The following is a 103,467-nucleotide window of genomic DNA, read 5'->3' on the forward strand; positions in this document are numbered from 1 at the left end:
TCAGAGGCAACTAGAAAACACCTGCCTCCAATTGAGAGTCCAACCCCAATAAACTAGACAAAGAAATACAAAAGACTAGAGACCACATAGAAATACAAACCTAGAACATAACCCCAAAAACCCGGAAATAATAAATCAAACACCCTACTACATAAAACACCACCCCGAACCACATAAACAAAATACCCTCTGCCACGTCCTGACCAAACTACAATAACAAATAACCCTTATACTGGTCAGGACGTGACAGTACCCCCCCCTAAAGGTGCAGACCCCGGATGCACCTCATACATAAAAAATAAAAAACAACACAACAACAACAAAAAATCCCCCTAAACTAAAACGGAGGGAAGGGAGGGTGGCTGCCGTCACCGACAACACTTGTGCTACACCCCCTCTCCCCAACCCACCTATACAGGAGGTGGTTCTGGCTCCGGCCTACTGTCCTCCAGAATGCAGACAGACTTGATCAGACTCCCATCGTTCCGGATCGTAGGCAGACCTATTCCGTTCCACACTGTAGGCAGACTCATTTGATACACAGTTAATCTTATTTAGTTCCAGATCATCAACAGACTTACTTAGTTCCGGGTTGCTAATAGACTCCCTTGGATCCAGGTCATAGGCAGACTCACCCGGTTCCGGGTCACAGGCAGACTCCTTCGGTCCCGGGTCGCAGGCAGACCCCCTCGGTCCCGGGTCGCAGGCAGACCCCTCGGTCCCGGGTCGCAGGCAGACCCCCTCGGTCCCGGGTCGCAGGCAGACTCCCTCGGTTCCGGACTAGACACTGTTGCCGGATACTCTGGACTGCACACTGTTGCCGGATACTCTGGACTGCACACTGTTGCTGCTCTTAGCCAAACTACAATAACAAATAACCGTTACACTGGTCAGGACGTGACAGTATTATTTAGAGTTAGCGATCTAGTTAATGTGTTTTGAGGTTCCACTTCCTCAGGTGTTGACTCCAATTAGCCTATGATATTAGTTAGTGCACATAAAGATGTAAATGTTATATGTCAGCACTGTTGTGTCAGGGTGTAGGGTGTATGTTTGGGGATGGGGTGTGTGTGTGTGGAGCGTGAGTTAGCGGAGCGTGTAGTGACATGGGCTGGTGTGAATAAAATGCTAGAGCCTAATTTTTGTCCCAGTCCTCCCCTGCCCTGGAGTGCTACTGGATGTGCAGGCGTTTGCTCCAACACTACTGTAACCAACCTTCCTAATCAAGGTCCTGAGGAGCAGCTGTGATGTGTCCACATCAACAAAAGGACAGCTACCAGAAGGTAAAACAAGATTACACGTCCTCGTTCCTGTCTCTCTGGCTAACAAATATAATGATTTAATAATATACAGAGTTACCGTTCTTCATCCAAACTATAAATTAATCATAGGCTACATGAGAAATGGCTGATATGTGATATTGATTTCTGACAAAAGTGTTTGTGTGTGTGTGTGTGTGTGTGTGTGTGTGTGTGTGTGTGTGTGTGTGTGTGTGTGTGTGTGTGTGTGTGTGTGTGTGTGTGTGTGTGTGTGTGTGTGTGTGTGTGTGTGTGTGTGTGTGTGTCAACTTTGTCCAAATTGCTGCTGCTTTCCTCTGGTGTTAAGACCAAGATTACTGTTTTAAACATATCAAGCTGCCTGGTGTGAGAGGGATCATATAAATACTATGAAATCAGTGTAGACATTTGCTTTCAGTGATTGAACAGCACTGAAATCCAGTGAAGTGGAATGAAGTCTAAATGATTGCCCTTGGGAGAAGCTGAAATAACACTGTCAGTCATGTTTACTTTCAAAATCCTGCGGTAAGTTGCATGCTCTTCACTTTAAAACTAGAATCCTTAATTGGTGAAACTGCCATATCCGTTCAGGATATTACAACAAGGAAGTTACTGCAAACAACAAACACCGCAATTTTTTAACCATGCAATTATCTAGATCCCTCCTCTCCTCGGTTTCATCAACAAAACAAAAACAATAAAAAGGCGCTGGGAAAACTGTGGCGCTGTTTCCCCAAATGTAGTTTCCATCTTCAAAAGGATGTTGAATTGTCCTTAATTAGCTCGCAGTTACTGTATTTAAACTTCACATTGTCATTGCTTTACACTCAGTATCCTACCAGCCTTGGGACATATTCTTCTGTACACACACAGTCCCTCACTGTCTCTTTCTCACTGTATTTCTTTTCATTCATTCCATCTCTCTTTGTCTTTCGCCTGTTCACACACATACATTCTACTAATTAAAAACCATTCATGGGGAAATGAGATATTTTTACTAATCTCTTATCTGTCCTCAGGCAAAGCCGAGGGGGCAGAGGCTGGGAGCGCTGCTAAAATCCCACTTCCATTTCTCAGTCTTATTACTCTCACTCATTGTTCTTAATCAGAACCTTGAGATGAATAAAACATACTCCATCTGTGGCAATTAGTGCAGCTTACTGCCGGGGGTTTCCTGCCAGTGTGTGTGTGTGTGTGTGTGTGTGTGTGTGTGTGTATGTGTGTGTGTGTGTGTGTGTGTGTGGGTGTGTACGTGTTTAACTATTCTTGTGGGGACTTCTGGGAGTAATAGTAAACAAACCAAAAGTTTACCAACTGGGGACATTTTGTTAGTCCCCACGAGGTCAAATGCTTTTTCTAGGGGGTTTAGGGTTAAGGTTAGAATTAGTGTTAGGTTTAGAATTATGTTAAGGGTCAGGGTTAAGAGGTAGGGTTAGTTTTATGGTTAGGAGCTAAGGTTTAGGGTTTGGGTTAAGGTTAGGTTTTTGGGGTAAGGTTAAGGTTAGGGTTAGGGTAAGGGTAAGGGTAAGAGTACGGGCTAGGGTTAGGTTTAGGGTTAGGGGTTAGGGAAAATAGGATTTTGAATGGGACTGAATTGTGTGTCCCCACAAGGTTATCTGTACAAGACTGTGGGTGCGTGTGTGTGTCTGTGTGTGTGTGTGCGTGCGTGCGTGTGTGTACAGTATGTACGTTCACATACTCTACATGACCAAAAGTATGTGGACACCTGCTCGTCGAACATCTCATTCCAAAATCATGGGCATTAATATGGAGTTGGTCCCACCTTTGCTACTAACAGCCTCCACTCTTCTGGGAAGACTTCCACTAGATGTTTGAACATTGCTGCAGGGACTTGCTTCCATTCAGTCACACACACGTAATTCTCATGAAGAGAAGACGCCAATACAGGGGACGCAGGTCGGGGTTCCTTGTGAGAATTTGTTGGCGAGTGGGTAAGCCGCCTCTACCATCCGTCCTATTGGCCAACATGCAATCATTGGAGAATAAACTGGATGAGCTCCGTTCAAGACTATCCTACCAATGGGATATTAAAAACGGTAATATCTTGTTTCACCGAGTCGTGGCTGAACGACGACATGGATAATATACAGTTGGCTGGTTTTTCCGTGCATCGGCAAGATAGAACAGCATCCTCCAGTAAGACAAGGGGTGGAGGTCTGTGTCTATTTGTCAATCACAGCTTGTGCGCAAAATCAAATATTAAGGAAGTCTGGAGGTTTTGCTCGCCTGAAGTAGAGTATCTCATGATAAGCTGTAGACCACGCTATTTACCAAGAGTTTTTATCTATATTTTTCGTAGCTGTCTATTTACCACCACAAACCGATGCTGGCACTAAGACCACACTCAACGAGCTGTATAAAGCCATAGCAAACAAGAAAATGCTCATCCAGAGGCGGCGCACCTAGTGGCCGGGGACTTTAATGCAGGGAAACTTAAATCTGTTTTACTTAATTTTTACCAGCATGTTACATGTGCAACCAGAGGGGAAAAAAACTCTAGACCACCTTTACTCCACACACAGATACGGGTACAAAGCTCTCCCTCGCCCCCCATTTGGAAAATCTGACCACAATTCTATCCTCCTGATTCCTGCTTACAAGCAAAAACTAAAGCAGGAAGTACCAGTGACTCGCTCAATACGAAAGTGGTCAGATGACGCAGATGCTAAGCCACAGGACTGATTTGCTACCACAGACTGGAATACGTTCTGGGACTCATCCGATGGCATTGAGGAGTACACCACATCAGTCACCTGCTTCATAAATAAGTGCATCGATGATGTTTTCCCCATAGTACAGTACCTACAAACCCCAACCAGAAGCCATGGAATACAGGCACCATCCTCACTGAGATAAAGGGTAGAGCTGCAGACAAACCATCAAACAGGTAAAGCGTAAATACAGGACTAAGATTGAATCCTACTACACCACCTCCGATGCTCATCGGATATGACAGGGCTTGCAAACTATTACGGACTACAAAGGGAAGCCCAGCCGCGAGCTTCCCAGTGACACAAGCCTACCAGATGAGCTAAATTACTTCTATGCGCGCTTGGAGGCAAGCTACACTGAAGCATGCATGTGAGCACCAGCTGTTCCAGATGACTGTGTGATGCTCACCGTAGCCTATGTGAGTAAAACCTTGAAACAGGTCAACAGTCACAAGGCCCAGACGGATTACCAGGACATGTATTCCGAGCATGCACTGACCAACTGGCAAGTGTCTTCACTGACATTTTCAACCTGTCCCTGGCCGAGTCTCTCATGCCTGCATGTTTCAAGCAGACCCCCATAGTCCCTGTGCCCAAGAACACCAAGGTAACCTGCCAAAATGACTACCAACCCGTAGCACTCATGTCTCTAGCCATGAAATGCTTTGAAAGGCTGGTCATGGCTCACATCAACACCATAATCCCAGAAATCCTAGACCCACTCTAATTTGCATACCACCCCAACAGATCCACAGACGACGCAATCTCTATTGCACTCAACACTGCCCTTTCCCATCTGGACAAAAGGAACACCTACGTGAGAATGCTGTTCATTGACTACAGCTCAGCGTTCAACACCATAGTGTCCTCAGCACAAGGGCCCCTTAGGGGTGCGTGCTTAGTACCCTCCAGTACTCCCTGCTTGCCCATGAATGATTGGCCAAGCACGACTCCAACACCATCATTAAGTTCTCCCTCAATGTGATCAAGACAAAGGTTAAGATCGTGGACTACAGGAAAAGTAGGGCCGAGCACAACCCCATACTCATCGACAGGGCTGGAGTGGAGCAGGTTGAGCGCTTCAAGTTCCTTGGTGTCCACATTACAAATAAACTATCATGGTTCTAAATACACCAAGACAGCCATGACCTCTATACCAGGCGGTGTCAGAGGAAGGTCCTAAAAATAGCCAAAGACTCCAGCCACCCTAGTCATAGACTGTTCTCTTTGCTACCGCACGGCAAGGCGGAACCGGAGCACCAAGTCTAGGTCCAAAAGGCTTCTTAACAGCTTCTACCCCCAAGCCATAAGACTGCTGAACAGCCAATCAAATGGCTACCCAGACAATTTGCATTGACCCCCCCTTTTTTTTACGCTGCTATTTATTATCTATTATCTATGCGTAGTCACTTTACCCCTAGCTACATGTACATATTACCTCAATTACCTCAACTAACCTGTGCCCCCACACATTAACTCGGTACCGGTACCCCCTATATATAGCCTCGTTATTGTTATTTTATTGTTGCTCTTTTATTTTTAACTTTTGTTTATTTCTTGAATATTTTTCTTAACTCGTATTTGTCTTAAAACTGCATTGTTGGTTAAGGGCTTGTAAGTAAGCATTTCACAATAAGATCTACACCGGCGCATGTGACAAATAAAATTTGATTTGATTTGATTTAAAGAGCATTTGTGAGGTTGGGCAATGATGTTGGGCAATTAGGCCTGGCTCACAGTCAGCGTTCCAATTCATCCTAAAGGTTTTTGAGAGGGTTAAGGTCAGGGCTCTGTGCAGGCCAGTCAAGTTCTTCCATACCGATCTCGACAAACCATTTCTTTATGGACCTCGCTTTGTGCATGGGGGCATTGTCATGCTGAAACAGGAAAGGGCCATCCCCAAACTGTTGCCACAAAGTTGAAAGCACAGAATCGTCTAAAATGTCATTATATGCTGTAGAGTTAAGATTTCCCTTCACTGGAACTAAGGGGCCTAACCCAAACCATGAAAAACAGCCCCATTCCTCCTCCACCACCAAACTTTACAGTTGGCGCTGTGCATTCAGGCAGGTAGCATTCTCCTGGCATCCGCCAAACCCAGATTTGCCCGTCAGACTGTCAGATGGTGTAGTGTGATTCATCACTCCAGAGAACACGTTTCCACTGCTCCAAAGTCTAATGGCAGCGATCTTTACGCCACTCCAGCCGAAGCCTGGCATTGCGCATTGTGATCTTAGGCTTGTATGTGGCTGCTCGGCCATGTAAATCCATTTCATGAAGCTTCTGACAAACAGTTATTGTGCTGACATTGCTTCCAGAGGCAGTTTGGAACGCTGTAGTGAGTGTTGCAACTCACGATTTTTACACGCTATGCTCCTCAGCACTCGGTGGTCCCGTTCTGTGAGCTTGTGTGGCCTACTACTTTGCAGCTGAGCCGTTGTTGCTCCAAGACGTTTCAACTTCACAATAACAGCACTTACGTTTTACCGGGGCAGCTCTAGCATGGAAGAAATTTGACGAACTGACTTGTTGGAAAGGTGGCAACCTATGACGGTGCCACGTTGAAAGTCACTGAGCTCTTCACTAAGGCCATTCTACAGCCAATGTTTGTCTATGGAGACTGCATGACTGTGTCCTTGATTTTATACACCTGTCAGCAACAGGTGTGGCTGAAATAGCCGAATCCACTGATTTGAAGGGGTGTCCACAAACTTTTGTATATATAGTGTATGTTTGCATCCTGCCTCTGTTTGATGTGCCCAGCAGCACAGTAGAACATGTCAAAGAAGGGATCTCAATAGAAGTGATTGTTTAGTGATAATGTTACAATTGCAGTATGAAAGTCGCTTTCTACGGCATGTCAGTGTACAAACGTATCCCATCACTCTTTGGCTATACATTATGTATTTTTAAGACTTACTTAAATAAACAAGATAATAGAATCAAATTATAAATGCTTTATTTGCGCTTTAGTGAGTTTGTTGGACTGACTAAGCCCATCGTTCATAACTCTGATGAATGTGTAGTCACACTTACATGCTCTTAAGTGTCACTAGATAAAGAGTGTATTGACTCAGACAGACTGACAACAGATAGGCAGGTCTGGCAGATGTATCAGGTCTGAATCTAGCTACAGGAAAGTATTACAATACAGTGTACTGGTAGCCTATAAAGAGACCTGGATGTGTGTCTGATGGTGTAAGCCTATTTTACAATGTAGAATACAACAACATGCACTATACCTGGGCAAGGTAAAGTACAGTACACAGACGTGTACAGTTTATAGAAGCGTGGGTCATAGAGAGTAATGTACACTTCAGCACCTATAACTGACTGGCTTAACTGTGTTGATCATGGCCATTATCAAGGAACAACATGATGTGTCAGGACTGGTTGGTTGTCATGGAGAGGAAAAGTAAAATGCCACCGCCTCTCTCTAGTCTCAGCACTTAGGTAGTACATCTGACCTATGACCTTTAGGTGATGATGCATCCCCACCGGCTCGTGCTGGTATGGATAATGTTCATGAGATAAAATTGCTGTTTTTTTATCACTGTTTTTTGCTGTCGTTTTGATGTGAGGGGTGAATGTCATCCCACCTGATTTATTGAGTCATGAAATAATGATCAACAGACTCAGTTCACTTTATTGGCCTTATTCAGGAATTAGTCTTGCATCATCAGCTCTTTAGTTAAAAGACAATCAACATATGCAAAAAACAACAAGCTCAACTGACAACAACAAGATCACAGAGGCAGATGACAACACAATCAAGATAGGCTCATTCTCCCCTGTCCATCAGGTTGTCTGTACTCCGTCCCTTGAGGATGATGCCAAACCAGACAGTGGATTCGTCCTGCAGAAATGATAGAAATTGTCTCTGGCACCAGTCAGGCCTTTAGTAATCGAGCAAGTGCCAGTGTCTAACTCAATTTGGCCAGAAGGAGTGTGGCGGCAAAGAGACTGTCTTTACGAGTAGGAGTTAGTTGTAATAGGGAAATGGATACACTACAGTGATGCACAGCATGTGTGTGTGGTTTTGAGTGAAGGTATGGCTCTATGTTCTGAACTCGGATATACATCTTCTTACAGAAATACTGGCTGTATCATATTTCCAGTTCCACTGTATAAGCAATTACTTCTACTACGGGTACTATTTACTCTCTCAATATAGCTGTATACCCATCACACACACACTGCAGCTTGACCTTTCTGTGAAGCTGATAATACCTGAAGAAACGAAGGGAAATTAGTCACAGCCACACCCTCAACCACCACCTTCTCCCAGAGAACAGTGTTTACTATTTACTGGTTTACTATTTCCTGTGGTAATATTGGGGTGAGACATGTGGGTTGATGTTTACCTACTCTGCAGGGTGAAGGCCACGGAACAACTCAGCGCTTGTTCAGCGGGTCCAGGCCGACTTTGGCCCCATAATGGCGGCAGATGTGCATGAATTGACCCTTGACCCAGTCGTAAACACGATCAATGACTGACACCCCCTCCATATGGTGAAGAATAACAAACCACCTCTCAATGCCTGCTCTGTTCCTCTCCACAAACTCGCACACACTGCAGACTGGGCTGGGCGATTCTTGGATTGCATCCTACCTGTCAGGTTGATCCTACCAGCTGATGTGTCTGCACCACGTGTTCTCACTACTGGTGTCCACCAGGGCTCGGTTCTTGGCCCTCTCCTCTTTTCTCTATACACCAAGTCACTTGGCTTCGTCATATCCTCACATGGTCTCTCCTATCATTGCTATGCAGATGACATTCAACTACTTTTCTCCTTCACCCCTTCTGGTACCTAAGTGGCGACACGCATCTCTGCGTGCCTGGCAAACAGCTCGGCTTGGATGAAGGCCCACCACCTCAAACTCAACCTCAACAAAAAGGAGATGCTCTTCCTCCCAGGGAAGGCCTGCCTACTCCAAGAGCTCTCCATCACAGTTGGCAACTCTACGGTGTCCCCATCCCAGAGTGCAAAGAACCTCGGCGTGACCCTGGACAACATCCTGTCGTTCTCTGAAAACATCAAAGCAGTACTCTTGCTGGTTCACGCTCTACAACATCCATAGAGTATGACCCTTCCTCACCCAGGAAGCGTCACAGGTTCTAATCTGGGCACTTGTCATCTCCCACATAGACTACTTCAACTCTCTGCTGGCTGGGCTCCCCACTTGTGCCATCAAACCCCTGTAACTCATCCAGAACGCTGCAGCCCGTCTGGTGTTCAGCCTTCCCAAGTTCTCCCATGTCAACCCGCTCCTTCACGCTCTCCACTGGCTCCCAGTCGAAGCTCGCACCTACTTCAAGACCCTGGTGCTTGCCTATGGAGACGCAAGGTGAACTGCCCCTCCCTAATTTCAGGTTCAAACCCTACACTTCAACCCCGTCTGAAAACTTTTGTCTTCACTAAGTATCTTGATTAAATCCCACAGTGAGTTCTGTTATGCATGATCAAAAAGGATGGTTCCATGGCTCCTCTTTCTTTAACCTGTGTGTGTGCGTGTGGGCGTGTGTGTGTCAGTGTGAGTTTGTGTGTGAATGTGTGTGTGTGTCCATGCATGTGTGTACATGAATGCATAACTGTGTCTCTCTGTGTGTGTATATGCATGTGTGTCTGTATCTGTATTTGTGTGTGAGGGGACACCTGCACGCATGTGTACAGTATGTGATGGGGGAGCCTTCAGAGTCTTCTGTGTATACGTAGGTGGGTGTGCACAGTCTGTGTGGAGAGAGCTCTACCCAGCTATACTCACTGGCTGAGCCTGCAGAGAGGGAGGAGCTCTTCCTCTCAGGCTGTTGCTGCTGCAGGCATAGCAAAGGAAACAGAGAGAGAGAGAAAGAGAGAGAGAGAGAAAGAGACAGAGAGAGAGAGCAAAGGGGAGGAGAGGGCAGTACCATTGCTGCATCAGTGCCACAGCAGAGTGGAGCAGTAAAGGACTATCGTTTCCTCCTTATTCTTTTACTCTAAACACTCACTGGTTCAAAAGAGGTTTGGAATCGGAGACTGGAGCTCCTTGCACCGCTGGATGCTCTACTATCCTCCTCCTATCCTCCTACTCTCTGTGGATGCTGTGGTATTCTGGATTTCTATTTCTTTGCGTCTCTCCTGCAAAGCACTTCTGCTGCTGCTGCTACTTCTAGACATTTACACCGCTGTTTTGGTTGGAATGTGTTTCTGGCTTCTGATGACTGTTTTTGTCCGTTAAATCTCTCTCTACACTGGTTATAATTTCGCCGAGGAGTTATAGATCTAGACTTTTAGATGACCTCCGGGACTCCTTGAACTCCACCTGCGGGTACTGTACAGGGCATGCACAGAAGTTGACATCCAGAGATTGTGTTTGTATGCACCTCTGCAGCTCAGTGGGAAGGAGAGAGGACTAGAGGTGGAACCGAAACTAGTGGGTAGACAGACTACTGCAGCCATGTGTACTGTACACACCAGAGCCTGCATGTGCTAGGTTAGCCCACCAGAAGGCTGGCTGGTACTGGCACATGACTCAATTACGTACACACACACTCATACACAGCAACATTCTCTGCTGTTCTCAGTGCGCAACAGAGGACAACGTTTGCTACTGTAAGACTGCATTGCACTCTGAGGCCAGAAAAGTGAAAAAAGAGACAAGAAGGAGAGGAGCAGCAGAGAAGAGGAGGGGAAGAAACAACCATTGAGTAGCAGCTTACCTCCAGGGGGTAACTAAAGTGCAAGGGAGAGGAGCACGGATTGATGAACTGACCGTCTGGTTAAAGAGAGAGAAACTGACCGTCTGGTTAAAGAGAGAGTAACTGACCGTTTGGTTAAAGAGAGAGAAACTGACCGTCTGGTTAAAGAGAGAGTAACTGACCGTCTGGTTAAAGAGAGAGTAACTGACCGTCTGGTTAAAGAGAGAGAAACTGACCATCTGGTTAAAGAAAGTGATAAAGACCGTAATAAGAGATGAGAGCAGAACTGAACTGACCGGTCTGTTTCCCGCAGCTCCAACATGAACTTTACCTCCTCTGATGTGAACCAAAGCAGCTCTCCTTTCTGCCTGCTGGGCCTGGGCTACTCCTACAACCTCAACACCTGCGTGCTGGAGGTGTCCGTCATTCTCTTCCTCACCATCCTCATCATCAGCGGCAACCTGGTGGTGATCTTTGTGTTCCACTGTGCTCCACTGCTCCACCACCACACCACCAGCCACTTCATCCAGACCATGGCCTACGCAGACCTCCTGGTGGGGGTGAGTTGCCTGGTGCCCTCCCTGTCCCTGCTCCACTACCTCAAGGGGCTGGACGAGGAGCTCACCTGTAAGGTGTTTGTCTACCTGGTGTCTGTGCTGAAGAGTGTGTCCATGGCGTCTCTGGCGTGTATTAGTGTTGACCGCTACATCGCTATCACACGGCCATTCTCCTATGCTACGCTGGTCACACCGTGTCGCCTGCGCGTCTGTATTGGCCTCATCTGGCTCTACTCCGCCCTCATCTTCCTGCCCTCCTTCTTCGGGTGTGGGAAGCCTGGCTACCACGGAGATATATTTCGCTGGTGTGCGACCTCGTGGCAGACTGATCCGGGCTTCAGCTCATTCATCGTGGCTCTGCTGTATGCTCCAGCCACCCTCACTGTGTGTTTCACCTATGGGAGTATCTTCCGCATCTGCCGTCAGCACACCCGCAAGATCACCCAACGCCATGCACGCTTCGGCCCCCAGGGGAACGAGAGGGGCGAGCGTGGTGAAGGGTGCCTGGATAAGCGCTACGCCATGGTGCTGTTCCGTATTACCAGCGTGTTCTACGTGCTCTGGATGCCCTACATCGTCTACTTCCTGCTGGAGAGTGCCGGCCTCTATTGCCACCTGGTGGCCTCCTTCCTCACCACATGGCTAGCCATCAGCAACAGCTTCTGCAACTGTCTCATCTATAGTCTCTCCAACAGCATGTTCCGGAAGGGCCTGGGCCGCCTGTTCACGTCACTTTTCTCCCCCTGTCTGGAACTGGACTGCTGCACCGAGGGGAAGAAGGGTCCTGCTCCACCCAGCCAGCGCCCAGCCCAGGCCTGCTAGGTGTAACAGTCTCCTACAGACACTGTCTGGTTGGTTAGCTACAGTAAGCTAAGGCCTCGGCTTTAGCTCCTGGTGAGTGCAGTGTATTACTACATTGCATGTCACAGGGTGTCTCGCTACAATGGTAGTGCATAGACCCCTGAGGCCAGGCCAGAGAGGTGCCCATGTCTGTGCACTTCATTTCAGAGGGGTGGTTTACAGACAGTAGCGGGTGGGGTTTTCTCCGGTATTTTTCTGGAGTGTTCTCCCAAGCGGGGGCTGTCTGTTTCTGGCTGTGTGGATCACCACTGTGCGTGGAGGAGAAGGTGTAAGGTAGTTTAGATGAACATCAGAATGGATCTGAGGAAAAAAGTAGCAACTCCAGTCATATAGCTTTGGTGCCATGTTTGGCGCCTGTGAATCTTTAGCCAACCAAATATCTTCCAAATGCAAAAAAAGGACAATATCAGCACAACACGACTTGTATTGTGGAAACCACTGCAGTGAAAAACGTTATTTCAACATTGATGCAAAACTGTTACATTGTGTTCCTTTGGGGTAGACAATAGTGAATCAAAACAAGTATTTCGAAACAGAAGTACTAAAAAGATTGTATTTCTTCTTTTAGAAACTGCAACAGACAGTTTCCATTTTGTAGCAGTTATTGAAAACTTTCAATATTTGAGTGTCAAATGATCTGTTATTAATGATGCTGTGCACTACATTACATTATTACATACATAAAGGATACCAGTTACCAGTAACAGTCAGTTTCTGAGAAAATCATTTAGTTTGTTCAGAAGCGTATTTTGTGTATTTTATCAAAAGGATTCTTCTAGGCGGGAATGTTGATGTATAAAATTGCCAATTTTGGCAAGATGGCCGACTCTATGCCCACCGGCATTCTGGTTTATCATGGACCTATGTCTTCATTCTGCGTTCTCAACAAGGAGACAAGTAGATTTATTTGAGAATTCTATTTTATGTCCATGTTTCCTCCTCGGGTTGAACGTCAGTTGTTTGTTCACCATTAATTGCTGATGCATTTAGACTGGTCTTGAGACTGCAAATGCATGACATGCTCCACATTATAATATGACAGCAATAACATAGTCAAGATTTTCTTATAGATTGGAATTGCATCATGTTAGGCATGCTACCGATCCAGATGCACAACAAAATCCAAAGAGAGACACACTCATTACCATGTGCATGCTGACTACTTACAGTCAAGCTATTCTCACTCTCTGTGCCCCCTGGCTCCTGATATCTGTACAGATGAACTGAGTGGAGAAGTAGCATATTAATCAGAGGCCTAGACTGTCCTTCTAGAAGGCAGAGGGGTCATGGAGACAATGTGTTTCTAAGGGTTTCATGTAAAGTAGGTTTAGGTGGAACTCCAAGGCTTTTATGGAAAGTAGACTTGTGAATTGCTTATAGGTTTCCATGTGAACTAAGTTAGATCTGATATGTAGGATAGGAGAGCAGACTTTGGACAGTGTAAACTTCATTGAAACAATACAATAAAAGGTGCAAAGGTGATTGTTTTGTATGTGCGGGACTCTTCTTATGTGACGAACCCATGGGTACCCAGGTGTAGACAATCACTCCCTCACACGCACAGTAGAGCAAGCTAGGGTCAACCTACCGTGGCAATTAAGTAAAGAGCATTTTAAGATGGGTCTGCAGTGCAGCACTCTGTATTCTTATCCCCAGGAAAGATTGCATTCCATTCTAGGAATTTCAAGAACCACAAGGACAGCATGCAGGCATCTTTTTACTATAGTGTGTATGCAAAGCTTGTACACAACATCTGTTATGTTTCAAAAATGAACGGTTCTGTATGTTTTTGGATATCTGTTACAAGAATAGTGTCACTGTGGAGTTATGACAGCTGATATCCCAGGTTTAATATGGGATAATCCTAGATTTTTTCAAATAAATAATGGGTGAGATAATCAGCACTCATTTTAGGATGATGCTACAGAAACTACTTTTTCCAGCTATAGCCTACACAACAATGTATGATGGTGTGTAAATAGCATATTATACAGTATTTCCTTTAGGTCGTCTAGTTTTCAGAAACGTCACCTTTCCGGGAACGACCTTAGTAGTTCAAGAAAACAGATGTATTTTTGTATGGGTCTTTATGGCTGTGTTTACACAGCCACACTAAGAACCCAATTCTGATTTTTTTCTCCATATCCAAGATTTTTTTCCTGACTGCCCACACTCAGTTTTATATGTGACCCATATCAGATTTGAGCATTCTATCTGAAGTAGCACATAGATGCAATGCTCATTTCCTGTCAGTGTTCCTTAACATTTTAGGGTAGTCGTCTTGGTAACGGCACTTCAGAGCAAAGAAATCTGATCTGAGAGTCCAGACTGAGGTTGCATATGGAGCATCAGAACTGTATCAGAATTGAGATCCACATATGGATGTGGTATAAATCTGCACTCAAAAGATCAGATTCCAAAAGATCAGATTTACACAGGGAAAAGGACATGTCCGAAAAGAGTGTGTATTCATTTAGAATATTTGGAAAGATGTCTGTTTTTCCCCAGGGGCCATCTGTAGGGCTCTTTTCCTTCTCCCCATGCTCTGTCTGTTTGTCTGTTTGTGCAGTGGGGGTCTGTGCAATACAAGTCTCTGTCCTCTCCCAACTCTTCTCAAGACAGTAAAAACATATCAGTGGTGGTATTACTTTTATATATTTGTATTTTTCCAGGCAGGTCCATTTATAACCAATTCTTATTTACAATGACTGCCTGCCACAAAAGGTCTCTTCTTGGATATCTAACACAAGCTTGTTGGTAAACTGCATTATGTGCATGTGATATTTGATATCTATCTGTATCTGATTTGAGAGTAGTTCTGCTTTATCTGGCTCACATGACTGTTCTAGAACGGGAGCATGTAGTGTGTGTTCTATTGCGCTCAAATGACTAGAAACGTGAGCGTTTGTTTTATATTGAGCTCACATGAATGCTCTTCAATGGGAAAGTACAGTACTCAATGTACTTTAGGTTACACTTCATTTTAAGGGGTTCTTATTACAATGTAATTACATGTGTAATTACACTGTAGCACATATTGTAGTTAACAGTAACAACCAATAGTTACAGTGTAGTAACAAAACGTAACTGGTAGTAATTGCAGTCTGTAATTACAAAGGTGTAACCATTTATGCTTTTTACCATGCTTGTTACAAATGGGCTTAATGTTTTATTTCTGCTCAGCTGCATCAGATTCAGTAACAACTGTCACAAAGGTTGTGACCCCTCGTGGATGTGCTGGGTGTCCGAGAGATTATGCTCAATAGGCTCTAATTGCTTACCCATGAATGTATCTCCACTCAATGTTATTGCTAGCACTTGCCACCAAAATAAAGTTTACCATCTGGGTTAACTTGATCATCCCAGATGAGGAAAAACACACTATTTCAAGCATACTGTAGTACATGTAATGTTTGCCTAAGTACAATGAATTATTAGGTGTTACACTTCATTATAACTAGCTAAATCCTGTGTATCTTGAGTGGTACTTACTTGTAATTAATGTGTACTTGTACAGTACACTACCCATCCTGACAACCTGGCCCTCATTTGAAAGCTTCTGGAAGTTTCACTTCATATCTGTACCTTATTGTGAAATTAAGTGAAACTTCCAGAAATGTTGAAATGAGGGCAGGTTTGGGATGGGGAGTTGTAATGTATTTAGATTGGAACCGCGACCACCATCTCAACTTTCCTATGAATTCTGATAAGGAATGAATTATCATTAATTCTGAGGAATACAGAGAGATAATGGCCAAACTTCATGAAATATAAAATGTTTCCAGGGTTGTGTTTTTTAATTAACGTGTAACTGAACAACTAGTTTATTAAACATACTGAACAGGAAAGAGACTTTTGCTTTGCTGCCACCATTAGAAACTCCACAAGTGATGTTTTATTGCACATTTTACCTAAAATATAAGGTGGGATAATGCTGGTTTTCCCAATGTAAAAAGCAAGCTCTTCAACAAATGTTCTGTACCTCACGTGTTGGTGACTGTACCTGACGTGATGATACGTACTGTATGTATTTTATGACAATTACTGATGACCATTTTGATTCTGATTGTATCCTGCAACCAATAACTAAATGTGACTTTACCTGCTGGAGCGCTTTTTGGCTCATTCTTTTAGGTTGTGTGCGTTTTTGCTTTAGCATTGTGGGCAATGAGAAAAATGTTTCCTCAAATTGACATGGCACGGACTCTACCCTCTGTTTTTCAGGCTCATCTGTCCACACAAACATACAAACAAATACACACACACGCACGCACGCACGCACGCACGCACGCACACACACACACCTACCTGTAGTGTTTCTCTCCCTCACACACAAAGTGTGTTGATGTAGAGGTGCTGTGAGGTAACCATGTCGGAGTGTATGTCAAGCCAGAAATAGAGGGAATATGAGCATTGATGTTTATCGTGACCAGGCTGGCAGGCTGGCTGGATCGCTGGATGCTGCCAACCTGATCCAGGCCTGAGTCACCGCCCATGGACGGGATGGCGGCTGTGGTCGGTGGGAACCTCCGATATGGAAAATGTGAATTCCTTCGGCTTCCCTCCTGCCTACTGGAAGTTCTTTGTTTATTACCCTTTCTTTCTTCCTTGCTTTCTTTCTTGTTGGTTTTACCCTTTTTTCTAATCTAAATGGGAACTGGGGTTCTGCTAGCTGAGAGAGCATGAGAGCGAGAGAGAGAACAATCTTAGGTAAGTTTGTTGTTTATGCCCAATTAATGTGGATGTTCCCTCAGTACACAGAAATAGCCAACAGCGACTTCATCTCTGATGTGAAGCTGCTGCAGTCAGACAAGCTTTGCTGTAGCAGATTGTTCCCATAGGGAAGTACAGTACATTCTGCCGGAGGGTACATAACTACAAACCACAGTTACAATAACCCTACCACTACAAACCACAGTTGCAATAACCCTACCACTACAAACCACAGTTGCAATAACCCTACCACTACAAACCACAGTTGCAATAACCCTACCACTACAAACCACAGTTGCAATAACCCTACCACTACAAACCACAGTTGCAATAACCCTACCACTACAAACCACAGTTGCAATAACCCTACCACTACAAACCACAGTTACAATAACCCTACCACTACAAACCACAGTTGCAATAACCCTACCACTACAAACCACAGTTGCAATAACGCTACCACTACAAACCACAGTTACAATAACGCTACCACTACAAACCACAGTTACAATAACGCTACCACTACAAACCACAGTTACAATAACCCTACCACTACAAACCACAGTTACAATAACCCTACCACTACAAACCACAGTTACAATAACCCTACCACTACATACCACAGTTACAATAACCCTAGCACCGCAGGCTAACCCCTATACACAGTGCCTTATTAATGTACCGTAGAATGATTTGTCTAAATCACATTACTTTTTGTACAGTTCTCAAGACACTTGATATGGCAAACAAGCAAGTAAAGTTCATGGTAGGTGGTTGATTATTGTGTGAAGGTTTCCGTTTGAGATTAAATGGAAATGAATGGGCCAGTAGAATAACATTACTGTACTGTAACCTAGCGCTCAGCCCAGTCTGGCAACTCTCATCCACTTCCTCAGCACTTTCAGGAAACCCTACCAACCAACACTGTTTTATCTCGCAAACAGTCACATAATTTAAAATAAAAACATGTAAAGAAGGAATCCCTCCTTAAGCTGTACAGTAAATGTATAAAGTGAAGTCAGAGTAGGATGAGAGAGGAGCTGAGAAGGGTTGAGCTTGAGACAACACTCTGGATCCTCTCTCCCCCTCTCCTCTCTGATTTCCTCAATCAACCCAGAGCTGGTGAACATGATGGAGCCAGCCCCAATCTATTATTCATAGAGGCTTTTCTGGTCCACATAAACATAGCATGAATAATTGAGCTACAGGTAATTAATCATTGAAAAGAGCAGGATTGTAATCTATGTGGCACTCTGTACAGGGCGCCGGCCGACAGGCCCTGTAATATACTGTAATCCTTGCAACAGCTCATCTCCCTTCCACATCACATCTCATGATAGATTCATGATGTGGGAGCCTATGGAAATGTGAAATGGCACCATTCCAGACTTCATCATTTAATGCAGACTATACCAGAATGTATGGCAATGCAGTTCTTCTGAAACTTGGTCCTGTAACTCAGTGGAGCACAGTGAGATGAGGACATGGATCTCGCATAGTAAACATGTAGACATGCTGTAAAAAGGAACTCACTCTCAGTGAACAGTAGCTTAAATATGCTCACCAAGGCAGTTTATTAGCTACACCCATCTAGTACCGGGTTGGACCCCCTTTAGCTCCAGAACAGCCTGAATTCTTCGGGGCATGGATTCTAGAGGTTGGAAATGTTCCACAGGGATGTTGGTCCATGCCATCACGCAGTTGCTGCAGATTTGACGGCGGTACACCACCACCACCAGCCTGTACCGTTGACACCAGGTCATGCTGCTTACGCCAAATCCTGACTCTGCCATCAGCATGACGCAACAGGAAGCGGGATGTGTCGAACCAGGCAATGTTTTTTCACTCCTCAATTGTGCAATGTTGGTGATCGCGTGCTCACTGGAGCAGCGTCTTCTTGTTATTAGCTGATAGGAGTGGAGCCTGGTGTGGTCGTCTGCTGCAATAGCCCATCCATGACAACGATCGACGGGTTGTGTGTTCTGAGATGCCGTTCTGCATTCCACTGTTGTACTGTGCTGTTATTTGTCTGTTTTTGGCCTGCCCGTTAGCTTGCACGAGTCTTGCCATTCTCCTTCTACCTCTCTCATCAATGAGCTGTTTTCACCCACAGGACTGCCCCTGACTGGATTTTCTTTTGTCACACCATTCTTGGGAAACCCTAGACACTGTCATGCGTGAAAAGCTCAGGAGGCCGGCCGTTTCTGAGATACTGGATCCAGCATGCCTGCCAACAACGATCATACCACTCTCAAAGCCGCTTAGGTCACTCGTTTTGCCCATTCTAACTTTCAATCAAACAGTAACTGAATGCCTCGATGCCTGTCTGCCTGCTTTATATACTGTAGCAAGCCATGGTCACATGACTCTCTGTCTGTAGAAGTGAATGGGTGGTGTACCTAATAATAATAAAGTGGTTGGTAAGTGTATAGTAGTAGTGGTATCGAATCACAATCGAGAATGGTAATTGCTACACAGTTACCATTCCCATTTACATAAGTATTCAGACCCTTTACATAGTGCTTTGTTGAAGCACCTTTGGCAGCGATTACAGCCTTGAGTCTTCTTGGATATGACTCTACAAGCTTGGCACACCTGTATTCGGGGAGTTTCTCAAGTTCTGTCAGGTTGGATGGGGAGCGATGGGGAGCGTTGCTGCACAGCTATTTTCAGGTCTCTCCAGAGATGTTCGATCGGGTTCAAGTACGGGCTCTGGCTGGGCCACTCAAGGACATTCAGAGACTTGTCACGAAGCCACTCCTGCATTGTCTTGAATGTGTGCTTAGGGTCGTTGTCCTGTTGAAAGGTGAACCTTCGCCTCAGTCAGGTCCTGAGCGCTCTGGAGCAAGTTTTCATCAAGGTTCTCTCTGTACTTTGCTCCGTTCATCTTTGCCTAGATCCTGACTAGTCTCCCAATCCTTGCCACTGAAAAACATCCCCACAGTATGATACTGTCACCCCCATTCTTCACCGTAGGGATGGTGCCAGGTTTCCTCCAGAAGTGACGCTTGGCATTCAGGGCAAAGAGTTCAGTCTTGGTTTCATCAGACCAGAGAATCTTGTTTCTCATGGTCTGGGAGTCTTTAGGTGCCTTTTGGCAACTCCAAGCAGGCTGTCATGTGCATTTACTGGGGAGTGGCTTCCGTCTGGCTACTCTACCATAAAAGCCTGATTGGTGGAGTGCTGCAGAGATGGTTGTCCTTCTGGAAGTTTCTCCCATCTCCACAGAGGACCTCTAGAGCTCTGTCAGAGTGACTATCGGGTTCTTGGTTACCTACCTGACCAAGGCCCTTCTCCCCCGAGTTTGGCTGGGCGGCTAGCTCTTGGAAGAGTCTTGGTGGTTCCTAACTTCTTCCATTTAAGAACGATGGAGGCCACTGTGTTCTTGGGGACCTTCAATGCTGCAGACATTTTTTGGTACCCTTCCCCAGATCTGTGCCTCAACACAATCCTGTCTCGGAGCTCTACGGACAATTCCTTCGACCTCATGGCTTGGTTTTTGCTCTGACATGCACTGTCAACTGTGGAACCTTATATAGACAGGTTGTGTGCCTTCCAAATCATGTCCAATCAATTGAATTTACCACAGGTGGACTCCAATCAAGTTGTAGAAACATCTCAAGGATGATCAATGGAAACAGGATGCACCTGAGCTCAATTTTGAGTCTCATCGCAAAGGGTATGAATACTTATGTAAATAAGGTATTTCGCTTTGTCATCATGGGCTATTGTGTGTAGATTGCTGAGGATTATTATCTTTTAATCCATTTTAGAATAAGGCTGTAACATAACAAAATATGGAAAAAGTCAAGGGGTCTGAATACTTTCTGAAAGCACTGTATATCCGTACATCCACATCCATACAGGCCTGGGTTGAACACTTTACAAAATAAACAAAAACGACTAGCAACAGTTCTGTCAGGTTATCAAGAACTAAACAGGAAAATAACTACCCACAAACCCCAATGGAAAAACAGGCTGCCTAAGTATGGCTCCCAATCGGAGACAACGATAGACAGCTGTCCCTGATTGAGAACCACACCCGGCCAAAACAAAGAAATGCAAACACATAGAAAAAGGGACATAGAATGCCCACCCAAATCACACCCTGACCAAACCTAAATAGAGACATAAAAAGGCTTTCTCAGGTCAGGGCGTGACAGTTATACCATGAATTTAAAATGTATTAAATTTCGTTTTTTGTCACTGGCCTATACCAGAGCATGTGAGAAGAGTTGAATGGTCGGAAATCCTGCTCATCACTCATGGAAAGGTGCTTGAACACCGCTCCAGCGCTCCACATCCTTCTGCTCCACTAAAAAAACACTCCTCTCTCACAGAAAATAAAACTGCTGCTCCAAATTCGCTCCATTCATTAAGATCACAATTTAACCAACATCCATGCGTTTTTTGGACTATCTGCACCTACCATTTGGTTTTGAAGTATTTAAACCAAACCATATTATTTGAATGAAAAGTATTATAATAAACATTAAAAAGGGTGAATGTAAGAAGCGCTCATGTCATATTAAACAGCATATAAACACTCTAAATAGGTAAGGAGCCAGATAGGGAGACTAATTATTTAGGCCATATTATTTCAATTATTTCAAGGCTATAGCTACAAAGAAATACATTGTGAAGCATTTGCAAGTGCAACACACTAGACTGGTAATGAGTCAGGGACATTAAGCACTCAGCATTTAAACAACATTTAGCTGTATTAAATCATTATAGTCTATACATTGCAAATATATGCTGCGAATTACTTAGAATTAAATATAAATTTAACAAAAACTGCCTTATTAGGCTCAGTCTGCATTGCCTTTTAATTTATTTTTAGAAACACCAATTTTTCAGGCTCGTGTGATGGTGCCTGGAGAGCAGGCCAGCAGCAAAGAATATCCTCTCTGCGCTTGCAGAGCCACTGGGGATGCTAAACACCGTTTTGGCCACTCTTGCCAGGCTAGGCATGGATGCACATCTTTTTTCTTCTTCTATAGGTAGGCCTAAAGGTTTTTAGGAAAAATAACCAAATCAAAATGGAAAGCTCCTTGAAAGTTGGATTATGAGCCATTGTATAGAATAGATAGAACAAAAATGAACAAAACTTTTAAGAGATCAGATTATTCATTTATAAATACTTTGCTACAATGACACACTTAGTTTATCTACTTGCCTACCTCCTTCCTTTCTTTTAGCATTAGCACGTAATAAGTACACCATCATACTTTTGGGATATGTGTATTTTCAGATTCCACAATGATTATTTAGTTGTGGACATTACATCACCACACTCCCTCTCATGCTCTTGGTCCTCATCTTTGTAAGTCACCTTGATTTAGCACCTGTGTGTTTTAATCAGTTTCTTTATGAAAATATTTAGCGAACTCCATGACAGTAGCTAAAGCAAGGGGCTATAGCCGCACACTTCAGACTACAAATGCATGCTGGGCCGGGCATGCCCTGAGCTTGTGAAGTGAGCGCTACTGGAGTGCTATTGGAGCGGGCGAAAAGGTTGAGGCTCCAGCCTCTGGGAATCTCTACTCTCCAGTCAAATTGGGCAAGCTCCAGCTCCACTCCTACAGTAACTCTGCTCCAGCTCCACTCCTCGCTCCGCTCCAGCTCCGCTCCTATACACAATACCCATAATGTCAAAGTGGAATTATGTTTTTCGCTATTTTTACAAATTAATAAAAATGAAAAGCTGAAATGTCTTCAGTCAATAAGTATTCAACCACTTTGTTATGACAAGCCTAAATAAGTTCAGGAGTAAAAATCTGATTAACAAGTCACCAAATAAGCATGGGCTCACTCTGTGTGCAATAATAGTGTTTTATGTGATTTTTGAATGACTACCTCAACTCTGTACCCACACATTCAATTATCTGTAAGGTCCCTCAGTCGAGCAGTGAATTTCAAACACAGATTGAACCACAAAGATCAGGGAGGTTTCCAATTTGCAAAGAAGGACACCTAATTGGCAGATGAGTAAAACATTTAAAGCAGTCATTGAATATTTATTTGAGCATGATGAAGTTATCAATTATACTTTGGATGGTGTATCAATACACCCAGTCACCACAAAGATACAGGCGTCCTTCTTAACTCAATTGCCGAAGAGGAAGGAAACCACTCAGAGATTTCAACAGTTACAGAGTTTAATGGCTGTGATAGGAGAAAACTGAGGATAGATCAATAGCATTTTAGTTACTCCACAATACTAACTTAATTGACAGAGTGAAAAGAAGGAAGCCTGTACATAATACAAATATTCCAAAAGATGCATCCTGTTTGCAACGAGGCACTAAAGTAATACTGCAAAAAATGTGGCAAAGCAATACATTTTGTGTCCTGAATACAAAGTGTTATGTTTGGGGCAAATCCAATAAAACACATTATGCTTGTAATTGTTATGAACTGGGGAGTTTTTCAGGATAAAAAAGAAATGGAATGGAGCTAAGCACAGGCAAAATCCTAGAGGAAAACCAGGCTAATGGGGATCCTAATAAATTAAATCAAAACTCACGTCTGCTTTCCACCAGACACTGGGAGACAAATTCACCAACCAGCAGGACAATAACCTAAAACATAAGGCCAAATCTAAACTGGAGTTGCTTACCAAGAAGACAGTGAATGTTCCTGAGTAGCCAAGTTACAGTTACACTACTGAAAAATCTATGGTAAAACCTGAAAATGGTTGTCTAGCCATGATCAACAACCAATTTGATAGAGCTTGAACATTTTTTGAAAGAATAATGGTCAAATGTTGCACAATCTAGTTGTGGAAAGCTCTTAGAGACTTACCAAGAAAAACGTACTGCTGTAATCGCTGCCAAAGGTGCTTCTACAAAGTAAATGAGATATTTCTGTATAAAATGTTCAATATATTTGCTAAAATGTCTAAAAACATGTTTTTACTTTGTTATTATGGGGTATTTATTGTGTGTAGATGGGTGAGAGAAAAAAAACTATTTCATCCATTTTCAATTCAGGCTGTAACACAACAAAATGTGGAATAAGTCAAAGGGGAATGAATATTTTCTGAAGCCACTGTACATAAAAGATCTAATGGGAGGGACTCAGATTAGCGACAGGAAAACTAATACATGAAGCCCCCAACAATGCCATTTAAAGCATGAATCTCCCTGCTTCAGTCACCACGGCTAAGTTTCACATTTTCATACTGTAACAACCCTACAGAGCAAAAGTATCCAAATTCGGGGCCTCATGGTCCCATAGCACCACTGGGTTTCATTCTTCCCCTCTAATCAACCAATCTCGGTCCTATAGCTTGATCCGATCCTGATACCTGACATGCTATCATGAGATTCTACAGCTCAATAGTTCCACATGTCTTAGAAGGTGGCAGGCTCTGTCCAGGCAACCCTGGGAACAGGCTTCGAACTGGGCCGCTGAGAAGACAGAGCTGCAGGTTCTTCCCCACTGCCCTTCTTTTTACACACCCTGAGGGAGAGGAGGCAGTAGATGGAGCCATGAAGACATTGATTCCAGACCAAATCAATTTGCCTGAGGCTTCCTAGCTGCCCAGACTGTCCAGCAGCCCCCTTACACCACACAACAGTGACCAGTGTTAATGACGTGACAGACAGACTTACACCACACAACAGTGACCAGTGTTAATGACGTGACAGACAGACTTACACCACACAACAGTGACCAGTGTTAATGACGTGACAGACAGACTTACACCACACAACAGTGACCAGTGTTAATGACGTGACAGACAGACTTACACCACACAATAGTGACCAGTGTTAATGACGTGACAGACAGACTTACACCACACAACAGTGACCAGTGTTAATGACGTGACAGACAGCGGCTGTTGATGATGCTATTTCTCTCCTTTATCTATCCAGTGAGGCTTGTCTCATGATCTCTAGGTGCAGTAAATCAGAAGCACCAGAAACACTACATAATTTAGAGAGCAAAACAAAGCAGCTCATTCAACTAATTGATGTTGACGTTATAACAGAACAACTATCGTGGGAAGATTTCAACAGGATTTTCTGGTCTTCTGCTTCATTGATAGATAATAGAATCATTGTCCTGATGCTGTTGGCGTTTGTGTCCAGTCTTGAGTCCAGTCTCATCATTTTCAAGTGCAAACATCATACTGTATCTCTTTCTGGTTTAAAAGGACTTCTTATAAACAAAACACAGTGCTAGTGATTTATAGTGCAAAAACAAAGCAGCATATTCCCTTGCTGCTGACTTCATGTTACTAAAATTGTCAGAGTAAGATTTGAATAGACTTTGTATGCTATCCGTTGAAAGGGGATGATGAGATCATGTATTGTACTGTGGATTGTATAGGTTATATAAAAAAAGCACAGAGGTTTACATTGTTTACATAACATTTACATTGTTATTAAACAGTTAATAAAAACTGGAGAAATCCAGAGCCATCTAGTGGACATGACTTATTACTGTGGCATGAACCCATCATTAGCCTACTCAGTATGTTCAGGATACCATAAGGTGAGTTCTACAGTGCCTTGCGAAAGTATTCACCCCCTTTGCTATGAAGCCCACTATGAAGCCCCTAAAAAAGATCTGGTGCAACCAATTACCTTCATAAGTCACATAATTATTTAAATAAAGTCCACCTGTGTGCAATCTAAGTGTCACATGACCTGTCACATGATCTCATTATATATAAAGCTGTTCTGAAAGGCCCCAGAGTCTGCAACACCGCTAAGCAAGGGGCACCACCAAGCAAGCAGTACTATGAAGACCAAGGAGCTCTCCAAACAGGTCAGGGACAAAGTTGTGGAGAAGTACAGATCAGGGTTGGGTTATAAAAAAATATCCAAAACTTTGAACATCCCACAGAGCACCATTAAATCCATTATTAAAAAATGGAAAGAATTTGGCACCACAACAAACCTGCCAAGAGAGGGCCGCCCACCAAAACTCACGGACCAGGCAAGGAGGGCATTAATCAGAGAGGCAACAAAGAGACCAAAAATAACCCTGAAGAAGCTGCAAAGCTCCACCGCGGAGATTTGAGTATCTGTCCATAGGACCACTTTAAGCCATACACTCCACAGAGCTGGGCTTTATGTAAGACTGGACAGAAAAAAATAAGCAAACATGTTTGGTGTTCGACAAAAGGCATGTGGGGGACTCCCCAAACATATGGAAGAAGGTACTCTGGTCAGATGAGACAAAAACTGGGCTTTTAGGCCATCAAGGAAACGCTATGTCTGGCGCAAACACACCCTCCCATCAACCCTAACCCTAACCCGTTTCAGTCTTCCAGAGATTTGAGACTGGGACGGAGGTTCACCTTTCAGCAGGACAATGACCCGAAGCATACTGCTGAAGCAACACTCGAGTGGTTTAAGGGGAAACAATTAAATGTCTTGGAATGGCCTAGTCAAAGCCCAGACCTCAATCCAATTAAGAATCTGTGGTATAACTTAAAGATTGCTGGACACCAGCGGAACCCATCCAACTTGAAGGAGCTGGAGCACTTTTGCCTTGAAGAATGGACAAATCTTGTGGCTAGATGTGCCAGTCTTAAAGAGACATACCAAGAAACTTGCAGCTGTATTTGCTGCAAAAGGTGGCTCTACAAAGTATAGTTCTGCATGCTCAAGTTTTTTTTCTTTGTTTCTTATTTCTTGTTTGCTTCACAGTAAAACTTATTTTCACAGAAAATCTATTTTCATTCCAGGTTGTAAGGCAACAAAATAGGAAAAATGCCAAGGGGGTGAATACTTTCTTAAGCCACTGTATTTGTTCCAACCTTTTTCTACTAGATACCATAAGAAAACTGAAAATGTTCACACATTATGTATATTTACAGTTTTCACTACTGTGCAGTATGTTCTTTGGTACACAGCCCACCTCCAGTAAAATAATATCCACATCCTCCCATTTCTTTCTCTGACTGTAACCAATACTAAACCAAACTCTGTACTGTTACCTTAGGGTGACAAGGGTGAGGATACTACCTACCTACAGTTGAAGTCAGAAGTTTACAAACACTTAGATTGAAGTCATTAAAACTCGTTTTTCAACCACTCCACAAATTTCTTGTTAACAACTACAGTTTTGGCAAGTCGGTTAGGACATCTACTTTGTGCATGACACAAGTATTTTTTTACCAACAATTGTTTACAGACAGATTATTTCACTTATATTTCACTGTTCCACAATTCCAGTGGGTCAGAAGTTTACATACACTAAGTTGACTGTGCCTATAAACAGCTTGGAAAATTCCAGAAAATGATGTCATGGCTTTAGAAGCTTCTGATAGGCTAATTGACATCATTTGAGTCAATTGGAGGTGTACCTGTGGATGTACTTCAAGGCCTACCTTCAAATTCAGTGCCTCTTTGCTTGACATCATACGAAAATCAAAAGAAATCAGCCAAGACCTCAGAAAAATTATTGTAGACCTCCACAAGTCTGGTTCATCCTTGGGAGCAATTTCCAAATGCCTGAAGGTACCACGTTAATCTGTACAAACAATAGTACGCAAGTAAAAACACCATGAGACCACGCAGCCGTCATACCGCTCAGGAAGGAGATGTGTTCGGTCTCCTAGAGATGAACATACTTTGGTGCGAAAAGTGCAAATCAATCCCAGAACAACAGCAAAGGACCTTGTGAAGATGCTGGAGGAAACGGGTACAAAAGTATCTATATCCATAGTAAAACAAGTCCTATATCGACATAACCTGAAAGGCTGCTCAGCAAGGAAGAAGCCACAGCTCCAAAACCACCATAAAAAAGCCAGACTACGGTTTGCAACTACACATGGGGACAAAGATTGTACTTTTTGGAGAAATGTCCTCTGGTCTGATGAAACAGAAATAATTATGTTTGGCCATAATGACCATCGTTATGTTTGGAGGAAAAAGGGGGAGGCTTGCAAGCCGAAGAACACCATCCCAACCGTGAAGCACAGGGGTGGCAACATCATGTTGTGGGGGTGCTTTGCTGCAGCAGGGACTGGTGCACTTCACAAAATAGATGGCATCATGAGGAATGGAAATTGTGGATATATTGAAGCAACATCACAAGGCATCAGTCAGGAAGTTAAAGCTTGGTCGCAAATGGGTCTTCCAAATGGACATTGACCCCAAGCATACTTCCAAAGTTGTGGCAAAACGGCTTTAAGGACAACAAAGTCAAGGTATTGGAGTGGCCATTACAAAGCCCTGACCTCAATCCTATAGAACATTTGTGGGCAGAACTGAAAAAAGCGTGTGCGAGCAAGGAGGCCTACAAACCTGACTCAGTTACACCAGTTCTGTCAGGAGGAATGGGCCAAAATTCACCCAACTTATTGTGGGAAGCTTGTGGAAGGCTACCCGAAACGTTTGACCGAAGTTAAACAATTTAAAGGCAATGCTACCAAATACTAATTGAGTGTATGTAAAATTCTGACCCACTGGGAATGTGATGAAATAAATCACTTTCTACTATTATTCTGACGTTTCACATTCTTAAAATAAAGTGATGATTCTAACTGACCCAAGACAGGGAATTTTTACTCGGATTAAATGTCAGGATTTGTGAAGAACTGAGTTTAAATTTATTTGGCAAAGGTGTATGTAAACTTCCAACTTCAACTGTATCTATACTGAACAAAAATATGAATGCAACATGCATCAATTTCAACGATTTTACTGAGTTAGAGTTCGTATAAGGAAATCAGTCAATTGAAATAAATGAATTTGGCCTTAATCTATGGATTTCACGACTGGGTAGGAGTGCAGCCATTGGTGGGCCTGGGAGGGCATAGGCCCACCCACTTGGGAGCCTGACTTCGCCAATCAGAATGAAGCTTTATTTCAACAACTGTCTGGGTGACTGGTCTCAGACGATCCCGCAGGTGAAGTCGGATGTGGATGTCCTGGGTTGGCGCTGTTACACGTGGTCTGCGGTTGTGAGGCTGGTTGGACGTACTGCCAAATTCTCTAAAACAATGTTGGAGATGGCTTATGGGAGCGAAATTAACAATAAATTCTCAGGCAACAGCTCTGGTGGACATTCCTGCAGTCAGCATGCCATTTACATGCTCCCTCAACTTGAGGGATCTGTCGCATGGTGTGTGACAAAACTGCACATTTTAAAGTGGACTTTTATTGTCCCTAGCATAAGGTGCACCTGTGTAATGATTATGCTGTTTAATCAACTTCTTGATATGCCACACCTGTCAGGTGGATTGATTATCTTGGGAAAGGAGAAATGCTCACAACAGGGATGTACACAAATTTGTGCACCAAATTTTAGACAAATAAGCATTTTTGTACATTTGGAACATTTCTGGTATCTTTTATTTCAGCTCATGATACATGGGATCAACACTTAATATTTTGCATTTATATTTCTGTTCAGTATATTTGAAAGCGGAGTCAATTTGTGGAGAGAAACCTAAACTGGTACCTCCACTGACGACCCTGATCGTGTAGAGGCTAAAGGCCAGTAGAGGGTGCTGCTGCCACACTCCACATGCTTTTCCCAGATGTGCAGGCTTTGGTTCCAGAGCAGCACCTGATTCAACAAAAAATGTATAATAATCAAGCCTTTGAGAAGTTGACATTAGTTGAATCAGGTGTGTTGGTGTGCTACTTTCACTAACTAGAGGTTGAAAGCTAATGTTTAATTACTAATTTAACCATGATTAAAAATGAGGGAAAATGATTGACAAGAGAGCTGTAAAGTGATGTGGAGACCACTGCTGCTCTAGAATGGAACCATATTACAAATCTCGTTACTCTCTGCACAGTAGAAATCAATTCTTTGGCCTATGCAGACTCTGTGGGCCACATTCCCAGACCCAGATTAATCCATTGAGAAGAATGTAATTCAGGACTAAGGTTAATCTGGGTCCGGGATGCATTGGAAGTAATTGAAAACAATGACGAACCAAAAGGTAATTACTTGATCAGAGGATTTATAAGGGGACGGAGATGAATTTGTGCCACATCTCACGAGGATCTGTGCCAAACAATCAAACTGGGCCCTTCAGTTATCAATGGTTTGAAGCAGTCTATATTATTTACAAAACATTGCCATAGGCTTTGGCTTGGAAGTGCTATAATGCACCTTCCACATGCTAAAAATGAATAAATTCTCTTGTTCTTAAACCCATGTCTTTAAACACAGCCTGCCCCCCCTGTTAGGGGCAGGAGGATTGAGATGGAAGCCCTGAAAAAAAAAGATGCTGGGCTGTCAATTTATTTGATTCAACCTTTAATTAACTAGGCAGGTCAGTTAAGAACAAATTCTTCCTTGCAATGACGGCCAAACCCTAACACGGACGATGCTGGGCAAATTGTGCGCCGCCCTATGGGACTCCCAATCATGGCCGGTTGTGATACAGCCTGGAACCGAACCAGGGTGTCTGTAGTGACACCTCTAGCACTGAGATGCAGTGCCTTAGACCGCTGCGTCACACGGGAGCCCAATTAAAAAAAGGTGCCACCAACCTCCTGTGATATATACATATATAGTTCTGGTCTGACTACTTCGTGACCACTGATCTCGAAAGGACTATACAGCACTGTAAAGTAAGGAAAATCCTATAAAATTGTACCCAACTGGTGCGCCAAAATGTACTTTCATCTATCAGTGGTCACAGACCAAAAGGAGATTAATATACATTTATATTTTTTATTGGGACAGAGTCAGTGGAAAGATAGGATGACAGACCGCAGCAAAGCTACCACCACTAACGTAAGTGCCAGCGTTGCGTAATCCTACGCCACCTCCTGCTTGGCTCACACTGCTAAAAATACCAGCGTCTCTGCAGATCCATCCGATATGATCATGTGTGTCTAGGATCAAATGACTTCACCATTCCTCTGTGTCAGGCAGTCGCTAGCCTGCCCAGTGTGTGCCGATGCAACTAGAGCTTATTTTGGGTCCCATTCGGGGCCAACGTCTGGACAAGCTGCTAAGTGGGTAAGGCTGGAAGCAAGGGGCTCTAGTGGCTACAATGGCGAGCTTGACTCCAGGTGACAAGGCCTATAAAACAGACTAGCTCACATGTCCAAGACTCTCTTTAAAAGGTTTGTTTAATGCTAAATTCAATTTGTACTGTACATAGATACTCCCCACTGAATGCTCATACAAAACAGAATCCTGTGGTAAGCAGTAACAGCTTAAGAGGAAGCGGATGGCTGAATGGGTCCAAGAGCAGTAAATCACTAATAACAGGTATAGTCAGCCCTTTATTCTAGGATTGAGACGACACTCATAAGACTGTAGAAATAGTTGAGGGCAATGAGACAGTACATTCACAAAAAGATAAGAAAAGAGAATGTCCAGAAAACGACAAATAACTGAACTGGAGGGTATAAGAGAAAGCTGCCATTGAAGGAGCGCTCAGGTTTCAGAAAGTTGTGTTGTGTTTTTACAAAGAAATCATTCTCATAGAGAAATATTTTTTTTTTTAAACAAAAATCAATCACACGTCCATCTGAAAATTGTTCTGAGAAAATAATGGATAGAACACGTAATACCATAAGCACACTACATAGACGTGTGCACAAACTTGAGGACATTCAATACCAGCAGCATTTGATCAAGTGCAGGCAATGCCTTTAAACCACAACAAACAGGATCTAAGACTTTCTGAAGATAGATACATCAATTACAGAGAAAACTTGAAAAGTACATGCATGTCTTACCCACTGTTACAGGATTAGGTGCGTGTGTGTGAGTGAGAGAGAGAAAGATGGAGACAGAAATTGAGAGTTATTACTTCCTGGTTGTACATATCATTCAAGATGTAAATGTGCTGGCCTGAGTAGAGTTATGCTATTAACTGCTACTAGGACATTTTTTTAAATTGACTAGTATGAGTCTACGCTCTGCTAACACTTATAATGTGGAAATAGTTTTTACAGTACTTACAAATTAAACTCGTAACATACATACACACACACAAAGTACCAGTCAAAAGTTTGGACACACCTACTCATTCAAGGGTTTCTTTCTTTGTACACTTTCCTACATTGTAGAATAATAGTGAAGACGTCAAAACTATGAAAGAACACATGTGGAATCATGTTACCAAAGTGTTAAATCAAAATATATTTTAGATTCTTCAAAGTAACCACCCTTTGCCTTGGTGATAGAAAGCCAAGAGTGTGCAAAGCTATCAACCAGCTTCATGAGGTAGTCACCTGGAATGCATTTCAATTAACAGGTGTGCCTTGTTAAAAGTGAATTTGCTTTCTTCTTAATGCATTTGAGCCAACCAGTTCTGTTGTGACAAGGGTGGTATACCGAAGATAGTATATACTTGGTATTTTACCAAATAGGGCTATGGCAAGAGCAGCTCAAATAAGCAAAGAGAAATGACAGTCCATCATTACTTTAAAGACATGAAGGTCAGTCAATCCGGAAAATGTCAAGAACTTTGAACGTTTCTTCATGCGCAGTCGCAAAAAACCATCAAGCGCTATGATGAAAATGGCTCTCATGAGGCCCGCCACAGGAAAGAAAGACCTAGAGTTACCTCTGCTGCAGAGGATGAGTTCATTAGTTACCAGCCTCAGAAATTGCAGCCCAAGTAAACGCTTCAGAGTTCAAGTAACAGACATCTCAACAATCAACTGTTCAGGGGAACTGCGTAAACCATTTACATTTACGTCATTTAGCAGACGCTCTTATCCACGACTTACAAATTGGTGCATTCACCTTATGATAGCCAGTGGAACAACCACTTTACAATAGAACATCTATATATTTGGGGGGGGTAGGGAGGGTTAGAAGGATTACTTAATCCTATCCCAGGTATTCCTTAAACCAGGCCTTCATGGTCAAATTGCTGCAAAGAAACAACTACTAAAAGGACACCAATAAGAATAAGAGACTTGCTTGGGCCAAGAAACACGAGCAATGGACATTAGACCAGTGGAAATCTGTCCTTTGGTCTGATGAGTCCAAATTTGAGATTTTTGGTTCCAACCGCCGTGTCTTTGTGAGACGCAGAGTAGATAAACGGATGACCTCTATGTGGGGTTCCCACCATGAAGCATGTAGGTGTCGTGAGAGTGCTTTGCTGGTGACATGGTCAGTGAAAAATGTAGAATTCAAGGCACGCTACCACAGCATTCTGTAGCGATACGCCATCCCATCTGGTTTGCGCTTAGTGGGACTATCATTTGTTTTTCAACAGGACAATGACCCAACACACCTCCATTTAACCAAGAAGGAGTGTGATGGAGTACTGCATCAGATGACCTGGCCTCCACAATCACCCGACCTCAACCCAATTGGTATGGGATGAGTTGGACCACAGAGTGAAGGAAAAGCAGCCAACAAGTGTTCAGCATGTGGGAACTCCTTCAAGACTGTTGGAGAAGCATTCCAGGTGAAGCTGGTTGAGAGAATGCCAAGAGTGTCCAAAGCTGTCAAGGCATAGCGTGGCTATTTTGAAGAATCTCAAATATATTTTGATTTGTTTAACACTTTTTTGGGTTACTACATGATTCCATGTGTGTTATTTCATAGTTTTCACATCATCACTATTATTTTACAACGTATAAAATAGTAAAATAAATAAAAAAATGGAATGAGTAGCTGCGTCCAAACTTGACTGGTACTGTGTGTGTGTGTGTGTGTGTGTGTATGTATGTGTATATATGTATGTATGTATGTGTATATATGTATGTATGTATGTGTATATATGTATGTATGTATGTGTATATATGTATATATGTATGTATATATGTATATATGTATATATACACACACACACACACAAAATAAATATATACTGCTCAAAAAAATAAAGGGAACACTTAAACAACACATCCTAGATCTGAATGAAAGAAATAATCTTATTAAATACTTTTTTCTTTACATAGCTGAATGTGCTGACAACAAAATCACACAAAAATAATCAATGGAAATCCAATTTATCAACCCATGGAGGTCTGGATTTGGAGTCACACTCAAAATTAAAGTGGAAAACCACACTACAGGCTGATCCAACTTTGATGTAATGTCCTTAAAACAAGTCAAAATGAGGCTCAGTAGTGTGTGTGGCCTCCACGTGCCTGTTTGATCTCCCTACAACGCCTGGGCATGCTCCTGATGAGGTGGCGGATGGTCTCCTGAGGGATCTCCTCCCAGACCTGGACTAAAGCATCCGCCAACTCCTGGACAGTCTGTGGTGCAACGTGGCGTTGGTGGATGGAGCGAGACATGATGTCCCAGATGTGCTCAATTGGATTCAGGTCTGGGGAACGGGCGGGCCAGTCCATAGCATCAATGCCTTCCTCTTGCAGGAACTGCTGACACACTCCAGCCACATGAGGTCTAGCATTGTCTTGCAATAGGAGAAACCCAGGGCCAACCGCACCAGCATATGGTCTCACAAGGGGTCTGAGGATCTCATCTCGGTACCTAATGGCAGTCAGGCTACCTCTGGCGAGCACATGGAGGGCTGTGCGGCCCCCCAAAGAAATGCCACCCCACACCATGACTGACCCACCGCCAAACCGGTCATGCTGGAGGATGTTGCAGGCAGCAGAACGTTCTCCACGGCGTCTCCAGACTCTGTCACATCTGTCACGTGCTCAGTGTGAACCTGCTTTCATCTGTGAAGAGCACCGTGCGCCAGTGGCGAATTTGCCAATCTTGGTGTTCTCTGGCAAATGCCAAACGTCCTGCACGGTGTTGGGCTGTAAGCACAACCCCCACCTGTGGACGTCGGGCCCTCATACCACCCTCATGGAGTCCGTTTCTGACCGTTTGAGCAGACACATGCACATTTGTGGCCTGCTGGAGGTCATTTTGCAGGGCTCTGGCTGTGCTTCTCCTGCTCCTCCTTGCACAAAGGCGGAGGTAGCGGTCCTGCTGCTGGGTTGTTGCCCTCCTACGGCCTCCTCCACATCTCCTGATGTACTGGCCTGTCTCCTGGTAGCGCCTCCATGCTGTGGACACTACGCTGACAGACACAGCAAACCTTCTTGCCACAGCTCGCATTGATGTGCCATCCTGGATGAGCTGCACTACCTGAGCCACTTGTGTGGGTTGTAGACTCCGTCTCATGCTACCGCTATAGTGAAAGCACCGCCAGCATTCAAAAGTGACCAAAACATCAGCCAGGAAGCATAGGAACTGAGAAGTGGTCTGTGGTCCCCACCTGCAGAACCACTCCGTTATTGGGGGTGTCTTGCTAATTGCCTATAATTTCCACCTGTTGTCTATTCCATTTGCACAACAGCATGTGAAATGTATTGTCAATCAGTGTTGCTTCCTAAGTGGACAGTTTGATTTCACAGAAGTGTGATTGACTTGGAGTTACATTGTGTTGTTTAAGTGTTCCCTTTATTTTTTTGAGCAGTGTATATAAATATATATAAATAAATTCAGCAAAAAGAAACGTCCCTTTTTCAGGACCCTTTCAAAGAAAATTCTTCAAAATCCCAAAAACTTCACAGATCTTCATTGTAAAGGGTTTAAACACTGTTTCCCATGCTTGTTCAATGAACCATAAACAATTAATGAACATGCACCTGTGGAACGGTTGTTAAGACACTAACAGCTAACAGACGGTTGGCAATTAAGGTCACAGTTATGAAAACTTAGGACACTAAAAGAGGCCTTTCTACAGACTCTGAAAAACACCAAAAGAAAAAAGCCCAGGGTCCCTGCTCATCTTCGTGAACGTGCCTTAGGCATGCTGCAAGGAGGCATGAGGACTGCAGATGTGGCCAGGGCAATAAATTGCAATGTCCGTACTGTGAGATGCCTAAGACAGCGCTACAGGGAGACAGGACAGACAGCTGATCGTCCTCGCAGTGGCAGACCACGAGTAACAACACCTACACAGGATCGGTACATCCGAACATCACACCTGCGGGACAGGTACAGGATAGCAACAACTGCCCGAGTTACACCAGGAACACACAATCCCTCCATCAGTGCTCAGACTGTCCTCAGTATGCTGAGAGACGCTGGACTGAGTGCTTGTAGACCTGGTCCTCACCAGACATCACCGGCAACAACGTCGCCTGTGGGCACAAACCCACTGTCGCTGGACCAGACAGGACTGGCAAAAAGTGCTCTTCACTGACGAGTCGCGGTTTTGTCTCACCAAAAGGTGATGGTCGTATTTGCGTTTATCATCGAAGGAATGAGCGTTACACCGAGGCCTGTACTCTGGAGCGGGATCGATTTGGAGGTGGAGGGTCCGTCATGGTCTGGGCCGGTGTGTCACAGCATCATCGGACTGAACTTGTCGTCATTGCAGGCAATCTCAACGCTGTGCGTTACAGGGAAGAGATCCTCCTCCCTCATGTGGTACCCTTCCTGCAGGCTCATCCTAACATGACCCTCCAGCATGACAATGCCACCAGCCGTACTGCTCATTCTGTGCATGATTTCCTGCAAGACAGGAATGTCAGAGTTCTGCCATGGCCAGCGAAGAGCCCGGATCGCAATACCATTGAGCACGACTGGGACCTGTTGGATCGGAGGGTGAGGGCTAGGGCCATTCCCCCCAGAAACGTCTGGGAACCTGCAGGTGCCTTGGTGGAAGAGTCTCACAGCAAGAACTGACAAATCTGGTGCAGTCCATGAGGAAGAGATGCTCTGCAGTACTTAATGCAGCTGGTGGCAACACCAGATACTGACTTACTTTTGATTTTGACCCCCACTCCCCTGCTTGTTCAGGGACACATTCCATTTCTGTTAGTCATATGTCTGTGGAACTTGTTCAGTTTATAACTCAGTTGTTGAATCTTATGTTGAAACTTGTTAAGTTTGCTGAAAATAAACACAGTTGACAGTGAGAGGACGTTTCTTTTTTTGCTGAGTTTATATCACATGAATATTGCAGTGTTATGCAAAGTCCATTCCCAAACAGCACATTTCCACTATTTCAAGTAGATATAAAAGATAGTCAAGTATTGCAACATACTGGAAAGTTCCAACCCTGACAATGTTGTGCTTCTTCTCCTTCTTGGATTGATGTCTGCACAGAGAGATGGGTCCTGATTCTCCACCCTTGTATGCACTTGCACAATACGTGAAAAGGGTGGAGAATTTGGACAGCCTTAGTAAGGTAGATAAAGCCTGGTCAGACTGGAAACGGGAAGTTTCAAAATGTCAAGTCATCCCCCACTGGCTGCGAGATCAGAAGAAATCCTGAGGACCCAGGTGAATTATAATAGGAGTAGCAATTGTCTGTGGCTGGTAAAAGGCACTGTCAAAGTACAAACCACCTACAGAGGGAGAAAGAAGGGGAGGGGGCAGAGAGACTGTAGTTACGACCGTGGCCTGTAGGAATCAGTGTTACACACTAGACATGACGCCATTTTTGGTCACGATTTGCTGTGTTGGATTAGGTGAAGAATGAGAGGATTGCGGTGGATATTTAAAAAAAAAACTGGTGACATGGGTCTAGCTGTGAATTTCAGAATGCTAGGCAAGTCAAGAAGTACTGGTACTCAACTGATAAATAATATTCATTTCTTTTTTTCAATTGTATATCTCAAAATACGTCTCAAACAACTCAAGTAACCAATTAAATGTATAGATTTGGAACAAAATACGTATTAATAACAAAAATGTATGGACAATCAATATCCATTGAACAAGATAGATTTTACAGTGCATTCAAGCAAGTATTTTTGTACCCTTAAAAATATATCATACAAAACAAACTATACAAAATATAAAATAAAAACATTTTTAAAGTCTCTTTCTAAGTTGTTCACATGGGGGTGAACAGCTGTCCTAAATCGGATAGTCGTGGTGCGAGATGGAAGACCGGGGACAATTGTAGAACAGGGAACATTACAGAGGGCATTCTTGAGCAAAAACCTACAAAGAAAATGTAATAAACGTAGTCTACCCATTCAAATTAAACTTGGAACATAGTCTAGCCCCGTGTATCAGTCAAGTGGACTGTACCACTCAAGAGATCAAAAATGGAAAAGTGCAGATATAATGCTGATTTCACATTTGACTGTTCTATGTCTGACCACCATCATTAAGAAATCAGGAAATGGAAAGGTGAGGTGGAACAACAAGCACATGCATGACACGGTCTAGTAGCTGCTGGCCCCTGCTTACCATAGGCAGGGAAGGGAGCTGCAGGACCATAGCCATATGGAGCTCCATAGCCTGAAAACAGAGGTCAAGGAACTTGGGTTACAAGAGCAGTACTTCTACACCGAGTATACCAAACATTAGGAACACCTTCCTAATATTGAGTTGTTCACCCCCCCTCCCTTTTGTCCTCAGACCAGCCTCAATTTGTCAGGGCAGGGACTCTACAAGGCGTCAAAAGCGTTCTACAGGGATGCTGGCTCATGTTGGCTCCAATGCTCTTAATAGTTGTCAAGTTCGCTGGATGTCCTTTGGGTGGTGGATCATTCTTGATACACACAGGAAACTGTTCAGCATGAAAAACCCAGCAGTGTTGCAGTTCTTGACACAAACCAGTGTGCCTGGCACTTATTACCATACCCCATTCAAAGGCACTTAAATATTTTGTCTGGCCCATTCACCATCAATGGCACACATACACAATCCATGTCTCAAGGCTTAAAAATCCTTCTTTAACCCGTCTCCTCCACTTCATCTACACTGTTTGAAGTGTATTTAACAAGTGACATCAATAAGGGATCATAGCTTTCAACTGGATTCACCTGGTCAGTCTGTCATGGAAAAAGCAGGTGTTCTTAATGTTTTATATACTCAGTGTATAGCAACAACCTAACAGACACCAGGATTGTTGTCAATCCCATTTAAATTCCAGTCAATTCACCAAATTCCAAATGTTCCCAATTTTAAAGCATTGAAGAGAAATGGAATTTCAGTGCTGTTCCTGAATTGACTGGAATTGAAATGAATTTGACCCCAAACCTGACAGACGATACACTTACACACCAAGCCCCGGGTCTTACCTGGTGGGAGGTACCCATAGGTAGGAGGAGCGCTGATGTAAGGTGCTCTGTGCATCACTGGCCTGGTTCTAGGCCTGCTGTGGGCATGGACTGGGATAGACACGGTTGACGACACAGTTCTCTTCACCTGCAAACACACATTCATTACGGTTATGGCGTCACCTTTCCATACATTTCTTTACATTCGGACGTATGCTGCACGACTAATATGAATTCTATGGATGTGTTGACAGTGATGTTTGTCCACCCACCGGTGTCCTGGGCCCCCTCTTCTTGTTGCGGGGGTCTTTTGAGTCAGAGAAGAGTCTCTTCAGAGCAGCAAGGGCAGCACTAGCCTTCGCTGCTTTCTTATTGGGCCCAGAGCCTCTGAACTTCTGTTTATCAACTTCCACCTACAGTACACACCACACACTGTCAATCATTCAGAACTACACTAGGGCCATTTCACTGCCCTGTGAAATAGCAAAGCTCTAGATTATTTTTATTTATTTAGATAAGTCAGATGAAAATAATGTAAAGTGAAAGATCAAGCAGGTGCAAGGCTGTGGTGTGTGTGTGTGTGGATAAAGACCTCTATGATGAAGCGTTTGTCGTAGCTGCCACCAGTCTCTGATATGAGTTCATACTTCAGGCCTCTGCGTTTCTCGTTCAGCTCCATCACTGGGTTCTTGCCCCCTGGCGTGAGGAGTGGGCCTGGGATGCGGGACTAGGGATGATAATATGGGGGAAATCACTACCTCTGTATAGTTAAACTGAGCACTGTTGTTAGGGATGAGTCCAGTCGGTGAACCACACAAAACATTCATCAGGGATGTACACCAATCTAACATCATTCTCACTAATAAGCAAACACAATGAAAGTCAGACAATCTGGACCTGAATACTGAGCTTTCAAATTCTGTTATGGCAGAACAGGTTGTCATGTTAGTTTGACGGTTGTGTGGTTACCTTGTGCGGTTAGTGCGATGTTGGCCTGGGTGAGATGGCCAAAATATACCATGGTATTTTATGTTTTGATTAATAAAAGTAATACATTTGCTTTATGAGAAGTGCGTGACCCTTGGGTGGCAACACATATATTCTAAATTATTTCAATGGGTCTTTCTCCATTCTGATTGTTTTATACTGTTCAATTCAACCTAAAATCATTTCCTGCATTTCCATACATTTCTGCTTTTCCTGCACTCATTTGAGATCATTTTCACACTCCCCCAATACGGGCAAAAATACTAGGCCTTATTTTTAACCAAATGTTGCAATTGCGACATATCAAAACACTTGGGTGAACTTTTGGAATCATGGAAATAAATGTTTCTTATAACTCTAGTTAGAAAATAAATAATAGTGGGTACTTTGAATACAGTGTTGTTTGACATGACAACAAATGAAAATGCCATGGACGAGTTATTGTGACAGGGTAGGAACCAAAGTGATGTTCCGTGTTTCCTAGGGGACCCTATAATCTTTGGCTACATTAAATCTTTATTCATATAGCCAACATATTCATGCTTTGCATATTCCTCTTTGATTTAGAAGATACTGTTGCACAAACATGCTGATTTAGGCCTCCACCAGCACTGGTATCAGGCTGTATTAGCTAGCTACGTTTGCTCTGACTCAGTACTTTTATTAGCAAGTTAGCGATTATCATTAGTGGCTAACACGGTTTAGCTTAACTTAAGAAAATACAAACTAGCTGTTAGCAGATGTAAGAAACACAAACTAATATTTATAGAACGCTTGTGGATTTATATTAAGATCAAATTGGAAACAACATTGACCATGCAGACTGAACAAAAGTATCTCGTGGTCAAGCAACAACAAATGCACTCCGTGAGTGAGTGAGTGAGTGAGTGGTGAGTGAGTGAGTGAGTGAGTGAGTGAGTGAGTGAGTGAGTGAGATGACTCAAGTAGCGGAATAAACTAGAAAAATGGACGTCACACACGGCGTATCACATTTAACAAACCAAACATTCAAATAACGTTATACAAGGTAAAGTAAAAACCCAAACTGGTCCGTGCATCAATACCGGTATATAGTAAAATACGGTATACCGCCCAGCCCTAGTGTGACGGTTGTGAGGTTACCTCGTGTTGTCAGTGTGACGGTTGTGAGGTTACCTCGTGTTGTCAGTGTGACGGTTGTGAGGTTACCTCGTGTTGTCAGTGTGACGGTTGTGAGGTTACCTCGTGTTGTCAGTGTGACGGTTGTGAGGTTACCTCGTGTTTTCAGTGTGACGGTTGTGTGGTTACCTCGTGTTGTCAGTGTGACGGTTGTGTGGTTACCTCGTGTGGTCAGTGTGACGGTTGTGAGGTTACCTCGTGTTGTCAGTGTGACGGTTGTGAGGTTACCTCGTGTTGTCAGTGTGACGGTTGTGAGGTTACCTCGTGTTGTCAGTGTGACGGTTGTGAGGTTACCTCGTGTTGTCAGTGTGACGGTTGTGAGGTTACCTCGTGTTGTCAGTGTGTCGGTTGTGAGGTTACCTCGTGTTGTCAGTGTGACGGTTGTGAGGTTACCTCGTGTTGTCAGTGTGACGGTAGTGAGGTTACCTCGTGTTGTCAGTGTGACAGTTGTGAGGTTACCTCGTGTTGTCAGTGTGACGGTTGTGAGGTTACCTCGTGTTGTCAGTGTGACGGTTGTGAGGTTACCTCGCGTTGTCAGTGTGACGGTTGTGAGGTTACCTCACGTTGTCAGTGTGACGGTTGTGAGGTTACCTCGTGTTGTCAGTGTGACGGTTGTGAGGTTACCTCGCATGTGTCTGTGGAGGTGACAGAGTTGCTTCTGGAGCTGGTGGACATTCTGTCGTTTCTCTCACTTCTGTGGTTGCGTCCCTCGCCGTCAGACCTCTCATCAGCGCTCAGGGAGTCCAGGTCCACTTCGAAGCCAGCTGGGTAACCAAGAGCCTGTAGGACCTGGAGACCATGAGCAAGAGGAACAAAGGGGTGGTCAAATAATATACACTGTAAGATCTAGAGGAGCAGCACTTCCTTGGACACGGTGTTCTATCATGATAGAGCACCCAACAGTTGTGTCATATCTGCCATGGGTCCATGTAATACTGTCCGTGTCACAGTGCTACAGTACATGTACAGATGATTCTACAGCTTTGTTCAAAATCCACTTCTGTCCTCTGCCTGTCCTAACTGTTAATCTTCATCCTCTCGTAACATGTATCCCATTTACAGGCGGCTGCTGAGGGGAACCGCTCATAACAATGTCTGGAACGGAGCAAATGGAATGGCATCTTGTTCCGCTCCAGCCATTACCACAAGCCCATTCTCCCAAATTAAAGGTGCCACCAACCTCATGTTACTCCATTTGTTTATCCTGTGACATTTACAGAAATAGGTTTGTTACCTTAAGTGCTACTTTGAGTTTGGCAGTCTTCTTGGAAGAGCCAGAGGCCTCGTGGACAGTGCCCTGTACGTCCACAGACATGGTAAAGACTGGAGTGTGGACCGGGCCAGACTGGGACAACAGCTTGTACTGCAGCCCCGGGTGGACCTGGTTCAGTCTCATCAGGGCGTTCATGGGGTGGTTGGGGTCCATCATCTCACTGTCCAGAACTAGGAGGAGGAAACATGGAGACCATACAGGCCTTCAATAACATCAATCAAAAGTATACAGTTGAGGTCAAAAGTTTGCATACACTTTAACCAAATACATTTAAAAACTCAGTTCTTCACAATTCCTGAAACTTAATCCTAGTAAAAACCGTCTTAGGTCAGTTAGGATCACTACTTTATTTTAAGAATGTGAAATGTCAGAAAAATAGTAGAGAGAATTATTTCTTTCAGCTTTTATTTCTTTCATCACATTCCCAGTGGGTCAGAAGTTTACATACACTCAATTAGTATTTGGTAGCATTGCCTTTAAATTGTTTAACTTGGGTCAAACGTTTCGGGTAGCCTCCCTCAAGCATCCCACAATAAGTTGGGTGGATTTTGGCCCATTCCTCCTGACAGAGCTGGTGTAACTGAGTCAGGTTTGTAGGCCTCCTTGCTCGCACACACTTTTTCAGTTCTGCCCACAAATTTTCTATGGGGTTGAGGTCAGGGCTTTGTGATGGCCACTACAATAGCTTGACTTTGTTGTCCTTAAGCCATTTTGCCATAACTTTGGAAGTATGCTTGGGGTCGTTGTCCATTTGGAAGATCAATTTGCGACAAGGCTTTAACTTCCTGACTGATGTCTTGAGATGTTGCTTCAATATATCCACATAATTTTCCTCCCTCATGATGCCATCTATTTAGTGAAGTGTGTGGTGGCTAATTTCTGCATTACCAAATGAGGAGAGTTACAACCTTCACACACCAGTGACACCAGTCAGAGTTATACTTAAACTACATCTTTAATAATAAGAGCTTTGTATTAGCAATGACTTTCAATGATGCGCTCTCTCTAATGAACCATTGAAAAGTGTCAACACAAAAGTACAAAGATATTCTATAGCCAAGATGCACCCCTCTCAACGTACATGACGAACCACAGATACATAGAATGGGTCACAAGGTTAAGTTTTGTATGAAAGATATCTATAAAACATAGCAGACAGCAACTGCTGTGTCAACAGTTTTCATTGTATAGACCAGTGTCTGGTCCTCCTACTCCAAACTGGAACCGTCTCTCCCTGGTACGGTATAGAACAGAACCATTAGCTCATGTTCTCTGGAATGCTCTTTAGGCTTTATTACCCAAAGACATTGAAACTCTCCTCCGTCAGTGTTATCTCATAGAGGCCCATCCTCAGGAGAACACACACACACAATAGTTAACAGAATACTCTATTCTATCAAATATTACAACTATTATAATACAATACAAGCATTATAACATAATCTTGCAATTTTCCACGACAAGTGCCCCCAGTCCATCCTGCAGCAAAGCACCCCCACAACATGATGCTGCCACCCCCTTGCTTCACGGTTGGGATGGTGTTCTTCGGCTTGCATGCCTCCCCCTTTTTCCTCCAAACATAAAGATGGTCATTATGGCCAAACAGTTCTATTTTTGTTTCATCAGACCAGAGGACATTTCTCAAAAAAAGACAATCTTTGTCCCCATGTGCAGTTGCAAACTGTAGTCTGGCTTTATGGCGGTTTTGGAGCTGTGGCTTCTTCCTTGCTGAGTGGCCTTTCAGGTTATGTCGATATAGGACTCGTTTTACTGTGGATATATATACTTTTGTACCCATTTCCTCCAGCATCTTCACAAGGGTCCTTTGCTGCTGTTCTGGGATTGATTTGCACTTTTCGCACCAAAGTACGTTCATCTCTAGGAGACAGAACGCGTCTCCTTCCTGAGCGGTATGACGGCACGTGGTCCCATGGTGTTTATACTTGCGTACTATTGTTTGTACAGATGAATGTGGTACCTTCAGGCATTTGGAAATTGCGCACAATTTTTTTTCCTGAGGTCATGGCTGATTTCTTTTCATTTTCCCATCATGTCAAGCAAAGAGGCACTGGGTTTGACGGTAGGCCTTGAAATACATCTACAGGTACACCTCCAATTGACTCAAATTATATAAATTAGCCTATCAGAAGCTTCTAAAGCCATGACATCCTTTTCTGGAATTTTCCAAGCTGTTTAAAGGCACTTTTTTGGAACTTCTGACCCACTGGAATTGTGATAGTGAATTAATTATAAGTGAAATAATCTGTCTGCAAACAATTGTTGGAAAAATTACTTGTGTCATGCACAAACCTAACCAACTTGCCAAAACTATAGTTTGTTCACAAGAAATGTATGAAGTGATTTAAAAACAAGTTTTAATAAGTAAGTGAATGTAAACTTCCAACTTCAACTGTATGTGGTACATTGTGATTCTGAACAACTGAGTAGTTTCATTCTGTACAGTACTTTCTAGGTCTAATTCTATACAGAGGATTCTGAACTAAATCAGTACGGCAGGTGTTCAAGGTGTGTTCTAATCTAAATGCCCAGGCCGACGAGGAGTGATATTGAGGGAGGGAACAGGTGTCTCAGAGTGGGAGGTGGTGGTGGTAATACATGGAGTGTCCTGTAATGTAGGTAGGGTGTCCTGTAAGTAGGGTGTCCTGTAAAAAAAAAAAATGCATTCGGAAAATATTCAGACCCCTTGACTTTTCCCCCAATTTTTGTTAAGTTACAGCCTTATTTTCCCCTCGTCAATCTACACATTACCCCATAATGACAAAGCAAAAACAGGTTTACATTTTTATTTTTTTTGTAAATATCACATTTAAATAAGTATTCAGAACCATACCTCAATACTTTGTTGAAGCACCTTTGGCAGCAATTACAGCATTGAGTCTTCTTGGGTATGGCGCAGCGGTCTAAGGCACTGCATCTCAGTGCTAGAGGCGTCATTACAGACCCTGGTTCGATTCCAGGCTGTATCACAACCAGCTGTGATTGCGAGTCTCATAGGGCGGCGCACAATTGGCCCAGCGTCATCCGGGTTAGCGTTTGGCCGGGGTAGGCCATTAATGTAAATAAGAATTTGTTCTTAACTGACTTGCCTAGTTAAATAAAAAATAAAATAAAAATACAAGCTTGGCACACCTGTATTTGGGGAGTTTTTCCTATTCTTCTCTGCAGATCCTCTTAAGCTCTGTCAGGTTGGATGGAGAGCGTCACTGCACAGCTATTTTCAGGTCTCTCCAGAGATGTTAGATCAGGTTCAAGTCCGGGCTCTGGCTGGGCCCCTCAAGGACATTCAGAGACTTGTCCAAAGCCATTCCTGGTTGTCTTGGCTGTATGCTTAGGGTCGTGGTCCTGTTGGAAGGTGAACCTTCGCCCCAGTCTGAGGTCCTGAGCGCGCTGAAGCAGGTTTTCCATCAAGGATCTCTCTGTACTTTGCGCCACTCATCTTTCCCTCGATCCTGACTAGTCTCCCAGTCCCTGCCACTGAAAAACATCCCCACAGCATGATGCTGCCACCACCATGTTTCACCGTAGGGATAGTGCCAGGTTTCTTCCAGATGTGACGCTTGGCAGTCAGGCCAAAGACTTCAATCTTCTTTTCGTCAGACCAGAATCTTGTTTCTCATGGTCTAGGAGTCCTTTAGGTGCCTTTTGGCAAACTCCAAGCGGGCTGTCATTTGCCTTTTACTGAGGAATGGCTTCCGTCTGGCCACTCTACCATAAAGGCCTGATTTGTGGAGTGCTGCAGAGATGGTTGACCTTCTGGAAGGTTTTCCCATCTCCACAGAGGAACTCTGTCAGTGACCATCGGTCACCTCCCTGACCAAGGCCCTTCTCCCCCGATGGCTCAGTTTGGCTGGTGGCCATCTCTAGGAAGAGTCTGGTGGTTCCTAACTTCTTCCATTTAAGAATGATGGAGGCCACCATGTTCTTGGGGACCTTCAATGCTGCAGAAATGTTTTGGTACCCATACCCAGATCTGAGCCTCGAAACAATCCTGTCTTGGAGCTCTACAGACAATTCCTTCAACCTCATGGCTTTATTTTTGCTCTGACATGCACTGTCAACTGTGGGGCCTTATTTAGACAGGTGTGTGCCTTTCTAAATCATGTCCAATCAATTGAATTGACCACAGGTGGACTCCAATCAAGTTGTAAAAACATCTCAAGGATGCTCAATGGAAACAGGATGTACCTGAGCTCAATTTGGAGTCTCATAGCAAAGGGTCTGAATACTTATAAGGTATTTCTGTTAAAAAATAATAAATGTGCAAAAATGTCTAAAAAACTGTTTTCACTTTGTCATCATGGTGTATTGTGTGTAGATTGATGAGAAAACAAATATTTTTATACATTTTAGAATAAGACTAATGTAACAAAATTTGGAAAAAGTCAAGGGGTGTGAATACTTTGAGTGCACTGTAGGTAGGGTGTCCTGTAATGTAGGTAGGGTTTCCTGAGAGAGGTAGATAGATAATTGTGTGTGAGGCTGCCTGGAGGGGGGGATTAATCCCCAATGCATTTCAACTCCCTGCTTTGAACTGTGGGAGATTAAAGCCCTGTGGGATTGGTGTCACAGTGAGGGGGAATTTAATTACATCCGTACTAGCCATGAGGGGTGGGTGAGAGGTGGTATGGGATGAATACCCCACTCAAAATGCTGTTTTGAGTAATGACATTCTGGAATGTACCAGCATTCTATTCTAGCGTTCCTGTATGGTCAACGGGCATAGGCTGATCTTTAGAAAGACTATGCATCTACATTACTTCAAGTTGTTCTCCAGGCTGAGTAGAGAGGAAAAGGACTCAGAGATGTCGAGCCAGAGCAACAGTGAATCTGACCTCTCATCAGGTTGTGTTTCATCTTCTTGAAGAGTTGTCTGTTGTTAGTGTGTCCATCTTCATGCTGCCTTTTCCGGCAGGTTCCTGTGGAACAAAGTATGGATTCACCTTCAGGAGAGCAGAGACCACCTGAGATCTCTGAGTTTACGCACTAGCACATGCACTCAAGTGTGAACACACACACACACCTTTTTTGTCTGACCCTGAGAGTCTGTGTGAGGGTTTGGTTGGTGGGAGAGGATTCATATTCAGAACCTTATACAGCTGTCCGAAGGCCAGGAGACGTAGGGCATGCTGAAACACACAGCAGAAACACAGTATGAAACCACACAGAATGAGGGCACATAACTAGTCAAACACACCCACAATTCCTCTAGGAAAGAGTGATGCTAGAAATACCTACTAGGATGTAATCAACTGATTAATTAAATGTAAATATCAATCAATAGTGTGTATTTAACCCATAAGAGTCTAAGCCGGGGGGTACTACTAAGCTATATGGAATTGTTTTAACAAGGTCATACCAAGGATAATTTTGCTATTTGATTTAGAATTTAAAGATCCCTTGAAAAAAAAAAATTTGATTAACATTTTAATTTGACCTTACTGCCATTAGCCCATACAAAAGCATTGATTAACAGTTTCACTACATGGAAAAACAGATCTAAAAGGAACTTTGTTCTGAAGTGTCTATCCTACATCTGAGAGATAAGAAAGATCAGGATTCTTTTTTTATTATTACGTGTATTTAACCCCTTATTTGTCATCACTAAACAGTCTCCATAAACAGTTGAAGTCAGAAGTTTACATGCACTTAGGTTGGAGTCATTGAAACTCGTTTCAACTCGTTCCAAATTTCTTGTTAACAAAACTATAGTTTTGGCAAGTCGGTTGGGACATGTACTTCGTGCATGACAAGTCATTTTTCCAACAATTGTTTACAGACAGATTATTTCACTATCACGATTCCAGTGGGTCAGAAGTTTACATACACTAAGTTGACTGTGCCTTTAAACAGCTTGGAAAATTCCAGAAAAAGATGTCATAGCTTTAGAAGCTTCTGATAGGCGAATTGATATCATTTGAGTCAATTGGAGGTGTATCTGTGGATGTATTTCAGGGCCTACCTTCAAACTCAGTGTCTCTTTGATTGACAAGATGGGAAAATCAAACGAAAAATCAGCCAAGACCTCAGAAAACAATTGGAGACTTCCACAAGTCTGGTTCATCCTTGGGAGCAATTTCCAAACACCTGAAGGAACCACATTCATCTGTACAAACAATAGTATGCAAGTATAAACACCATGGGACCACGCAGCTGTCATACCGCTCAGGAAGGAGACACTTTTGTAGGAGACAGAACGCATCTATATCCACAGTAAAACGAGTCCTATATCGACATAACCTGAAAGGCCGCTCAGCAAGGAAGAAGCCACTGCTCCAAAACCGCCATAAAAAAGCCAGACTTCGGTTTGCAACTGCACATGGGGACAAAGACTGTACTTTTTGGAGAAATATCCTCTGGTCTGATGAAACAAAAATAGAACTGTTTGGCCATAATGACCATCGTTATGTTTGGAGGAAAAAGGGGGAGGCTTGCAAGCCAAAGAACACCATCCCAACCGTGAAGCACAGGGGTGGCAACATGTTGTGGGGGTGCTTTGCTGCAAGAGGGACTGGTGCACTTCATAAAATAGATGGCATTATGAGGAAAGAAATGATATGGATATATTGAAGCAACATCTCAAGACATCAGTCGGGAAGTTAAAGCTTGGTCACAAATGGGTCTTCCAAATGGACAATGACCCCAAGCATCCTTCCAAAGTTGTGGCAAAATGGCTTAAGGACAACAAATTCAAGGTATTGGAGGGGCCATCACAAAGCCCTGACCTCAATCCTATAGTAAATTTGTGGTCAGAACTGAAAAAGCGTGTGCGAGCAAGGAGGCCTACAAACCTGACTCAGTTACACCAGCTCTGTCAGGAGGAATGGGCCAAAATTCACCCAACTTATTGTGGGAAGCTTGTGGAAGGCCACCTGAAACATTTGACCCAAGTTAAACAATTTAAAGGCAATTCTTCCAAATACTAATTGAGTGTATGTAAACTTCTGACCCACTGGGAATGTGATAAAATAAAAGCTTAAATAAATCACTCTACTATTATTCTGACATTTCACATTCTTAAAATAAAGTGGTGATCCTAACTGACCTAGGACAGGGAATTTTTACAAGGATTAAATGTCAGGAATTGTGAGAAACTGAGTTTAAATGCATTTGGCTAAGGTGTATGTAAACTTCCGACTTCAACTGTATACACAGTACTTCCATACATTTTGAACTGGTACCAGGGACCTTCAGACGAGTAGTGAGGCATATGGGTGTCTCATCTTTACACAGGGGGAGGGGATTTTTAAGGTCGATGTCCTTAAGTGATTTTTGGGCATTGGAGAGAATATTTACATTGGGAGCAGATTCACACACAAAAACCTTGACTGACTGCATAGTGCAAGGACGAACAGATTTCATCCTGCCTGGAGCGAGAAATTGAGAGATCCTCACCTTCCTCTACCCTCCCTATACCATCACATTGCATTCTGCTCAGGGCCAGGGGCAGTCTAGAAGTGTTTCATGTAGTACGCAGCACTAAGCACTGCTGGGAGTGCTTTCCCACGCTCATTAGTGGGCTCATCGTCAGTCTCCTCAGCTCCAAGGGGCCGTAGAGGTCGAGTCTGAAGTGCTGCAGCAGCATTGATCTAACTATAGACCTGGACTGGGCCTCTGGAGTGGCCGTAGCCCGCTTTAAATAAACCTCATCATCCAATCAATGCTAGGGGGAAGGTAACAACGAGGAGAGCAGTGTCATTTCTTTCCTGATGTACAGTTGAAGTCGGAAGTTTACATACACATTAGCCAAATGCATTTAAACTGAGATTTCCACAATTCCTGACATTTAATCCTTGTAAAAATTCCCTGTCTTAGGTCAGTTAGGATCACCACTTTATTTTAAGAATGTGAAATGTCAGAATAATAGTAGAGAGAATTATTTATTTCAGCTTTTATTTCTTTCATCACATTCCCAGTGGGTCAGAAGTTTACATACACTCAATTAGTATTTGGTAGCGTTGCCTTTAAATTGTTTAACTTGGGTCAAATGTTTCAGGTGGCCTTCCACAAGCTTCCCACAATAAGTTGGGTGAATTTTGGCCCATTCCTCCTTACAGAGCTGGTGTAACTGAGTCAGATTTGTAGGCCTCCTTGCTAGCACACGCTTTTTTCAGTTCTGCCCACAAATGTTCTATAGGATTGAGGTCATGGCTTTGTGATGGCCACTCCAATACCTTGACTTTGTTGTCCTTAAGGCATTTTGCCACAACTTTGAAAGTATGCTTGGGGTCAGTGTCCATTTGGAAGACCCATTTGCGACCAAGCTTTAACTTCCTGACTGATGTCTTGAGATGTTGCGTCAATATATCCACAATTTTCCTCACTCATGATCCCATCTATTTTATGAAGTGCACCAGTCCCTCCTGCAGAAAAGCACCCCCACAACATGATGCTGCCACCCCCGTGCCTCATGGTTGGGATGGTGTTTGACTTGAAAGCCTCCCCCTTTTTCCTCCAAACATAACGATGGTCATTATGGCCAAAAAGTTCTATTTTTGTTTCACCAGATGACATTTCTCCAAAATGTACGATCTTTGTCCCTATGTGCAGTTGCAAACTGTAGTCTGGCTTTATGGCGGTTTTGGAGCTGTGGCTTCTTCCTTGCTGAGCGGCATTTCAGGTTGTGTCTATATAGGACTCGTTTTACTGTGGATATAGATACTTTTGTACCCGTTTCCTCCAGCATCTTCACAAGGTCCTTTGTTGCTAAAAGTGCAAATCAATCCCAGAACAACAGCAAAGTACGTTCATCTCTAGGAGACAGAACGCGTCTCCTTCCTGAGCGGTATGACGGCTGAGTGGTCCCATGGTGTTTATACTTGCGTACTATTGTTTGATCAGATGAACGTGGTACCTTCAGGTGTTTGGAAATTGCTCCCATGGATGAACCAGACTTGTAGAGGTATACAATTTTTTTCTGAGGTCTTGGCTGATTTCTTTTAATCTTCCCATCATGTAAAGCACTGAGTTTGAAGGTAGGCCTTGAAATACATCCACAGGTACACCTACAATTGACTCAAATTATGTCAATTAGCCTATCAAAAGCTTCTAAAGCCATGACATAATTTTCTGAAATTTTCCAAGCTGTTTAAAAGGCACAGTCAACTTATTGTAGGTAAACTTCTGACCCACTGGAATTGTGATACAGTGAATAAGTGAAATAATCTGTCTGTAAACAATTGTTGGAAAAATGACTTGTGTCATGCACAAAGTAGATGTCCTAACTGGCGTGCCAAAACTATGGTTTGTTAACAAGAAATTTGTGGAGTGGTTGAAAAATGAGTTCATGACTCCAACCTAAGTGTATGTAAACTTCCGACTTCAACTGTATACAAGTCTGACTTTACAGTATTGTAGATGTATTGTTATGGTGTCTCACCTGTGCGTTTTGAGTGATAGCCTCAGCCTGTTGGCCAGTGATCACTGACAAGGTGTCTGTTGGCTCTCTCTCACAGGGGTCATGAACTCCCGGCCCATCTGGAACAGCAGTCAAAATCAACATTCAAAAAGCTTCTTACTGGGCTATTGAACAGGCAAGTAATATTTTTATTTAACCGGAATGTCCCAGTTAAATGCAGACCTCTTTCCCAGGGAGGCCTGGATATAAAACCTAGTCCCTGTGACTAACCTGGGAGGAGGATCCCTGAGGCAATGCACTCCATGACCCTGCGCAGGGCCTCTCCGGGCCCCAGGGGCCGGTTACAGGTGCCAATGGCCTTCTCACAGATCAGCTCTATGGGCTGTGGGGGGGGGGGGGAGAGAGAAGGAACAGATCAGCTCTATGGGGGGGAGAGAGCGAGAACAGATCAGCTCCATGGGCATGGGGGGGGAAGAGAGAGAGAGAGAACAGATCAGCTCCATGGGCTGTGGAGGGGGGGGAGAGAGAGAGAACAGATCAGCTCCATGGGCTGTGGGGGGGGGAAGAGAGAGAGAGAACAGATCAGCTCTAATGGGGGGGGGACCAAAGATACATGATGTACTCTGTCACACACCTCTTCCTGGACCACTTACCCATCCTTTGAGAGGCTCCCACACAATTAGTCTGTTGCACATGTCTCTGAGAATACGCATGACGATGACACACGACTTCAGATCTGTCACTCTGGCCTACATTGGGGACAGACAAGACAATGTGAACATACTCTAAATACCTTCAAAGTCCAGTGACGCTAAAAACAACATGTACAGTCAACTCAACCCTTCAGTCATACAATGGATATTAGGGGAGAGTGGGGTAAGTTGAGCCAAAGGGGTAAGTTGAGCCAGTCTTGTTTGTAGGAAACCATACAGAAAATTAGTAATCTGACCAAATATTTAGGAAGAGGTCATCATTTCATGGAGTGTGAAGGAAGAAAACACATGGAAAAAGTAGTAAGCAAGTTAGGTTCCCCAAAATTATTTTCACCATGTCAAATTAATTTGTGTTAGCGTTTTCATGATGCTTGCATCTTTGAAATTGATGGAAGTAGCATTTATATTCTTGTTCAGTGTAGATTGATCTCTATAAGCTACAATAAAAAGTGCATTCTTGTAGCCGTGTGGGCTAATATGCAAGGGCGGCAGTGATTAGAGCGTTGGGCCAGTAACCAGAAGGTTGCTGGATCGAATCCTCGAGCTGACAAGGTAAAAAATCTGTGGTACTGCTCCTGAGCACTGTTCCCCGGGCGCTAAAGACGTGGATGTCGATTAAGCAGCCCCCCGCACCTCTCTGATTCAGAGGGGTTGGGTTAAAATGCAGAAGACACATTTCAGTTGAATACATTCAGTTGGACAACTTTCCTTTCCCTATAGTATAAATGTTTGCCTTGGGGTAATTTGAGCCAATGGCAAATTGAAGCGTTTTCTTCTGAGGTGTAACCTTTTTTTGCCACATCACTAGGATATGAGGTAATAACAGGGCCTGGCCTATGTTAAGTGTTAAAAGTCTTCAAATTATTAAAATCGACAAAAATGCAATTGTGACTGTGTTGAATTGTGTTTGTGAAATAAAGATGGACAAGGTTGTAAAAAGGTAGCATTAATATTTCACTCAGTAGAGAAATGTGTAGGTGGTTTAAACTTACCCCATCATACCTGGGTAAGTGGTGCCAAGAGACCAGTTTTTGGACAAGCATGTTTTACAAACTATAATGTTTACATTCATTCTGAATATTTCCAGGGATACAAAATATCCTGAAATATATGTATATATATTTGTTAGAAAGAATCCCTTGACAAAGCATTTCTAAACTTAGCCCACTCTCCCCCTCAGCCATTTAATGTTCCCCAGATATCTCCCAGGGAGCAAACTGTTCCATCTGAATGAGATATGAATTGAATATCAAACCATGAAATCAGAACAGATGTCCCACCTGGAACCATTTGGTGTGTCTGAGTGTTGCCAGGGCGGCCTGGCACCGCCGCCCGTCCAGCACCTCAAGCTCCTCCACGCCTTCCTCTGGAGAGAGGGACAGGATGAGGACACGCATTGTGTTGGCCTAGGGGACCTTCAGAAAGACTGCCACACAGACACGGGCTGCATCTGAAATGGTACCCTATTACCCATGCGGCGCTGGTCAAAAGTAGAGCACTTTAGGGAATAGGCTGCCATTTAGGATGTATCCACAGACACACAGGCACGTTTAGGGAATAGGCTGTCATTTAGGACCGACACACAGGCAAGTAGGGTGGCCGGCTATAATTAGCATCCCACTGATCTTATAGAATGAGTTGAGGGGAAATGATTAAGTTTGAAAGTTTGATTTTTTTTCCCCTCCTGCACAGAAGCTGACAGAAGTGTTACAGAATTGTAACATTAGTAAATATGAGTGCATGCTTCTGCTGTGGCTCTGCCAGATGGACACTCAGTCTGGATGCAGATCAGTGGCACTGAGATGGCTTCACCACCAGAATAGTGTGTTGTCAGTTCAGTGTAGGACAACGAAAATGAGAGCATGGCCACATCTCAGGACACACGACATACTTTTAGATGAGAAGAATGTAAGGGGATAATGTCTGGAGATTAGTTCCGTAACTAGAGGATGTTTAGAGAAGTAGTTGGAAAGCCTTGGAATTGAAATTGTAAAAATGGAATTTAGTCATAATTCAATTAGTTTGTAATGTATTCTAGTAGGATGCCATGCTAGTATTTTCTGTTTTGCAGGTTGATCAGATGTTTATGTTTACTAAAACGTTTCCACACTGGCTTCCTGTGGGATCAACCGTGCCGTGCCACGGCTGGAACTGAGCCGTGGGAGAAAATAAAAAGCAACGGCAGAACGATAGAACATAAACATCAGAGTGAGGACGCCACCCTGGAAAGAAAGTGAAGTCTCAGTTTCTCTGGAGCAACTAGCTAGGAGGTGATTACTCTAGGCCGAGCAAACGTACTGCAGACCACACTAAAGAACTCTGAGCTTAGTAAGAGAACCTCTCCATCTCCCCCAAATAATTACTGTGGCAAATTGGCAATGGAATTCACATTCAATTTCATCTACTGTATATTGGCCTACAGCTAGAACCACAAATGATACTGGCCATTTCAAGAAGGTACAAAAAGATAGCCCCACTCCTCACAATCAAATGCCTTTTCGCCAGTAATTATATTAGGTCGTACCTCTTATTTTAGAATTAGTAATTGTATTTTTTGATGGATAATTGACTCCAACCGTTGGGACAGATTTTCCCGCAAATATTTATATCAATAAGACTAATGAAATTGGACAGTAAGAGCCACTTATTTTTAGGTTTTAAATGTTAATTCCTTGCTTGGTTTATTGAGCTGGGGAGAATAGAGCAAGCTGGAAATCAAATTGCTTTTCTGATTTCTTTAAAATGGCGAATTCTTGTTCTAAGATCATTGGATTTTTAATTTAGTGGCCACACTGGCCATTTCAAATGCATGGCTAGTAGCCATGTGCAGTATACTGTATTTACGGAAGGGTTTGTAAGAGCACTGTGTGTGTGGTTTTGCAGATCGTTGCTGTAGAGTCCATTGTGAAAGCTGAACAGGTTGGAAGAGGTGGAGGACTAACAGACAAGCCAATGAGCGACACAGGCCAGGGTCAACCCGTATCACAACACAGGGTCATTCCATGTCCCACCTCCTAATATTAGACTGAGGTCCTTCATGGTCTGAGCCAGGGGAGATCTGGGAAATAAAATACAGGCATCTGCTAAGGATCTTGGCCCAGGGACTGCAAGGACATAAATAGGACAATAGAGGCACTGAATACACACTAAATCTCAGTCCTTTCAGGATTTCTCAGGGATTTAAAAAAATATATTTTCTGCAGAAATGAGATTGTCCAAGAAACCGGGCGAATGGAACCTCATGAGCCCTTCCTATGCTCTCCACCAGCGGCAGGTCATGAAGAAGCCATCAATCATAAGTACCACATTCCAATAAGACAACACCAATGAGCTCTCCCACACGTCATCAACTTAGATTTTGATTAGTGACCAAAAACCAAAGAAAATTAATACCACTGACTTTACAACATGAAGTTATGGGATGTCATTCTAAGCAAATCAACTGCAACGTTAGAGAGAGGCCTCAATTATCAATGGGCATAGACCACCAGTCTTCAACGAATGACAAAATATGGTGAATATCAGGAGTCAAGAAGGCAGTTGGATACCAGTTTGTCTGTCTTTGGTCAGCTCTGAAATGGACATGGACCAACATTTCATGGTATACAGTAAACCAGTGAAGAGAAGTACAGTGAACAGAAGGGGGGAGAGGAGCCATGTCTAGGGCTAGACAGAGTGGTTTAAGGGGGAGCCCCTTGTACCCGGGCGTCCTGCGCTGGGCCTCGTCGCTAGGCTGGCTCCCAGTCCGGAGCTCCCAGGTTTAATAATCCACAGACGCTGGGCTGGAGTGCTGTGGTAAAATACAGACATTTGCACATATACTCCTAAACATTCAATGGAGAGAACTGTTTCCAGGCAATGTGCCTTCGTCAGGGTTGAGGGTGCTACAGTAAGTACCACAACTAGTTGTGAGGCCAGATGGAACCTTAAGAAATGTAATCCTAATTTAAATTCTATGGATAGAACAAACTACAGTGTAGTCAGTCAATGTTCCGCTCGGGTTGTTCCCCAAAACTAGAGGTTGCTGGAAAACTTGTGCTGGCATATTGTATTGGTTACTTCTTTGCTTGTGCTGTGTGGATTATTTAGAGGCTCAGGCCAAAATCTTTCTCTACTAGAATTTATCTGCTCCAGTATTACACTTAACACTCAATGCAATATTTATGCTGCAATGACCTTTTGTACAGAATGCTGAAAACCTTTTTCAGTCTCCCCCAGTGGGGTTGACACAACAATAGGTGTTACATAATGGCTGCTCTTCATGTCTGACTCACCTTTCATTCATTCCCTTTTTAAAAACCACAGCATAAGCACTCCTCTCACTCTCCAGTTTCCCACTAACTGGATGTTGGGCAAGGAAAAAATAAGAATGATGAGACAGAACGCTGTAGGAGAAACCTGAGCAGAAATCGCTCTTTTTACACTTGGCTGTATCCCAACAGAGCTACGCTTCCAGATCTCACTATGGAGGTACTTAACAGATTCATGTCCCTCCCCTTTCTCCTGACCACCTCCAACCCCCTCCGGTCCGCTTTTAACGCTCCTCAATCACCGTCCCTTATCTCCAAACCCCATTCCACTCATCTTTCACCTCTGCTTTGTACTACCCTCCTTCCTGCAGTCTCCCTCCTCTTTCCTTTGCTCCCCCTCCTCTCCCTCTCTCAACTCTGCCTTGCTAATTTAAGGAGAAGACCACAACGGAAATAAGGGTTAAGGTTTTACTGTGTACATCTTTAAGGAATTAACTTCTCTAGGGTAGGGGGCAGTATTTTGACGTCCGGATGAAAGGCGTGCCCAAATTAAACTGCCTGCTACTCAGGCTCAGAAGGTAGGATATGCATATTATTAGTAGATTTGGATAGAAAACACTCTGACGTTTCTAAAACTGTTTGAATGATGTCTGTGAGTATAACAGAAGTCATATGGCAGGCAAAAACCTGAGAAAAATCCAACCAGGAAGTGTGGAAATCTGAGGTTTGTAGTTTTTCAAGTGATTGCCTATACAGTATACAGTGACTAAGGGTTCATTTTGCACTTCTTAAGGCTTCCACTAGATGTCAGTCTTTAGAACGTTGTTTCATGCTTCTACTGTGAATATGGATAGAATAAGAGCTCCTGGAAGTAGATGAGTGAGAAAATGACATGAGCTCAGAGGCGTGCGCTCACGTGAGAGTTAGCTGTGTTCCTTTTCTTTTCTGAAGACATTGGAATTGTCCGGTTGGAATATTACTGAAGATTTATGTTAACTTGTTATGGATAGGGGGCAGTATTTTCACAGCCGGATAAAAAAACAATTGTACCCTATTTAATCTGGTTATTACTCCTGCCCAGAAACTAGAATATGCATATAATTAGTAGCTTTGGATAGAAAACACTCCAAAGTTTCTAAAACTGTTTGAATGGTGTCTGTAAGTATAACAGAACTCAAATGGCAGGCCAAAACCTGAGAAGATTCTGTACAGGAAGTACCGTCTGACCATTTCTTGGCCTTCTTTGTCATCTCTATCCAAAACAGAGGATCTCTGCTGTAACGTGACACTTTCTAAGGCTCCCATAGGCTCTCAGAAGGCGCCAGAACGTTGAATGATGACTCTGCGGTCTCTGGTTGAAAAACAGTAGCGCATTTGGATAGTGTTCGATCTGAGAACAATGAGACGGGTGCGCGCGTGCACGTGAAGAGTCCATTTTACATTTTCAGTCTTTGAACGAAAACAACGACTCCCGGTCGGAATATTATCGCTATTTTACGAGAAAAATCGCAGAAAAATAGATTTTAAACAGCGTTTGACATGCTTCGAAGTACGGTAATAGAATATTTTGACATTTTTTGTCACGATACGCGCGGGCGCTTCACCCTTCGTTACCCTTCGGATAGTGTCTTGAACGCACGAACAAAACGCGCTATTTGGATATAACTATGGATTATTTGGAACAAAACCAACATTTGTTGTTGAAGTAGAAGTCCTGGGAGTGCATTCTGACGAAGAACAGCAAAGGTAATCCAATTTTTCTTATAGTAAATCTGAGTTTGGTGAGTACCAAACTTGGTGGGTGTCAAAATAGCTAGCCTGTGATGGCTGGGCTATCTACTCAGAATATTGCAAAATGTGCTTTCACCGAAAAGCTATTTTAAAAGCGGACACCGCGATTGCATAAAGGAGTTCTGTATCTATAATTCTTAAAATAATTGTTATGTTTTTTGTGAACGTTTATCGTGAGTAATTTAGTAAATTCACCGGAAGTGTTCGGTGGGAATGCTAGTTCTGAACGTCACATGCTAATGTAAAAAGCAGTTTTTTGATATAAATATTAACTTGATTGAACAAAACATACATGTATTGTATAACATAATGTCCTAGGAGTGTCATCCGATGAAGATCATCAAAGGTTAGTGCTGCATTTATCAGTGGTTTGGGTTTTTGTGACATTATATGCTAGTTTGAAAAATGGGTGTCTGATTATTTCTGGCTGGGTACTCTCCTGACATAATCTAATGTTTTGCTTTCGTTGTAAAGCCTTTTTGAAATCGGACAGTGTGGTTAGATAAAGGAGAGTCTTGTCTTTAAAATGGTGTAAAATAGTCATATGTTTGAAAAATTGAAGTTTTTGGATTTTCGAGGGGTTTGTATTTCGCGCCACGCCCTATCATTGGATATTGGAGCGGTGTTCCGCTAGCGGAACGTCTAGATGTAAGAGGTTAATAACGTCCTAAAGATTGATGCTATACATCGTTTGACATATTTCTACGAACGTAAATATAACTTTTTTAGACTTTTCGTTGTGACATTTTGCGTGCGCTTCCTGCATTTGGAGTAGTGGACTGAACGCGCGAACAAAAAGGAGGTATTTGGACATAAATGATGGACTTTATCCAACAAAACTAACATTTATTCTGGAACTAGGATTCCTGGGAGTGCATTCTGATGAAGATCAAAGGTAAGTGAATATTTATAATGTTATTTATAACGCCTCTCCTTGCTTGGAAAATGGTGGTGTGGTTTTTCTTGTTTAGACGCTGTCCTAACATAATCTAATGTTATGCTTTCGCCGTAAAGTCTTTTTGAAATCGGACAACGTGGTTGGATTAACGAGAAATGTATCTTTAAAACGGGATATAATAGTTGTATGTTGGAGAAATTTTAATTATGAGATTTTTGTTGTTTTGAATTTGCCGCCCTGCTATTTCACTGGCTAGCGTCCCACATACCCCAGAGAGGTTAAAGATATGAATGTATGATTTTATCAGACAATTAAAACATAAAACTGTTTCAGCTGGAGACAACATAATATGCTTTTAAACTCTATTAAAAGGTTAAATAAGACAGAAAAACATCTCATGGCAAGGACAAGCAGAAGGGGTAAATACCTTGTTCTGTGGCAGTGAGTTTGTCTCTCATGGCCAGAGAGGACAGGGTAATCTTCAGGGTGAATTTGGGGCTGTTGGTGTTGACCACCTGGATGGCTGACTCTGACACACTCGACCGCACCTCATACTTGTCCTCTGTCAGCGTCTGAAAGGGCAACCAACCAGGGTTGAGGCAGATCATAAGCCAGCTGTGGCACGTTCAACATCACACACACACTATTATATTACTAATGTTTCAACTTTATAGGCATCATACTAAGAAACTTCCAATTCAATTTTATATGCATGGCATCTTATTTTGTAGTGATTATGTTCAAAGGGAGAAAGATTCAGGTGTATTATCTAGTCTTGTAGCTAGTTCCTTTGAAGAATGCATCATCGCTCTACTTCTGTGACAACCTCTCTCCACCCCCTGTGCTGTGAAGCCGAAAGGTGCTAATGGAATCGTCCCTTGATGATAACCTTCACAGCAGCCTGGAGCGGTATTTAACTGGATGATGGGGAGGACGAGGAGACCATGTACAGTACAGTAGTCAGCTCTGCAATGCACTAGAGACTGCATTTGTGGATGTAGTTAGGTCTGCACTATATTACAGAAAGCAATGGTGGTAGGCTCAGATCTGCACTGCACGACCTAAAGTAGTGGTATTCGGAACTCACATTGGAAAATTGTACATTTTTTAGGATAATGTGCCATCCCATCAATTTTAAAATGTTACAGTTAGTTTGCTCATGTAAAATGCTTGAGTGAAAACAGACCTGTAGTTGTACTGGCAGGTTGGCGCTGACAGTGTACAGCAGTAGTTTGGTGGGTTTGTCTCTGCACATCAGGACCAGCTCCAAGTCCATGTCTCCTTTAACCAGGAGGCCTTTAGCCACAAGACCAACACGCATAACCCCACACAGGATCGACGCATTCTGGGGCCTGGTGAGGATAGAGCAGAGCAGTAAAATCAGCAGCATAACACTAGTTTCTAAGGATGTCATTTTTTACCAAAATGTTTAACTCTCAGACGCTCAAAATTAAATTGATGTAGCCCACACATTTTGACCAGAACATAGGTAGCAGTAAATGTATAACTGCTTTGTTAAAACCTACCATGTAGAGTGTCTCAAGCTTTTGCAACATGGGAGAAGACTCACTTTGTGGTGCTGCGGGTGCCGGTAGAGTCTTCAACATCCTTGGCATCGCTGGTGGTGGGGGTCGGGACCTTGCTTAGGGAGGCGTTGAGGTTGTCCATCCAGTCTGATACCTGCTTGAGGGCACATTCCACGGTGGACACCAGCTTCTGGACAGCCTCCAGCTCCTCTGGCGAAGGGTAGATGCTGGCGTGCTTTGCCATGACGTGGCGGTCGTCGTTGGCAAACAATCGGATGGACCTCTGAGAGGAAGGAAGAACAAAGTCATTGAGAACACGATCCTTTGTAAAAAGTCAGAAAAATTCCAAATGACTTTGCCAATTACAGTTAGGTGTTTGTTTGCTGAGCCAGGCAAGCCATATTACAATGCATATACTTGACAGTAACACCTCCTTGCAACAGGTGCTGCGGCATATTTCCATTTGTCCTACTTACAAAGCCAATGTTGCTCTATACAATATTAACATTACTACATGTTCGTAGGGATAGCGTGCTTGCCTAGAAATAAGCTGCGTCAGCTAATGTGTGCCGATTTGCAAGCCTAACTGTACACAGTAGAGAGAGCACCATGTGGAGCTTTGAGCCCAAGGTCAGTCTCTTTCTATTCCTCTCCATCGCTCTCCCCCTCTCTATTCAATCCAAATGGGCTTTAGTGGCATGGGAAACATACATTGCACTGCCTGTCTGCATCAGTGTTAACGCTTTACACTCATGAGAATTGGCTTATATGGATAGGGCCAAATTATATTTCTTACAGAACAAATAAGAAAAGCATATGCATAATCATGGTAGCAATTGAAAGGGAAGAGTTTGGTGATTATGGGAAAATTCTTAGACCAAAGTTGAGGACAATAGTTCATGTGACAAGACTGAATTCAAACATTACTGTATTTGCATTTAACGTTTATTGTACTTTGCCGCATTTGTTGATAACAAAATCAGAAAATACTCGTGGATACATACAGTAACATTAGGAGTGTAACAATTCACTGATATGTATCAGTCCCCGATTTCAAAGGTTTAAAGTTGACTGCACCGGTCCGCAGAGCCCAAACTGATCCAAATGTAGCATGCATTGGTCAGAAAATCGATTCAAGCGTTACGAATCGCCGATTCACTTTATTATATATATATATATATATATATATATATATATATATATATATATATATCTCAAAAAAATAAAGGGAACACTTAAACAACAGATCCTAGATCTGAATAAAAGAAATAATCTTATTAAATAATTTTTCTTTACATAGTTGAATGTGCTGACAACAAAATCACATAAAAATAATCAATGGAAATCCAATTTATCAACCCATGGAGGTCTGGATTTGGAGTCACACTCAAAATTAAAGTGGAAAACCACACTACAGGCTGATCCAACTTTGATGTAATGTCCTTAAAACAAGTCAAAATGAGGCTCAGTAGTGTGTGTGGCCTCCACGTGCCTGTATGACCTCCCTACAACGCCTGGGCATGCTCCTGATGAGGTGGCGGATGGTGTCCTGAGGGATCTCCTCCCAGACCTGGACTAAAGCATCCGCCAACTCCTGGACAGTCTGTGGTGCAACGTGGCGTTGGTGGATGGAGCGAGACATGATGTCCCAGATGTGCTCAATTGGATTCAGGTCTGGGGAACGGGCGGGCCAGTCCATAGCATCAATACCTTCCTCTTGCAGGAACTGCTGACGCACTCCAGCCACATGAGGTCTAGCATTGTCTTGCATTAGGAGGAACCCAGGGCCAACCGCACCAGCATATGGTCTCACAAGGGGTCTGAGGATCTCATCTCGGTACCTAATGGCAGTCAGGTTACCTCTGGCGAGCACATGGAGGGCTGTGCGGCCCCCCAAAGAAATGCCACCCCACACCATGACTGACCCACCGCCAAACCGGTCATGCTGGAGGATGTTGCAGGCAGCAGAACGTTCTCCACGGCGTCTCCAGACTCTGTCACGTCTGTCACGTGTTCAGTGTGAACCTGCTTTCATCTGTGAAGAGCACAGGGCGCCAGTGGCGAATTTGCCAATCTTGGTGTTCTCTGGCAAATGCCAAAAATCCTGCACGGTGTTGGGCTGTAAGCACAACCCCCACCTGTGGACGTCGGGCCCTCATAGAGTCTGTTTCTGACCGTTTGAGCAGACATATGCACATTTGTGGCCTGCTGGAAGTCATTTTGCAGGGCTCTGGCAGTGCTCCTCCTTGCACAAAGGCGGAGGTAGCGGTCCTGCTGCTGGGTTGTTGCCCTCCTTCGGCCTCCTCCACGTCTCCTGATGTACTGGCCTGTCTCCTGGTAGCGCCTCCATGCTCTGGACACTACGCTGACAGACACAGCAAACCTTCTTGCCACAGCTCGCATTGATGTGCCATCCTGGATGAGCTGCACTACCTGAGCCACTTGTGTGGGTTGTAGACTGTCTCATGCTACCACTAGAGTGAAAGCACCGCCAGCATTCAAAAGTGACCAAAACATCAGCCAGGAAGCAAAGGAACTGAGAAGTGTTGTGTGGTCTCCACCTGCAGAACCACTCCTTTATTGGGGGTGTCTTGCTTATTGCCTATAATTTCCACCTGTTGTCTATTCCATTTGCACAACAGCATGTGAAATTTATTGTCAATCAGTGTTGCTTCCTAAGTGGACAGTTTGATTTCACAGAAGTGTACATCTGCATCACTGGCAATTTTTAGGGCCTTCCTCTGACAGCGCCTGGTATAGAGGTCCTGGGTGGCAGGAAGCTTGGCCCCGGTGATGTACTGGGCCGTACGCACTACCCTCTGTAGCACCTTGCGGCCGGAGGCCAAGCAGTTGCCATACCAGGCAGTGATGCAACCCGTCAGGATTCTCTCGATGGTGCAGCTGTAAAACCTTTTGAGGATCTGTGGACTCATGCCAAATCTTTTCAGTCTCCTGAGGGGGAATAGGCTTTGTCGTGCCCTCATCACGACTGTCTTGGTGTGCTTGGGCAGTTAGTTAGTTGGTGACGTGGACGCCAAGGAACTTGAAGCTCTTAACCTGCTCCACTACAGCCCCATCGATGAGAATGGGTGCGTGCTCGGTCCTCCTTTTCCTGTAGTCCACAATCATCTCCTTTGTCTTGATCATGTTGAGGGAGAGGTTGTTGTCCTTGCACCACACAGTCAGGTCTCTGACCTCCTCCCTGTAGGCTGTCTCATAATTGCCAGTGATCAGGCCTACCACTGTTGTCATCAGCAAACTTAATGATGGTGTTGGAGTCGTGCCTGGCCATGCAGTCATGAGTGAACAGGGAGTACAGGAGGAGACTGAGCACGCACCCGAGGGGCCCCCATGTTGAGGATCAGCGTGGCGGATGTGTTGTTACCTACCCTTACCACCTGGGGGCGGTCCGTCAGGAATTCCAGGATCCATGTATTAAACCATAAAGTCCTGATTGTGGAGTTCTGCAGAGATGGGAGAACCTTCCAGAAAGACAACCATCTCCACAGAGGAACTTTGGAGCTCTGTCAGAGTCACCATCGGGTTCTTGGTCACCTCCCTTGACCAAGGCCCTTATCTCCCGATTGCTCAGTTTGCCCGGGTGGCCAGCTCTAGAAAGAGTCTTGGTGCTTCCAAACTTCTTCCATTTAAGAATGATGGAAGCTACTGTGTTCTTGGGGACCTTCAATGCTGCAGACATTTTTTGGTACCCTTCCCCCAGATCTGTGCCTCAACACAATCCTGTCTCGGAGCTCTACGGACAATTCCTTCAACCTCATGGCTTGGTTTTTGCACTGTCAACTGTGGGACCTTATATAGACAGGTGTGTGCGCGCCTTTCCAAATCATGTCCAGTCAAGTTGTTGAAAGATCAAGAATGATCAATGGAAACAGGAAGCACCTGAGCTCAATTTCGAGTCTCATAGCAAAGGGTCTGAATACTTATGTAAATAAGGTATCCGGTTTTTTTTAATGTTTAATACATTTGCAAAAATGTCTACAAACCTGTTTTAGCTTTGTCATTATGGGGTAGTGTGTATATTGATGAAGACTTTAACACATTTTTTTAAATCCATTTTAGAATAAGGCTGTAACATAACAAAATGTGGAAAAAGTGAAGTTCTGAATACTTTCCAAATGCACTGTGTGTATATATTATTTTTATTTTTTTAATTGGCTATGTCATAGCTAATTTGTAAACAATAAAAATGGATACATTACTAGCCCAAACACTTAATCTGCAAAAATGACAAGTTAATTAGTGGGTGCTGGTAAATTCAGAACCAAAGTGGGGGGATAAAAAACAGATGATATATTGCTGCCCTCCACCCACCCCCCGAATTGTTTCAAACTAAAACGTATCGTTCCTTTGTCGTATCAGAGCCCATGTATCGAATTGTCTTGAAAGGGAAAGATGCACATCCCTAAGTAAGATGAGAATATTCCTGGAAAATGTGAGGTACTGTAGGTATAACATAAGACAAAAATATATATATTTTGAGTGAGAGGTCTAACTGGTGTCTCCAAGTGACCACACACACACCTCTCTAAAGTGTACACAGTTCCTATGTTATTTCAATGTACTTTTGACTCAAAGAAGAGTCTTCAACTATAAGGTGCTATTTTGAACTCTCCTAGCTGTGCTGTTGAGGAACTAGAGCAAGCACACTTGTAGTTGTTTTGTTTGGAACAGAACCCTACATCCCCGTAATTACACAATTACTGTTGTTTAAGCAATCCAAAAACGGCCCAAAATAAATCGCAATCTGGGTCAGGTGGGCATCATTTGAATGCTTGTTCTGACCAGCAAAGTTATAAAATCTTACAGTGTTAGACTTTAACAAGGCAATTAAGACTAACAGATTGTATTTCTGGTGCAAATAGAAAGGAGTCATAAGTGCATTCAGGTATGTGTTCCGTGGCAAGTTTCTTCACAATAGACAAAACATTCTGTTCAGAACAACCCAAGGTATGGCGCCATGTCATCTTATAACCGTACATCAAACATAGTGAACATAAACGTTGACACTGTATATGACATGAGTTTTATATGGAAATCTGAAGTGAACATTTGGACTGTTTGGCTTGCTTCAGAAAGTATTCACACCCCTTGACTTTTTCCACATTTTGTTGTGTTACAGCCTGAATTTAACATGGAATAAATAGCTTTTTTTTATATCAATGGCCTACACACACACACACACACACACACACACAATACCCCATAATGTTAGAGGAATTACATTTTGAGAATATTTTTGCAAAAGAATAAAAAATGGAAAGCTGAAAAGTCTTGAGTCAATAAGTAAGTATTCAACCCTTTGTTATGGCAAGCCTAAATAAGTTCAGAAGTAAAGATGTGCTTAACAAGTCAAATAATAAGTTGAATGGACTCACTGCGTGTGTAATAATGATGTTTGGCATGATTTTTGAATTAGTAAATCATCTCTGTATCCCTCAGTCAACCATTGAATTTCAAACACAGATTCAACCACAAAAAAACAGAGGTTTTCCAATGCCTCGCAAAGGGCACCTATTGGTAGATGGGTAAAAATTGACAAGCAGACATTGAATACCTCGGAGCATGGTGAAGTAATGAATTACACTATGGATGCTGTATCAATACACCCAGTCACTACAACGATACAGTCATCCTTCCTAACTCAGTTGCTGAGCTGCCGGAGAGGAAGGAAACCGATCAGAGATTTATTTCACCATGAGGCCAATGGGGACTTTAAAACAGTTAAAAGTTTAAATAGCTTGTGATAGGAAAATAACTGAGGATGGATCAACATCGTAGTTACTCCACAATACTAACCTAATTGACAGAGTGAAAAGGAAACATGTACAGAATAAAAAATATATTCCAAAACATGCATCAAGGCACTAAAGTAATACTGCGAAAAATGTGGCGAAGCAATTCACTTTTTTGTCCTGAATACAAAGGTGTAATTTTTGGAGTAATTCCAATACAACACATTACTAAGTACCACTCTCCATATTTTCAACCATAGTGGTGACTGTGTCATGTTATGGGTTTGCTTGTAATCGTTAAGGACTGGGGATGGAGCATGGTTATCTAGCAATGAACAACAACCAAATGAGAGATTGAAGAATTTTGAAAATAATAAAATGGGCAAATGTTGCACAATGCAGGTGTGGAAAGCTCTTAGAGGGATTTACTTAGAAAGATTGATTGTAACATGTAGTGACTCAGGGGTGTGAATACTTAAGTAAATGAGATATCTGTATTTCATTTAACACATTTGCCAAAATGTCCCAAAAAATGTTTTCCCACTTTGTTGTTATGGGGTATTGAGTGTAGATTGGTAAGAAGAAAAATAAATGTAATCCATTTTGAATTCAGGCTATAACAACAAAATGTGGAATAGGTCAAGGGGTATGAATACTTTCTGAAGGCACTGTATGACATCAAAGCATGTATTTATTATAATCCTCAACATCTCATCTTTCAAAATACATAGAGTCCTCTTAATTTACAGCATTTTCCTCACTCAAGACAATTTTTTTTGTGCAAAAGTTGCCCAATTAGCGGGAGAGATGGGGGCAACTTCTTATCGCGTTGTGAAGAGCACAGCCTGAGCACTGACATATTTTATAGTTACTATTGAGGCACTTATCAGTACCCAAATCTCCAATTTTCAAAAGGTGTAAAGGGCTACTTTTAGCAGCTATTTTAGATTTAGTTTTATTCCTAGTTTAAGTCTTAAAATATACTTTGATCTTAGCCACTTAAGTAATTTCATCCTTTGTTTTAGTTATTTACTGTCTAGTTTTAGTCAGTGCATTTTTTTCCCATTAAATAATTTAGATTTACCTCTTACTTGCATCATGTGCACACTCAGCCTATTATCGCCTCATACTCCTTAAATGACAACATTGTAACCAATGCCAGCCAAAATTAACCATAGGCTATAGGATATAAAGCCTACAGGTTAAATTTAGCTCAGATTTTCTCCCCATAATAACCGTCGGAGGGGGGTAAATAATATTGATTTCCTTTTAAAGGGGAGAATATGAGCCTTCCAACAAAGCCAGAAGTATTACTGTACTCCTAATATTTCAGTGAAAAGCATTTGTTTTTCCAATCAGAAAAGGCAACTGCAACTCGCAGATAAATGACAGCGCACATGGCAAAATAGAGCTTACGATGTGATCAGAGCAAAAGTGGCATATATGAAAGCAAAGATTATCAAATAAATGATTGTTTCTAATTGAGGTTAGTTTATTACAATTGAACTGTCCTGGCTGTGCAGCAATTCAAAAGAATCAGTTCAAAAGAGACCGAGACGAGTGACTGAAGTGTCGGGAGCTGTGTGGGAGAGCCAGATCAACGCAAAAATCCTGTGAAACAGAAAGACGTTATCAGTCAATGAGAGGATTGCATGATATATTCTGCACAGGGATGCATGCTTATGATTGGACAAAACAGATGACAGTTTCATGTCTACTTGAATGTCCATTAGTCTCACGTGGAATTATCGTCTTGTTAAATTTCACTAAAGTGAAATTAACACTGCAGGGAAAATCACACCTCTACATCAGAGAGAGGGGTGCACATCAACAACACATACATTACACATCACCTCTTTCTCCTCTCAAACAACCTGTCTTTATGCAAGACCTGACATACAGAAACACACACAGACCGTCAGACCCAAAATACAATATAGGCACAGACAAAGATGGCCACCTCAGACAGACATCCTCGCACTCAGACAGGCACACACCAGAGGCTGATGGGAGGAGCTATAGGAGGACGGACACATTGTAATGGCTGGAATGGATTCAATGGAACGGAGTCAAACACGTTGTTTCCATGTGTTTGGTACCATTCCATTGAATCCATTCCAGCCATTATGAGTTGTCCTCCTATAGCTCCTCCCACCAGCCTCCTCAGACACAGACAGACAGAACACTCACCATCTCTAGAGGACAGGACCACAGACCTCTGGTCTAGAAGTGTGACTGGTTGGGGTCTAGGTCAGGACCAGGTTCCCTTAACTCTGCCTCCTCATGCAGTCAACTCTGACCCTTCAGCTAGCTCGTGTCCGACGTGGCAGAGATACAGGTAAATCAGCACAGCTGTGGAAAAAGCTGTGGGATACAATGACAGGCATTTAGCACACTGTATTGCCTGACGACAAATGGAATTCTTCCGCTGCCCTGTCGTTCGCTACATACTTCAGTCTGAGACTGCAATCACTGAAGTTAGTTGTTGTGATGTCAAAATGAGGAGTATTGTACAAAAAAAGTAAATAGCGATTAGATAATCTCTACCCAATCAGAGTATCAAAGCCAATGCGAATTTTCAAAACGCCGCTTTACCCACGTGTGTTCTGGCTCTGGCCCAACCCATCGGTTTCTGGGACCAATCAGAACAGTTAGAATGCGTTTGCGTTTTACAAATCGTCAGAGGGGTACTCCGATCCAGGGTAGCAAACGGTGTAGGATCTTGAAATCTAAAACCCAGGATGGCACTGCTCAGGTAGCCTCATTTCCAACTTTTAGAGAAGTGGTCTGTCTGCTCTTCCCCTTCCTGTCCTCTATTTGGGGAAGGTTATGTGAGGTTTATTTTGGGGTTGTGTTTATTTAGGTCATTTTCACTGCAGTAGACTTTATGAGCTGGGGTTTTATGTTGGCAGAGGACTTCTTCCAAATGACATTCTGTCTGCACCATGTTACTGGCCAGGACAGACGAGCGCTCACTGAATAAGGCCTATTTAGCCTATAGCTATCCACTTCAAATGGTGAGTCGCTCAACATTTGATGTATGACAATATCAACTTCTCATTAGTAAATCACATTGTTAACATGATTTCAAAGTTATGACTTACGCCAATTCCATAACTAACCTTGGATCACACAGTCCTGGAATCAGATCGTAAATAACTGGACCAAAAAATAATTTTACTGTCAAATCTGCACTAGTGGACTAGTCATATTCCGGGATTTAAGAGTACAAAGTCCTAATCCATGTTCATGAAACCAACAATTTTAAAGTAACTTAGTGCAATTTAGTCAAGGGGGGAAGCTTTAATCTGTCTGGGAAATTGGCCCTTATGTAACAAGGGCACAGCTGGCTGCTTTAAAAAAAAAAGATTAGGCTAAGTGGTACACAATTTGAGCAGCGAGCAAGGCATAGAGCTCTCCATTTTGGTTGGCTAACAACTGCTCTTTATTCAACAAGATTGATAAAGTAGTCTAAAGTGTCTTGATAGAGTGATACAGGAGGTCTCCTTCTCCAAAGGCCAAACCATCTGCCCAAGGACTCTCCAGTCCACATGAGGACAGTTGTCTATTCTTATAGTAATGTAACTTCATTTGCATGTTCATTTGAATGAAGATGTTGTGGATCCCTCAAATGTTTCACCTGTTCTCAAAAGCGTATTTATGGAGTCCCACTGTGTCAGAGTGGACAACACGTCCCTGATGGGGACTGCACAAACAACTGCATCTGTTATGAAATGTCGGCTTAAAAGGAAAACACATTTTATATTTAGGATTATGCCTTCGTTAATACATTAATGGATCTATGAGAAAACAGTGTGATGTGATGTGCTGTAGGCATACAGCATACGTACAATGCTCTTATCAAAGTCTGTTCCTAAAAGCAGCTCAGAAAGGGCGTGTGTATGCATGTTCGCGTGTGTGCGCGCTCGTGTCCTCGTTTCAGGCCTAGCTGATTTCCTATTCACACACACCACAGTAAGAAATCTGAATGTTAAGGTTGGGTTTGGGTCTGTGAGTCTATAGGAGCTGCAGCAGAGAACCCCTGTCCTGACCTGAGAGCTATCATTGTCTATTTCCCAGGTAATGGAAACATCATGTTCCCATGCATGAGCGAGCACTGAACAGCAGCAATCACAGTCCCATCCACTACACCTCATCAGACAGAGCCACATTGGCTCTGATGACAGTACTGGGGAGGACAGAGAGCAAACAGGCAGCAAACTGTGCAAGTAGACCTACATGGACAAGGCAGAGAGACTACCATAGATTAATCTGTAACCCAAAACACACAACTTTCATGCAGATCAAGTGGACACAATCAGCACAGCTTACATATAGGCTAGTAGACCTCGAGATAGAAGCCAATTCAGAGCTTCAGATTCAGAGCTATTATCCTATTATCCACCAAGTCCATTGGACTAGCAGCAGGCCAACCTTGGGGGGATATCTTTACAACAACAACTCTGGATTACGTGTGCGTGTCTAAAGTTTAAACCACTGCTCACATAGCTTTACCACTTAACTGGTGCCGAGGTAAAAGACTCAACCACTGTCACCACCACTACCAAACCTTCAACTAACTAGCCTGCAGCAACCAGCGAGTCAGTGACTACCCCAAGGGACCTAGAAAGTCCTCCATGTGAGAGCTGAAGGGAGAGCTAAATGTGTCAGAAAGAGGAGAGCCTCTTGGTGCTTGTTCAAAACACAGTGAAAGAGGAGAACGTTGCCTGTTCAAAAACGCTGGCATGAATATTTCAGTGCCAGTAAAACAGTCAGTAAAAAAGCCTCTTTGGCTCTGAAGGTCCTATGTCAGTGATGCTGAAAACAGTTAGAGGCAGACTTCATGAGCAGTACATTCTCCAGAGTTGAGGAAGACATATAAGGATAACAAAGGATAGAGTCTGTCGAGGAGTAGCTAGCCGGTGTTTATCTGAGGTTTGACATCACCTCAGGCAGGCCTATTTATCCCCACACCTGCTCCAAACCTAGCCTACCATTGTGACAGTAACAAGAGGCAAATCGAGTTCTAGCCTCTATATGGAACTTCATTTGGGAATTTGGTAAACAATGTGGCTACTGGCTAGTAGTGTAGCTACAAACTGAGCATGATAATGCACTGCAAACCTCTTACAGGTGCAGTAGAGAATAATCTGCCCACACACACTCAAACTGTTTTCATAGAACATTAAATAGTTGAGGAAGAAAGAAGCCCCGAGGTCATTCAATTCTGCCGTCTCTTTGGGTAAAGCACATATTTCAGACAAGGCCAAATGAGTGTTCCAAGTAAGACTTCGCTATTCCACACTATATACACTTGTTTCAGGCATCCTCCTCCCTGTGTGTGGAGAGTAGGGGGGGGGGGGGGTCATGTCTATAAGAGCACACCTAGTGATCAACATTTTATTAGTCATTATGGGATACTGTCTGATGTCTGGGATTCAGCCACCCAACAATAAGCCAACAATAATCTTCAAAGATTGTGTGTGCGCGCACATGTGTGTAAGAGGAGATAAAAAACAGCAATTCAGCAATAATATCTTAAGACATCTTACCCATCAAGTCAGAGAGAGAACATTCCATCGATTAGGCCTTGATGACTGCCAACACTTAGCTGAGGCAGATATGGTTTCAGTTTAACAGTTAGGCTATGAAGGGACTGAATTCCAAAACATCCCCTTCTGAGCAGCGGAGCCTTGGGCATGGAACACTGGAATATGTTGATAGCAGGGAATTTAGGGGCTTTCAAAATGTATAACCATGCACACCCACAACCAGACAACCCATCATGTATTGCGAAAAGGATTGAAAATAAAACAGGATCATTGTAGATGTACCGTTGATCAATGGAATGCAATTCATCCATTTCAAATGGGTCATATTACGAGTCCGAGGTGTCCATTACTGAACTCTTCTTTTCAACCTTTCAATGGAATTTCTATCTATCTATCTATCTATCTATCTATCCTGCTCTTCAATTACATATCTGCTGGTTATAGTATGGCTTCTCCTATTACTGAAAAAGTAACACCCAAAAAGACTGGCAAGCTAAAACTGCACCACCACCACGGCACTGTTGACAGTAGCCTCACTGTTAGATGTGTGGTGGAGAAAACAGTGGTGTATTCTGTATACACAAGACGCATAACACTAATTGCAAAACAAAATGTCACTCACACACTTCTCATTTACAAGCCGTGCACGCTATGCCCGTTTAGTTTAGCTTGACTGCCCAGGGAGCCTTAGGAAATTAGGCTCCGGTTACCGTTTCCATTCTATAGGACCAGTACCTGCTACAGTCTGTGCACTCTGCTGCTTACTCTGCAGTAAAGCTGGGACGATAAAACAAACGTTATCGACACCGACCATAACGAACACTTATCGCAGGCATTTTGCTGATATCGTTCCTTAGGTTTACTAATATGGGTGAATGTTAATGGCTACAATCAAACTAGTAGTAGTTTAAAGGGTCATTTAAAAAAATGTATCCAGATATGTATTTTCATCCATATCGCCCAAGTCTACAGTCTTGTACAGCACGGGTTCCCAAACTTTTTCACTCGGGCCCCCCTTCCAGCATTGGGGAACATTCCGCGTGTTCATCTGTTATTTGAGTGACAAACATTACAGCAACATCTATGGACAACAACAAAAAAACAGAGCAACATTTTTTTGCAGACATGGGTAAGTTGATCTGTACATTTCTGACAAGTTAGAAATAACTCTCTAAGGTCTGCAATGGCAAGAAGAAAACTTATGATGCACTACCCAATTTCGAAAGTGTACCTTGTGCATCCTACTATTACAACTTTCAGGAGTAAATTGAGATAAGTTGCATGGATATGACAGGTGTACTTATACATCAAACAACCGCAAGTGAAAATATAAATATACAAAAACTCAAGCCAACATAAAAGTTAATGTCATCCTCTTTTCAATTTGTTTCTGACAATCCTTTTGAATTGTGATATTACGTTAACTAGCTAGCCAAATGGCATGGCTTTCTACCTTGACAGACATCAATGATTAGATCACTGAACGTCACTAGAAAATAAAAACATCCAGATTAGTGCATGTCATATTAAGGGGGAAATAACAATTAGCTACCTATCATGTTTAGAAAACGTTCGGAATTTGCATGCTGCCTTGTTAAATTGCTAGCAGCACCGCTGACCAACAGTGCAGCAGGATATGCATCCTTGCCTGCGCTATTTCAAGCAAAATTTGGCATTGAGTAAATACTTACATAGTTACAGTTCTTGAACCAAACCAAGGTAACACATCCAAAATATTTCAATGGTAGATTTTTACTGGTAGGACTTCGTGTTTGCGCAACCAACTCCGTTTTCATCTCGGTTTGGGACAACGTGGATTCAGCACCCGACAGCACACGCTTGTTTTTTGGTCACAGCGGTGTCAGCAGCACTCACTGACCGTGGCAACAACCATGAGCGGGATAGTGCGCACGCGCGTTATGGTTGTTCAGCGCTAAAACGCAAGACATATGACTGCATTTGGTAAGCAAATTATGCCTTGGAGAATTGGACTAGGCCTATATGATTGTGTGAGAATGAATATGACTGAAAATAAGTAGTGGGCGCTTGCTTTTTGTCCCAACATTTCACAGTGGGAATTATTCACAACCTTGAACAAGCCAATAAAACATAGGCTAGGCCTACAGAAACTGCATGGTATTAACCAGTGTTACTTACAAACAAAGTACATCAGCACAATAATTACATCCACCCCTGCACAATAAGACCAGGACATAATGTCAAACCTCAATGGTAGGAAAATGTCAGGGGTGGATGTAATAGACATGTTACATGCATAATTATACAGTTTGTTAAATAAAAACCATGAGTATATAGTTTCAGCTGAGAGTCTCTTGCACACTCCTTTCACATACACTCTGATTATGAGAATGAGTTATTGGCCTCATTCTGACAGCTGATCATTTAAACCCTGTGTGCATCACCTCCAAATACACAGACACAGACACACACACACACACACACACATATACACACACAGGCATTGGTGATGTTGACTCTTAGCCTACAATATCATCAAGAAACAAAGGATCAATAGTTTGCTTTTTGCTTGATCTCCAGTGTCGGATCATTCATACACTGAAAGCCCATGACTGTTTGATTCATTGTGCTAGACCTTATGGTTTTCAATTGTCATATTATAATAGTATTTTGTTTCATATGATAGTACTGTACTGTGCTATAGAACGGTCTCATTTCAGTGCTGTGAGATTGCTTGTGGTTCAGCTCCATCAGCAGAAGGCTCGGCTGGAGGGAGTATGACGTGTTCTCAACCTGCGTCAGACAGCAGCAGGTGTACCTCAAGGTGAGACAGCCATTGCACCGCAGAACAAGATCAGCTGACATGCAGGGGTTTGACAATGCGTATAGGCAGGACACATTGCAGTGCTTAGATACACAGGTAGTTGTGTCTCTGGTATTAATCAACTCACATCACACCTTCATATCTACAGGTTATGGAATGTTGCGTGTATACAACGATATCTGAAAAATAATAACTCCTATGATTGAATCTTTCAATGCTAAACACTGCAATTATAGGAACCGTATACGACCATCTGAGTGTTCTGTAGGATAGTAGACAAGGAACAGCTATTTTCAACACTTACAAAAGGAGGTGAAAAAGAAAGTATATAGAAGTGCAATGTGTTTCCTCTTATCCTGCAGTGTGTGATTTCACACACCAGCACTGAGTGTTTCTGCAGACACACCTGGCTGATACTGTCTGGCTTTATCGTAGCTGTCAAGATTTCTGCTGAAGTCAATAGCAGCAGTATCTCCAGGCTCTTAAAATGATTGTCTGTATGTAGTTCATTTTCATGACATATTCCTCTATCAAAAGCTAAATTAAAACGCAAAAGCCTGAACTGTCAGTGTAAACAGGTATGAAACGTGTGTCTAGTCCAACTTATCATGTGATGTCATTGGCCGTGTTCGAGATCATCAAAAGGGTGATGTATCATGGGTAAATTGACTGATTTACAAATATTATTGAGGAGTTATTTATGATGCAAGGTGATTTGTAGATCAGTCAGTCGGCAGTCACCTGCACTAGGGGCTAGGGGGTGCTCGGGGTCGGCAGGGGGGAACTCATAACGGCTTTAAACTTACTCTTGAAATTTGTAAGAGTAGAATGCACTTTCGAAATTGGGTAGTGCATCATCAGTTTTCGTCTTGTCATGTTAGTCATTCCACACCTTAGAGAGCTATTCATAACTTTTCAGAAATGTCCAGATCAACTTGCTCGTCAGCTAGCATTTTTTAGGTAGGTTATTTAGCTCATAGACCCATGTTTGAGTCACTCAAATATCACATGAATACACATTAGACATTGCAAAATGTATAGAATTGCAAGAACATTTGCTTTAAACTGAAGAAAGAAAAAAATTCAGTACATGAGAGTGCCTTGATTACTTCCGGAAGTTTGTTTTGGCTATTTCGGCATTGTTCATTATCCAGCATCAAGTTATTTTTATTCTATACTTAAGACATTGGTTTGAATCTTGGTTGTGCTTTTAGATTTTGAGAAAATTAACAAATAAAGGAAGAATCCCACTCTGCAAAAGCTGGATGAATCAACATTGTTTCCACTTAATTTCATTGAATCAACGTGGAAAACTGAATGGATTTTAAAAACGTCATCCATTAACCTAAATCCAATGACATGCTGAAATGTTTTGTTGATTCAACATTGAATTCACATTAATTGACAACTCAACCAAATATAAATCAAAACTAGACGTGCCCAGTTGGATTTTTCACTTCTCTCATTGACTTCTCAAACCCCGGCCTGCTTCGCAAGCGATCCCGGATGTCTCGTGGTGTTGCGCCTCTGGGTTTAGAAACTCTGTGGCACAACTAATAACAACGACACTGAACAGCCCATCGAGATGTCAGAGATTAGCCTAGCTTTATTCCTCCCTCTGCCTCTCTCTCTCTCTCTCTCTCTCTCACTGCCTCTCTTTCTTGCTGCCTCGCTCTCTTCCTCTCCATCTCTCCCTCTCTCTACCCCATTCTCTTTTTTCTCTCTGACACAAACATTTCGCTCATTCTCTCTTTATCAGTGTCACCTTCACTGTCACCCTATTTATTTATTTTTCATCACAACCCACTGTAGAATTTCTCCTGGTCTTTCCTTACCAGATACCTACACAGCAGCTTGGCCTTCACCTCTGCTGTGAGTTCCAATCAGGGGATCAGGGGATCAGGACAGAGAGAGGCAACAGAGCAGAGCACTCTGCTAAATCAACAGGGGATTGCTACTGGAACGATGACAGGGCATCAACTGCATTGTGGGGGGGCGGGGGAGCTACCAGGCCAGTGAGCACATTATATGTAACATTAAAAGCTGTAATATGTGATACAGAAGGAGGAAGCATGTTGATGTGGAAGGGAGGGGATGTGAATGATATCGCGGTTCCCAGTCAATTGAGGTCATCTCAATGTTTCAAATAAAGTTGAGTATTTAAAACAGATTTTTATGTGAATTGGAGATAATAAAAAAAACAAATCTAATAAAATACATTCCTCCAAACATTCCCTTTTTCCTCCATGTTTACTCTGAAGCAAGCTGGAGCAGTCATAGAGATTTTACTTTACTCAACCCCAAGAGAGACAGACCCTGGCCCCAAAGCAAAGGAAAACCACATGAAGTCCTGAATTAGATCTGGGTATAAATATTTGATGAGCTGCTGCATGTTCACAACTACTCTGCTGCTTCATGGGCGTTCAAGGTCAAGAGGCAATGACTGCAGCTATAGGGAGGGAAAGAGGATGGATGGCTAACACACCTCACTGCTGTTCAGCTGACAATAATATCATTATGGACACTTTTATCCAAAGCAAATTACAGTACTGGCAACACTGACAGTGACACATATATTCAGCATAAGTGGCCAATGAAAGCTTTGAACTCAACCCTGATGCTACAAACACCATGCACTGACCTAACGCACTAGCCATTGAAAAATGTATGATTGAGGAGTGGAGACTGAGAGATGATCCATTCAATCAAAACCTGTACTGAACTCATGCATCATTGAAGCATGGCAGGAGAGCACTGTATAAAAATAACCATGTACTTGATTGCTATGCCAATGCCTCAGTCTCAGTAGACTGCAGTTCAGTTGCCACTCATGCATCTAATATAGATACCCACACTAAGAAAAAAAGGTGCTATCTAGAACCTAAAAGGGTTCTTCGGCTGTCCCCATGGGACAACCCTTTGAAGAACCCTTTTGGGTTTCATGTAGAACCCTTTCCACAGAGGGAACAAGTGCATCCTACACTGGGTTAGCCTGGCTGATGCGACTCACGTGGTACACAGCAAGGGAGTGCTGTTATACACTGGTATGGACAGGAGACCGTTGATGGTGCAATATTCGCACAGAAATTGTCTTGAGCTTTGATTGGTTCTCTCAAACGTTTTCTTTCCTGGGGTTGAGAATTCTCATTGTTTAGATTTGAAAATTCAACAGTTGTTTTGGAAGGGGGCGGCACTCGGGCTGTGTGGCTGTCCATGTGGGTGTTTGGTTCTCCTGTCTTTCTCACTCAATCAGAAAAAACACAGCTCCTTTCATTATCAATGCACTGTGCCTACAACATAAAGGATCCTTTCCAGACTGTAATCAGGAAGACTTCGAGTTTGGTGTCAGCCAGACTAACGGTGGGTAGCTTACCAATCTGTTTTAAAAATAAGTCAGCAACACTTCAAAACACTGAAAAAAATGTGATAACAGCTTCTGATAGCTCTGAGTCTGAAATGGAACCCTGTTACCTTTTTAATGCACTACATTTGACCAAGGCCCACAACCTACTCCCTATGTGCACAAAAGTGGTGCACTACATAGGGAATAGGATGCCATTTCAGATGCAGCTTGACTGCCTTTTAAAAGGAACTGAGAGGTCCATCTGTCTGCTGTTGAAGGGAAATAAAAGAGGACATTGGCCAGCTCATACAAACCTTTAAGCTCTAGTTTCATCTAGGTGGTTCCAAGCAGCACAATGAGGCAGGATCCATTTTAATAGCCCAGCCCGAGACAAAACATTGTGTGGATCCAGCAAGGAAAGATCTACATTCTCAAAACCTCACTGGGCCAAGAAATAAATCATTTTCAGGGCTGAGAAGGCAGGTATGTTCACCTGGGAATTACTGCAGAGGAAGGTGATAAATCACACCAATTAAAAAGAGCTACTGCCTGTGATGTCTTCTCATGTCCCTACAAATGAGACACTGATTAATTTAGGGAGAGATATTTTTAACTAGCTTTGATGGGTAAAGACATCATGAAAAGCACGTTGAATTATGACAGTGAGAAAGAGATACGATACAGCTGCACATTTACAGGGTAGTAGTCGCAAAATGTTTACAATGAGCTCACAAAAAGATATCTAAGAAATGTCCCCATCCACATTCCCTTATTCACATGCATCTAGTCACAGAGCTTTAATATGACAAAAATGTGAACATTGCTGCTGTTGAAACACAAGCACCATTGTTTCACATCATCTGGGGTCCCATAGTGTCACTTTAAAAAAAAATGTTGCGTCCATCAGAAAGGGATACAAAGACAAAGAGTTTAGAGAATAAGAACATCAGGATTTAATCAATACGTCAATGCATAACGCATAAAATCAGGACGTCATGTCAGCTCTACAATAAAAGGTCTGTGAGATTGCCATTGTCTCATTATTAAAATATATATTCAATGGGGAATATCCTCTCTATGATCATATGTTTCTAACACCCTAGGAACTTGTGATGGTCTAAAAATGATTTGATAGGTACATGGTGTGCAATGACAGCTTTCATTCGTCTGAACAAGTGAAAATGAAACCTTAATAAATTAACAAGCTTACATCTCAAAAGGCAGATGGTAATGCAGTGATGGGCCCATTTTAATTTGATAAACCAGATGTCCTCATAGACTTTGTGTTTATTTGCATTATAGAGACCTTGACAATGTCAAACACCAGACTTCACTTAATGTAACAGATGGGCAGATGTACAGTACAACAGCCCACATTCTGCCCTCATAACAACCATTGAACCTTGTAAAGTCAGCCTTGTAAAGATCAGCAATTTTAAAGTATTTTCCTCTGTTTATTACTTCATGAACTACATATTGGATTTAGTAGATGGACAATTGGCTTTGTTACAGTATGTCTTAATCTTTTTTATTTCACCTTTATTTAGTTCACCTTTATTATTTTGAGTATACATTTCTAATGTTTATTGTTTGGCTTTAGTCTCCAAATGAATTTGACCTAAATCATAACACAAAATAACAGAGCCTTTATTAGATTTCTAGAGATAAAATTATAGTGTCTGGTCTTTTGTCTGCTTCAGTACAACATATTCTAAGAGTTGCTCCTGCCACCTAGTGGCTGGAAAAGAAACAGCATTAGTCATGTCATTCCAAAAAGTGAGCATAACCATGTAGCAACATTTATTTTTTGTTGAAATGTCCCATTAAAAGGGGTTTAAATCCCAGTCCCAGTCCTGCCTATCTGAAGATGGGTTCAGCGGCGCTGCCCCTGGTTGGAAAGCAGGCTCCCTCTGGGAGGGTCCCTGAGCCGAGGAGCCAGGGTCTCTGGACCAGAGGGTTTGGATGGGCTGGTCCTCTTCTGGGGTGGTGAGACTTTCCTGACAAACAGAGGCGCTACGGTCACCAATACATTGACACAAATCGGTTTACATGTTTACATTTAAAAAATCCACTTAACATAAAACATACTTCTGACCATTGAATTAATAAATAAAAAAATCCCCCACTCTCTGTATCTACTGTAACTAAGTTACAATATATATTAATATATACACTGACGACATTGCATTTCCTAATCTAAGAGTATTTTTGGCAAGCATAAAATGCAGCTCAATCACCTGTGCAGTTGAAGGCGGGTGCTCTTGGAGAGGGGTCCCATCTTGGACAGGAGGTTGTTGTAGTTGTGTGTCCGTCGCGGTACGAGGCCCAGGTCTCCTGTCTTGAAGTGAGACAGCTGGGTGGTGTCCTTGACAAGAGGACCAAGAAGACCTGATGATCTGGAGGAGGGTGTAGGAGACAAGTATGCATGTCATTTAAGAAACATAGTGAGCTAGAGAAATACACTACACAAGTATGTGGACACTCCTTTAAAATTTGTGGATTTGGCTATTTTAGCCACAACCGTTCCTGATAGGTGTATAAAATCGAGCACATGCCATGCAATCTCCATAGACAAACACTGGCAGTAGAATGGCCTTACTGAAGAGCTCAGTGACTTTCAACGTGGCACCATCATAGGATGCCACCTTTCCAACAAGTCAGTTCAACAAATTTCTGGCCTACTAGAGCTGCCCTGGTCAACACTAAGTGCTGTTATTGTGAAGTGGAAATGTCTAGGCACAACAACGGCTCAGCCGCGAAGTGGTAGGCCACACAAGCTCACAGAACAGGACTGCTGAGTGCTGAAGTGCGTACCGTGTAAAAATGATCTGTCCTCAGTTGCAACACTCACTACCGAGTTCTAAACTGCCTCTGGAAGCAACGTCAGCACAAGAACTGTTCGTCGGGAGCTCATGAAATGGGTTTCCATAGCCGAGCAGCTGGACACAAGCCTATGACTACCATGTGCAATGACAAACGTTGACTGGAGTGGTGTAAAGCTCACCGCCATTGGACTCTGGAGCAGTGGAAACGCATTCTCTAGAGTGATGAATCGCGCTTCACCATCTGGCAGACCGATGGACGAATCTGGGTTTGGCAGATGCCAGGAGAACACTACCTACCCGAATGCATAGTGCCAAATGTAAAGTTTGGTGGAGGAGGAATAATGGTATGGGGTTGTTTTTCATGGTTTGGGCCCTTTAGTTCCAGGGAAGGGAAATCTTAACCCCATCATACAATGACATTCTAGACTATTCTGTGCTTTGTGGCAACAGTTTGGGGAAGGCCCTTTCCTGTTTCAGTATGACAATGCCCCCGTGGACAAGCGAGCTCCATACAGAAATGGTTTGTCGAGATCGGTGTGGAAAAACTTGACTGGCCTGCACAGAGCCCTGACCTCAACCCCATCGAACGCCTTTGGGATGAATTGGAAGGCTAACTGCGAGCCAGGCCTAATCACCCAACATCTGTGCCCGACCTCACTAATGTTCTTGTGGCTGAATGGAAGCAAGACCCTGCAGCAATATTCCAACATCTAGTGGAAAGCCTTCCCAGAAGAGTAGAGGCTGTTATAGTAGCAAAGTGGGGACCAACTCCATATTAATGCCCATGATTTTGGAATGTGATGTTGGATGATGTTGACCATCTAGTGTATCTTGAGCATCTTGATAATTAATTCATTCCAAGATGGCATAGCAGTCAGATGTCCTTTGTCCTCCTCTTGTCGTGTCCCGTGTATATATATATTTACATATTTTCTTCGCATATCTTTTATATATTTTTTTCTAAAAACTCAACCTCAAAACACTCTCCTGCAACCCGCCTCACCAATTACATTTTTAAAAAATTATTTACCTAAAATCTGAAATCCACAACAGAAGCTAGCTAGAGGTTAGCCAGAGGTTGGCCAGTTCACTGGCTAACGTTAGAGTTCAGCTAGCCACGGTTGGCGGTCATCAGCTATCCCTTAGCTCGAAAAGCTATAGCCAGTTTTGTACAGCGCGACTCAGACCAGAGCATACCGGACCAATTTTTTCTCCACATCCCCGGATTTGTACCGCAGGCTCTGGACATTTACACCTGGATCTTGCAGCTAGCTAGCTGCTACCCGAGTGACTATTGGCTAACGTCGGTCCTGGAGCTAACATCAATTATTCCGGAGCTAGCCAGCTGAAGATTTCCATCAGCCACTCCTGGGCTAATATCACCTATCCGGACCCGTTTTACTGCCGATGCGGAGCGCCATCGGGCCTTCACGACTGGACTACCGACGTTATCTGCCCGAGGGAGTTATCCAACTGGCCCCTCCGTCGCGACGTAACCTGAACGCCCATCTGCGGCCCGCTAATCGTTAGCTGTCTTATCGGCTGCTATCTGAATAGGTCTATCGGACAATTTTCTTGGGCCACTATAACTATAACTATTTTGCCAATTGGACTGGTCCCCCCTACCACATGGAACCCCACTAATCTACAGACGGAAACGCACGAGGTGGCTAAAAACAGACCTCCCTCCATCTTCTGCCAGCTTGCTACCTATGGCCCGGCTAGCTGTCTGAATCTCACTAGACCCTTATGATCACTCAGCTAAGCATGCCTCAACCTTAATGTCAATTTGCCTTGTCCATTGCTGTTCTGGTTAGTGTTTATTGGCTTATTTCACTGTAGAGCCTCTAGCCCTGCTCATTATACCTTATCCAACCTTTCAGTTCCACCACCCACACATGCTATGACATCTTCTGGTTTAAATTATGTTTCTAGAGACAATATCTCTCTCATCATCACTCAATGCCTAGGTTTACCTTCACTGTATTCACATCCTACCATACCTTTGTCTGTACATTATATCTTGAAGCTATTTTATCGCCCCCAGAAACCTGCTCCTTTTACTCTCTATTCCGGACATCATAGACGACCAATTCTCATAGCTTTTAGACGTACCCTTATCCTACTCCTCCTCTGTTCCTCTGGTGATGTAGAGGTGAATCCAAGCCCTGCAGTGCCTAGCTCCACTCCTATTCCCCAGGCGCTCTCTTTTGATGACTTCTGTAACCGTAATAGCCTTGGTTTCATGCATGTTAACATTAGAAGCCTCCTCCCTAAGTTTGTTTTATTCACTGCTTCAGCACACTCTGCCAACCCGGATGTCCTAGCCGTGTCTGAATCCTGGCTTAGGAAGTCCACCAAAAACTCTGAAATCTTCATCCCTAACTACAACATTTTCAGACAAGATAGAACGGCCAAAGGGGGCGGTTTTGCAATCTACTGTCGTCTGAGATTCCAAAAGATTGGAAAGCAGCTGCTGTCATCCCCCTCTTCAAAGGAGGGGACACTCTTGACCCAAACTGCTACAGACCTATATCAATCCTACCCTGCCTTTCTAAGGTCTTCAAAAGCCAAATCAACAAACAGATTACCGAACATTTTGAATCCCACCGCACCTTCTCCGCTATGCAATCTGGTTTCAGAGCTGGTCATGGGTGAACCTCAGCCACGCTGTAATGGCCGTCGTTGAAATGAGACCAAGGTGCAGCGGAGGATGTGTTCATCTTGTAAGGTTTTTAATGACCGAAAGAACACTATACAAAAAGAAACCAAAAAGAACAACCAGCAACAGTTCTGTCAGGATACAAACTCTAAACAGAAAACATTCACCCACAAACCCCAAAGGAAAAACAGGCTGCCTATGTATGACTCTCAATCAGCAACAAACGACTTACACCTGTTTCTGATTGAGAGCCATACACTGCCGAAACAAAGAAAACCACCAACATAGAAAAAGAAACCTAGAACGCCCACCCATGTCACACCCTAGCCCAACCAAAAATAGAGAACAAAAAACCCTCTCTATGGCCAGGGCGTTACACACGCTCAAGGTCCTAAACGATATCGTAACCGCCATCGATAAGAAACAATACTGTGCTGCCGTATTCATTGACCTGGCCAAGGCTTTTGACTCTGTCAATCACCACATCCTCATCGGCAGACTCAATAGCCTTGGTTTCTCAAATGATTGCCTCCCCTGGTTCACCAACTACTTCTCTGATAAAGTTCAATGTGTCAAATCGGATGGCCTGTTGTGCGGGCCTCTGGTAGTCTCTATGGGGGTGCCACAGGGTTCAATTCTTGGGCCAACTCTTTTCTCTGATGTCGCTCTTGCTGCTGGTGAGTCTCTGATCCACCTCTACACAGACGACACCATTCTGTATACTTCTGGCCCTTCTTTGGACACTGTGTTAACAACCCTCCAGATGAGCTTCAATGCCGTACAACTCTCCTTCCGTGGCCTCCAACTGCTTTTAAATACAAGTAAAACTAAATGCATGCTCTTCAACCGATCACTGCCTGCACCTGCCCGTCTGTCCAGCACCACTACTCTGGACGGTTCTGACTTAGAATATGTGGACAACTACAAATACCTAGGTGTCTGGTTAGACTGTAAGCTCTCCTTCCAGACTCACATCAAACATCTCCAATCCAAAGTTAAATCTAGAATTGGCTTCCTATTTCGCAACAAAGCATCCTTCACTCATGCTGCCAAACATACCCTCTTAAAACTGACCATCCTACCGATCCTTGACGATGTCATTTACAAAATAGCCTCCAATACCCTACTCAATAAACTGGATGCAGTCTATCACAGTGCCATCCGTTTTGTCACCAAAGCCCCATATACTACCCACTACTGCGACCTGTACGCTCTCGTTGGCTGGCCCTCGCTTCATACTCGTCGCCAAACCCACTGGCTCCAGGTCATCTACAAGACCCTGCTAGGTAAAGTCCCCCCTTATCTCCGCTCACTGGTCACCATAGCAGCACCCACCTGTAGCACGCGCTCCAGCAGGTATATCTCACTGGTCACCCCCAAAGCCAATTTCTCCTTTGGCCGTCTCTCCTTCCTGTTCTCTGCTGCCAATGACTGGAACGAACTACAAAAATCTCTAAAACTGGAAACACTTATCTCCCTCACTAGCTTTAAGCACCAGCTGTCAGAGCAGCTCACAGATCACTGCACCTGTACATAGCCCATCTATAATTTAGCCCATACAACTACCTCTTCCCCTACTGTATTTATTTATTTTGCTCCTTTGCACCCCATTATTTCTATTTCTACTTTGCACTTTCTTCCACTACAAATCTACCATTCCAGTGTTTTACTTGCTATATTGTATTTACTTTGCCACCATGGCCTTTTTTGCCTTTACCTCCCTTATCTCACCTCATTTGCTCACATTGTATATAGACTTATTTTTCTACTGTATTATTGACTGTATGTTTGTTTTACTCCATGTGTAACTCTGTGTTGTTGTATGTGTCGAACTGCTTTGCTTAATCTTGGCCAGGTCGCAATTGTAAATGAGAACTAGTTCTCAACTTGCCTACCTGGTTGAATAAAGGTGAAATAAATAAAAATAAATAAATAAATAATCATACCATATGGCAACAATGTACTAACTCTTGCAACATAATTTTTTTTTAAATAAACAGTAATTGTTATGGAATAATTATGTTGCTATAGTTCTGTATTGACAGCTTTCTCCAAGACTGTGCTAATGTACAGAGTAAACCTGCACAATGGTTACTAGTGCACCAGCTCACATCTGCTACACTAGCATTAGAGGAGAGGAAGGCAGTATGTAGGCCGCCTCCAGTACCTTCCTGGGCCAGGGCCGGTCTTGAGCTCATGGAGGGAGTCTCCCTCTGGGATGAAGTCCTTCATGGCAGGCCCTTTCCCCAGCAGAGCAGCACTGTCCAACACAGCCAACAGCTTCTGCATCATTTGGTTCCTCCGGACCAGAGTCTTCACCTCAGAGTCCTCCTCTATAGGCACCTCCTGTTAGGATAGGCGAAGGAGTTACGTTAGTGCTACTAATCGCAATGTGACATTTCCATCTGGTGAGCAAGTGTGAGGTAAATCTAACCACAAGTGTTAATTACTCATCTCAAAGTGGAAACATTTTACACAAGTGTTTATAACTAAAGTAACAGAATTCTGACTCATAACTACAATGTAATGATACAATAATTGCTTCAGGAAACAGTTTATAATACATAGAAGACTATCTACACGCATGCAATGTTTACACCAGTGGAGGCTCCTCAGAAGGAAGGGGAGAACTATCCTCAGTGAATTTCAGAAAAATCTAAATTGAAAAAATAAGTTAAGTCCTTTTTAGATAAAACTATACTAAATATATTCACATCAAATCGTATTAGTCACATGCGCCAAATACAACAGGTGTAGACCTTACAGTGAAATGCTTACTTACGAGCCCCTAATCAACAATGCAGTTAAAAAAAAAATCTGAATAAGAAATAAAAGTAACAAGTAATTAAAGAGCAGCAGTAAAATAACAATAGCGAGACTATGTCCAGAGGGGGGTACCGGTACAGAGTCAATGTGTGGGGGCACAAGTTAGTTGAGGTAATATGTACATGTAGGTAGAGTTATTAAATAATGCATGGATGATAACAACAGAGAGTAGCAGCAGTGTAAAGGGGGGGGGGGGGGGGGGCAATGCAAAGAGTCTGGGTAGCCATTTAATCAGATGAACGAACATCTAATCAAATGGCTACCCAGGAGCTGTTTAGAAGCCTCTTGGACCTAGACTTGGCGCTCCGGTACCGCTTGCCATGCAGTAGCAGAGACAACTGTCTATGACTAGGGTGGCTGGAGTCTTTGACAATTTTTAGGGCCTTCCTCTGACACCGCCTGGTATAGAGGTCCTGGATGGCAGGAAGCTTGGCGCCGGTGATGTACTGGGCCGTACGCACTACCCTCTGTAGTGCCTTGCAGTCGGAGGCCGAGCAGTTTCCATACCAGGCAGTGATGCAGCTAGTCAGGATGCTCTCGATGGTGCAGCTGTAAAACCTTTTGAGGATCTGAGGACCCATGCCAAATCTTTTCAGTCTCCTGAGGGGGAATAGGTTTTGTCATGCCCTCTTCACGACTGTCTTGGTGTGCTTGGACCATGTTAGTTTGTTGGTGATGTGGACACCAAGGAACTTGAAGCTCTCAACCTGCTCCACTACAGCCTTGTCGATGAGAATGGGGGCGTGCTCGGTCCTCTTTTTCCTGTAGTCCACAATCATCTCCTTTGTCTTGATCATGTTGAGGGAGAGGTTGTTGTCCTGGCACCACACGGCCAGGTCTCTTACCTCCTCCCTATAGGCTGTCTCGTCATTGATCAGGCCTACCACTGTTGTGTCATCAGCAAACTTAATGATGGTGTTGGAGTCGTGCCTGGCTGTGCAGTCATGAGTAAACAGGGAGTACAGCAGGGGACTGAGCACGCACCCCTGAGGGGCCCCTGTGTTGAGGATCAGCGTGGCGGATGTGTTGTTACCTACCCTTACCACCTGGATCCAGTTGCAGAGGGAGGTGTTTAGTCCCAGGGTCCTTAGCTTATTGACTAGCTTTGAGGGCACTATGGTGTTGAACGCTGAGCTGTAGTCAATGAATAGCATTCTCACATAGATGTTCCTTTTGTCCAGGTGGGAAAGGGCAGTGTGGAGTGCAATAGAGATTGCATCATCTGTGGATCTGTCAGGGTGCTATGCAAATTGGAGTGGGTCTAGGGTTTCTGGGATAATGGTGTTGATGTGAGCAATGACCAGCCTTTCAAAGCACTTCATGGCTACAGACTTGAGTGCAACGGATCGGTAGTCATTTAGCAGGTTAGCTTAGTGTTCTTGGGCACAGGGACTATGCTGGTCTGCTTAAAACATGTTGGTACTACAGACTCGGACAGGAAGAGGTTGAAATTGTCAGTGAAGACACTTGCCAATTGGTCAGCGCATGCTCGCACAGTACACGTCCTTGTAATCCGTCTAGCCCTGCGGCCTTGTGAATGTTGACCTGTTTAAAGGTCTTACATCGGCTGCGGAGAGCGTGATCACACAGTCTTCCGGAACAGCTGGTGCTCTCATGCATGTTTCAGTGTTATTTGCCTCGAATCGAGCATATAAGTAGTTTAGCTCATCTGGTAGGCTGGTGTCACTGGGCAGCTCTCGGCTGTGCTTCCATTTGTAGTCTGTAATGGTTTGCAAGCCCTGCCACATCCAACGAGCGTCAGAGCCAGTGTAGTACGATTTGATCTTAGTCCTGTATTGACGCTTTGCTTGTTTGATGGTTCGTCGGAGGGCATAGCGGGATTTCTTATAAGCTTCCGGGTTAAGAGTCCCGCTCCTTGAAAGCGGTAGCTCTAGCCTTTAGCTCAGTGCGGATGTTGCCTGTAATCCATGGCTTCTGGTTGGGGTATGTACGTACGGTCACTGTGGGGATGACGTCATCGATGCACTTATTGATGAAGCCAATGACTGATGTGGTGTACTCCTCAATGCCATTGGAGGAATCCCGGAACATATTCCAGTCTATCCTAGCAAAGCAGTCCTGTAGCTTAGCATCTGCTTCATCTGACCACTTTTTTATTGATTGAGTCACTGGTGCTTCCTGCTTTAATTTTTGCTTGTAAGCAGGAATCAGGAGGATAGAATTATGGTCAGATTTGCCAAATGGAGGGTGAGGGAGAGCTTTGTATGTGTCTCTGTGTGTGGAGTAAAGGTGGTCCAGAGTTTTTTTCCCTCTGGTTGCCCATTTAACATGCTGATAGAAATTTGGTAAGACCGATTTAAGTTTCCCTGCATTAAAGTCCCCGGCTACTAGGAGCGCCACCTCTGGGTGAGCGTTTTCCTGTTTGCATGGCGGAATACAGCTCATTCAGTGCGGTCTTAGTGCTAGCATCAGTCTGTGGTGGTATGTAGACAGCTACAAAAAATACAGATGAAAACTCTAGGTATATAGTGTGGTCTACAGCTTATCATGTGATACTCTACCTCAGGCGAGCAAAACTTCAACACTCCTTTGATATCGTACACCAGCTGTTATTTACAAAAATACATAGTCCGATGCCCCTTGTCTTACCAGACGCCGCTGTTCTGTCCTGCCGATACAGCGTATATAACCAGCCAGCTGTATGTTGATAATGTCGTCGTTCAGCCACGACTCCGTGAAGCATAAGATATTACAGTTTTGAATGTCCCGTTGATAGTTTAATCTTCCGCGTAGGTCATCAAATGTTATTTTCCAAAGATTGCACGTTTGCTAGCAGAATGGAAGGAAGTGGGGGTTTATTCGATCGCCTACGAATTCTCAGAAGGCAGCCCGCCCTCTGGCCCCTTTTTCTCCACCTTCTCTTCACGCAAATGACGGGGATCTGGGCCTGTTCCCGGGAAAGCAGTATATCATTCACGTCGGGCTCGTCGGAATTGTTAATACAACATTCGCAGAGTACGACCCTGCCTTACACAGGAAGCGGCGCAGGTCCTAATCCAGGCACTTGTCATCTCCCGTCTGGATTACTGCAACTCCCTGTTGGCGGGGCTCCCTGCCTGTGCCATTAAACCCCTACAACTCATCCAGAACACCGCAGCCCGTCTGGTGTTCAACCTTCCCAACTTCTCTCACGTCACCCCGCTCCTCTGCACACTCCACTGGCTTCCAGTTGAAGCTCGCATCTGCTACAAGACCATTGTGCTTGCCTACGGAGCTGTGAGGGGAACGGCACCTCCGTACCTTCAGGCTCTGATCAGGCCCTACACCCAAACAAGGGCACTGCGTTCATCCACCTCTGGCCTGCTGGCCCCCCTACCTCTGCGGAAGCACAGTTCCCGCTCAGCCCAGTCAAAACTGTTCGCTGCCCTGGCACCCCAATGGTGGAACAAGCTCCCTCACGACGCCAGGACAGCGGAGTCAATCACCACCTTCCGTAGACACCTGAAACCCCACCTCTTTAAGGAATACCTGGGATAGGATATAGTAATCCTTCTAACCCCTCCCCAAAAAAAGATATAGATGTACTATTGTAAAGTGGTTGTTCCACTGGATATCATAAGGTGAATGCACCAATTTGTAAGTCGCTCTGGATAAGAGCGTCTGCTAAATGACGTAAATGTAAAATGTAAATGTTAAAGGAAAAAAAGGATTCTGCCAGCCCATGGTGAGTAATCACAGTTCTGATGTCTAGAAGTTATTTTCGGTCATAAGAGACAGTAGCAGCAACATTATGTACAAAATAAGTTACAAACAACGCAAAGAAACAAACAAAAAAACACAACTGCTTTGGAATACGTAAAACGCCAGCCTTGTTCTCCGCCGCCATCTTGTCACATATGACACCAAATAATTGATTAAAACACACTGTTTTGCAATGAAGGTCTATAGTAGCCTCAGCAGCACTCTGTAGGATAGCACCATGGTGTAGCCGGAGGACACCTAGTTTCAGTCCTCTTCTGGGTACATTGACTTCAATACAAAACCTAGGAGGCTCGTGGTTCTCACCCCCTTCCATAGACTTACACAGTAATTATGACAACTTCCGAAAGACGTCCTCCAACCTATTAGAGCTCTTGTCCACCCAATCAAAGGATCAGAGAATGAATCTAGTACTGAAAGCATAAGCATAAGCTAGCTAGCACTGCAGTGCATAAAATGTGGTTGACTCTAAGAGAGAGAAAGACAATACAAATTAAGTTCTTCAAAAATGAAGGAGCGGCAAGAAAGAGGGAGCTATATTTTGTATTTTTCCATGCTATGTTACCTAGCTGGCTATGGCTATCCAACACTGGAACTCTTCCAAGTCAAGGTAAGCTTTTAGTTTTATAAATGTATTGCCACCGGGGCCCGCTGGTGTAACTGCTAAACTGCTTTCTAACTGTACACTGATGCATGATTGTAGCTAGTTTACTAACACGTTCGTTTTAGCAGCTATGTTGACTTGACTTTAGCTAATATGGTGACAACGATGTAGGCTGTGTGTAGTGGTTAGCGGTTATAAGATGAGGGTTTGGCTTGGAAAGGATTTTTCGCCTGGTCACAGACAGCTGATGTGTTGTGCACTGAAGTCCACAAGTGAAGGAAAAAGGTGAGAAGAGGAGAGAGCGTAGATGAGAGAAGCAATTATGCAACGATCAAAGGGATCATGCTGTTTGCATGCGGCTGCTATGAAAGTGAACTGTGTTTGCGTGTGATCAGGGGTGTATTCATTCCGCCTATTCTGTTGAAAACCCTTTCTTAAACGAAGCAAACGGAACGTGGATAAATATACCTGAATTTGTCCAATAGAAACTCTCGTTTGCAACTGTTGGACTAATGATTACACCCTTGATTCCTAGCACTTCTTACCATGAGGGCCTGTTTCAGGGCGAATGCAGCCGCCTGTAGGATGGTCTCCAGTTGTCCTCTCATGTCCCTCTCCTCCTCCAGCTCTCTCCCCAGCCTGTTTGCCTCGGCACAGTTCCTCTCTGTCTCCTCCAACAGAGAGGCCTGCACCTGCCTGTAGGAACAAACCAGAATGTTGGAGTTAATTACTAATTCAGTTCTTCAATATAAATTGGGTTAAAAACAAAAGACCGGAATCATACTTTTCAGGAAGTTCCACTCATGCAGTTCCATTGAAATTCAATAGATTTAGTGAGAATTAGTTTGACTGTTAATTTAACATATCTCTCACTCGTCGCTGGCATTTGAGGCCTTCATGTAACAATAAACTGTCTAGGGGAGCACCTGACATTTAAATGTCACAGTCACAGGCTGAATGAATTATTATTTATTTGTCTGACATGAATAAGATATACTGTATCATTGTTACACATTAATGTCAGTTAGCCAGGCAAAATACTAATTAAATCATGTACAGGGCCGCAGTCCTGCTGGTTTTGGTAAATTATACTGACTGAATGACAAGGAACAAAACCAGCAGACACTGCGGTTTACCAGGACCAGAATTGTGCACCCCTGATGTAGAGAACAGGAACTCTGGAGTCTTTTTGAATTCTGAATGGAAACATCAGACCTTAGGGCATGCATCTCTGCCAGCAGTACGACATGATACTTCTGCTGTTGTTGATGCTCCTCTTGAGCCCTAGCATACTCCTCCAGCTCAGCCTGCATCTGCTTACACTTCTCTGTGAGCTGATGGATCACCTGATGAAAAGAGAAGAGGAGCAGAGAGGAAGAGCAGGGTAACCTGTCAGCAATCAAATCAGGCTTCAGACAGCTCCTGTCATTATCATGTGGAGGTGTTGATACACCAAAATCATGCAAGCTGAGAATCATGACAATCATCGCTCTCACCCCTTATCCCTCCCCAGTACCTTCTGGTTGCTGAGGCTCTTACGGGTCATCTTGTTGAACAAGGGCTCCAGGACCTCCATCTCTCTGCGGATATGCTTCTCTCTATCCCTCAGATCCTCGTTCTCCTCCAGCAACTGCTTGCTCTTGTCTGACAGCTGACTAAGCTGGGCCGTCACAGACACATTCTCGTGGATGGCCCTCATGGTCGTCTCTGGCATCTTCCTGTCCGACACGCGCCGAAACTCGGCTGCCACCGCCGCCACGTGCTGCTGCATCTCCTTCTTTAGTCTAGAGGGGGCAGGGAGGGAGGACAGCATGAGCAGGAGCTCATGACCAGATCATACAGTGTACAAATGGCTTCTTAACATAATGGCATTGACCTGTCATTGTCCAGCACAGCCTTCCTCTCCAGGCTGTAGATGACTGTGTGGTGCTCCTGTCTCTGCTTCCCAAGCTGCTCCTCTAGGCCCTCCAAGTGGGCCATCAGCTCCTCCTTCTGCACACGGAACTCCTCGAGAGCTGCTAGCTTACCGGCTGCATGGGGATGGAGATAGGAGTAATACAATTACAGTTGAAGTCGGAAGTTTACATACACTTAGGTTGGAGTCATTAAAACTTATTTTTCAACCACTCCACAAATTGCTTGTTAACAAACTATAGTTTTGGCAAGTCGGTTAGGACATCTACTTTGTGCATGACACAAGTAATTTTTCCAACAATTGTTTACGGACAGATTATTTCACTTATAATTCACTGTATCACAATTCCAGTGGGTCAGAAGTTTACATACACTAAGTTGACTGTGCCTTTAAACAGCTTGGAAAATTCCAGAAAATGATGTCACGGCTTAAGAAGCTTCTGATAGGCTAATTGACATCATTTGAGTCAATTGGAGGTGTGTACCTCTGGATGTATTTCAAGGCCTACCTTCAAACTCATTGCCTCTTTGCTTGACATCATGGGAAAATCTAAAGAAATCAGCCAAGACCTCAGAAAAAAATTGTAGACCTCCACAAGTCTGGATCATCCTTGGGAGCAATTTCCAAACACCTGAAGGTACCACGTTCATCTGTACAAACAATAGTACGCAAGTAGAAACACCATGGGGCCACGCAGCCGTCATACTGCTCAGGAAGAAGACGTGTTCTGTCTCCTAGAGATGAACGTACTTTGGTGCAAAAAGTGCAAATCAATCCCAGAACAGCAGCAAAGGACCTTGTAAAGATGCTGGAGAAAACGGGTACAAAAGTATCTATATCCACAATAAAATGAGTCCTATATCGACATAACCTGAAAGACCGCTCAGCAAGGAAGAAGCCACTGCTCCAAAACCGCCATAAAAAAGCCAGACTACAGTTTGCAACTGCACATGGGGACAAAGATCGTACTTTTTGGAGAAATGTCCTCTGGTCTGATGAAACAAAAATAGAACTGTTTGGCCATAATGACCATTGTTATGTTTGGAGGAAAAAGGGGGAGGCTTGCAAGCCGAAGAATAACATCCCAACCGTAAAGCACGGGGGTGGCAGCATCATGTTGTGGGGGTGCTTTGCTGCAGGAGAGACTGGTGCACTTCACAAAATAGATGGCATCATGAGTGAGGAACATTATGTGGATATATTGAAGCAACATCTCAAGACATCAGTCAGGAAGTTAAAGCTTGGTTGCAAATGGGTCTTCCAAATGGACAATGACCCCAAGTATACTTCCAAAGTTGTGGGAAAATGGCTTAAGGACAACAAAGTCAAGGTATTGGCGTGGCCATCACAAAGCCTTGATCTCAATCCTATAGAAATTTGTGGGCAGAACTGAAAAAGTGTGTGCGAGCAAGGAGACCTACAAACCTGACTCAGTTACACCTGCTCTGTCAGGAGGAATGGGCCAAAATTCACCCAACTTATTGTGGGAAGCTTGAGGGAGGCTACCCGAAACGTTTGACCCAAGTTACACAATTTAAAGGCAATGCTACCAAATACTAATTGAGTGTATGTAAACTTCTGACCCACTGGGAATGTGATGAAAGAAATAAAAGCTGAAATAAATCATTCTCTCCACTATTATTCTGACATTTCACATTCTTAAAATAAAGTGGTGATCCTAACTGACCTAAGACAGGGAATTTTTACTAGGATTAAATGTCAGGAATTGTGAAAAAACGGAGTTTAAATGTATTTGGCTAAGGTGTATGTAAACTTCAGACTTCAACTGTAAATGATCAAAGTTTGATCAGATATTCTGGTTTTAAATAAAAGTCTGGTGGTGGATCATGTGGATGGAATGTTATGGCGTCGAGGTTCTTAGTATCTTACCAAGGACCATGTTCTCTGAGGTGAGCTTGTCCTTGTTCTCCTGGAACTCTTGGCGAAGTTGACTGAGCTGCAGCTCAAAGGAGTCCTTCTCAGCATCCTTGGCCTGCTGCAGTCCCACCAGTCTCTCCAACAAGTCTGTGAGCTCATCCTCCTTCTGGGCCAGCGAGCGCTTCAGGTAGAGCACAATGTCTTTCTTCTCCTTCTCAATGGTGAAATACTGAGAGGAGAAGTCCTTCTGTTGCACCTCCAACTCATCACATTTGTGCTGATATCTGCAAATATGAGGTGAGAAAATAGGATGAGAGTGGGATTCAGTCATGGAAACTTGATTGGAAGGCTACAAGCTTGGAATGAACATGATTTAGTTTCATATTATTATGGTGTATTTTGTTTTAACGTTAATGTGCAGTATTTTATAAATAACACATATTTTAATGATTTGCATTAGTCCTAACTGATTCGTGTTTGATTGCCTATTTTACGCACACCGCGGCAATGGGTTCTATTTTGTCATTATGTGGTTATATTATCCAACTATTGTTCCAACAATAATCTTAAAGTGTCAGTGCGTGTTGACTCGCAACATTATTTCTTATTCAGAGGATCAGAGATTAGCCTACATATGAATAGAAATGATCTGTGCGGACCACCCAATGAAACTCTCACTTTTCCAATTGTTCCTCCAAGTTTCGTATCTGCGACCGGTAGAAATCTTTTCCACCTTCAGACAATGCGTCGTCAAAACACGTTTTGTCTCCAAATCCAATTATCTCTTTAATAGTTGATTTATCGCCGCTTTTCTTTCCATTCTTTTTTGGCATATTTGCAATGAAACTTTGTGATTGCGCTATTAAACAACTAGGCAACCACAACACACGTTGTTACCAAGAGAATGACGTCAGGTGCTGACCGGTTGAATTGGAACGTCAGTCTTCCCCATGTATCCCTGACTGCAGTGTGCAGTTCGGGGCCGGGCTCGATGTGGGCGGAGTCAAACGTTTGACCCCGCCCACTTTTTTGTTGGTCCAGCTGAGGTTTGACTGTCACACACTGAATACAAACAACAAGTTTGTGCAAGGCACACGTTGAATACAAACGTAATTAATTTTTGAAGATCATTTGAAATATTATATAAAGTGGTATCAACACATTTGTTGTAATTGTGTTGATAAATTTTATAACTTTGTAATTGTATTATTTAATTGAGCATATATATATACAGTTACCACCTATCCTGATTTATAGTGCTATTTACTTTCCTCATGAGAATGGAGACAGACTATACCATATAGATATACTGACAAGCTGAATGTGCTTTGTCCATTAAGTTATACCAGCTCCAGTAAATCATCAGAGACTTGGGTGACTTCTACGTCATCTTTACTTAGCAACATAACATATATATATTTCATGATGTAGGAGACATCCCCCCCCCCCGGATATATATTTCAGGATGTAGAAGACATTCCCCGCCCCCCCCCCCGATATATATTTCAGGATGTAGAAGACACCCCCCCCCCCGATATATATTTCAGGATGTAGAAGACATCCCCCCCGGGATATATATTTCAGGATGTAGAAGACATCCCCCCCAAGAAGTCACAACATGTCACATCAGCATCCAACTCTGCAGGAGTTTGATGTATGAATTGTGTATGTAGTGTAAAAACTTTAGGAAATAGGTCCCAAAAAGTGTCAAGAATAATAAACAAAAAAAAGTGTGAGCAATAACAATAGAGTGCTTTGCATGCTGCAAGCACAGAAATAATAATAACTTTTCATATGTTATAACAGAAAATAGGACTAATATAATATGCTGAATAGCCAGCATCTTACCATCAAAACAAACACCCCACAGTTGTTTGAGAAACCTTGCTTTGGTAGGCCCTGTGGTGTGAACAAGGTACAATTTTCAATAAAGGACTGACAATCAAATGGTACAGTTCAGTGGAATCATTTAAAGGAATATCCGACCTGAACATCATCCACACCAAAAGTCCTCCAAGGTCCAGGGGACAAGATCCGAGCAATGTTTCTGTGAACACAGTGTATGTGAAAGTAAAGAAAAAGTACAATTCCACAACTTTTTAATACTCCAGCATGCATAACAGTTTTCAACACAGTTGGAACTGAATTAGCCAAACTATTTTAAACAACATTTATGGGTGTTGCTGGATCAGAAAATGTATTTTTGACTGCAAACACACCATCTCTCACATCAATGCACTCACATGCCAAAAATATTTCCTTGGACACCGTTTCAAAGCAATGTGTATGCTTTCTTCGTAAATGTGTTTGAATTTTTTCTTATTTAACTTCAGTTTGCAGTGTAAACAAGTTACAATGACTTTTCTTGACTTGCCATGTATGTTGGCACCTGGTGATTTCAGTATTGTATATACACTGCTCAAAGAAATAAAGGGAACACTTAAACAACACAATGTAACTCCAAGTCAATCACACTTCTGTGAAATCAAACTGTCCACTTAGGAAGCAACACTGATTGACAATACATTTCACATGCTGCTGTGCAAATGGAATAGACAACAGGTGGAAATTATAGGCAATTAGCAAGACACCCCCAATAAAGGAGTGGTTCTGCAGGTGGGGACCACAGAGCACTTCTCAGTTCTTATGCTTCCTGGCTGATGTTTTGGTCACTTTTGAATGCTGGCGGTGCTTTCACTCTAGTGGTAGCATGAGACGGAGTCTACAACCCACACAAGTGGCTCAGGTAGTGCAGCTCATCCAGGATGGCACATCAATGCGAGCTGTGGCAAGAAGGTTTGCTGTGTCTGTCAGCGTAGTGTCCAGAGCATGGAGGCGCTACCAGGAGACAGGCCAGTACATCAGGAGACGTGAAGGAGGCCGTAGGAGGGCAACAACCCAGCAGCAGGACCGCTACCTCCGCCTTTGTGCAAGGAGGAGCAGGAGAAGCACTGCCAGAGCCCTGCAAAATGACCTCCAGCAGGCCACAAATGTGCATTTGTCTGCTCAAACGGTCAGAAACAGACTCCATGAGGGTGGTATGAGGGCCCGATGTCCACAGGTGGGGGTTGTGCTTACAGCCCAACACCGTGCAGGACGTTTGGCATTTGCCAGAGAACACCAAGATTGGCAAATTCGCCACTGGCGCCCTGTGCTCTTCACAGATGAAAGCAGGGTCACACTGAGCACGTGACAGACGTGACAGAGTCTGGAGACGCCGTGGAGAACGTTCCTCTGCCTGCAACATCCTCCAGCATGACCGGTTTGGCGGTGGGTCAGTCATGGTGTGGGGTGGCATTTCTTTGGGGGGCCGCACAGCCCTCCATGTGCTCGCCAGAGGTAGCCTGACTGCCATTAGGTACCGAGATGAGATCCTCAGACCCCTTGTGAGACCATATGCTGGTGCGGTTGGCCCTGGGTTCCTCCTAATGCAAGACAATGCTAGACCTCATGTGGCTGGAGTGTGTCAGCAGTTCCTGCAAGAGGAAGGCATTGATGCTATGGACTGGCCCGCCCGTTCCCCAGACCTGAATCCAATTGAGCACATCTGGGACGTCATGTCTCGCTCCAACCAACAACGCCACGTTGCACCACAGACTGTCCAGGAGTTGGCGGATGCTTTAGTCCAGGTCTGGGAGGAGATCCCTCAGGAGACCATCCGCCACCTCATCAGGAGCATGCCCAGGCATTGTAGGGAGGTCATACAGGCACGTGGAGGCCACACACACTACTGAGCCTCATTTTGACTTGTTTTAAGGACATAACATCAAAGTTGGATCAGCCTGTAGTGTGGTTTTCCACTTTAATTTTGAGTGTGACTCCAAATCCAGACCTCCATGGGTTGATGTGATTTTGTTGTCAGCACATTCAACTATGTAAAGAAAAAAGTATTTAATAAGATTATTTCTTTCATTCAGATCTAGGATGTGTTGTTTAAGTGTTCCCTTTATTTTTTTGAGCAGTATACTATGTGTAGGCTGTGTAGACTCGCTATGTGTAACTAAGGGAATGGCCATCGGCATCAACGATACACATTTAGAGCCAGCCAAATACAACAAGGCATACATTGAAACACAGAAAATCAACAATCAAATCGATTACATAACTATACATGTATACCTAGGCTTACTGCTCAAGTAGGCAAATTTGTCCAAATAAGATTCCCTCATTGTAAGCAATTAGCTAGCTCACGTGCAAAAGGGTGCTATTGCTACTTAGCTAGCTCAAGTGCAAATGGGTGCTAATTGACGCTATGCTAACATCGGTGTGGTAGTTGGTTATATAAAAATATACCACTGCACTGGTATAACATGAATATTACAAAAGTACATTATGCATAATGACAGTCTCACTTCCATGGTTTATATTTTTATCCATGTAGGTTAGGCTCATTTAAGATTTGTTTTCGTTGACGTTAATACTTTCGACGTGAACCTCAACTTGGGTGACCTTGAAGGAGAAGGGAAGGGTTCAGGTTAAACGCGCTTGACTCCGCCCACATTGAGCCCAGCCCCGAACTGCACACTGCAGTCAGGGGCTTCTCGTCTGCCCTGGTAACAAGACCATATTCTTTGAAGAACGGATGAACAAAAATATTTGGTCTGTTACAGATCTTTTAGATGAAAGTGGTAAAACCCTCAGATAATTATTTTATGATAAAATATGATTTCCTTGTCGCCCTAAGCAATATTGTACAATCATAAATGCTATTCCTTCTAGCCTTGTACTGCTTATACATAGATGGATGTTGTTTGTGGGATAAGAAGTGTACAATAAACATGTCAGACAAGTTATTTCTAAAGAATTCTTCCCAGAATGGTTAAAAATTAATTATATCTGTCACATTTTTTGATGTAGCCTATCTGTAACGAAGAAAATAAGAGCAAAATATTTGTCTTTCCTTATACCACCAAAGGCCAAAGAGAACCATTTAAAAATTCTAAATGTTATTTATTCTTCAAATACATTTTTAAGATTGAAATTCAATGAAGAGGGTAATGACTATACCTTTTGTGGGAATGACATTGAAACTGAACATATTTTCTTATGCTGTGATCATGCTACCACTTTCTGGGTGGAGTTACATGATTTACATACAAGCTGATATGATATGTATAATTGAATGTACAGTATAAAGCCTCTGACGAATTTCTTTTATAATTATTATTGTTATTTTTTTATATATAAAGTATCCATTTTTTTCTTAAACCTGTGTGCTTGGTTATGTACTTTGCTAAATATGCGTTTTGAATGTATAATTCAACTTCAGTATATGTTTGTACAATTTGAAAGTTCAAAATAAATGATGTCAGTCTGCCCTATAGAGATAGACAGAGGACTCATCTTTGTATCTGTGACTTTATAGCCTCTGTGACAGCATGGGTAACTCAATTGAGGCAATCTCCAATTTGAAGTAGTCCATTTTCTTCTTCATGATTGGCTGATCCCTCCTTATGACCCGGTTGGGCATGACTCCAATGGTCACCAGGAGGGATCAGCCAATGAAGTTGGAAGTCCCACCCAGTTGACTATATTAAAATGGTTGAAGCCCTCAATGGCGCTGCCCATGCTAAAACTGCCTTTAGGCCATTATAGACCTCTATCATTCTCTATGGTCTGCACAAAGAATTAGGAATTAGAATACTAGAATGGACATGAACCTACTTAAAACAGTGTAAAGGGTCAGCCATTTTGGGAAGCGAGTTGAGTTTGTCGACCATGGTTTGCCGGTGAAAAGATATTGTGTAAAACAATGAATTTTAAGATTATCTGCACTGTGTGTTTGTTAGCTAGCCAGCCAGTTTTAGTCGAATGATTCCATGGGTTCCATGACACCTAGGCAGAGAGCTCTGTAGCCTAAATATTTGAGTTATTTTTAAGTGTTTAAATTGCATTTTTCAATCAACTTTTTTCATTTTTGTTAACTTAATGAGGGTTGAACTTAATTATCTGGTGCTGACCCACAGAGTTGCAGGCCTGATGTTAGGCAAGAAAACATTTTTGAGGATTGAGAATTGACTGTTTCTCCATGTAACCTAGCAGAGGTGATGACCTCGACAATTTATTGTTAAAACGAGAGGCTGCCTGGATCTTTAATTTAAAGATCCTTGCTCATTCGTAGACTTTGATCTGAAGCCATTCCTGTGATTATTGTGATTTTGCTATTCATTGTAAATGTTTGTAGGCCTATGTAGCCAAATTGTATCTATGATTGCATGCTATCCATGTTTTTTGTATGTTCTATTTCTATCTGAAAATAACCAATAATATCAAGCCACACCCGGCCATGATTACAGACACCTGTGTGTGTCCTTTGACACTATATAAACTAGTAACCTGCAGTGTTTGTCATTATACCCTGATGAAGACATCTTGTCTGTTGAAACGGTGGTTATTATGTTATTAAATTATTGCATCTGAGCTCCAAGAGTGTGCGGCTCTCCTTTTCTTTTTTCAAGTGTTCTACTCCGCTAGCCAGCACCTCGCCTAAACAGGTGTGCGTTTCTTTCGCCTCTGGATTAATACAGCCTATACTCTCACATGCTGTCAAAAGAAAGCATTCTGCAACAGGAACAGGACTGACATCAAATTAATTTGTTGACAATTATGTGTACGAAACAGCGCTACAAGTTGCAGTGCTACTCTTTTGACAATTAAGTTCATAAACTTTGTTCAGCGGAGAACGAACATGCCTTTCTAGTCTGCCGTGGCAGTGGGCGCAGACCGCGCCCACAGAAAGTGGGCGCAGACCGTCACCGCGGAGAGGCCCCGATGTTCGCACTGGGGGACCGGGTCTGGCTCTCGACCCGGAACCTGCCCCTCTGCCTGCCCTGTCGGAAGCTGGGTCCGCGGTTTGTGGAGCCATTTAAAGTCCTGAGGAGAGTGAACGAGGTATGTTATAGGTTACAGCTTCCTCCTGATTACCGCATTAACCCCTCGTTCCATGTGTCTCTCCTCAGGCCGGTGGTGGCTGGTCCGCTCCAGGAAGCTGAGGTGTGGGAGGTTTCTCCGCCCCCTCTGGACATCGAGGGGGCCCCGGCGTACTCTGTTCGATCCATCCTGGATTCGAGACGTTGGGTGAGGGGCCTTCAATACCTCGTGGACTGGGAGGGGTACGGTCCGGAGGAGAGATGCTGCGTTCCGGAGGAGGACGTGTTGGACCCTTCTATGCTGCGGGATTTCCACCGTCTCCATCTGGATCGCCCAGCGCCTCGTCCTCCAGGTCGTCCTCGAGGCCAATGTCGGCGCGCTGCTGGAGCCGCGCGTCAAGGGGGGGGTACTGTCACGACTTCTACCGAAGTCGGTTCCTCTCCTTGTTCGGGCAGTGTTCGGCGGTCGACGTTACCGGTCTTCTAGCCATCGCCGATCCATTTTTCATGTTCCATTTGTTTTGTCTGGTTGTCATACTCACCTGGTTTCAATTCCCTAATTACATGTTGTATATGTTCCCTCTGTTTCCCCCATGTCCTTGTCGGGAATTGTTTATTGTAAGTACGTGTGCTTTATATTACTGGTGCGATACGGGTTTTGTTGCCCATGTGTTTTGTTATTTTTGTATGCCGGTAGCTATGTACATTAAACGGCTCCGGCTATTTACCAAGTTCTGCTCTCCTGCGTTTGACTTCCATGCCACCAGTTATGCACCCCTGACACTGTGGTTAGGCTACAATGCTCGTGATCCCACCCATTTTTATGCTCTTTACTTGTCAGTGTTCCAAATGGGACATACAAACACCCAGAAAAGGCTACTGTCCTTGATGTTATCCTTACAAATAATCCTGATAGGTATCAGTCTGGTGTTTTCTGTAATGACCTTAGTGATGATCAATGTTTTACAGCCTGTGTCTGTAATGGCTGCTCAGTGAAACGACCTGCCCTGACTTGTCATAGACTCTTGCTAAAAAACTTTAATGAGCCTTCATGATCTGGCCTCTGTAAATTGGTATAGAATCAGCTTGATCCCTGTCGAAGATTCTTGGACCTTCTTTTTTATATTTTCAGTCGTATCGTTAACAAATACGCGCCCATAAAGAAAATGAGAATTAAAAACAGGTTCAGCCCCTGGTTCGACTGTGATCTGGCAGAGTTACTCCACCTCAAGAATTCCATTTAGCAAATCACTCTGCACAATGTCCCTTAATGTTGATGATGTGTCTATTACTGACAAGGAGCATATGGCTGAGCTCTTTAATCACCACTTCATTAGATCAGCATTCCTATTTGGCTCTGCCATGCCTCTTTGCCCGTCCAACATTTCCTCATCTCCCACCCCTTCTAATGTGACTATCCCTGATGCTCCTCCCTCTTTTTCCCCTGCCCCGATACAAACTTTCTCCCTGCAGGCGATCACTCAGTCCGAGGTGCTAAAGGAGCTCCTTAAACTTGACCCCCAAAAACATCTGGTTCAGATAGTTTAGACCCTTTCTTCTTTAAGGTTGCTGCCACTATAATCACCAAGCCTCTCTCTGACCTTTTTAACCTCTCTCCTCTCTGGGTAGATTCCCATTGCATGGAAGGCAGCCACGATGTGTCCTTTATTTAAAGGGGGAGATCACGCTGATCCTAACTGTTATAGGTCAATTTCTATTTTGCTCTGTTTATCTAAAGTGTTGGAAAAACTTGTCAATAATCAACTGACTGGCTTTCTTGATGTCTATAGTATTCTCTCGGGTATGCAATGTGGTTCCGTTCAGGTAATGGATGTGTCACTGAAACCTTAAAGGTACTAAATGATGTCACCATTGCCCTTGATTCTAAGCAATGGCGTGCTGCTATTTTTATTGACTTGGCCAAAGCTTTTGATACGGTAGACCAATCCATTCTTGTGGGCTGGCTAAGGAGTATTGGTGTCTCTGAGGGGTCTTTGGCCTGGTTTGCTAACTACCTCTCTCAAAGA

At 43.4% G+C, this 103,467-nt stretch overlaps 3 protein-coding genes and 1 long non-coding RNA gene across 5 annotated transcripts; 2 read left to right on the forward strand and 2 right to left on the reverse strand.

The window, feature by feature from the left end:
- The first annotated feature begins 9,871 nt into the window (after window positions 1-9,871).
- Window positions 9,872-16,213, forward strand: LOC106585411 (probable G-protein coupled receptor 21). The gene has a single exon (XM_014171570.2). It carries the CDS (start codon window positions 11,009-11,011, stop codon window positions 12,065-12,067), a length of 1,059 nt encoding a protein of 352 aa, XP_014027045.1. The 5' UTR covers window positions 9,872-11,008; the 3' UTR covers window positions 12,068-16,213.
- Window positions 16,214-36,625: 20,412 nt separating this feature from the next.
- LOC106585409 (spermatid perinuclear RNA-binding protein) lies at window positions 36,626-73,905 on the reverse strand. Its single transcript, XM_014171569.2, has 18 exons — window positions 73,687-73,905; window positions 68,634-68,807; window positions 60,735-60,973; window positions 60,351-60,516; window positions 59,592-59,736; window positions 53,506-53,591; window positions 52,166-52,261; window positions 51,783-51,894; window positions 51,534-51,631; window positions 47,178-47,283; window positions 46,990-47,073; window positions 42,098-42,306; window positions 41,488-41,652; window positions 39,311-39,445; window positions 38,991-39,131; window positions 38,740-38,866; window positions 37,904-37,954; window positions 36,626-37,050 (listed from the first exon to the last, which is right to left on the reverse strand). Exons 2-18 carry the CDS (start codon window positions 68,634-68,636, stop codon window positions 36,962-36,964), a joined length of 2,052 nt encoding a protein of 683 aa, XP_014027044.1. The 5' UTR covers window positions 68,637-68,807; window positions 73,687-73,905; the 3' UTR covers window positions 36,626-36,961.
- Window positions 73,708-76,973, forward strand: LOC106585410 (uncharacterized). Its single transcript, XR_001323959.2, has 3 exons — window positions 73,708-73,957; window positions 74,720-74,798; window positions 76,637-76,973. It is a non-coding gene; the product is annotated as an uncharacterized lncRNA (long non-coding RNA).
- A 1,950-nt stretch (window positions 76,974-78,923) lies between these two features.
- cfap157 (cilia and flagella associated protein 157) lies at window positions 78,924-95,524 on the reverse strand. 2 transcript variants are annotated; one of them, XM_014171567.2, is made up of 9 exons: window positions 95,250-95,524; window positions 94,584-94,855; window positions 92,655-92,808; window positions 92,295-92,562; window positions 91,994-92,124; window positions 91,324-91,474; window positions 85,796-85,974; window positions 80,379-80,537; window positions 78,924-80,133 (listed from the first exon to the last, which is right to left on the reverse strand). In XM_014171567.2, the coding sequence occupies exons 1-9, from the start codon at window positions 95,402-95,404 to the stop codon at window positions 79,965-79,967; spliced, it is 1,638 nt and encodes a 545-aa protein (XP_014027042.2). In that variant the 5' UTR covers window positions 95,405-95,524; the 3' UTR covers window positions 78,924-79,964. The 2 variants fall into 2 exon arrangements, with proteins under 2 accessions (XP_014027042.2, XP_014027043.2); XM_014171568.2 differs by having other exon boundaries at window positions 78,924-80,138.
- Between the last annotated feature and the right edge of the window lie 7,943 nt (window positions 95,525-103,467).

The sequence above is a fragment of the Salmo salar genome, chromosome ssa24 (genome assembly GCF_905237065.1).
Source record: "Salmo salar chromosome ssa24, Ssal_v3.1, whole genome shotgun sequence".
Taxonomy (NCBI): domain Eukaryota; kingdom Metazoa; phylum Chordata; class Actinopteri; order Salmoniformes; family Salmonidae; genus Salmo; species Salmo salar.

Bases quoted from the DNA above. Each gene is read 5' to 3' on its own strand.
- LOC106585409 (XM_014171569.2), bottom strand. The intron at 47,284-51,533 runs GTGAGACACCAT...TGTGTGTTTCAG, and splicing joins CTATCACTCAAAACGCACAG to CATGCCCTACGTCTCCTGGC. The intron at 39,446-41,487 runs GTAACCTCACAA...TATCATCCCTAG, and splicing joins CCTCCACAGACACATGCGAG to TCCCGCATCCCAGGCCCACT.
- LOC106585411 (XM_014171570.2), top strand. From the start codon at position 11,009: ATGAACTTTACCTCCTCTGATGTGAACCAAAGCAGCTCTCCTTTCTGC.
- cfap157 (XM_014171567.2), bottom strand. From the start codon at position 95,404: ATGCCAAAAAAGAATGGAAAGAAAAGCGGCGATAAATCAACTATTAAA. The intron at 80,538-85,795 runs GTACTGGAGGCG...ACCCTCCTCCAG, and splicing joins ACCGGCCCTGGCCCAGGAAG to ATCATCAGGTCTTCTTGGTC. The intron at 80,134-80,378 runs GTGATTGAGCTG...TTGTCAGGAAAG, and splicing joins ACCCGCCTTCAACTGCACAG to TCTCACCACCCCAGAAGAGG.